This window comes from Leguminivora glycinivorella, chromosome Z, assembly GCF_023078275.1.
Source record: "Leguminivora glycinivorella isolate SPB_JAAS2020 chromosome Z, LegGlyc_1.1, whole genome shotgun sequence".
NCBI classification, from domain to species: Eukaryota; Metazoa; Arthropoda; class Insecta; order Lepidoptera; family Tortricidae; genus Leguminivora; species Leguminivora glycinivorella.
The window spans coordinates 36,831,049-36,966,063 of NC_062998.1; the positions used below are offsets into that span (position 1 = coordinate 36,831,049).

The 135,015-nt window shown below is 38.4% G+C and overlaps 4 protein-coding genes across 6 annotated transcripts in view; 2 read left to right on the forward strand and 2 right to left on the reverse strand.

Moving 5' to 3' along the window:
- Window positions 1–3,041, forward strand: part of LOC125241396 — a 19,074-nt gene extending 16,033 nt beyond the window's left edge. For both annotated transcript variants that reach the window (XM_048149861.1, XM_048149862.1), the window contains one exon: window positions 2,438–3,041. In XM_048149861.1, coding sequence (XP_048005818.1) covers window positions 2,438–2,624 — 187 coding nt within the window. In that variant the 3' untranslated portion in view covers window positions 2,625–3,041. The remainder of the gene's footprint in view (window positions 1–2,437) is intronic.
- A 38,246-nt stretch (window positions 3,042–41,287) lies between these two features.
- LOC125240698 (polyhomeotic-proximal chromatin protein-like) lies at window positions 41,288–95,160 on the forward strand. Its single transcript, XM_048148716.1, is given in 30 exon segments — window positions 41,288–41,524; window positions 46,119–46,764; window positions 47,076–47,264; window positions 47,838–48,053; window positions 49,504–49,659; window positions 50,181–50,309; window positions 51,731–51,843; window positions 52,662–52,806; window positions 59,254–59,344; window positions 61,758–61,927; window positions 62,576–62,728; window positions 64,542–64,734; window positions 65,929–66,092; window positions 70,831–70,940; window positions 73,686–73,800; window positions 75,931–76,021; window positions 76,551–76,660; window positions 78,078–78,188; window positions 80,164–80,253; window positions 83,104–83,265; window positions 83,860–83,992; window positions 84,211–84,381; window positions 85,331–85,454; window positions 86,244–86,259; window positions 86,261–86,335; window positions 86,408–86,507; window positions 86,593–86,658; window positions 86,874–87,130; window positions 89,826–90,045; window positions 92,182–95,160. Coding segments are annotated over 29 exon segments (4,350 nt in total). The 5' UTR covers window positions 41,288–41,489; the 3' UTR covers window position 90,045; window positions 92,182–95,160.
- A 493-nt stretch (window positions 95,161–95,653) lies between these two features.
- On the reverse strand, window positions 95,654–110,005 carry LOC125241149 (angiopoietin-related protein 7-like). Of its 2 annotated transcripts, none has more exons than XM_048149487.1 (8): window positions 109,731–110,005; window positions 107,745–107,886; window positions 103,821–103,913; window positions 102,984–103,143; window positions 102,377–102,641; window positions 101,825–101,951; window positions 97,710–97,866; window positions 95,654–97,043 (listed from the first exon to the last, which is right to left on the reverse strand). In XM_048149487.1, the coding sequence occupies exons 1-8, from the start codon at window positions 109,990–109,992 to the stop codon at window positions 96,903–96,905; spliced, it is 1,347 nt and encodes a 448-aa protein (XP_048005444.1). In that variant the 5' UTR covers window positions 109,993–110,005; the 3' UTR covers window positions 95,654–96,902. The 2 variants fall into 2 exon arrangements, with proteins under 2 accessions (XP_048005444.1, XP_048005443.1); XM_048149486.1 differs by having other exon boundaries at window positions 102,984–103,155.
- Window positions 110,006–119,822: 9,817 nt separating this feature from the next.
- Window positions 119,823–121,588, reverse strand: LOC125241150. The gene is made up of 4 exons (XM_048149488.1): window positions 121,448–121,588; window positions 121,019–121,351; window positions 120,593–120,776; window positions 119,823–120,256 (listed from the first exon to the last, which is right to left on the reverse strand). Exons 2-4 carry the CDS (start codon window positions 121,348–121,350, stop codon window positions 120,110–120,112), a joined length of 663 nt encoding a protein of 220 aa, XP_048005445.1. The 5' UTR covers window position 121,351; window positions 121,448–121,588; the 3' UTR covers window positions 119,823–120,109.
- Between the last annotated feature and the right edge of the window lie 13,427 nt (window positions 121,589–135,015).

Consider the following 135,015-nt stretch of genomic DNA (forward strand, 5'->3'; position numbering starts at 1 on the left):
ATGCAATCTAAGATAAAAATGCTTTTCATATAGTTACAAACTTAGTTCAGATTTTTTTTGTACAACTTTTAAAAATTGTTCTACCTATCAAGTTCAAAATAATTTTCCTAGAAAGTCTTTTTTCTACTCCCGAACTATTATTCGTCATTTACAGGGTCGTGCATAGATCTTTAAAACCCTACATAAAAGTCTATTCCCCAAAGCCAGTGTCCGTCTGCTTTCCGCGCACGCGCGCAGTATCGAAAAAACTGAAACGCATTGTTTGGCTCTGTAACCATGGCAACGCCTTATAACGATACGGCGCGCGTGCGCGGGAAGGCTTTGGGCAGCTGAGCTGACAGTGCAAACCTTTGCGTCAAAATACAGGAAACAGTGTGAATTTCACGAAAGTTATTCAAGAAACCTATTAAAAACTAAGTGCATGGTCGTAGAAAAAGTATTGTATGCAACGGTGTTTAACTGAGTCAAAAAATACTCGTGGCGTCTTAATAACAATTTTCGGCTTCGCCTCAAATTGTTACCCACGCCACTCGTCTTTTTTGATCTCCTTTAAACGCCTGTTGCATAAAATACTATTTAAAGTTCTGCTTTTGAGATTTTTTCATATTTGAGAAAACAGCCCTTATGGCCTGAAATACGGCATACGGCAGTGATATTGACATTGACATATGCTTTTTCAGTACAGATGGTGTTTTTTTACGCACTAGTGCGAGAAGTGGTTCATTATATGCCAGGTCGAAACTTCGGAGGGTCATCTGTACTGAAAAACGTCGTACGATACGCGTGCAAAAAGGAAATTCGTAACTCGTGTCGATTTAAAACACTCCCTTCGGTCGTGTTTTAATTTATCGCCACTCGTTTCGAACTTCCTTTTTTACGCACTTGTATCGTAATGTACTATTTCGTATTTTGATGGTATTTTGACTGCACTGTATTTTTTGCCATGCTAATTTGAACCTTATCTCTGAGCGATGTTTTTTAATTTTCAGTTACATCACAGATGTGTATGACATGACATCTAGGTATTTAGCCATTTAAAAGAAACTACAAGGGGCTTTACAGACGTGGCGACTGCAACTGGTACAGGGCCTAAGCCATAATTTAAAATTATATTGTGATTTTTATATGTATTTGTGGTTTATTTAATACTAAGTATGAGTTTCAACATTTTCAACTCAAGGAACTGAAATTAAGAGAAGGGACTCGGAAATTGGGTAAGATCAAGAGTCTGATGCAGATGGCGATGGCAGTATTGGATAAGATAAGATATGCGTCGATATTCCCTGTCTTTCTTTGTGTCTCTGACATGACTGCTGCTAGCTGTACTCTATTCATTATGTTTTTATTTTATACACATACTTTATTTTTGTATCAAAATAAATGATAAATTGATAAAAAACCTATCGACCAAAAAGAATAAATTACCTATCTGTTAGTCTTTAATACACCCCGCATATACGTAATGCACAGCACAGGCCTCCGAAGACCGGCAGGGCAATCATGGTCGCGCGATAAATGGTATAACATCGGGCCGTCCCTATCGCACTTACAAATAGTGTGATAGGGCTGATGTTTTATCATTTATCACGCGACCATAATTGTCTGCCTGGAGGTATCGGCCTTTAGCCCTTCACACACGTCTTTGAATAATGTTTGCGGGGATAGGTAGGCTGACGATTTTTAATCTAAGTATAGAAAAGTAACGCAAAATGAAGTGCAAAGTAATTTGAAATACACCTAGATAAACAATCAATTGAATAAGGAACGTTATCTACATATTAGGTAAATTTAAGTCACATGAGACATGAACATATTTTTCTCTGTCTTCTTGTATGCTACCTTTTTTACAGTTTTAATTTCTCAAAGGAGGTCAGTAGTTGACTACAAACTCAAAATAACACTCTTGAAAAAAATTAAGGGTCACTGACCTTTCACAGTAAATTGAGGTAGTGTGAGTGAAGGGTGTTTGTGTGTGTAATGGGGTAATTTGACAGATTCTGAAAATTCTCCCTGATCTACCCCCTCTTAATTTTTGTAAACAACTGTCACTAATATGGCGTAACAATATAAAAATCTGAGCTCTTAGTCCATATGGGGTACCCCCCTATTAGGTATGCCACCCAAGAGATAGTATTTATGAAGTACTTATATAACCCTTGTGCCACTTTCAACTTCAACTTCATAAAAATAAGAGTTCAATTTCATGCTTAAAGTGAACGACTGGTGTGAGCGCGTTGGTGGCACAGGTCAGGTGTCATAGTTTTTTGAATTATTAGGAAGTGATTGCACTTTCACTTAAGCGATATGTCGGACGTGTAACCCCCCTTTCCGCCCTCCTCAACACGAACAGCCCAAGAGGGCGTCCATAAATTGCTCGAAGATGGAGGACTCGTTTTAATGTGGCAAAGCCTATCCTCAAGTATCCTTCTGCGGCCAGGTACCTGCTGCGCGAGGGCAGCGTGCCGCCGTACTTCCGCAACGTGCTGGGCGGCGCCATCTGGTGGGAGATGAACGACACGGCCGGCTCCGCAGTCGACCGCTCCGAGCGCCGCAAGATGAAGTGCGACTGCGACGACGAGGGCGGCTCCACGGAAGACGCGCTGCCGAGTCTGCCGTTCTTGTGAGGAGTGTAAACCAGGCCTAAGGCGTCTAATCTACACACTAGAAGGCAAGCGCATGAAACAACGTGATTTAGGTACGAGTAAGGTACATATTTGAGTTTTAACAACGTGATGGCTAGTTACACGATACGACGAATAGAAGTTATGAATGTCTGACATTGTATCTTAGACGACTAGAATTCGACAAAGGTGTATTTGCAAAGAGCTAGCTATAACCAGTTTTTAACAGTCATCCGAAATATCCGAATGGTTTAAACTAAATTGGTATATCTCCTTGCATTCATTGCCCACTGTGTAAGTACTTATTATTCATATTAAGTGAGTGTGTGTTACCTCACAAACAGCTTACTCATACGTGACAGTCTGCTTGTGTTACAATGTCTTGCCACCGTGTATTGGCTTTGAATTACACTCGTTGAATATGAAACCGCTATCTTTCTTTAATACCCAGAACTACCATTGTTCATCGGGATTTCAAGGCAAAGAAAAATAAATTCATTTTTTTATTAGGTACCTACTAAAAGAAGCTTTTATAACTTTACTTTTAGAACTTTTGGTGATCAAAGGCTGGCGTTCCAGTAGGCTCGTCGAATCGAATCACAATAATTCGCCTTCTATACATTTTCTATGAATGTTGACATGTAAATTGGCTTTATGAATAAATAAGTATGAAGTACCTAAGTATGAAGTATATACTTACTAAACTTGGATCACAATAAATGCTCGTTGTTTATACATAGGTAACAAATGTAATAATGGATAACATCACACACTTTTCAATAACTATAAGTTTCATAAAAAATTGTTCTTGTCCATCTCGGTTGGTATTCTAGGTACATTGGGAAATTTGTGAAGTTATTGACACATAACACATTGGACAAAAATTTCGTATTTCACCAAAAATTCGACATATTTATTTAATATTTTAATTCGCTATGCATTATTTATAAATCAGTAGTTTCAATTTTAACCGAATAATAGGCTAATTTTTAACCGACTTCAAAAAAGGAGGAGGTTCTCAATTCGACTGAATGTTTTTTTTTTTTTTTGTATGTATGTTACTCGATATCTCCGAGAATCGTGGACCGATTTTTAAAATTTTTTTTTGATCGAACCGGTATAACCCTGAGATGGTCCCATTGGTACCAAGTCAGGGTCTGATGATGGGATCCTGGAGAAATCGAGGGAACTCTTCAAATGTTATAGGCACATGTAATGTTTTTAGTCTATTTTTCAAAGGTACACCAGTATTTACGTCTGATGGTAATAATTCTATGTGGCTGAGCTGATGATAGAAGGTCAACTTCTCAATGGTTAGGAGTTAAAGGATAATTCTTTCACTACTGTACATGTATTCGGACTGATACATATAATATCACTAGGAACCACTAAAAATCAACAAATAAATAAACTTTTTAACAAAAAATAAAACCGCCTTCAAAAATAAGCGTGTTACAAAACACGGAGAAACTAAAAAGCCAAAAATAATAAACCTTTCAATTCAGATTTCTTATCGTATTGCAATAAGCTAAACATCCAAATTATAAACAAATCAATTATTTTTGGAGTCGGTACCAGCCTGTGTATGGTTGGGTGGGGCAAACAGGCAATAGCAAGGCGACGAATAGGTCTGATACCGACTACAAAAATAATTGATTTGTTTATAATTTGGATGTTTAGCTTATTGCAATACGATAAGAAATCTGAATTGAAAGGTTTATTATTTTTGGCTTTTTAGTTTCTCCGTGTTTTGTAACGCGCTTATTTTTGAAGGCGGTTTTATTTTTTGTTAAAAAGTTTATTAGCTTGCCAAAAATATAATAATTACAAGTCTGCCTCTAATATAAATTATATACATATATGTACCTAAGTCTTTCGATGAAAGCCGGATGAATGCAATACATCTACATTTCCTTTTCTGTTTTTGAGTCAGAGCTAACAAGGACCGCTATAGCGAACGCGGTCTCGCCATCAAGAGGTGGCTTTAGCATCCCTCATTGGTGCCTGGACATGGGCGGTGTGGCCTTCCACGTCAATTTATTGCTGAAACGAATAGAATGGCAGGACGGAGAGCGAAGGCCAAAGCAGGCGAATTCGTACGTAGTTTTCCCCTCCGCTTTTTCCGCCGCTAGATTGCCAGCCAGTGGCGAACTGGCGCAGCTCGCGTTGCTATTGGCCCGCAGTGCAGCCAATATCGGCGGCGCGCGAACGTATGTCCTAAGCACGAAAGGGACCGCAGGAGCGTCGCGCTCGTACAGAACGGACAGTCGGTCCCGGGCCCTTGCGTAGGACCGCGTGTCTACGCTGTCGCATGCTTCCCATCTGTTTATCAACAAAACTTCTCATTCGCCAGTGCATGTGCAATCTTATAAGGATAATAAGGAGGTGTCACGTAATCTTTAAGTTTCACGTGAGTAGTGGCTAATATTAATTATTATTTCGCTGGCGCGCTGCTAGATGGCGCTAGGTGTTGCGTTGAATAACCGAGACCGTGTCATTGAACCGGGCCGGGGTATTACGAGGTTGATGTGCTTGTGCACCTTTATCGGACTGCATTTGTTTTCGTTCGCTCATTCACGAGGGGTGTTTTATTGACTTTTGAAGGCAACCTTGGCCGTCGAGTGCCCCTCGATATTTAATTATTTATTATCTTGAGAAGTTGACAAGTGATAGAATAGGTGCGGCTTAAGTAACATTTTAACAGCAAGATAATCATCAAACAATACAACAGAATATGAATTAGGCACCTACTTGTCTAATTGTATTTTTAAAATATGTTTTACTGTTTACAATTTGGATTCTAATATTTACATTACGACTGATCGGACTGATTCCAACTATAACCCCTACTAGGTAAGGTATCTAATACGTCGAAACGCCGAAGTGCTAATTGGAGTGGTGCACTCCTATTTGATCTATACCTACATCACATCTTTAGGGCATTCTACACACTAGTGCGGTAAACTGCAACAATAGTCCATTGTAGGTCCTTAAAAATACCTTACCTACACGCTGCAGAATTTATCCACAACCGAGACCGTTATTCTGGCCCATTTACTAAAATGTGTCCGTACATTTTTTAAATACGTGTGTTTGTTACGCAAGTAATGGTGTGCCTAGTGTGCCTGCCTACATATATCTTCTCAAAATCTTGAGCCCAATAAAAGCAAAAAAAGTGACCCAAAGACTTCATTTCCATTCCATTACTACGTTTTATAGAATTTGTATGGCCGGGTAACGGAGTGGACAATCAAGAAATTTAGGGACATTATTTTCTCTTATTACCGATATAGTGCATGATTCTGATTAGAATCAAACCTTTTATTTATTTTCCCCTCACTAGCTCGGAAACACGTGTTTTGTCCTTTAATACCAGCGGGCAAAAACGCATTTTATCCACACTGAATAAACTCAAGTTAACCGCTTTAAAATTGATAAAAGTAGGGGTAGGGTAAAGTAATTTGACCTTGAATAAACTCAAGTTAACCGCTTTAAAATTGATAAAAGTAGGTGAATCTAGTAATAAAGATGATTTACCACCTGTGGAACTACTGGAAGCAGTGATAAACGCATTTTTTGCGTTGTAGTTTCCTCGCTATATAGTGAGGGGAAAAGTTTTGTGTTACACTCGGGTGCAAATGTATTTTTCCCCTCACTAGCTCGGAAACACGTGTTTTGTCCTTCAATACCAGCGGGTAAAAACGCATTTTATCCACTAGTGGGTAAAGTAATTTGACCTTGAATAAAGTCAAATTTACTGCTTTAAAATTGATAAAAGTAGGTGAATCTAGTAATAAAGATGTTTACTTCTCGTGTGTTAAAAAACTCGCAAGTTCGGAATCCTTTAACTTGCTCGTTTTTCAATTCCACACTCGGTGTTAAAATACAACTTTGCCCCCTTGTATAACAAATAACTATTACTTCTCGTGTGTTAAAAAACTCGCAAGGTCGGGATTCTATTCTCGAACCACTCGCTTCGCTCGTGGTTCAACTATAGAATAAGCTCGTACCGTACTATTAGGCCACTCAGCAAGCTTCGTGGCCTAAACATGGTACTCGACTGAAAAGCTTAACCCTTTACCGCATATTGTTCCATATTTGGCCGTTATAAATTCTACTCTACTGACAGCTGTTACAGTTCAAATTTGAACAAATATTGCATACGTCACATGCGGTAAAGGGTTAATTTGTATTATATCAACAATGTATAAAATACTATTAAGTACGGAACAATTAGTACTTTAACATACAGCATAACTACGAGTAGATCGAAGTTATTATGTAATTCAATTGAATACCATGCAGCGCATTAACCAGACCAACTTTTCTACTAACAATATTTAGGGTCTAACTAAAGTCAGCCGTGCTAGATTGAAAACTAGGGGAACAAAAACAAAGTTGCGTCTAACAAGACAATATCGCAATCAGTAAAGTCTTATTAGATTATTTACTGCATCTTGGTGAGCATGCAGCCATGGCTACCAAGAGTACCAAGTCGTAAGTTTCGGTAGAAATAGGGACTCCAATCCGGATCGATTTTCAGTATACAGATCCGGTCGGAATAAGGGTCATAATCCGGTCGGATCCGGCTTGTATAGGGATATCAATGATAATTAAATGTAAAAAATATATAGATTTTTTTTCCGTGATAAGAAATATTTTTACCCCAATAACAATAAAATAAAGCAAACCACCAAAACAATACATCAATCTCACAGTAAAAACAAAGTCTGAAATCTAAGACATTTATTATATCTTATCAGAATAAATTAAGACTAAATTAGAAAAAATATTTTGTTATTTTGTTCTGTTTAACTCATACAGCTTCGATTCGTTCGTTCCGACCGGATCCGCTGATCAGATTGCAACCCCTATTGGATAGAGCAGCAGCTGCAGCTGCTCTATCCAATAACAAAATATTTTTTCTAATTTAGTTTTAATTTATTCTGATAAGATAAGTAGCTGCTCAGCAGCTACTTCCACCTTTATTTATAATCACTTCATAGGGTTGACTAACAACCGCTTAGCCTTCCACAGCGAAACGATTTGTATCTCGCATAGGGCCGGTTAAATTCACACGTTCTCGGACCTGACGCCGCACACCATATGGAAATAGTTACCAGTTTAATATTAGACATGTAGATAAAAATAGTAGATTGTGTCACATAGGAGCGAAATGACATATTTAAAGCCAGTGGTGAATACTGACCGAAGCTAAGGATTCTTTAATTGAATCCCGAGCATAGCGAGGAAAAGTTATTTTGCTACCTCCTCCTCCTAGCAGGGGTAGGGTAGTATCAATAAAATCGAACCCATGAACATAATAAAGTTATTCCTATTTGTAATCGACAATATTTTTTAACAGAAATGTTGATTTATATAAAAAAAAATATTGTGTAATTTATGTCTAAGAAACATTCGGTTGAATCCCGAATATTCAGCAAATTAAGTAGCCGAATACTGAATAATCGCTGAATATTCGTGGCACCTCCAAAATTACATGCCTACACGTGAAACAATGAAACCTTTTGAAATCGAATCAGGCATCGTCAAATCAAAGCCTGTGACGGTCGCCAGCTCGGAATGGCTATATGGTGGCGACTCGGGCGCGGGGCGTCACGCGTTACGGCCGGGGTCGCCTCTCGCCGGAACGGAATCTGTTCCATTAGCCACGGGACGTATTCAAATACAGGGTGACGATTTAATACTTCAGCGGTGGTACCGGACCGCCTCCTATACTAACGCGGACCGTTGATAACGAGCATATCAGGTGCATTCCATGAAAATGCCCATTACGAAATGCTTTTACCTCGTATGGCAGCATTGGCAGCTCCTGCAATCAAAAAGAATCACATTCTGTAAGGGACATTGTGGAATGCCATCATCGACTCCCAACAATCCCAAAATAAGTAGTCGACGCGCAGTGAAGGATCGGCCGTCGGATGAATGCTGTATTATTAGGTATGACGGGGCAATCCAGAAAAGTTGCTGATAAAGCTTAGAAGCCGGTGGCATGATAAGGCACTTGTCATCGCTGGATGGCTGTTCACACTGCCGGCGACTCGCATTACTCGCTAGTTTGTCACTGACACAACAGCGATAAGGCCGATAAAATAAAACTATGCACTCGCTCGGCGATGCTCGCTTGGTAATTAGAAAAACGTCTGCATGTTCGGCTGCACTGCACCGTCCGCGTCCGAGCGAGCGACTGACGCGAGCAAGTCGCACCGTCGCACTCGAACACTATAAAATCGCCGTCAATAGAAATTGTCAACAATGTAAAGTAAACAAACCATTCTATAAAATATCAATATTCTAGCACAATTTTATTTCTTTAAAGGTTGAGGATCATAATGTGATATGAATTGATTAAATAACACATGGATTTAGCCAGTATCTGATGAGTTAGAATGGAAATGAAAGACATTTTGACTACAAGGTTTGTTTACATTGTTCACAAGTTTTATTGACGGCGACTTTACGATCGCCTCGCATACTCGACAAAACTCTCGCTCACCGACTCGTTTATAGTACGAGTATATCGTTCTACTTGTTTATCGCTGATCGTCGGCGTTGGGGCAATTGCCTAACGACTGATGTTAAGTTTTTATAAAAACTATAATTAAGATTATACCCAGTGTGGTGACGGGTTTAGAATTTCACCACCCCCTTTCTTCCCGTGGGTGTCGTAGTAAGTTACGAGAAGTAGACTGTGCGATAGGCGAGAGGCTGGCAGTCTGTCACTGCAATGTCACAATTTGGATTTCTTTCAACCCCTTTTTGCCAAGAGTGGCACTGAAACTTAAGTAGTTTATGTGCTCTGCCTACCCCTTTATGGGATACAGGCGTGATTATATGTATGTGTATGTATATGTATGTAATTGAGATTGTACTGCATGTTATAGAGGGAATACCTTACATAACAGTAAGTAGGTAGGTACAGTACCAGTGAAGGCTCGCTTTCAAAAAATTGTCAAAAATAAATAATAGCAATTTATAATCACTACGGCATAACAGCAAATTAAGTAAACGTTGCAGTTCATTAAATACAAAAAATATTTCGATGTGATGTAGATTTTCAAAGAAATTGTCACTTAATTTTAGGTAATTTCTGAAAAAATTGATTTCGTCTTAGCCTCGTTTACTCTTTTTTAAAACCTAAATAAAAATGTAGTCTGAGAAGTTTGTAGTACAGGGTATACGAATTATAAATTTACCTGTTTTAGTAATCAAAATTGTCCAAATTTTACAAATAAGATCGACTAATTCAGCTTTATACGGGAGTTTTTCTAAACGTGCTTTAGAGAAAAATTCATAATTAATTTAGTGACTTGGTTTTCAAAAATCCAGTCTTATAAAAATCAATATAATAAGATGCTCTAACTGAAATTTGAATTAAATAAATCTATTGGATAACGGAAAGTGTAGTATTTCACCGACTAAAACTATCAATTTTACATTATTTTGACGTTTTTTTTTAAAGCAGCCTTAATAATAGCTAGGTAGGAATACCTACCTATTCCGAGAGCGGAGCAGACCGATTTTTTGTGAAAACGGAAAAAAAAACTTACAACTTTTAAACTTCGTTCTGAAATTTCATCTTTCTTTATATAAGAAATCAGGACTTTTCTAGATTTCTGTTTATGATATAGCTAGTTAGGTATTTATTGTGGGCGGATCAACTTTTTAACTGTTACATAGGCATCTAGCCACCCTGCACCCCTTTTAAAGTTTGTTGTGAAATTTCATCTTTATATAAGAAATAAGGACTTTTCTAGGTTTCTGTTTATGAACAACTTTTTAACTGTTACATCTGGTCACCTTGCACCCCTTTTAAAGTTTGTTGTGAAATTTCATCTTTATATAAGAAATAAGGACTTTTCTAGGTTTCTGTTTATGAACAACTTTTTAACCGTTACATCTGGCCACCTTGCACCCCTTTTCAACTTTGTTGTGAAATTTAAAGGCTTCTCTTTATTTTATTTATGCGTTCAAGTTCTCAACTGTTTATATAATAAGCACAAACTTGGCTTACCTGTTAAAAACTCTGCTTTGGTTCTTCGAAGATTTTATTTTCGAATACTTAACGTAATGTAGGTACACAGAAAGTCAATTCGATGTCGGTAGATTACTTACATAATAGACTATGAGTTCTTGAAATATTTCGCGATAAAAAAACTGGTCTGAACTGGTTTTAAAAATTAGATGCATAATTGATCTGCTCTCTCACTGATCAGCTGAAGATTATTTTAGTCATGAGTTCATGATAATTAACAAAGACTTAAAAAAAAGTAGTTAAAAAACAACCAAGAGTAACTTTTGCTACCCTACCGTACCTACACGAAACAAGGTATGGTCTTGGATTGTCTCTATAGTTAAATATTTTGTCAAGTTCTGAAAACCGTCTTATTCTACTATAGCAAGCATTTACGTTCAGAACAGTGACATTTGGTGCAGTGGAACTGCTGATGATGATCAGAACGGAACTCCTCAAATCTGAACGGCACACTTATACTGACTTTGGTATTTTTATAAGAATAGCTTGCATTTACGTTCAGAACAGTGACATTTTTGGTGCAGTGGAATTAAAGATGATGATCAGAACGGAACTCCTTAAATCTGAATGGAACACCTATAATGAATTTGGTATTTTTATGAGAACAGCATGCATTTACGTTCAGAACTGTGACATTTGGTGCAGTGGAACTGCTGATGATGATTGGAACGGAATTCCTGAACGACGCATAGCTCATGTTACGAGATCTGTTCTTTTCGTTATGTTCGTTTAGTATGTTGGGTTTTCATGTCACATTTTGGATCAGCTCGAGTTCTGGTGATGGGATCGATGAGGAATCAAGGGAACTCCTCAAATCTGAACGGCACACTTGTAGCGACTTTTGTATTTTAATAGAGATAGAGAAAGAAAACTTACCTTACAAATATGTTATTTGATGAAGTAGAACTGCTGATGATGATCAGAACGGAACTCCTCAGCGACGCATAGCTCATGTTAAGAGATTTGTTCTCTTTGTTATGTTTGCTAAGCATATTGAGTTTTCAAGTCAAATTTTGTCAAGCTCGATTTCTTATAATCGGATATCGGATTCATGAGGAATTGAGGAAACTCATCAAACCTTAACGGTATACATATATTTGTATTTCCGTCAAATAATAAAAGATTCAGGTACATTAAAAACAGTTTAAAAAATATATACATTTCTACATAATCAAACATTCGCATGTATCTTTCACCAGAACGCCAAAAGCGGCGGTTTTCTTTTCTTAATAAATATTTTTAAATCGTCACGTTCCTAATTTCTATTTCGTCCACAGTAGGTACAGTCAACCAATTGGAACCCTAGGCCACTCTACAACTCTACAACCATGTCAAATTGACAAACCGTAAGAGATTTCTTACAATCCGATTTATAACGTCACTATGACATAGTCCTACAGTGGCCTAGGGTTCCAATTGGTTGACTGTACCTACCTATTACCTACTATTTTTATAAAATGGTTTACATTCCTGTTTTGATCACAGTGCCAGCTAGCTAACATTATTTTACAATCCAACCCATTATCCTGATTGGTTTCCACATATAGATTCCATATATGTATATATATGTATTGTATATATGTTGTATATATGTATTGTATATGTGTGTATGCGTTTATAATATTATTTTGGTCAAAATAGTCTTTTGCATATTTTTTTTTCTCTTACTTTTCATGTGTTGAAATAGTTCGAATACCTACGTAATGTTTATGTTGGCACTACCCGTTCATTGTTCTTTGCAATCTGTTTCCTGCTACCCTAAGGTTGTCTGGTAGAGATCGCTTTTTAGCGATAAGACCACCTGTTGTTACCTGCTTCTTAATATGTTTTGTTTTTGTACTGAATCTCATTGTCAATAAGTGGTGTACAATAAAGTATATATTATGTCTTTCCCATCACGGAACAATGGTGTTCCGGACCTTTGGGAGGCGTGCGCGGGGCCGAAGCCAACGCGTAGATGCCCTTTCGACACTTTAATGAAATGTAAGGGGTACACCGAGCGGATGTTGCCCTTGCCCGTATCATGGGACACACGCAGAGGCAACACCCGCCAGGGTGTAAGGACTATTTGAGAGTTAATGGAATCTAAAATGAACTGGTCTATTTTGATGAAAGTGATGGACTAAATACTGGGCTATGGATAAAAAACCGGACGCCTGCCTAATAAAACGGTATCCAATTTTATTTCCGGCAGACGGTGACTCGTCCCCACAAGATGGGCCCCTACAAAAAGCGACATCCAAGATGGCTCAAGGGCAACACCGGTGTGAAAACTCAAGGGTGTCGAGAGGTGTACACCGCTTTCTGCCCAGTGGCCGTTAAGCCACTGTACCAACTCGCGTCTTATGCAAATTTTCACTTCCACCCCTGGGGCATGTAGCCCTAACGACCCCACTCTGGACGGCCAGCCAAGGCAAGCCAGAGGTAGAGAGTCCTGTCCCACCCACCCGCCTTACGGGTAACAGAACTCCCCAGGAGCACTCGGGTACGTGGGGTCGCTGTTCCCCAACAGCTCGCCACAAGCTGCCCTGCGTTGACTGATTGCACTGGTAAAACCAATGGGCGATGGGGTCGTCACATCCCTACGCCATATATTATTATTATTATTTGTATGTCTTACCATATCTCGGGACCATGGGGTCCCGGACTTTTGGGAGGCATGTGTGGGGCCGAAGCCAACAGCACAGAGGCCCTTTTAGACACTTTAATCTAAAGGCAAGGGATACACCTGGCGGATACCATCCCCGAGCGCACAATATGATACATCCGGAGATGGTCCCCGCCAGGTGTAAAGACTATTTCAGTGCAGCACTTTTGTGTTGCGATGGGAACTAAGGTCATAGGCTTATTGTTGTGCAAGTTGGATGGACTGGATAATGGTCTATGGGGGGAGACTATCGGACACCTGCCATGACAACTAGTCTCAAGATTGTAAAAGACAGGCGGTGACTCGCCAACTCATTGAGTGGGCCCTGCAAAACGGCCGCACGCATGGTGCGACAACAGAGCAACACTTGAAGAGTGGCTGAAAGGTTGTCGAGAGGTGAGACTGCGGTAGCCAGATCCCGGTGATCCGTTCAGCAGGCCGCCGGCGTTATGACATTTTACACTTCCAACCTGGAGCATAGGTCCCGCTCTTGCGAATCCACTCTGGCCGGCCGGTTAAGGCAAGCGCAGAGGCGAGGGCTAGATAGAAGTGCCCTCTGGAATAGGGGTCCGCGGTGTCGCCATCGCCACTCACCGTCAGCTCGCCACAAGCTGCCCCCGCGGGCTTATTATTATTATTATTATTTGTTTGTCTTACCATATCTCGGGACCATGGGGTCCCGGACTTTTGGGAGGCATGTGTGGGGCCGAAGCCAACAGCACAGAGGCCCTTTTAGACACTTTAATCTAAAGGCAAGGGATACACGTGGCGGATACCATCCCCAAGCGCACAATATGATACATCCGGAGATGGTCCCCGCCAGGTGTAAAGACTATTTCAGTGCAGCACTTTTGTGCTGCGATGGGAACTAAGGTCATAGGCTATTGATGTGCAAGTTGGATGGACTGGATAATGGTCTATGGGGGGAGACTATCGGACACCTGCCATGACAACTAGTCTCAGGATTGTAAAAGACAGGCGGTGACTCGCCAACTCATTGAGTGGGCCCTGCAAAACGGCCGCACGCACGGTGCGACAAGAGAGCAACACTTGAAGAGTGGCTGAAAGGTTGTCGAGAGGTGAGACTGCGGTAGCCAGATCCCGGTGATCCGTTCAGCAGGCCGCCGGCGTTATGACATTTTACACTTCCAACCTGGAGCATAGGTCCCGCTCTTGCGAATCCACTCTGGCCGACCGGTTAAGGCAAGCGCAGAGGCGAGGGCTAGATGGAAGTACCCTCTGGAATAGGGGTCCGCGGTGTCGCCACTCACCGTCAGCTCGCCACAAGCTGCCCCCGCGGGGTTATTATTTGCTGCTTAACTGGGTGTTTAACTTTTTAACCCCCGACGCAAAAACGAAGGGGTGTTATAAGTTTGACGTGCCTGTCTGTGTGTATGTCTGTCTGTCTGTCTGTGTGTCTGTCTGTGGCATCGTAGCTCTCGAACGGATGAACCGATTTTGATTTAGTTTTTTTTGTCTGAAAGCTGAGTTAGTCGGGAGTGTTCTTAGCCATGTTTCATGACAATCGGTCCACTAGGTCGCGGTCGGGGGTTTTTTCAAAATTTTAATTTTGTGGTTAGGTTATTAAATGGAAAATTAAGTATATTCGCCAGTAATTTAGACCTCCAACTATGCAAGCACCTGCACTTACTAATAGTGCGATAGGGACGGCCTGATATTTTATCGTCTATCGCGCGACCATGCTTCCCGTGCTGTACATCAAATATATCATAATTATAGAAATGTGACGATAGGTACCTAATGTTCAATCGGAACGGTGTGGACCGGACCATATTTATGACAATGTCATTGATAATAGTATTATGATATTCGTAACGAGTTAAGGCGTGAAGGAGTGAAGCGCTGGTAGCCTAGCGGGAAGCGCTGGTGGCCTAGCGGTAAGAGCGTGCGACTTTCGATCAGGAGGTCGCGGGTTCGAACCCCGGCTCGTACCAATGAGTTTTTCGGAACTTACGTCCGAAATGTCATTTGATATTTGCCAGTCGCTTTTCGGTGAAGGAAAACATCGTGAGGAAACCGAACTAATTCCAATAAGGCCTAGTTGCCCTTCGGGTTGGAAGGTCAGATGGCAGTCGCTTTCGTAAAACTAGTGCCTACGCCAAATCTTGGGATTAGTTGTCAAAGCGGACCCCAGGCTCCCATGAGCCGTGGCAAATGCCGGGATAACGCAAGGAGGATGATGATGATGATGTAACGAGTTAAGGCGATGAAGTAAGAATTGTGAGTTCGAGGACGAATCAAATAGAAGTAGAAGGGACTACAGCAAATATCAGATTATAACATAAATGTAAAAAATAAATAATACTCTTAAACAATTGAATTTAATCATAACTTGTCAAAAAAAAATCCTATTCCTAGGAATGCACCTAGAGGTGGCGCAGAAATTAAAATCTGCAAGTAAATCCTGTGATTTATGCTTACCAAGGCTAATCACAACGTATAAACCAGTATAGGGTGACCTACGATGACATTTGTCGTTGAGATTCACGAGGGCTCTTCTACTGCTTCGTCTGAAGCAATGCACTGGCAGTATCAGCCTAGGTCGGTATGTTAATAGAATACATTTTACCAAAACGTGCTTCGGCGTCGTTGCCACGTTTCTCCCCTCTCCTCCCGAGGGAGCGACGTTGCCAGGTCGTAGAACTAAGTTTGTGGGCAGCTAGATTTGGGGTTTTTTGAGAAGCCCCTTTCCTTTTTTACCTGCCTGCCTATTGTTAGACAGGAGACATTTTTTGCGTCTTGGATGTAGGTAGGTACCTATTATAATTTATAGAGGTGCCTAACAGTAAATCTTTAATACTGCTAACTACTACTTACTAATTTGCCTTTCATATTATGTATTTTTAGTACGCGTAAAGGGTCATTGCTATTAGCTATTAGAGTCCATCTAGGTCCTAGCTAGTATTGTTCACTTGACGAAATTTAAATACATACTTTCAAGGTACTTATTTCAATTGCAACCTTCGTGCCTTGAAACCCTTTACAAGTCACAAGTCACAACGCTCAAGATTCCACTTTTCAATACATATCAGACTATTTCGCTTGCTCGCGTCGGGTATCGGCAACTTTGCCCCCTTGTAAAACAAATGCCGGTGCACACGCTTTTAACGTTTTTTTCCAGAAAAGCCCTGGAACAGCGTAATTTTTGCCGAGTTGATTAAGTCCGCATGAAATTCCGTTCAGTAGCATTTGAGTTTATCTCGAACACACAGACACACAGTACCTACACAAACAGAGGCGGCGCGGCGGGCGACTTTCTTTTTATAAGTTGTAGTGTTGAAGACCCAAAATGCTAATGTGAGGGGTCTTGCTTTGCAAGTTTTTTTCAATTCAATTCAATTTATTGCATAAAATTAACACTGACAGTTAAACCTTACGTGCTAATTAGTTTTGTATTTCTTAGGATCTAACATAGATTTTGCAAGAAAGTAGGTGAGTACCTAGCTTTAGAGTTATAGTCACTTCCCCTTCATAGAAGTTTGTTGGCAGGAGGGCTCGCTTAACTCGCTGAACACACATAAGTCGATATTAGATACTTATTGCATTTCGAAACTTGATTACCTATGGGATCATAACTTCAAAGAAACCGCCGCGCTCCTGTTGCATTGCCGATTAACAGTTAGGTATTAGTCAAGTCCAGCTATACGGCGAAAAGGCGGTATCGCATCACATTCGACAACCGACGAAGTCAGCCGAAACTTCCGCTGGTTACTAATACAAACAACTCGGTTCGGCGAAACTTTCAAAGTCATCTGATAACCACGGTCAATGTCCCGGCTATAAAATTACATGTATTGGTCGGGAGAGCTCGGCCCGGCGCCCCGGGCACCCCGACTGCTATTCCAATATATTTAGCAAATCAAACACTAACGTCGGCGTCGCAGAGTGTTTCCGCGAACATCGCAATTAGATCGCCTCCATCTCTATTAGGCACTCATATATCGTACTGATAGTGAGAGTGAGGGACATATGTAATGTACATTCGGTATGCCCAGTAAAAGTGGCGTGTCCGATATTGCATATTTGTTATAGAATTTCGAGGCCATTGTTACATAAGTTGGGTCGGGCGTTCGACTCTGGGTGACTCTGGCATCGAAAAGCCCGGCTCGACGCACTAAATTCGAAATATCGTTATCTTTGCCTCTATCATTCTTGCATATTCGAGCGGTAGAGAAGCAGATAACGATATTTCGATTTTCGTGTCGCGGTAGCCCTCGAGCGATGGCCAGCGATGCGGGGAGACTCGCACAGCCACCCTACGATCGATTCCACGGGGCCCGTCCCGTCTGTTCACTCCGGTAACCTGTATACTAGGAATAGGAAAGCTCTTTTCAAATACATTTGTTAGAAAGAGAACCACATGACACGCCCCCAATAACGAACACCAAAAATTCTCTAATTGCGGGTATTTTTCTGTTTTACTTCAATTAAGCCGTAATAAGAGGGACAGAGGAAGGTACCCACAATTTGCGTATTTCGGTGTTCCCAGTAATACATATTAACATCAACTGGTAACATAAAATTTCTTGTTTAACTGGCAAAGTTGTTGTTTAACAGTGCGTGAGACTAAACACTCAAGCTAACACATTCTGAACCGCGAGCGCAGCGAGTATTGTAATCTGTCGCTTGCCCGGGTATAGCTTGGCAAAAAAGAGTAGAAAATAATAGGGGCGCCACCGTCTATGTAAATCGTTTTGCATGTGGCAACTATCGCGTCACTTTTGTACGAGAGAAGTAATAGACCCAGAGCCCAGGCCCGCCAGACCTTCCTCAAATTCTCAAGGATGAAACTTTGGGACAATGTAGAGTTCATATCGGCGGTTAATGTGTGCATATTTTCTAGTTCGGCCCATCGGCCAATTTTTTGTTATCAAGTGATGAAGGTGAAAAAAAAAAAGTGCTTACTTTCCTTAAATTCTCAAGGCTGATTTTTAAATATGTGTTAGAGCACGTTGTTAGAAATTGGTTATCATCAATGCCAGACCGTTTCCGCCGGCCATAACTTTTACCAGACGCGACAAAGTTGGCAAAAAACGACTCTAACTTACCTCATTTTCTCAAGCCTGATTTTGATATATGATACGCAGGGACCTGTAACTAGACCGTTTGTAAGCAGCCAGACCAATCGGATGGACCCAACCATCCGCCAGACCGATTTAAAGTTTCGATATGAGCATTAGTAGAATTGAAATATTCCGAGTCTATAAAAGCTAAAAACTTGAATTTTCTACATTAAGCTACGTGTATATTGTATACTTGACGTAATAAGCGACTTTCAAAAATTTTACTTCTAAGGAAATAAAAAAATGAAAGTTTATATGTGGTGCAAGATTAATTTTAAGCTATAAATTTTATTTACACTGCGTAAGTACATGTGTATTTTATTATAAATATAACTTTTACCAGACGCGACAAAGTTGGCAAAAAACGACTCTAACCTACCTCATTTTCTCAAGCCTGATTTTGATATATGATACGCAGGGACCTGTAACTAGACCGTTTGTAAGCAGCCAGACCAATCGGATGGACCCAACCATCCACCAGACCGACTTAAAGATTCGATATGAGCATTAGTAGAATTGAAATATTCCGGGTCTATAAAAGCTAAAAACATGAATTTTCTACATTAAGCTACGTGTATATTGTATATTTGACGTAATAAGCGACTTTCAAAAATTTTACTTCTAAGGAAATAAAAAAATGAAAGTTTATATGTGGTGCAAGATTAATTTTAAGCTATGAATTTTATTTACACTGCGTAAGTACATGTGTATTTTATTATAAATTTAAAGAAGAAAAGTAAATTAAACTTTTTTTTCGGTCGTCGAACAAGGTGGTTTAAAAATAGTTTTAAGATCGATCCTTTTTAATTTGTGGGCGAGGGACCTCACACTATGTATAAAGGCACTATGTGTATGTTGCATATAATGTCAAATCCCTCGCATACTACAAAAGTTATTTAAGCATTTATATAAGTTCAGTTAAAATGAGGTGGAAAGTATAAGTGTATATGTTGTGTACACACGTAAAGTATTCTAAACTTTTTATAACGGCATACATGTATTTGAAGAATGCCAAAAATGTAAACGTGTCTGAAAATTCAGCATCTCCGACATGGGTTATAACGGGGTCGATGATGTTCGTATTGAGTACCAATGTTTAAACTTCCTAAACTTGTAATTCTAAAGTTCGTCACTTAGGTATGTTACCATGTTTTGTAGGAGAAAGGAAATTCGTTTAGTTATATACCGTTGTAACATTGATTGTTTACTTCTTTGAATTGAATATTTAATTTATAATGCACTGTACCAATTTGTTTTTTCCTTGTTTACGTTATTTATAATATAAAATTCAATTCGTTATTCAAGTTTTTAGCTTTTATAGACCCGGAATATTTCAATTCTACTAATGCTCATATTGAAACTTTAAGTCGGTCTGGCGGATGGTTTGGTCCATCCGATTGGTCTGGCTGCTTACAAATGGTCTAGTTACAGGTCCCTGCGTATCATATATCAAAATCAGGCTTGAGAAAATGAGGTAAGTTAGAGTCGTTTTTTGCCAACTTTGTCGCGTCTGGTAAAAGTTATATTTATAATAAAATACACATGTACTTACGCAGTGTAAATAAAATTCATAGCTTAAAATTAATCTTGCACTTCACATATAAACTTTCATTTTTTTATTTCCTTAGAAGTAACATTTTTGAAAGTCGCTTATTACGTCAAGTATACAATATACACGTAGCTTAATGTAGAAAATTCAAGTTTTTAGCTTTTATAGACCCAGAATATTTCAATTCTACTAATGCTCATATCGAAACTTTAAGTCGGTCTGGCGGATGGTTGGGTCCATCCGATTGGTCTGGCTGCTTACAAACGGTCTGGTCACAGGTCCCTGCGTATCATATACCAAAATCAGGCTTGAGAAAATGAGGTAAGTTAGAGTCGTTTTTTGCCAACTTTGTCGCGTCTGGTAAAAGTTATATTTATAATAAAATACACATGTACTTACGCAGTGTAAATAAAATTCATAGCTTAAAATTAATCTTGCACCACATATAAACTTTCATTTTTTTATTTCCTTAGAAGTAAAATTTTTGAAAGTCGCTTATTACGTCAAGTATACAATATACACGTAGCTTAATGTAGAAAATTCAAGTTTTTAGCTTTTATAGACCCGGAATATTTTAATTCTACTAATGCTCATATCGAAACTTTAAGTCGGTCTGGCGGATGGTTGGGTCCATCCGATTGGTCTGGCTGCTTACAAACGGTCTAGTTACAGGTCCCTGCGTATCATATATCAAAATCAGGCTTGAGAAAATGAGGTAAGTTAGAGTCGTTTTTTGCCAACTTTGTCGCGTCTGGTAAAAGTTATATTTATAATAAAATACACATGTACTTACGCAGTGTAAATAAAATTCATAGCTTAAAATTAATCTTGCACCACATATAAACTTTCATTTTTTTATTTCCTTAGAAGTAACATTTTTGAAAGTCGCTTATTACGTCAAGTATACAATATACACGTAGCTTAATGTAGAAAATTCAAGTTTTTAGCTTTTATAGACCCAGAATATTTCAATTCTACTAATGCTCATATCGAAACTTTAAGTCGGTCTGGCGGATGGTTGGGTCCATCCGATTGGTCTGGCTGCTTACAAACGGTCTGGTCACAGGTCCCTGCGTATCATATACCAAAATCAGGCTTGAGAAAATGAGGTAAGTTAGAGTCGTTTTTTGCCAACTTTGTCGCGTCTGGTAAAAGTTATATTTATAATAAAATACACATGTACTTACGCAGTGTAAATAAAATTCATAGCTTAAAATTAATCTTGCACCACATATAAACTTTCATTTTTTTATTTCCTTAGAAGTAAAATTTTTGAAAGTCGCTTATTACGTCAAGTATACAATATACACGTAGCTTAATGTAGAAAATTCAAGTTTTTAGCTTTTATAGACCCGGAATATTTTAATTCTACTAATGCTCATATCGAAACTTTAAGTCGGTCTGGCGGATGGTTGGGTCCATCCGATTGGTCTGGCTGCTTACAAACGGTCTAGTTACAGGTCCCTGCGTATCATATATCAAAATCAGGCTTGAGAAAATGAGGTAAGTTAGAGTCGTTTTTTGCCAACTTTGTCGCGTCTGGTAAAAGTTATATTTATAATAAAATACACATGTACTTACGCAGTGTAAATAAAATTCATAGCTTAAAATTAATCTTGCACCACATATAAACTTTCATTTTTTTATTTCCTTAGAAGTAAATTTTTTGAAAGTCGCTTATTACGTCAAGTATACAATATACACGTAGCTTAATGTAGAAAATTCAAGTTTTTAGCTTTTATAGACCCGGAATATTTCAATTCTACTAATGCTCATATCGAAACTTTAAATCGGTCTGGCGGATGGTTGGGTCCATCCGATTGGTCTGGCTGCTTACAAACGGTCTAGTTATAGGTCCCTGCGTATCATATATCAAAATCAGGCTTGAGAAAATGAGGTAAGTTAGAGTCGTTTTTTGCCAACTTTGTCGCGTCTGGTAAAAGTTATGGCCGGCGGAAACGGTCTGGCATTGATGATAACCAATTTCTAACAACGTGCTCTAACACATATATAAAAATCAGCCTTGAGAATTTAAGGAAAGTAAGCACTTTTTTTCACCTTCATCACTTGATAGCAAAAAATTGGCCGATGGGCCGAACTAGAAAATATGCACACATTAAACGCCGATGTGAACTCTACATTGTCCCAAAGTTTCATCCTTGAGAATTTGAGGAAGGTCTGGCGGGCCTGGGCTCTTGATCTATAAGTGTTGCTATCACAGCAAAGCAATGCTATGATAAAAAAAAATTGTTCCATTTCTACGCTTTTTTTAGGGTTCCGTAGTCAAATAATCGATGGAAAACTTTGCGGAAATCCATGTTAATCGTAAACTAGAACTTTCCTTTGCTAATCCGCGAATAGATAACGTGCAAGTCAATCAGTGCTAATCTGTTATAATTACTTGCGTATTTTTTACATGCAATTAATTATTATTATTTATTTGCGTATTTATTTTTATTTTTGCGGTGGGAGGGTGGGAAAATTAATTGCATGTAAAAAATTAACAGGTTAGCACTGATTGACTTCACGTTATCTATTCGCGGATTCAAAGGAAAGTTCTAGGAAGTCCCTTATAGTTTCGCCATGTCTGTCTGTCCGTCCGTCCGTCCGTCCGTCCGTCCGCGGATAATCTCAGTAACCGTAAGCACTAGAAAGCTGAAATTTGGTACCAATATGTATATCAATCACGCCAACAAAGTGCAAAAATAAAAAATGGAAAAAAATGTTTTATTAGGGTACCCCCCCTACATGTAAAGTGGGGGCTGATTTTTTTTCTCATTCCAACCCCAACGTGTGATATATTGTTGGATAGGTATTAAAAAATGAATAAGGGTTTACTAAGATCGTTTTTTGATAATATTAATATTTTCGGAAATAATCGCTCCTAAAGGAAAAAAAAGTGCGTCCCCCCCTCTAACTTTTGAACCATATGTTTAAAAAATATGAAAAAATCACAAAAGTAGAACTTTATAAAGACTTTCTAGGAAAATTGTTTTGAACTTGATAGGTTCAGTAGTTTTTGAGAAAAATACGGAAAACTACGGAACCCTACACTGAGCGTGGCCCGACACGCTCTTGGCCGGTTTTTTTTAAGCTGTAACTATCACTCTTTGTGAATAGGTACCATTTCATTTCAATAGCCAGGGTCGTGGTACAGGTACAGTAGGTGCAGGTACCTCATAGATACAGGAATTAAATAAATAAAAAACCGGTTAAGTGCGAGTTGGACTCGCGTTGCAAGGTTTTCGTACATCACAAGAAGGGCTTAAGCGCCTGCACATCTGAAGGCGCTTAAATCATTAAAGTATTGCAAATAATCGAAACAAAAATTAATTTATAGATATTATGTAATATTCAAACGCGTTCACGCTCACACAATTTCAAGAGATTTGGTACTCCTTGCATCGGCAGTGAGTGAAATTGGTAATTTGAGTTTTTTCCTTTTAAGTCCGACTTACGCTTGACTCTAGATTTCTAATAGGTTTTCCTGTAATTATAGATTGAAGGCTATCACGCGTATTTTTTTGAAAATTTTACGCTAAGTACTTTCATCATTGGTATTTTTTTTTTGAGTAAAAATTAAAAAATATATTTTTTTAATACGTATAAAAAGCTCTGTCATTTGGTAGTAACACAATATAGTTCAAAAAATTTTGTTATTTAATTTTCACTTTTACCTTCCAAAAGTGGCTTTTATAATTACATTTTATTTATTTAAATTACATAATATCCGTCTTTGGGTCACAGGTATACATTTATGAGTGCCAAATTTGAAGTTAATCGGTTCAGCAGTTTCGGAGAAAAGTGGCTGTGTTAAACGGACAGACAGACGCACGAGTGATCCTATAAGGGTTCCGTTTTTCCTTTTGGAGATACGGATCCCTAATCAGTATTTTATGCTCTGACCACCTAGAGTTACTTATGCAACAGTATGACTCATAGTTACTTGACTCTGGGAAAAAGAGAAAATTTTAATAGTTTTAGTGATGGGCCGTTATTTAACAAAAACGAATCGATTAAATCTATCAGCCTGCGAACTTATTTCAAACCATTATAACAAATGCCATATGTGCCAGTATACAGTGTGTAAAGCTACAGTACCTACAGGCAAATATTTAAGACGTAAGACTTAAGTCTTTATAATGCCTTCGAAATGTTATTACATAACTTTTTTTTTTACTTGTATTAAAATGTAATTACATAATTATATAAGAAACTAAGACTCAACTTAAATGCTAGCTAATGTCTAAAATAGGCCCTAAAGGCATTGTACCAAGGATACTGGCGACATTTCCTCGCTGTATCGCAATGCTGATACGTTGTGCGAGGAAGTCGCCAGCTCTTCGGTCACCAGTTACCTCAAACAGACGCTTCACGATTTCTGTGAACAACTTGTTCGCGCTGGGACCCCATGGACCTAGTGTTTCTACGCCAAAAGGTACAAAAAGGTATTCATTCCCAAGACATGTATTTATTACGTTTAAAATTTCGGCACTTTCTGCCTCTGCGCCCGCTTTTATCTATAGAATAATTCGGCCCGCAACCCGCAATGTACCTAATGCAAACACACTCGTGTTAAATGCTCGTTGACAGTTGTCATTTACTTCATCGAAACTATGTTTACAGTACATTACCGATGAAAGCCATTTCTAAAATTAATTATGGGGTGAAAATTAAGATTTTACTCATCATAAATACATATTGATTCATGATAGTTTGATTTTTCGCCTGTATAAGGCTTGTACATTGAATCCTGATCCTGAACGAAGCAAAGTAAGCAAACTCTAAAATGTTTTTTTTTTTTCAATCTTTATTTGGGGGAAAATGGATTTCCTTCGTATTATACCGGAAATGTTCGTATTTGTCATGCTAGTTCAGTCAATAATAGAGTACATCTTGTACTGAGACTGACTGAAATAGCATGACATCGTACGTTTCCGTAACAATACGAAGGCAAATCTTTTCGCACTACACCTGTACGTATGCCCAGTCGTAATTACTCCGCTGTAGGTACCTTACAAAAAATATAACTGTAGACTAGTAAAATTTGTACAGATTGAAATTGTATGTACAATCCAAACAGTCCAAATACTATCAAAAGTGAACCAACTCCTTATGTGTGACCTGTCTCCGCATAGCTACTCTTTGACGCAACAATGCGACCGACAAGGGTGCTGGGGTCACTGACCGATGAGCTGACACCCACACGGGAGGAGAGAGAGATAGCGCTACACGGAATCTAAAGATACTGATAAAGACAAAATATATTGACGTCTAGAATATCCAAAGAATATAAAAAACAGTGTGACAACTATGGCATGTTACAAGGAATAACGATATAGTATTTTATGCAACTGGTGGTTAAAAGAGGTCAAAAAAGGTGAGTGGCGTGGGTAACAATTTGAGGCGAAGCCGAAAATTGTTAATAAAGACGCCACGAGCATTTTTTGACTCAGTTAAACACCGTTGCATACAATACTTTTTCTACGACCAAGCACTTATTTTGAAAGAAAATTATAAATCAACAAATACCTACTTTCAGTCATCTTAGTTATCTAGTGGACCGCCTACCATTTTGAATATGCAGTTTGAGTGCAAACATGAAAATAAAACTGTCTATGGTATGGTTCTTTGAAGCCTGGCCACTAAGACGAATCGAGCCGAGTTGAATCGAGTTCTCATACATTTGAATGCGATTCGACGCGTCGCCAATGAACGCAGCAGAATACGAAGGAGTCTCGACTCTGCGAATTGGTTTGTTAAGTTGGTAGCAATGTATTTACTGAACTGTAACAGCTATATCGTGCTACTGCTACTAAATGTTTTCAGGGTATAGACTAGATAGACTTGTCCTGACATCTTTTATGTAGGGTTTTAAAGTTCTATGCACGACCTTGTAACTCACGAATAACAGTACGGGAGTAGAAAAAGAGGATAACGATATTATTTATCGCAAGCGTTTGTGCATTTGGTTACGTACCCAGATTGCTTATGGCCAACGTGTCCATTGTTTACCTAGTCCTACGAATCATGCGCCGTAATTTAAATTATTATTAGTAAAATTTTATCATATAATTTACTAATCCATACTAATATTATATTATAAATGGGAAAGTGTGTGTGTCTCTTTGTGTCCGTCTTTCACGGCAAAACGAAGCGACGAATTGACGTGTTTTTTTATAAGTGGAGATAGTTGAGGGGATGGAGAGTGACATAGGCTACTTTTTGTCTCTTTCTAACGCGAGCGATGCTGCGGGGAAAAGCTAGTTATACATATTTACTAATAATAAAATTTACTAATAATAACATTATTAGCTAAAATTAACTACGTTCCCTTAAAATGAACTCAGTAACGATGTATGTATAAATATTTATATTTAATATGACATCTTAGGTACTAAACTACTAACTGTTTGACTTTGTGAGGTGTATGCGCCCGCGCCGCCCCCACCACCAGTCAGTAATAAACTACACTAGTGGGAAGTACTTGGGGTGCGCAATGACAAACAACCGATATGATTCGAAGCTAGTTTATTACTGACTGGTGGTGGGGGCGGCGCGGGCGCATACACCTCACTTTGACTTCGAACATTTGTCATATGGGGACTCCACGGATTTTAGAACCACGGTATGCGTTAAAATTGTTAAAAAGTAGTAAGTAAGTCTATTGGGTTGGTAAGAAAGTAATGAGCGAATCATAACCAATATTGTAATTTTTATTTAATTTATTATTTTAATCATTTATCAAAAATAATAACGGCCTTCGTTATCTACTACTTGTCCCCATCGTTCTGGTAAAGAATGAATGTTGTTGTTGTTGTATGTCCTAAGGCACCCCATAGGTGCATAGGGCCTCCACAAGATCCTTCCACGCCTTTCTATCTTGAGCCACCACCTTGGCCTCGTTCCAGCTCAGTCCATATTCCCTCAGCTCGTTCTCAACGCTCCGTCTCCAGGTGTGTACGGGGCGTTTGCGGGCCCTCTTTCCTCCTTGAGGCCGCCACTCAAACGCGATACTGGCGCTGTTGGTAGCTCCTCTTCGAAGGGTATGACCGATCCATCTCCATTTCCGCAGAGCCACTTCCTGGGCAATCGGAGGTTGTCGGCACATACTCCACAGATCCTCATTTCTTATAGTTTTCGGCCAGAAGATACGGAGGATCGACCGGAGGGACTTATTGACAAAGACTTGAAGTTTGTGCGTCAGCCCCTTTGTCACTCTCCATGTCTCACAGCCGAAGAGAAGCACGGTCTTGACAATGGATTCGAAGAGGGAGATTTTCACGCGGCGAGTAAGCACGTTTGAATCCCAAACAGGCTTGAGTTGAGCAAATGCAGCTTTTGCCTTCTTAATTCTGCTCTCGACGTCATCGTCTGCACCTCCCTGACACGACAGTGTACTGCCGAGGTACACAAACTTAGAGACTGATTCAAGGCGGTCGTTTTTGAGCAACAAAGGTTCCTTACAAGCTGATTGTACTCGCATATTGACAGTCTTCCGTCGGTTGATTCGCAGGCCCATGGCTTCAGCTTCCTCTTGAAGACTCTCAAGTTTTGCTTTTAGATGGGCTAAAGATGGCGAAATCAGCACGATGTCATCGGCGTAATCAAGATCTTCCAGTACCTTTGTATGCCAGGAAATGCCTCTTGGCGTTTTGACCACTCTTCTCATGACGTCGTCGAGCAGAATTATAAATAGCAGTGGAGACAGGAGGCATCCCTGCTTCACACCGGCACTTATTTGTATAGGCGCTCTCATTTCCTTTTCGTGTATCACCCTACATGTGCTCCCCTCGTACAAGGAGCGGATGATGCGGATGACACACTCGGGTATGCCCCTGCGACGAAGGCTGGACCACAGCGCGCTCCACTTCACGGTATCGAAGGCTTTTTCAAAGTCCACAAAGGCGAGGAACAACTCCGACTGCCATTCGACACTCTGTTCGATCAGGATGCGTAGGGTATTGGTGGTCTGTGCAGGAGCGACCAGGGCGAAAACCTGCTTGCTCGTCCCTCAGCGTCTCTACCACTCTTGGAGCAATGCGATTGAGCAGTATCTTTGCTAAAACTTTTGCGGCTGTGGGCAGGAGTGTTATGCCGCGCCAGTTGTCGCATTGCGATAGATCACCCTTCTTTGGGACTTTCACCAAGAGTCCCTGCTTCCACTCATCGGGTACTCGACGTACTCGTCCAGCTTCCCAGATACGGGTCAGTAGAGGATACAGTAGAGTTGCAGATGTCCCAGGATCGACCTTCAACATGTCCACGTGGATGCTATCAATGCCCGGCGCTCTCCCCGGTTTCAGGGACTTCACCGCCACCAAAACTTCTGCAGAGGACGGTGGAGCCGTTGGCACACCCAGTAGCTCGTCTGGGAGATCATTACTGGTATGCTGGGTGTCAGGGGATTGGGCTTGCTCCAGCAGGCTCGAGAAGTGTTCGGTCCACCTTTGCAGCTGCTCGCTTGAGGTGCACAGGAGACTGCCGTCTTTACCTTTCAGCGGTTTCTTTGCTGTACGTGCCCGACGGCCGCTGAGGCGGCGCGTTACGTCGTACAGCTCGCGCATGTCGCTGCGGCGTGCGGCGGTATTTGCGCGCTCCGCCAGCTCGTCTGCGGCTCGGCGGCGGTCTCTGCGCGCGAATTTCCTGATCCTCGAACGGAGGGCGCTGTACCGTTCTCGGAGACTGGACGTTTCTGGCTCTGTAGAAGATTGCAGCAGGAGATTAATTTGGTGCCTATCTTCTATAAGCTGCCATAGATCTGCTGACATCCAGCTCTCCCTGATCGGCTTCGTGTACCCGAGCACCTCTTCACCGAAAGAATGAATAGCATCGGCGAAGAAGTTCTTAGGTTTAGATTCAAAAAACTCAGCTATGTACTGTCGTAGATGGGCTTGATTATCGAACTTTTTTTCATTCAAGGCATTGCTTAGCGATCTGAACAATGCGTAATCCGTAGGTGCCAAGTCTGGAGAGTACGGTGGATGAGGTATCACTTTCCAACCTAGCTCCAATAGCTTTAGCCGAGTCACTTTTGCAATGTGTGGGCGAGCATTATTTTATTTATTTTTTTGGTTTAAATTTTCAAGCTGATTACAGTATACTGATGCGGTAACGTAACAGTCATTCCACTTGGTAGGAGTTCCCAGTGAATAATACCATGAATATCCCACCAAACAGACAGCATAACTTTTTTCGGGTGAGGCTCTGTTTTTGGTGCCTCTATTCCTTTTTCGTTTGGAGCTAGCCACTGACGTTTGCGTGTGTGATTTATATATAAGACCCATTTTTCATCTCCAGTGATAAGATGGTCCAACCAGTTGAATGTGCGGCGAAAAGACAGAAGTTGTATGCAGATATCGGCACGGCGGTTTAGTTGATCTCTATCAAGTTCGTGCGGTATCCAAACATTGTATTTGTAGTTTTTTCCCAACTCGTGTAAATGTGTTTCTATGGTGACATGAGAGCAGCCTAACTCGGTAGCAAGAGTACGACTCGTTAGCCTCGGATCTCCTTCAATTAAGGTTTTTAATTTGGCTACATCAATCTTCACGGTCGACCAGACTTAGGTTGATCTGATAATGAAAAGTCGCCACTACGAAACCGCTGGAACTATCGTTTCGCCGTGGCCTCAGACACAACTTCAGGAGCAACACGCTGACATATATTACGCACTGCTACGGCGGCTGAATGGCCAGACTGAAATTCATATAGTAAGCAATGCCTTACATGCACTTTTAATTCGTCCATTTTCTTCCTTATATTAGCTCGGCGACAGCTAGTGAATGACTGACGAGAAACTGTGCGACTCGCCCTTTATATACTATCGACCATAGAAGATGTATTACCAGGGTAATGGAAAAAAATGTTTTATCAGGGTACCCCCCCCCCCCCTACATGTAAAGTGGGTGCTGATATTTTTTTTTCATTCCAACCCCAACGTGTGATATATCGTTGGATAGGTATTAAAAAATGAATAAGGGTTTACTAAGACCGTTTTTTGATAATATTAATATTTTCATAAATAATCGCTCCTAAAGGAAAAAAAAGTGCGTCCCCCCCTCTAACTTTTGAACCATATGTTTAAAAAATATGAAAAAAAATCACGAAAGTAGAACTTTATAAAGACTTTCTAGGAAAATTGTTTTGAACTTGATAGGTTTAGTAGTTTTTGAGAAAAATACGGAAAACCACGGAACCCTACACTGAGCGTGGCCCGACACGCTCTTGGCCGGTTTTTAACCGACTTCAAAAAAGGAGGAGGTTCTCAATTTTTCTTTTTTCTTTTTTCAATTTTTTCTTATCGGTTTGCAATAATCTAAACATCCAAATTATAAACAAATCAATTATTTTTGGAGTCGGGGCCAGCCTGCGTATGGTTGGGTGGGGCAAGGCGACGAACAGGTCTGGTACCGACTACAAAAATAATTGATTTGTTTATAATTTGGATGTTTAGATTACTGCAATCCGATAAGAAATCTGAATTCGAAGGTTTATTTGTTTTGGCTTTTTAGTTTCTCCGTGTTTTGTAACACGCTTTTTTTGAAGGCGGTTTTATTTTTTGTTAATGTACAGTTAAGAATTTCACCACCCCCTTTCCTCCCGTGGGTGTCGTAGAAGGCGACTATGGGATATGGGTTAAATTGTGGCGTAGGCGAGAGGCTGGCAACCTGTCACTGCAATGTCACAGTTTCGTTTTCTTTCAACCCCTTATTTGCCAAGAGTGGCACTGAAGCTTTAGTAGTTTCATGTGTTCTGCCTACCCCTTTATGGAAAACAGGCGTGATTGTATGTATGTATGTATGTATGTATGTATGTAATTGTACAGTACTTAATCTTATAAGACAGTCTTTAAAAAAGGGTCAAGTAGCCTATATGTCAAAACGTCTAATAATAGTTCGGTAAATGATGACTGCTTGTGCTTAGGTGTTTCGACCCTAGAAGTTTGTGGCATGGGTAAAAAAAAGCACTTGTTACCAGCCATTATGCGAGCCTATATTACTTCTACGTCAGTGTCGTTTTGCCAACGTTTTGTCCCAGGAACTTGAAGTTGTCAACTTCCTCGGCGGTGTTAGTCACGTTTGGCCTAAGGAACTAACCTTTTCAGATTTTTAAGTTGAAAGCAAAGATAATGTCAATACATTTCTTTATGTTTTATCTTAGCTACCTGGAATATCGTCACTACATATGCATTCCATACATACTTACTACAATTTTCTTTTCATTGACAGACGAAGATACAAGTTTTTTTTAAAGTAGTATTTTATTAACACACAAGAAAGGTCCAAAAAGTGGTAAACCACTTTTTGGGCTGACTGTACCTACAGGAGGCACACTCAAAGGTTATGATAGATGGCGCCACCCTATTAGTCCACAGATAAAGAATTTCATACGTGAGAGCGAGAAGATGATGTTTTTTCTCTCTCACACATATGAATGACAGTGTCATGTCTAGGCACTTGCACAGGCGCCGCCTGGCGGGATAAAATGTCAGTGTGCCTCCCTCCTCAATTAGGCCTCGACCAAATTTATCGATATCGATAAGGTGTCGATAAGTAAAAAATAAACCGGTATTGTTAGAGAGCGCGCACACGGGCAACTTTTGGCAGCGACTTTTTTGTCACACACATCATCGGTCTATGGGCTAGTATGAAAGTGCGCACACGAAGCGACGCAACTTTTCATACAAATACGTAAGTCGCCGAGCAACTTTGTTGCCCGTGGGCGCGCACCCTTATATTTTCTATGTTTATAGAAATCTCGTTCGGTCTATCTCGTATCTTTAAAAATATAACCATATAATTCTAGTACATAAATTACATTACAAAATACTATAATATTAGTAAATTATACTATAGAATCTGCCAAAAACAATTGTCATTTTAGTTTAGTTATTTACGGGCATATTATCGCCATTATCGGAGTATCGGATATGGTTACAATTATAAACTACATTACTACACGATCCAAATATGAAAAGATGCAATAGTACATTACGATACAAGTGCAAAGAAAATAAATTTCGAAACGAGTAGCGATAAATTAAAACACGACGAAAGGAGTGTTTTAAATCGACAGGAGCTACGAATTTCCTTTTCGCACGTGTATCGTACGACATTTTACAGTACAGGTGGCCCTCCGAAGTTTCGACCTGGCTAGAAATGTACCACTTCTTGCACTAGTGCATTTAAAAAGCACCGTGTGTATTGAAAAAGTACATTACGATACAAGTGCGGAAAAGAGGAAATTCGTAATAAGTGGCCATTAAATAAAGTCACAACCAAATGTTGTTTTAAAACGTTTTAATTAGGGCTCTGGATACACGTGATTCACGCCGAACCGTAGCTACGTGATCTTAACATTGGCGGTACTAAGATCACGAATTTCACTAACACGGCAAGGTACGTACGTACTTACCTTAGCCTCGTCACGTACGTACTATAGTATGAATTTTCTGAGATGAACCTTTTAGCGCCGGATTCACGTGACACGCCGTGCTAAAGTCTCGAACCTACTATACGTTCGTGTGCAGAGCTTCGGGTGTCGGTTTCGTTGGGTACTTAGCGTACGTTTTGTAGATTCAACACGCCCGGGAGAAAACCAAATATGACTACTATTTAATTACTTACCACTAAGTTTAGTGCCTATACTTAATAAGGGACAAAAGTTTTTTTACATATGAATTAAACTCATATTTGTGTTTTGCTTCGATTTTTATACAAATAACTAGCGGCCTTCCCCGGCTATGCACGGGGATTATCATAAAAATGATTATAATAACTTTTATCCGTAAAAGATAGACATATTCCATCGCGGACTTTTTTGTAGACCTATTGGAGAGACACAATTTCACCATACATTGTTTTGATATAGCTCATACGGTTTGGGAAGCATTTTCGATTAAAGCTCTCAGCCAGCGGGATTTTATTTCAACCAATTCAAACAAAAATTTAACAAATTATTTACCTAAATCTTCCTCAAGGATCACTCTACTCATAGGTGAAAACCGCATGAACCCGTTCAGTAGTTTTTGAGTTTATCACGAACACAGAGACAGACGCGGCAGGGGACTTATAGAGATAGAGAAGATGATTTTAATTAAGTGATTTATGGCGTTATTCTGTTTTCGATTTTATTAAAATCAAAACGAATTGTCCGTTGCATCATACTACATAACTAAGTTATAATAAAATATTAAGGTAAGTTATAATAAAAATAGATTTAATGACTGAACAAGTGAATGTCAACCTGTGTTACGTCCTAATATTGTTTATTTTGACATGTGCCGTCAGATATCCGACACTAACTTAAAGCCTGACCTGCATGTGTATGCCTGTTAGCATATAGATCAGTCAATGAATGCTCAAAAGGGGGGTCTAGGTGGAATGGCCGAAAGCAGAAAGTTTCACTACGGGATTTTTTAAGAAAACTTTTGTCTAAGATAAATATTTTTCAAGATATGGAGCAAAAAAGCAATGTATGAAGCAAAAAGTGGGGGGAAAACGATTTTTAAAAAGTTAACAGTTTTTAAGAGCTCATACCTAGATAATGGTTGAGAATAGAAAAAAAGTTTATAGATCAAAGTTATAGAGAATTTTATAAGCTTTCAAGGTGTAGTAAACCGAAATTTCGTATGACGCATAGTTTTTGAAATATGAGCAAAAAACCAAAAAATGGGACCTTTTTTCATCCCCCCCTCTTCGAGCTCACGTCTAAAGTCGAGGATTTTTAGTATGTATGTCTCCTGACTACCCCTAACAACATCCCGTAGTGAAACTTTCTGCTTTCGGCCATTCCATCTAGAATGGCTCGTTGACCAAGCTAATAGTGCATAGTATGGAGTAAATAGTTGTGATGAAATTCCGCGACATGGCGCGTAGTCGTATAGGTATTTCTGGTCAAGCTTTATTATGTTATTCATAAGGTTTTTTCACACTTATTCTTTCTTTTATTATGTATGAAAATGAAAAAGATTTTTACAAAAAGCTGCTACCAAGTGGCTTGAATTTATTAATGTTTAAGCTTGCTACTATGTAAGAATATAAGGTAATCTAAAGTGTAAACAAGGCAAACGGCAGTGTAGTGTAGGTGAACAAAAGAGCAAAGTTTCTGTGAATCTTAGGAACATGTGATGACGATATTGACCATACTCCAGGCAAAAAAATATGGCACACTAAGACAAAAAAAATATTACAGCTGCAGTTCTTATCGGTCTCGGCACATTAAAGAATACTTTTAGATAGTAACAATTACCATATCCTGTTAAAGCGCTGTATTGTTTTACGCACGAGCTCAGCTATCTTACTATAGTGGTATTTTGTAGATAATAAGTGCAGTTCTACCACGTGCAAATAAAGACAATAACATTTACGAGCAGCTTATAGAAAGGAAACAATCACTATTCATAAGTGGCGTGGCTTTTACCTTTTGTACGTAAAGTCGAGTGAAGCGAGCGAAGTTTTGTTTTTACATTTTGTGATTTTTTTATTTTATCTGGAGGGGGAGTTTAGAATTTAAGTTTGTTTCAATTAGTCGCTTGTAAGATTCCAGTTGGTCAACACTTTACTTTAGCTGTGAATTTAAAAGTTATTGTCGTTGTTGTTTTGTTACTGGTTTTTGTTTTTGAAACTCTTAACAATGAAGAGAAGTTGGGTGTGGAGATATGCCACCAGAGTCGGAAATACAGCTTTATGTAGTCTCTGCAATGATTGGACAAACAATGAGTTTTCGTGTCGTGGTGGTACTACAGGATCTATCGCGAGGCATTTGACATTAGTTCATTTGAAATCTGCTGTCACGACATCAAACGAGTAAGTTAATTTTTTAAATATAATCAATGATATGTAAATGAAAGCAGTGCAAATGATCTTATATATAATAATATGAAAACTAAAGTTTTTTAGTTGTCGAGAAAATATTTTATACTTGCGTACTAATAATTTTATTATTGAGTAGGTACAAAATACAAAAATATTAATGTGTTCTTCGTGCATACCTGAATACAAACCGCTAAATAGATTGTGGTCTTAAAATATGATATGTCTTGGTTGCCACTTGCCAACACTTAGGGCCGGTTGCACCAGCACACTTTGACGCCCCCTTCATCGTTAAAGATGGCTCCGACGACCGTTAAGTGCATATTTGCGTTGCACCATGCCATCCGTCAGTAAAAGGGTTACGATTCATTTAACCGGTGCCAGAGCACCGGTTAACGGCTCGTATTAGGTAAATCTAGGAACCAAAATGGCGGCCAATGTTTTGAATTTGTCCCGTATTTCACGAGTTTATGCTTATTTTAAAATAACTTGAGCTATTAGCAATGTGAAATACTTATAAAACGTTTAAAACAGTAAAAATGTGGAAGTAACTGAACATACAAAAGTGACAGTGACACACCAGAGTGGTTTTTAAGGTTATTTTAATTGCGCGACGATTTGTGTTTGTAAACACCTTTAATTTAATTTATTTTGTTGATAAATGTGTGTTTATATTTAGATAGAGTGCAGAATGAGCTTCAGTTGAATATACAATCAGATCGATGCTGTAAGAAATTCACAAGTGCGTCCTATGAGATCAAAACTCGACAGCAAATAATGAAAACTATTTGTCGACAATACAGTCTTTAAAAGGGTCTTGGTATATTTGGAATCACGAATAAAATGATAAATATCCTGGAAAAAGTTGTGGATCCACTATGACATCCGAAATTAGGGCGAGAATAACGACAAACATTGTATAAAATCCGACCTTCAAAATCGTATCTCGCGACAGGAATCAACTTTCGTTTTAAACTATACACGCCCATGAGACATCCGAAATGAAGTATTTTAGTGTGAAGCAAATGTGTTGGGACAATCTACACAACTTTTAGGCAACAGCATAATAAGATATCAGTGAAAAAATGTAAAGAAAGTGTTATTATAATATTTCTGTTCATACCTACTTACCTGTGTTTTATTTCTCCTTTTATAACTTTTTCATAAACCTATAATGCAAAAACTTTGCAGTAGTCAACTTAAATTATTTACATTTAACATGTTCAGTGCTGGCGTCACAAGTTTGAGACCAAAATAATCCTCTTCCTATGTTGGTGACACAGTGAAGTTGACTTATGCCAGTGGCATAGGAATGAGAATTTATTTGTTTCTACCAGCATAGCATTATTTGTTTCTAGCAGCAGCAGTAGACTTTTAGTAAAACAGTGGGATGAACGTGAATTCATATTATTCATAAACACTCCGGGCAGAGATATGCAATCTTGAGTTTGACTAGTGCAAAGGCAAAGTTGACAATCAAGCATGTACTTCAGCTAATTAAATACATAAAGCTAACCAACATGAAAGCAATAAAGATTTTATCCTAAATAGTAATACAAACATAGTAAGTATCTGCTTGAAATTCACTTTACTTAAACCTAAATTTTTCATGTCAGTCAGGGATAAATTCTTGACACCAAAATGTTCTAACAATTTTAAAGTATTATTACCTACTTTTAAAAGTCCTCAAATTGTATTTCATAATTTGTGTTGCTTTGATATAAATGATGCAGCTGAACATTTCTAAAATAAACCAGAGTCTAAGATTTCATAAGTAGGCACATATAGTTCTGTACTTATTTTTCAGCATACTATTGAGGGCGGGCTTGTGAATTTTGTGGCATGTCAGAGCGTTATCAGACTTTTCAGTAGCAGTAGGTATATATAGGCAAAATAATTTCTAGTTGTGTCATGCTAATTTAGAAACTTTACTTACTATTCTGGAAAGAAGAAATATACCTATGTGAAATTAAAACAACAGTAATTTCATGGGTAATTTATCTACACCTCAAAAAAAGGAAATTATAACTTGAATAAGCAGATAGTTATAATAAGAGTATAGTGGGAAACAATGACTATACAGGAAGGTAGATAAAATTGTTTGATTGGACTTTTTTGCGATAGTTTTTATATAGTATAATACATTAATTTGAGGTACCATAATTGATGTATTACTATAGTTTAATTGTGATTATTTTTGGGAGTGCACCGCACAAGCGCTCTTTAGGGCAAGCCGCTACTGATAGGTAGGACTTTATTTTTACACAGATTGAGTTCCATGATAGCTTAATAATAATAATGCTTGTGTTGTGGGTTACTCAGACAATAATATAATTATGTAAACACTTGATTACATAAAAAACTTACATACTCTGGAAAAAATGTGTCTGCCGGCCACATTTAAACTATCGGTGCTGTTCTCTAACATGTGAATAAATGGATTGGTCCCAATAGATGCCAGCCTCAAACATATTGCAGTGAAAATATGGTCTTTAGAATAAGCATTCAATTTCAAATTTTATAACCACAATTTTCAATGGGTTGGGGTCTATTAGTCTGAGACTGTAACATAGTCATTTGGCCTTTACTCTCCCTACCTAAACAGGATATTAGTATGAAATGGCACATAAAGTAACAAAAATATATTTTATTAACAAAATTGAAATTCTGATGATAATAATTTATAAAACTTTATTTTCTACAAGTTTCTCCCAGACTTCCAGTTAATTTCATAGTATAATTTGTTGATTTCTAGAACAGATTCACTTGTAGAACTTTCATCTTGTAGTCCATATCAAATGGTGTAAATCAACTCTGAAAAGAAAGCAACATGTTACTTATTATTATATTTAGTACCTACTTAATAATCCTTTTCAAACACAACAAAATTTAAGTAACAGTACATAAATAAACTTAAATGTCTGCTACTACTAAACAGTTTTGTCATTAATCTTATTGGAAATTTTGCCATAGGCTGTGTGCTGTGTATGACATTGAACTTACCTAGTACTGCACCAAAAGTATGCTAATTTGTTTTATAGCCAGTTCACGGAATAAAGGCTATGCATTTGGGTAAGAGGTCTGTAATAAGCTACCTATAATTATTATAATACTCATGAGAAAACTTGTCTGGTAATTGGTTCCTTCATTCCTTGTTACAAAGGCTTTTAGGTTGGAAATAGCCACTTGAAAGTCGTAGAGACGCGTCCTTTTCATGCGTCATGAATATACATTAAGATAACCACGAACACAAGTGTACATAAGTGGTGTAAATTGTTAAATATTTCGATAAGAGCTGCAAAGAAAGTTTAGTTCGCGCTAGTTTGCGCCTAAGTTTTTTTTTAAATAAAGATTTTGACATTCATATGATTGGGTTGCTATATGAAAAATCAATTCTACCATAAAAATGTTGGTAGGATTTCATTCACGACCTGGCATCACAGTTAGCGGTTACGTTCAGTAATTTTTGGGTTGGTGCAACGCAATTTATTAACAAATCGTTAAGTCCCCCACGTAATCGGTAAAATTTTACGAACAGAGCCTACATTTACAGGTGGTTTGGTGCAACCGGCCCTTAATGAATCTTCATTTATATCCATAACGACGACCGGTCTGGCGCAGTCGGTAGTGAGCCTGCCTGCTACGCCGCGGTCCCGGGTTCGAATCCCGGTAAGGGCATTTATTTGTGTGATGAGCACAGATATTTGTTCCTGAGTCATGGATGTTTTCTATGTATATAAGTATGTATTTATATATTATATATATCGTTTTCTGAGTACCCACAACACAAGCCTTCTTGAGCTTACCGTGGGCCTCAGTCAATCTGTGTAAGAATGTCCTATAATATTTATTTATTTATTTATTTATAACATTTGTTAGTATTATTGGTCACATCACAGTTCACAATAACTGGCCGCCTACTAGAAATAAACAATATTCACCTTGAAACAGAATTTCATTTTAGCAAGCGAATTAAATTACTAGCCACTTGCTAGCCACTCTTCAATACACTGACCTGATTATTAAGAAATTGTAGTAAATACAATATTTTTTATTCAAAAGCGGCCAAAAGGTTGAAAGTGCGTAACCAAACGAATTAATCTGATCATTTGCATAAACAATTTCTTAATTGAGTACAACGATAATTATATATGCATGTGCATGTACATATAAACGTTTAAAGGTATTTGTATGTAAATATTACAATTATATATTGATGCTTACATTTATTATTTTTATTAAGATGACCCCGAATCGATACCTTCGAAAAATCCCGGAAATCATAGAAACACATCCAGTTTTAACTAGGTAGATATATTATCTTAAGTATTCAAATAATATTTTCACATTTCCTTATTTTATTAAATATAAATAAATTATTTATTTTATAGTTTGGTTATTTTTATTTATTACTTACATATTAAATTAATATTTGAAAAACCATACTATTGAAAATAAATTTTAATTCAAAAGTAATTAAGAGCTACGCATAAGAAAACTCACGATACATTTTTATTCATAGCTCTTAGAGACTGCATCAGATCGTATCTGCACTCAACGCCGCTGGCACGCCGCACGTGAATTCGTGTCACATATACAGATACACGGATTCACGTACCCTAATTTTACGTGACGAACGACGAACCAGAAATCTAGTACTACTTTGTACTTCTTCTTCAGAACTAGTGCGGAAGTGCTATATTATGTACTTACTGTAAAAGAGTATTGAAGTTAGATCGAACTAAATTTGTTGCAAATTTATTAATAGCATTGAGTGTAAAAGTGATACAGGGGGGTTAAAAGTGGGTCGAAATCGAAACGGGTCGTGTAAAGAGCACGGCATGCGCGCGGCCTGTTGCTGGAACTTGACTTGCTCACTACTGTGCACTTACATAACATAATAACCTAACCACAAAATTAAAATTTTGAAAAAACCCCCGACCGCGACATAGTGGACCGATTTTCATGAAACATGGCTAAGAACACTCCCGGTCCCGACTAACTCATCAAACAAAAAAACCAATGTTCTATGCCACAGACAGACACACACACAGACAAACAGACAGACAGACAGACAGACAGACAGACAGACAGACAGACAGACAGACAGACAGACACATTCAAATTTATGCGTTATTATGATGTTTAAAAACACTTCTAACGCCTGTAACTGTGCTATAAAATTCTGTGCAGATTTAGCTTTGTCTTACTCTAGCAACTGAACACAAAACCAATGACTACTAGCGACACCTTAGTCACCACCATATTGCAGCTCGTTGTATGGTTTATTAGTTTGAGTTAACTCTCATAGAGGGCACTGTGCTGAGGCGTTCCGATAAGTCAGTTATTTAAATATAGATGGCATTATAAACAATCTCAAACTGAAGTTTTACATATTATATTAGTGTATTTGGTAAATTGGATATTATTACAATTGCATCTAATTTAATGCATTGGACCACGTACCTATCAATGAGCAGTTAATTCATGCTGTAAGTGTAAATAGTCGGAACCGTAAAAAGCTACCTACCTACTTAATGACATTACATTGGTAATTTGGTACCTACCTACTAGATAAATATAATGTGAATATATATCCTTAAGTTATAATATTAAATTGACGGGTTTATTTGTACTTTGAATTACGAGTATTAACATGATTAGTTGCTTATGCCCATAATTAATAAAACTAAAATAGTACCCTAATAAATACTTGTCAAAACTACAAAATTGCCTTGCTGTGCTGCATGTAGCTCTATCTATTGATATTTAGATATACTGGTTTATACGTCTTTCCTCGATAGCGTTGTAAGATCTGTCACGCGAATTACTTGTAGGTATACATTTCAAATGTCGATTACTTAGAAATCTGTGTACCATTTCATTAATAAAAAGACATAAAATTTATTTCTGAAACTATAGTTTTTCAATTAAAGTAACTGTTAGTGTGTATTAACGTATAGCACATTTTATTTTATTTATAGTAATGTTGCCAAAGTCTCATGGTATGTATCAGTTTTTTTACACCTAATAATATTATATACTGTCATCTATAATATTTTATGTATAATTTTTTCTCGATCGTTTATTACACTATTAGTGGCTTACAGTACATTTTTATTGTATTAAGAATGGGCGTAGAATACGGAAAAGTCGTATCTTGTATCGCTGTCGGCAAGGCTTCTTGGTATGGCGCTTGTTGCGGAGAGCCGGCCCGACACAATACTGTTGTGCCGTTTCTTTTGCACAGGGAGCATTAGAACGGGATGGCAGTAGTAGCAATAATAATCGCAGAAACTCTAATTTCGTCCCTCGCGCCCTTTCGTGTGCTTTCGTGCCGATCTGAATAACCGGTTTTGTTTGTGGAACGGTTGTAAACCCGACCGACCAATGGCTGCTTTGGGTTTCCAGCAGGCGTTCTATTGGAGACGGGTGAGCGGTTTGGTTCAGAGCGGGGTGGTGCGGGGCAAGGGTGTGCCTCACCGGTAGCGCGCGCAGTTGTGTTTCGCCACTCGAAAAGAAGGTTATTGTTGCAATGAGACGGGCATCGGACTATCGATAAAGTGTGTTTGTATGTCGTTTTCGTCGATAATAAGTGTTGTGTTTACTTTCACCCGTGCGAATGTCTCAATCCTTACCTTTTTGTTTGTTGTTTCTTTTAATCACTGCCGCATGGGACGGCGCTTACGTTTCAGTTAACCTTTTATTTTGAAACGATGGAACGTTGTTCTTATGGTTTTTACACCAAAAGGTATTTTATGTTATTTTTTTATTTTATGATTGCGATCGGTGTGGGTGCGTCGCGTGTGTCAAAGCTATTTGTCATTGACATATAAGACACGAATAGAAATATCAACATTGACAAAACTAGTGTGACTAGACTGACATAATAATGAGTAAAGGAGAAAGGATAAAACTTGCCTTAAGTATACCCTATTTGGGATAAATTCTGACTCCTTAGTGTATCCGTCCGCTCACCCTGTCATAGCTATAAGGCAAGGGTATTGGAGTAATGGCAGGGCAGGGGACTGTGGCTATTATTATTGCAAGGCTTCTGGTAAAAGCTGACAATGTGAGGCCTTACCGCTCGATGGTCGGCTGTTAGGGGAGGGAGGACGCCGTCTGTCTGCACACATGCAGAACCGGTTCGCGCTCTGACTCCCCTTGCGCCGATTCTCTCTATCTAACACCACGCGAATCCAAAGCGCCCTCTCTCTCCCGCCTTTTCATTTATTTTTTGCTTCCCCTTGTGAAATAATGCCAGACGGGTCGTTCCGTTCCTTATTATTATTTTAGTTATGTCTATTCCCCTAACTCATCACAGCTTACTAATTATGTATAACACATACTAATACTTATACAAACTTTGGTATACTTTTTAGGGAGTAACTAATAAAATTTAGCATGACAATAATTTTAGCGGGTCGTGGTTTTAAATGTCTTAGTTTAAGTTAAAACGAACTGATGCATGTTATTTAAAATAAAGATTATTTTGTAATACCCTACTAGGGTCCATGTTACAATTTAATGTAAAATTGTATGTGTACTTGGAAGTCTTGGAAGCAAATAAATATCTCTATCTCCATCTTGGCAGTTACCTATTTAATTTAAGTACACACTTCATTGTGAACACTGATCAATCCAGCCAAGTTAATCTATTTCTATTCTTGTGCTCGACTGGGTTCCCACTCCTTGGTATTACGTATAAAAAGCACATGCGATATGCGGTCATATACAGGAACTGGGATTGATTACTTATTATTGCAGATAATTATAACATTCTTTTGTTTTAATCCTCATAGCCTAGCTACGACTTCATACTCTTATTTGATTGATTTGCAATCAAAACTTGAAACAATAAAATATGGCTTATCATGATAGAAACGAAGGTAGATTGAGGAATTAAGAGCAAATTAAGATAATAATAAGAATTAAGAGACTACGCTATAAGAACTTACAATATCACAAATATTTGTGTTTTTATGGGTATTGTAGTTTCGCGTGATATACCTGTCTTAAAAAAGCAATGCAAATGAGCCCTTACGAAACGTCCATTGACTAGTCATTGTAACCAGTATCAGCAGCAAATCGGCTGGCATTATGTCAATTATCTAAAAGCTATATTCTAAACAAAAAGTCAACAGAACTTTCACTTCATTGATAAAATTTTGCTCGCAAATAGGTACAGAAATATTGTTTTCCCCTCACTAGCTCGGAAACACGTGTTTTGTCCTTTAATACCAGCGGGTAAAAACACATTTTATCCACTAGTGGGTAAAGTAATTAGACCTTGAATAAAGTCAAAGTAACTGGCGGTAACTGCTTTAAAATTGATAAAAGTAGGTGAATCTAGTAATAAAGATGATTTACCACCTGTGGAAGTACTAGAAGCAGTGATAAACGCATTTTTTGCGTTGTAGTTTCCTCGCTATAGTGAGGGGAAAAGTTTTGTGTTACACTCGGTGCAAATGTATTTTACTTCTCGTGTGTTAAAAAACTCGCAAGTTCAGGATTCTATTCTCGAACCACTCGCTTCGCTCGTTGTTCAACTATAGAATCCTTTCACTTGCTCGTTTTTCAATTCCACACTCGGCGTTAAAATACAACATTGCCCCCTTGTATAACAAATAACTATTACATGGAATAAGATTAAATTGAAGAACGCATTTTATCCCGAAATTAATTCCTTAAGACAGCCGAGATATTTTTGTGGACGAATTTGTATAAACAATTAACTACAAATGAAGTAAACTCCTTGAATCTGGATATTGGTAAAGGTATAAAGTTTATTGAAGCTAATTACCTATTTATGACCTTTTGATATCCACACTTGCGAAGGATATAGGAAACCCACGTCCTCACGCACGCAAATAAAAAATGCGCACCTTAATTCTGTTTGCTTTGCTCTTGGATATAGGCACAGCAGTCAGCACCCTGTGCATGTACACCCCTTTGTTTAAGCATTCGAATTGCAAATATTATATTATGTTTTTACTTCAATAGCAAAAGGGTTAATTAAAATTTATTGATATACCTTCTCCAACATTAAAAAATAAACAGGATAGTCAAAATTGTTACAAGAATCCTGATCTTATGATGATGGGGTTCATAAGATAACTCGTTTCTTATTGGGCAATATTTTCACAAACAAGTCCAACACACACTTCAAAAAGTGACATTCGATATATTAGAACTGAAGACTTTGAATTCGGCCTCTATTGATTCCCATATTATCTTAAGTCATAATGTATCGTATCTCCATATTTTCGTTAGTCATTATTTGGTTTTTCTTAGAAACGCGTAACTTTTAAGGATTGCCATAAACAAACCTAATCTAACCTATCTACGTATAATGGTTTTAGTGAAGACCCTGAAAAATTAACCGTTTCAGAATTATGACTAATGATAATCTGGCAACCGTTACATTATGACTTTTGATCATTATGTTAAACAAAGGGATCCGCTTTGAATTATTTAGTCATTTCCAAAGCTAGGCTTTGAGTAACAATTTTTCAGTGTCGTGGCTTAGTAATGGATTCCAAATGAAGTGTTTATTTAGTGCCTTAGTTGAATTTACAGCTCTTTTACTTGACTTACTGAAAATACATAATGATATTTTACATACATACAAAAGCTAGTTAAAGTACCTAGTTAAGGGTAAAGAACTAGAATATGCGAAGAAAATGTCGGGTTTTGACAAAAAATGTGGTTTGACATTTCCATTAAATTGATTAGGTACATGAGATGTAAACGACTTAAATGACATGAATTAAAAATATTGGTACTTAAAAAGTTTTGGTAATTAAAGTTGTAGCTTGATAAGTTGATACTTGACAAAGCCATAGTGCCATCATCATCATCAAGTGCCAAAGGCCATCACAAAGTCTTTCATTCAAAAATATTAATTTAATAAGTATCATATCAGGTACTGTAGAGTTTTCCATTAAGTACTCTTGCAAGTCTTGCGAGCATCTAACCGAAACCTCAGAAACAAGTGACCTGAATGGTCAGAACAAATACTGCTATTAAGTAATTTTTTTACGTAAAAAATTAAGTATCGATACAATTCTGACTGCAATACGTACATCACTATGGAAGCAGTTTCGTAACGTAACGGCGAATTCACAATTTCACATTGCTGGTAAAAAGATGCAGGACGCATATTCACACGCCCATACAATAAACAATAAAATACTCTATAGGTAGAAGTTAATTTTTGTCAGATGTTTGTAAACCTGAAAGTTTGATACCGATCTTTATGTTTGTTGTATTAATGCTGTGGACTGTGCGAGTGCGAGGGCTTCCCACCTTATTACCTAGTAATATTAAACAATTATCTACTTACCTTGGGGTTCAGACTTTCACAAATAATAACATAACAATAAAATAAGATTCAATACATATTAAATCAATCGTTTTATTAGTCTTGTTGAAGGTTTTGAATTTGTTGAATATGTAACTGACAAGTTGACAACTGATAAGGCCGGCTTTACACAGTCCGAATTGTTTGCCGGTTAAAAAACCCCAGTCTGCTTATTGCAGGCGATGTTATCTATTGTAAAAGCCATAGATTTAATAAGTACAATAAAATTAGGACGAGAAAGACAATATGTGTACCAACATGTGTACATACAGCAAATCAACTTCCGCATTTTTTAATTTTCTGCGTGTCTAACGGGTACTTTATTTAAAAAAAAAATCTATAATAGTGCAACACTATCGGATAATGTACTTACATCATCAAAAATAAAGACAGCTTAAATTGTGAAGTGATATTAAAATACGTAAATTGTGAACTGTAAAGTGAGCAAAGAACTAATTCATCAACATCAAAAATAAAGACTTGGCCATTAAATTACAAAAAAAAAACATACGACATTCAACCAACCATAAAATCCTCAAAAAAAAAAACAATATGACATTGACAGTTGAGTACGCTACTGACAGCTACAGTGCATGATATTGATAATGTTAAACGAGTTAATTAAAACTAAATAGTGAAAATATATCACTACTCGTTATTTTGTTTAGTAATTCTAGTACAATATATCCTTTACGTGTTATTATATTTTGTTATTGAATCGTAGTTCTCTGTGCCTGTCCTGGCTAATTGCAGTAAATTACATTGTCATTAGCCATGTGATGCTGTCTTCATTATTAAAAATTATGGACCCATAGTACGCTTACGATAACGGAAATTACAAATGTCAAATAAACACAGGTAGAGACTAGAGTCAGGTATCGTTCATATGAGTGGGGGATGACGTTACTAACATTTGGGATATACTTTTAAGATGTTAGTTTCGGCAAATTTTACAGTTGAGTAACTTGAGCTCACGTTTCAGATCGGAGATATTAGACAACATCCAAAAGAAGAAAGATCAGGATAAGGAGCAGATTCAAAGTGCTGGGTTCCAGCAGGTGTCAAAAAGCGAGAAGGCCGGAGTCGGGCCAGAGAATGCGACTCCTGCAGTGACGCAGCATGTCCCGGCGCAGCTGCTGTCCCCGCCCCCCGCGCCCGCGCACCCGCTCCAGCCCGCCGACAAGGACAAGACCATCAAAGTAGCCAACTCCACCACAATCACGCTCATTGAGAACGGCTCTCTCAACACTGAAAAAGACAAAGACGCTAACTACCCTAAAAACTATTTCACTCTAGAGCCAAAGAATGATAAAAAAGATGACTGCAACAAAAATAGTATTACTATAACTAGGACAGTGCCCAAACAATCGCCCGGCCAGGACAAGTCGAAGGGGCAACAGAAGCCAAACAAGAGGCCATTGCAGTGCTTGGAAACTCTCGCTGAAAAGGCAGGAATCACTTTTGAGGATAAATATGAAGCTGCAAATACTCTGTTAGCATTAGATAAACAGAACAATACCTTTCGGCGGCCCCCAGAACTAAAACAACCTAAGACAGAGCCTGAGAGTCTTGTTCAAAACGAGGAGTATAGATATAGGAATCAAAAAGAAGAGGATGATAAATTACAGGTAATTTCCATTCAATAATGTGTTGCCTAAATAGTGATAATAACATGAGCAAGAAATAAGCCTTTTCAACTTTAATGCTGTGTATTTTATTATTTAGCTTATTTTTTTAAATAATTACCTCTTTTATTTCTAAAAAAAATCTAAGAACACTAAAAAATTACATTTAGTTTTTGATCTGAATGTTGTCAGTAACAATGAAATATCATGGCATTGATATTATTACTACCTAATTATCCTTTTTCTGTGGCTTCTCATCAGAGGAAAGGTTATTTAAATAAATAATAATAACTTACTCTACTTTTCCTCCATAGATCCAACAACAAATAATCCAGCAGCAGCAACAGCAGCAACAGCAGCTCCAGCAGCAACTGCAGCAGCAGCAATTGCAGCAGCAGTTGCAGCAACAACAGCAGCTTCAGCAGTTGCAGCAGCAAGCCTTGCAACGCCAGCATCAGGCCATACAGCAGCATATTAAAAACCAGCAGGACCAACAAGAGCTGGTATGTATTTGTATATTATTCATGGTATTATAAGCCTGTAACTTCAATTATACTACCTACTCTTTGATTTAAAATGCTGTAAGTACCAGTGGCGGCTGGTGAAAATTTCTGCTAGGTAACACTATGCAAAATGAAACCTACCTTAACATTAGGTACTTTAGTAGTAATCAATTTTAGGCAAGAAGCAAGTATTTAGGGTTCTCAAAGGTTGGCAACACATAAGTGGCTCCCCTGATGTTGCTTATGTCCATGGGCGGCGATGACTGCTTACCATCAGGCGGCTTGTCTGCTCGTTTGCTGCCTATTTCATAAAAAAAAAGGCAAGCCGGTGGGAATCGGCTTGTATGGACCAACCGCTGCTGGTAAGTACATTACTCCTGGGACTCACAGCCAGGGTTAATATTTTTTTATTTTCTTGGGGTTCCCAGTGGCAAATGTAGGATAAAAGGATCTGTATAATTTGTCATAGCGTTCTATTTACTATTATGATAATGTTCCATTGATGATTGACTAAAAGGAATGTCATAGTGTACAATCTTGATGCATCAGGTAAGGTTCATTGTATTCTCTTAGTTGCAGAAGCAGTTCCAACAACAACAGCAGCAACAACAACAGCAGCAGCAACAACAACAACAACAGCAACAACAGCAACAACAACAACAACAACAACAACAACAACAACAACAACAGCAACAACAACAACAACAACAACAACAACAGCAGCAGCCAAAGCAAGAAATACAACAAGTTACTCAACAGCAAGATTTGCAACAGCAAAAGTTTTTGCAGGTTAGGACTGAGTTTATTACTAAAGAAATTCGTCAACTTTGGAGGTATTTCTCTTTCACTCCGTGAAAGACGTAATTGGAGTTACAGAGAAAGACGATTTGAATCTGCGAATTACGATTTTTCAGGTTGTAGCCCAGAATCTGATTATCCTAAGTTGCTCAATACATTTGACAGTGCATGAAAACTTCAATTGATAACCTTTGCGCTATACTAGTAAATTAGTTCATGAAAATTATTATCAATACATTCCTACCATTTATCTAAATGTATGAGAATTTCAGTATGTGGGAGAGTTTCCTAGATAGGGCTACCTATTGTACTTTACTCTTACTGCACCCGACCCAAAGAGTAAAGTAACTCTTTGGGTTGAGTGTGCGCATATAGACAAAATAATGTTAAAAGAATAATTTGTTGTGGTTAATCAATTTAGTTATGAAGATTAAATTTTCTTATTCATACTTGTATCTGTTAATAACATTAGCGTAAACGCATCTATTAACAAACTATGTAAATTATTTTATTATTCAAAGATGATCTGCAATATGAGGAGATTTTTTTTTATTTGGTATCTAATGCTATTAAAGTATACAAACAAATATATGCTCAAGAAATTAAACTAAACAGTAAATGTCACAAGAATAATTTAATCTGTACGTTTTTAAAGAGGTAGTTTAATAATGCAATAAAATATGCATTGATAAAAAAATAATCGTTTGGGATACCGCAGTGGTAATACACCCTCGCCGAGGGCGAATGTTGCTTTGCAAGTAGACACCCTCCATAATACGCGAGCGGTCCCCCCTCTAATCTGTATAGGTACATTCCTTCCCCTATAATCCCGACGCCATTTTGCCGAGTACGATTTATGCGCGCCTGTGGTAGCCATATTGCAATGAGCGCGCGCGTTATTAAATGTGGGGTGCGGGACTAACAATCAACTGTACCTATGTTATTATGCATCATTGTTTATATAAGTTTTTTTGCGATTTAATTACAGTTAATAATATAGGTATTAGCATAAGGATCAAATTTGCCTGTATCGTTACGTTTACGTATACAAATGTTAGAGAATCTATATGCTTAAGCGACGATGTGGCCCCTTCTGCTTAAGAACGCCACATAAAAGCTGTCTAACATTTTTTAGTACAGATCGAGTGCGTAACACAAAGATCGGAGAAAGAGAAGCGGAGTATTTAGCGGTTTATACTAAACTTGTTAAGTCTATGATTGACAAAATCATTTGCTTTCCTGGTAACTATTAAATGTAAATCATATTAAGTTAGAAAGTAAAGCAACTCAAGGGATATTGATACGAACATAAGACAGATATGTTTTCTTTCTTTTATAAACGCGAAGTATGTTTTTTTCGGTTGGCTTGACACGGGTATGGGTGAAAATTTAAGAAGTTGATATCTTTGGATGTATTTATATGAGTAATGTTCTCGTGCAGGTGGTAAACAATCAGCCGGTGCACACGCAACAGTTCAACGTGCCCGGCATCGGCGAGATCAACCTCAGCTTCCTCGCGTCCCCGCAGAGCAACGTTAACCTGCTCTTCGACAAGAGCCAGAAGGCCGGTATGAGCGGCGACATCAAGCAGCAACAGGTACTTACCATCATTTACGAGTAATCCACATTCGAACAAAACAAAGTCATAAATCATAAACAAGTGACGCCCGCTCGTTCCTTCGGGGGTCGTTGCCGGCGATCAATTTCTACGTTCGAGAATTTGAATTTGGAATGAGTATTACCATTTTGTATATATAATAAAACAACGCGCTACTTGTTACATTTTTGAAATTGTTACGAAATTGTTAAATTTTTGGCGTAATATGCATAAATATGTCAAAATTTTGGTCTGAAACTTGTTTCAGGCTATTTCATTTAATTTCTGTAACAAAAGTTCGAAGTCGGTATATTAGGTCTAAAAAGATACCTTGTACTGTGCTTTACCTATCTTTTCAGATGAATTTTGAAACGGGATAACGCGAGGAATCTTCAAAATTACCGCGAGGCTGTCAATCTGTATAAGAATGTCCTATAATATTTATTTGAAATTTAGCAGTAGCCTTTGTATGTTAGATATTCCCGTACTTCACAAAAAAAGAATGTATTTTTATTTTGTAGCAACTAGTAGACGGTCAATCGCAAGTGGTCCAGCAGCAGATGAGTATGGCGCAGCACGATCAGACGCAGCAGCACCACCAGACGGTCACGGTCGTCTCCTCCATGCCCAGCTCCCTGGCCGCGCACCAGGTGAGTCACGACCTACTGTTAAAGCTCGGCCACACATGCGCGTTTTGATAGCGTAGGCGGAGCGGTAGCGGAGCGCAACGATAGCGGTGCGCCGGACGAACGTTGGCGTTGCGCCCAGCGGACGCCAGCGGGAACTAACGAGCGCGGATTGCGAGCGGAACGCCAGCGTTCCGCCGGCGCACCGCTATTATTGCGCTCCGCTAACGCTACGCTATCAAAACGCTTTATGTGTGGCGGAGGCTTTAGTTTATTCGCATACCTAGCAATACTTCGTAATTGCTGAGATATTTCGTGATCTCTGTCGCCAAAATTGACAATGCGTCTTCAATATTAAATAAATAAATAAATATTGGGGACACCTTACACAGATCAACCCAAACTAAGCAAAGCTTGTACTATGGGTGCTAAGCGACTATATACATACTTAAATAGATAAATACATACTTATATACATAGAAAACATCCATGATTCAGGAACAAATATCTGTGCTCATCACACAAATAAATGCCCTTACCGGGATTCGAACCCAGGACCTCGGCTCAGCAAGCAGGGTCACTACCGACTGAGCCAGACCGGTCGTCAATTTTGTCTTACAATAAATACAAATACAATTCTTTATTAATAACAAAAAAGTTACAGGTCGTACCTAAAGTTAAACAGTAGGGAAATGTTTTTATTAATTTCATCATTTTTTTTCTTATGTGTAGCTTTGTTTCTAAATAAAAATAAAACTGCGAAATTATTGTTTATTTATTAAATACAACAACTATTTTTACAGGTTAATCTTAATACTATAGTGCCTAAAACTAAATTATCCTTACATCTAGTTAACTAAATAATTTTATACAATTGTTTGTCAACATTATACACAAAATTTCAATATTATTAAATTCCATTATACAGTACATTATTCCTAATTTTTTTTATGTGTAATATAGAATGTTGAGAAACATTCTATATTACACATACACAATACATATAAACATGTTTCTTTCAATTCCCACATAGGGCAATAAAAAAGGTCTGTCTTGTCGGCCACGAGATTCAGTAGGTGCATTGGGGTAATTTCGAAAGTCACATAAAAATCACCAATATTTCCATCACATCAAGATTCCCTTTCGTATTTGCCCGAGCATTTCAGTGCTTCGAAATTACCCCAATACACCCTATGTGCAAGGCACGCATTATCTATACCCTCAAGCAATTTAATGTACAGTCAGCCAAGAAAGTGGTTTACCACTTTTCGACTCTTTCAAACACATAAGGTCCCAAAGTGGTAAACCACTTTTTTGACTGACTGTACCTACAATTGAATGTACCTACATATAATAAGTTTTTTAACCAGTGTGTAAAAGTCATACGATAAATAAATAAGTAAGCAAGACCTCGCCTATAGAAGTGAAAGCGATATTTTGTGCAGGTCCAACAACAACAGACAGCGGCGGGCATGCAGCAGCAGACGGGCGCGGGCATCTCTAGCATGCCGCCGCTTCAGAGCTTGCCGCCCAACACGCAACACCCGCAGCAGATCAGGTACGAGATGTCTTTAATGCCGCTTACTCCGTATTCAAACACAACCTCAATCATAACTCATAAGCAGGGAGCGTACTTTTCGTGCCGATGACATCAATTTGACGTCACGCTCCATATAGGGTGATCACAAATTGTTTTATTGTAAATTATTAATCATTAGTCATCAATCATTTTAAGTTATGAATTTCTTTGCATGGTAATGAATGCAAGAAGGATGGTGTGCTTTACGTTAGAGAGAAATTCTCTTTTCTACATATTTACTAATGTGTTGTTAATAAATACTATTTTATTAAATTTATATATAAAAACAAATCAAATAATTTTATTCACGTTTCACATTTCAAGTAGGTATTATTTATGCCACATGTAAATGGACTACTGTATTTGAAGTAATTTGTACACGATTAAAATGATTGACGACTAATGATTAATAATTTACAATAAAACTATTTGGGATCACCCTATATGGAGCATGACGTCAGATTAATGTCATCGGCATGAAAAGTATGCTCCCTGCTCATAAGTTTTGAGTGAGCTTCGCGGATATATATATATAAGTTCAGTATACTTCTCTTCGCACTATAAGTTTTTAGACCTGTCTCGATGAGTAATAGGGATAACTCACTATAGATCAGGCCGCGTCGGTGCCAAAAGCAAGTGCTCCGTTTTTTATCACTGGTCACCTGACATGAAAACATCACGGTCTAGTGTGAGTCATCCTTTAGCTGCTTGCAAAAATCACCAGCATTGTACCAAAAAAGATTTCTTGCCACAATATTTTTTTCCATTTACGCGGCTAAGAATATGTTGGTTTGCAGCGCTGAATGGGGCCACAGCCGAGTGCAGGTGATCCAGCAGCCGCTGCAGAACGGCACGTACTTGCAGCAGCTGTACAACGCGCAGGGCCCGCTGCTGATGCCCGGCAACATCCTGCACCCCGGCATCAACTCGCAGCAGATACAGGTACTGTCCGCTGCCAGTGCAGCGTGTTTAATGAGGTTACCATGCTAATGTGATACACGCACACATAAATAAACTATAATAACTTAAGATTAACAATTTACGTCACTTTCGTAGTGATAAGCACTGTGTTCGTCTATGGAAGAAAATAAATATAAATAATAAATAAATAAATAAATCAACACTGGCTGGATGAAGTGGCGAGAATTATCGAGCGTACTATGTGACAACAGAATGCCAGTGCACATAAAGGGGAAAATGTATAAAACAGCTGTGCGTCCCGCCCTTACTTACGGTGCGGAATGCTGGCCCATGAAAAAGGTCCACACCACAAAAGTACATACGACGGAGATGAAGATGTTGCGATGGGCTGAAGGTGTCACCTTGTTAGACAGAGTTAGAAATGAATACATCCGAGGAAGTTTCAAGGTCAGACCCATTGAAGAAAAATTAACTGCGACCCGTCTTAGGTGGTATGGACACGTAATGAGAAGGCCCGAGGATCACATGACCAGAAAAGTCCTCAGTATAAACACCGGCACGAGAAAGCGAGGCAGACCCCCTCAAAATTGGATGTCCAGTATCAACAAAGACCTAAAGAAAGCCCAAGTCAATGACACGACGACCCAAAACCGAAGAGAGTGGCGAAGATTGACGAGGAGAGCCGACCCCAAGTGAAATGGGATGTGGCTAGGCAAAGAGAGAGAATAAATAAATAAATAAATCCGGAAATTGCGGAATGTTCCATACAAACTTCGAACCCCCATTTATTAGAAGTGGGGGGTTAGAAAGAGACGAAAAATAGCCTATGTCACTCTCCATCCCTTCAACTATATCCGATTAAAATCACGTCAATTCGTCGCTCCGTTTTGCCGTGAAAGACGGACAAACAAACAGACGCACACACTTTCCCATTTATAATATTAGTATGGAAGTATGGATAAATTGTGTGTGGCAGCAGATGCTGCAGATCGCACGTGCCTGCAGCAGCATGTTTTAATGAAGAGCAAACGCCATGAAAAATCATATGGAAACTATTGTAGATTACATATTAATATACAATGGCAAGAAAAGATTTTGTATTATCACGCCACAACGAATGACACAATTTATACAAAAGTGGATAATAATAAGGTGAAAGTCTTTGACGTTCTCATGGCAGATACGAAGCTTTATACGACACGACACAATACAATTGCCATCGGGCCAACTTTTATGTCAAATGTAATAATGTTGTCTTACCATTTACCATTACCATATCATTATCCGTAAACAGTGCCCGCACAGATGGCTGGCGACAACCACAAATTCCTTTGAAAGGCCTGGGGGCTTCCGTGAGCAATCCAGTTTACATCGAGAAAAAGAGACAGACATATATAAATGTTATACCTCTGTCGATTTCTCGCAACATAAACTGAATTGTCACTTAGTAAGTCACGGCAGCCCCCTGTACCCCAAGGCGGCGGTTTTGCGTGCTTCTAATTAAGCTGTCACTGACGGAAACATCGACGTATAATGATTTTGGACAGTGCTATGCTACACGTAAATTATCTGTTTCAATTCAAAGGGACGACTTCTCCGTACTCCCTATTTTCTTCTGTTGATATTGCATTGTAGAAAATTTATGTATTTTACATACATACATATATACATACAATCACGCCTGTATGCCATAAAGGGGCAGGCAGAGTACATGATCTACTTAGTTTCAGTGCCACTCTTGGCAAAAAGGGGTTTAAAGAAATCCAAAATGTGGCATTGCGGTGACAGGTTGCCAGCCTTTCGCCTTCGCCGCAATTTAACCCATATCCCACAGTCGACTTCTACGATACCCACGGGAAGAAAGGGGGTGGTGAATTCCCCTTGTTCCTCGTAGATAACCAAGTTTGATAACTGGCTTTGTATGAGGAAAAAATATTCTTCTTTGATTACCCGGTTTGGAAACGAGAATTTATTTTTCCTCTTAGAAAACCTTTATTTTTTGCAGTTTTCTACGAAGAATTTATTTTCTTGTTTGCTTACCTGGTTTGGAAACAAGAATTTATTTTTCCTCGTAGAAAACCATTATTATATGCGGTTTTCTACGAAGAATTTATTTTCTTCTTTGCTTACCCGGTTTGGAAACAAGAATTAATTTTTCCTCGTAGAAAACCATTATTTTATGCAGTTTTCTATGAAGAATTTTTTTTCTTCTTAGCTTACCCAGTTATGAAATGGGATTTTTTTCCTCATACAAAACCATTATTGTATACAGTTCTCTACGAAGAATTTTTTTTCTTCTTAGCTTACCTGGTTATGAAATGGATGGGCTTATTTTTCCTCATTGATAACCACTACCTACATATTTCATGCAGTTGTCTTAAGAGAAAATTCTTTTTCACCACACCGACTGGTAAAGGCTCTCTTGATACTTCAAAAACAAATGACAAAGTTGCATTTTATCTCAAGAGTGCAAAGTTATTCCTTACAAATCACAACTTGATGCCCCAAAGCTGGCTAGTAAAACCAGTCGGTGTGGTGAAAAAGAATTTTCTCTTTAGAAAACTGCATGAAATATGTAGGTAGTGGTTAATCAATGAGGAAAAATAAACCCATCCATTTCATAACCAGGTAAGCTAAGAAGAAAAAAAATTCTTCGTAGAGAACTGTATACATAAAAATAAAATAAAAAATAAAAATAGCCTTTATTATTGAAGTTTCATTTAACTACATTTTTTTTTTTTTTACTCATTTACATCGGCAACTCCAACTCGTCCTTTGACGAAGGCCTCCTCCAAAGTCCTCCACTGGTTCCTGTCTCTTGCCACAGTCATCCAAGCCCTTCCACCCGTCCCTCTCAGGTCCCCGGACCATCTACATTTTTGAGGCCCGCTTTTTCTTGTGCTGTACCTAGGGCACCACTCTACAAGCTCTCGAGTCCACTTGTCTCTGCCCTCTCTCATTATGTGGCCAGCCCATCTCCATTTCTGTTGCTTAATCACTTCTGTTAGGGCCTTGGTCTTGGCTTTTGCTCTTATGGTACTTATTTTCACCCTATCTCTTAGCTTTATGTCTAAAATTGATCTTTCCATGTTGTTCTGGCAAACATTTAGTTTTTGTCCCTGTTGTTTGGTAAGTCCCCATGTTTGACAGGCATATGATAATACTGGTATAATACAGCTTTTGTAAACTTTAAATCTTTGTTCTGTAGGTATTTCTTTTGCTTTCAGGACGTCTTTCAATGACCAAAACTTTTTCCAGGCATTTGTGGTTCTCCTCTGAAGCTCTTTGTCCATCTGGTCTTCCGGTGATATTATTTGTCCTAGGTATACGTATTCACTGACATATTCTATTACCCTTCCGTTAACATCTATTTGTTCCTTATTACTGTTCGTCATTAGTTTTGTTTTTGTCATGTTCATAGATAGGCCAACTATTTTGCTCTGTCTGTCTAATTCTTCTAGCATACATTTCAGGTCTGTTGGGTTATCTGATACTAATATAAGATCGTCCGCGAACCTTAAGTGATTTAGTTTTCTTCCTAGAATATTGAGTCCGTAGTTATCCCAGTTCATTCTTCTAAAAATACTCTCAAGAACGGCAATAAATATTTTTGGGGATAACGGGTCACCTTGGCGGACACCCTTTCTTAATGGAAATTCTTCACCTAAACGTTCCAGTTTAATTTTTGCTGTATTGTTAGAGTACATTTCTTGTATTATTCTAATATATTTTTGTGAAATTCCTTGTTCTTTGAGTGTTTTCCATATTTCCGTATGTTTTAAAGAGTCGAATGCCTTATTATAGTCGACAAATGCTATGTAGTATTTCAATCGGTATTCCTGACATTTTTCTGTTATTTGTTTAATTACTAGTATATGATCAATTGTTGAGAAATTTTTACGGAATCCCGCTTGCTCTCTTGGTTGGTTTTCTTCCAAGGTTTTCGTCATTCGTCCCAAAATTAGTTTTGAAAATATCTTGTAAAGATTACTCATTAAGCTAATTGGTCTATAATTGTTTATTTCATCTTTATCTCCTTTTTTATGAAGGAGAGTGATTGTAGTTTTTCTCCATTGTTCTGGTATGGTTTCTTTTTTCAAGATTTCGTTGAAAAAATCGGTTAATGGTTTTAATATGTTGCTGAGGGCTGCTTTTAAAATTTCATTGCTAATGTTATCTTCTCCCGGGGATTTGTAATTTTTTTGTGTAATTACTGCATGCTCTACTTCTCTCATTAAGAAGTTTGGAACTTTATCATTCTTACTACTGTTATGATGATTTTCTATTGTTACTTGGCTGTCGCTATATAGTTCTTTGTAGAATTGGGTGGCTGTATGTAGGATTTGTAATCTTTTTGATTCTTGTTTTTTAATATTACTATTAATCGATGGTATCCATGAAGTCTCTTCTTTGAGCTCTTTCATAGCTTTCTTAACTCCTCCTGTTTTCTCTATGCACCTCTGTATTTTATCTAATCTGGTTCTGTGTCTATGCTGTCTAATGCTATTGTTTATTCTTTTACTGATACAGGTTATTTCTTTTCTATTTTTATTCCTGTCTGTAAATAATGGCCTCCGTTGTGAAATAAGATCTCTTGCTTCTGGCCCTATTTTATCTTTTTTATCTGATTTTAGTCTGAATTTATTGCTTAACTCTTTTAATCCTTTTTCCAATATGTTGTATTTATCTTGTATACTCGGGGCTTGGTAAATTGTTGCAAGTTCCTCTGACAAAATGTTTCCAAACTCTTCGGGTATGGATTGAGGGATCTGTACTCTGTTGCTCTTTATATGTTTCCTTGAGTGTCTTGGAGTTTTAGCCAATAATTTTGCCCGTAATAGTCTATGGTCTGAGTTAAAGTTTACTTTGTTAACTATCTCTATGTCAAGAAAATTATTTTTATTATTACTCAGTATAAAATCCCTTTCATCTTTCATTCCCCTTGGTGATATCCAGGTCCATTTTCTGTTAAAGTGTTTCTTGAAGAATGTGTTCAATATATATAATCTATTCTCAGTTGCAAAATCAATTAGTCTGTTTCCGTTATCATTCCTATTACCTGTGCAATATTTTCCAATTAAATTATTGTAGTTATTTTCCAGGGGTCCTAGTGTGCTATTGAAGTTTTCTAAGGCCATTCTGAGTTCTCTGTAGAAGGAGTTTTTCTTTTCGTCTGTAGCTATGTCTGTCGGTGCATATGTCTGTATAATAGACCACTTGCCCATGCCGGGGATGTTGATGTTTAGGACTGCAACGCGTTCGGAGATGCCTAAAAATTCTTCAATTTCATTTCTTAGCTCCTTTTTTATTAAAAATCCGACTCCGAACATGCCCTTAGTTTCCCCTTTATAATAGAGAATGTACTCATTCCGTTCTAAGATCTCTTCTCCTACTCTTCTTACTTCGCTTAAACCAATTATGTGGCATTTAATATTTGTATGTACTGTATACTGTATACATAATGGTTTTGTATGAGGAAAAAAATCCCATTTCATAACTGGGTAAGCTAAGAAGAAAAAAAATTCTTCATAGAAAACTGCATAAAATAATGGTTATCTACGAGGAAAAATTAATTCTTGTTTCCAAACCGGGTAAGCAAAGAAGAAAATAAATTCTTCGTAGAAAACCGCATATAATAATGGTTTTCTACGAGGAAAAATAAATTCTTGTTTCCAAACCGGGTAAGCAAACAAGAAAATAAATTCTTCGTAGAAAACTGCAAAAAATAAAGGTTTTCTAAGAGGAAAAATAAATTCTCGTTTCCAAACCGGGTAATCAAAGAAGAATATTTTTTCCTCATACAAAGCCAGTTATCAAACTTGGTTATCTACGAGGAACAAGGGTGAAATTCTTAACCCGTCACCACACGGGGGATTTATGTATTTTAAGTAGAACTATGTCTTATATTACACTTATTTAGATTTCTTTATAAAACTAGCGAAAACCAGGCAGGCAATTATGGTCGCGCGATAAATGATAAAACATCTGGCCGTTCCTATCGCGCTTACTAATAGTGCGCTAGGGACGGCCTGATATTTTATCGTCTATCGCGCGACCATGCTACCCGTGCAGGCAGGCAAGCATGGTCGCGCGATAAATGATAAATCAACAAGCCGTCCCTATCGAACTTACAAACAGTGCGATAGGGACGGCCTGGTGTCTTATCATTTATCGCGCGACCGTGCTTGCCTGCCTGGTTTTGTAAAGAATTAAAAATGCTTTTAACTCATAATACACAAACCTCGTACACAATCAAACGCTACATTCGATACACACCCATAACTGTGGTTGATATATGTAGGTACGAGAATGGACCAAATTATATCAAAGTATTTTCATAAATATTGATATCCGAGAGGAAATAGAGGTAGGTAGGTCGTCTCTCTGTATGAAAAGGCGATTTCGTGCAGGTCTTTCTCTCTTCTTACATACAGTCGTTTACATAGTTGTGTTTTACTTGTTTTCCAGGTGATCGCCGCGGGCAAGCCGTTCCAGGGCAACCAGCTGGCACCACACATGTTGACCGCGCAAGGCAAGCAAGTGCTTCAGGGCCAAGCCGGTTGGTACCAATACCGATATATTCTACTACTTCTAACTCACCCTATTTCTTACACTCTATAGTTCGTGTCATTCATAAGGACGCGTGCATTGGCTCGAATCTCAAACAAATTTACACCAACGTGAATGACACGATCTATTATAGCTAGATTTGCTCATCGAAACTAAAAGTCCACTTTAATATATGTATAGCAATACCTAGTTTAAGGCCAAGCAAGGGTAACCCCTTGCTTGGCCTTAAACTTAAACTTTAGTCTTTCAAATGCCTGCAGTCTAGGAGGTATGACCTTTTAGACACAGATTTGATTTGGTAGTGCCACAAAAGTATTTTTGATATAAGTAGCATTCTAAAAGGACAGACATGAGTCACATACTAGATACAAATAAAGTACGCGACAAACCGTACACTTTGGCTTTTAAAGAGCGTGGACTTCGAATGCAAAGATCGATTCTATTGATGATGAGCTTAAAATACTTACATCTGCAATTCACAAGTTGAACCAAGTTGTTTTATAAAAACACTAATATCTCTAATAATTTATTTTAACACTTTCGCTACCAAGAACCCGACTGTCGGGCACACCGCTCGTAGAAGCGTAGCCGATTACATGGGTTTCCCCGTATGTAGCGAAAATGTCGTAGCGCCGCGTAGAGCCCGGTTTCGAAAGTGTTAATATGTAATAAGAGGACTACCTCTGTTTTTATTAGAATCCGTACCTTGCATTGGAGCGCCACCAGCACTCGCCCAACTTTCGTATATTTGTAAATCATTATCATAAGGTGCGTGCGCCTTATTGCCAACAGTTACTCATCGATACTTGCCTCACGCCAATTTTGTTTGGCATAGTTATTCATCACGTGTTCACGCGGTCTAGCACAACTTGCTTTCTACCGCGACTCAAGTTATCCTAGACCAGCGGTATTAGCAGCTTACCGATAAGCGATAGTGTAGTCAACACCGCTAACCACAGCTGGCCGACTTTCGCAGTATCCTAGTTACTCATCGGGTGTTTTATCCCCTTTTTGCTATAGAATTGCCCCCATCTGTAGAATTTAGATATAAACCCTCATAGATGTAGTGTTTTATCAACCCCAATGTATTTAATGTCCCAATGTGAATATGAACTTCCACACTATTTAGTTTTTCAGTAAACTTTGCAGGTCTAACGACGTATCAGGAACAAGGTTTATAAATTTTGGAATTGGATTATGATTTGGTTTTTCAGTCTCGTGATTGACGGACAGTGTATGTGTCTTGATTTTGCGAGGGAGTCTCGTTTTGTTTCCTTATTCCTTATTTGGTATTGGTCAAAATAAAAATTGGCATTTGAATTCAGTTCTATTCCAAGCTTTTGTTCGAGAAACGATTTAGTTCTGTTTTTGTAGGTTCTAGTTTGGAGCGTCCGCTTTTTACACGTTTATTGGTACATACTTTTAGTTGTGATTTAAGCACTTATTTACATTTATTTAGCTTGCTGTGCATTTTTAGAAATAACTCACATTGGTAACCGAAAGGGCCGGTAAAATCTCAAAAGTTTTGTGAAGTAAAGTTTAAAATAAGAGTTGGTGTTACGTAACAATAAAAAAAATATAAACTGGCACTAAGCTTTTAAGATTTACTAATAGTATCTCATTTTATAATATTACGTATCTTCTCAGGAACGGGAATCTCAAACTTTGATTGAACTATGATTGGTTTACACGGTTACAAAGTCCATATTTTCGTTTTAATCATTGTGAATTCTTTTTCATTAAAATTTAAAGTAAGCAATGTTTGTTATTAGTTATTATCGAAATTTTTTGTACAATATTCCTGAAAAGAGCACAGTAATAATGACAAGAAAAACATGCCGTTACAGGACCACACTTTAGCTTGATTCCCTTGGCTAAACTTTATCAAATGAAATGTTATTGAAAATAACATTTGAGTTCTTGTAAATAATACATAAAATTGTTTTCTATAGGTTCGCTCAAGTATCAAGCTCAGTGTGGTACTTAAATCATAATCGAATCGCCTTCAAGATCACCACTTCTTGCCTTTACTCGCGAGACTTCACACCTCAAACCAGGCTTGATGTATGAAGTAACGCTACTATGACATTGACAGCGATCTTGCAACATTGCATGACGCTACAAAGCGGCCTTGCAATTTTGCAGACGGATGTACAGTCGACACTACTGTGACAGCCAAAGCGCCAAATATACCAAAAGACATATTTATTTTTATAGTAAGAATTTGTTTTCTCCTCTTTACTTATGCTATCGTTTAAATATGCTCTAAAACGGCGGATCCACAATTTTGGTTATAATTTTCAAATGACGGGCCTTTTTCCGACGTTTTGTTACGATATATTTGGAGTGTTGGCTGTCACAATGCAAACCGTACAGTTGTGTAAAGAAGTGTTTGTGCGCAGCCCCGTTCCCAGGCTACACGACGATCCCGGCGATCCCCACGACGCAGAACCAGACGTTCGTGTTCAGCCCGCTCGGCGTCATCAACTCGCAGCCCAGCCTGCTGCCCGCGCACTCGCAGCCCTCCGTCTCCGGCATCTCGCACCAGCAGAAGACTAATGAAATGCATAAGGTATGTGTATTCATTTTGTTTATCTCTTTATGTAGATGGTACCTACTCCAGGGTTAATCAACTAACTCCAGGTCCACCGGTATACAGTACAATTTAATTCCGGATTAATCGTTTAATCGGAAGAGGCGACGACACAAGTCAGCAGGGTGACGGCTGGCAGAGATCAGGGAATCGTATGTGTTGCGCTTGACCAAATGTATGAACGGCCGGTTCGTTTGAGTAGTTGTACCTGTATTCATTCGCTATTAAAACGCTATTTTTATTGTTTTTTAATATAAATGTTAAATATAATGATGCTGTTTAAATCACAGTTTTTTACATTGCACCCACTGTGTAGTAGCCTCGTGCTAAATCTTAACTATTTATAATGCGACACAAATCGTATCATTCACAAAAATGCGTGCATTGGTTCAAGTTGGATTTTACAAGCCTGCGAGTCATCGCAAAAGACACGATCTATACCATAAGTATGTGCTATTCCGGTAAGGGCATTTATTTGTGTGATGAGCACAGATATTTGTTCCTGAGTCATGGATAGCACCCATAGTACAAGCTTTGCTTGGTTTGGGGCTAGGTTGATCTGTGTAAGGAGTCCCCCAATATTTATATTTATTCTCAGCGTAACCTTGTGCGGTTGTGGGTTGGCAGGCGATGAGCGGCAGCAAGGTGGCGGGCGGCAAGGCGGGCGGCGCGGTGGCGAGCGGCGCCACGGCCATGCCGGTGGCGGCGCAGTGCGTGCAGGTCTCGCAGCCCGTGCTCGGCGCGCAGCAGCAACAGACGCAGATCATCAGTCCATTGCAGGTGTGTATTATGTACATTTTATTTAACTGCTTACAACTTTTCTTCAAGCGTGTTCGAGAGATAATGAGATTTCGACGAAAGGCATTTTCTACATCTTATATATCAGTTTACAGCGGTGTAAGGGTTTAATGAGCGGCTTGTCGATCGCTTTTTGCGTTCATTCAGCCTGGTGTTCTGGGGCTGGAGCTGAGCCTGTAGCCGGCCATAAAGTCACGATCGTTTCACGATTCTTTCGCTTCAATCAACACGGAAGGGGATAACTATTTACTAGTACTATGATACGCTATGGAGCGTTCTCAATTTACAACTTGTCTGCGAGTTGCTCCCTTCGAGATGAGCAAGTTTCAGGATCATCCCATATTTCTGTAATACAGAAGGCCGTCCTTGTCTCCTTTAGTTCACTCTCATTGAATCTCTACCGTGTATTATCACAGTGTCATAAATAATACATTATTCTAGTAAGTGTAAGCTTGTCTTACAGCTGTTGCTGCAGGTGCGTACCTGGACCTATTTATACTAAATATAGTATGGTACTCTACCAGAAATAGTCAGGAGAAAATGTACAATTTTTATGGGATTTTTACCCTTTCCAGCATTAACTAAATAGTATTATGAGTGAGATGAAGCAGAAGGAATATATTTTTCTCAAACATGCAATGAAATATTGTCTTTACGTTCCTTAAAATGGGCTGGGAAGTATCGCTTTTTGGGCGCAACAACTCGAGAGGACTGTAAAGGGATTTCATATTATTTTTTAGGCCTAGGCCTGCAAAGTAACATTTTTTTTTAAATATTGTCCTTTAGAGCATTTTTATTTTATTTCCTTGTATGTTTGAGAAAAAAAACACTATACATGCCTCGGCGTGAAAACGGATTCCCGGCCTCGTATCCCTATCCGGTATATACCCACTTGGCCGGAAATCCTCATTTTCCCGGCCTCTGATGTAATGTACTATTTCAGTACGTTTGTCAACTGCATTAGGTACTTTACATAGTTCCTGATACCGTAGCATATAATATAATATCATACTATAGCCTTTTGCGCCTAGCGAACAACAACGTTCAGTGTTTATATCTACCTTATGTCAATAATAAGCTAAGCGAATGATATTTATTCTGGCAAGCAAATGCTATTATGGTTCTCATAGCATATATATTGAACCCCAGTCATATTTTTCTGGACGTCACTGTCGCTTTCGCAAATGTATGTGTGTTTCTATTTACTGTTAATTCATAGACGGTGCTTATAACCTACTGTTTAGTTAGATTCAATATGTCACCATATGAACTATACACTCTGAGGGCTGAATTAATTGGTTGAGACTTGTGACACAAGTTCTACGTCAACACATTACTCGACCTCGAGAATGCTGGACTTATTAAGACGACTCTGCTACTCTTCTTTTAAGAGCTGCTGCTGATTTGTTTGAACTACTAACCTGGAAAAACTATGTTTATTCCTTTCTCTTAGATTCTCGGAGTAAACTACATGTAATTAATGTGAATCGTATCTCATTTTTTTAGCGCCACCTATTAAATACTATCATAACTACACTGATGATGCTTACAATTTTTTTTTAATGTGTATTTACGTGACATCATGATATTCAAATAAAGAAATATGTCATTTGTTCATATAAAAAATATTTGGGGAAAATATGATTTTGGCCACTTCCAGGCTGCGAAACAGTGCCATCTAGTATAAGCCTAAAAAGCCTAAGACATTTCAGGGGTACGCTTTTTTTATGGGATTTGTCAGTGTCGTATTATATCGTTGTTGGTATAAGTAATGAATGTGTGTGTGTGGGTGCAGAGCGGCGGCGGCACGATGCAGTTCGCGCCGTGGCAGATCTCGGGCGCGCTGCCGCAGGTGTGGGCGGGCGGGCTGCAGGCGGGCGTGCCCGCGGGCCCGCTGCTCGCCTCCAACCCCATCTTCCTGCGCGGCGCGCAGCCCGACGCGCCCTCCATGTTCATACAGCACTCGCCGCAGAACACGCAGCACCACAGTCAGTATCAACACTATCCTTATACTAATGTACATTAACAGTGCAAGGCTAACTTTTAGACCATTAGGCGCGGTGGTGGCAACAAGTTCGCGCATCGTACACATACGATCAACTACCTAATAAGAAAGATCGCTTCTGCGCAGGTAAGGTTCAAAAGTTTGCCGCGCACTATATTTCATTGCACGCTTGGTGTTTGCCACAAACACAAACTCTCCACGCTTGACGAACGTACTCTTTTTGTAAAAAGATCGCCGCCTGACCAAACAAAAACAGTCCACACGTTCGCGTTACTTGTTTTGTGTTCGCTATATTAACCTCAACAGCTCAAGACTAACTGGCGACAACTACGTCGGTGGCAAACAAGTATACGGCCCGCCTGATGTAAAGCGGTCACCGTAACCTATGGACGCCTGCAACTCAAACAGTGTCACATGCGCGACCATATTATGCGCGATGCATATTTTTCAAGGCTTTTAGAAAATATTTAAATAATCAATTCATTTGCCACTTGGTGACAAAATGATTTGTGCTACTAGAGTGACTTTTGCTGTTGCTACCTGCCTGAGCGAATTTTGTCTCACTTTTGATATTTTTATCAGTTAATCTTGCTATGACAGTTTAAAAAATACTCGGATAAATTTGATAAAAGTAATTTCAGTATGCGTGCAATAATTAGTGTAATACATCGACGCTACACGCACAGTGTAGTAGGTTTTCACGTCGAATTTACCCCATATTATTCGAATATACATGATACTATTCGTACGACCTCAATTTCACTATAAAAATTAAACTGGTTAGTTCTGCATGCAGTGCGAAAGTATTTTATTACACGTGCAACTGTAAATAGCTCATCCTGTTCTACCTCTTATTATGTTTCATGTTATGTAATCCCATAGTAACAAATCTCTTTGCAAGTTCGAAATAGGAGGTAATTAGATTAGTAGTCGAGTACGCTATTTCGTAACGCGGTTCCGGCTTTATCCTTACCTAACATATTTTTAACCCTCGACGCAAAAACGACGGGGTGTTATAAGTTTAGCTCCCGAACGGATGAACCGATTTAGACTTCTTTTTTTTTTGTTTGAAAGCTGAATTAGTCGGCAGTGTTTTTAGCCATGTTTGATGGGAATTGGTGCACTATGTCGGGTTTTTTTTCAAAATTTAAATTTAGTGTTGTGATTTTTGTTGCAGACGCGAGCGTGGCATGCGCGACGGGCACGGCGGCCAAGCCGCGCGCGTCCACGGACGGCATGGCCAAGGCGCCGCGGCCGCTGTCCACGATCATGCCGTCCGGCGCCATCCGGCCCGCCTCCTCCGTCTCCACGCAGACCAGCGCCAACCAGGCGCAGAACCAGGTCTATATTCCACGTACTCTTTTTGTAAAAAGATCGCCGCCTGACCAAACAAAAACAGTCCACACGTTCGCGTTACTTATTTTGTGTTCGCTATATTAACCTCAAGAGCTCAAGACTAACTGGCGACTGTTATATACTATTACACTGCACTATATGCACCATTCATGTCAATAATAGTAATTCGTGCAACGTGGGGCGGATGTTAAATAATGCTAACGAGAGTAAGTTAAATCGCGACAGCTTGCCGGAGCTTGCAATATTCTTACGGTTCGAGTTACACACAATGTTATCTAATGCAATGTAAAAAATTATAAAAATTTAAATACGGTGTTAGAAATTTGGTAACTCCCTAGGGAGAACGTTTTTTTAATAACTCCCGCTCCGCAATAGCACATTTAGTGTGCGAGTGTCATGAAAATTATTTATCCCTTCTCCCTATTTGTCTTTCAGTAGTCACAATAAAAGAAACTAAGATCAATACGGATGAGTGTATCGTGTGTACATGGAGAAGGGTATCTGAATAATCAGTTGTTATTGAGAGTTCGTACGTTTACCACTTATCATGAGTGGAAAGTAGCAAAAGTATGAACTCGCAAACGCACGAACACCAGTGACGATGAGTAATAAGACCCGATACATATTGAGTGATAAACAAGAGTTATGAAAATAGTAGTCAGGTGGTTGGTTCGTTTTTTAGTTTTTTAATGATTATTATGAGAATCACTATCTAGTCTTCGTGACATTACAATATGTATATTAGATGCAAGATGCCAAGTTATCCACGGCACGTAAAATGGTAGACCTTCAACGAAACAGCGAAGCTTTCGTTTTAAGTGTCGAGTCCCTAATATTATTGTTTATTGTTTACTGTGATACTTTTAAATCATAAAATCATTAGTACATTACATCAGAGGCCGGGAAAATGAGGATTTCCGGTCAAGTGGGTATATACGGCCGAGCGAGCGTGTGAGCGAGGCCGGATAGGGATACGAGGCCGGGAATCCGTTTTCACGCCGAGGCATGTATAGTGCTTTTCTCAAACATACAATGAAATAAAAAAAATGCTCTAAAGGACAATATTTTATAAAAAAAAAGTTACTTTGCAGGCCTAGGCCTAAAAAATAATATGAAATCCCTTTACAGTCCTCTCGAGTTGTTGCGCCCAAAAAGCGATACTTCCCAGCCCATTTTAAGGAACGTAAAGACAATATTTCATTGCATGTTTGAGAAAAAATCATTTATTTGCGTGAATAGGGTCAGATTATAGGTGTTACATACATATACAAAATGTTCTCCTTATACAACCGTCCACAAACAGCATGCAAATATTTTTCTTAAGAGCGTTATAACATTTCGGCGTCGGGCGAAATTAGGTATTTTACTCGCCGCGCGAGCCCAATATGCCGACCCTTTCTAGCACGTCTTATCACTCGCTCGCACTACAATAATGGACAAAACAATCTTGATCCTTTCTATGGAATTTTGATAACAACCACAATCTACTATCTCGATATAAACTTTTGGTTTCTAATAAACATTATTTTGTACGAAAATACGAGAATGACTATACAACTTCGTGGTTTACATGTCATTCTAGCATTTTCACTTTCACATTTCAAGTGCATATACCACGAGTATAGGTTTTCGGGTGTGCTGATTTAAAAATTAATGACCGATTTGGAATCTGACATTGCTGACTGTCACTTTGACACAAAAGTCGTCATGGGTGTCGTAAAATAGGTTTTAGGGGGTGCTGATTCCAAAATTAATGACCAATGTGGAATCTGACATTGCTGACTGTCACTTTGACGCAAAAGTCGTCATGGGTGTCGTCAAATAGGTTTGCGGGGGTGCTGATTCCAAAATTAATGAACAATGTGGAATCTGACATTGCTGACTGTCACTTTGACACAAAAGTCGTCATGGGTGTCGTAAAATTGGTTTTAGGGGGTGCTGATTCCAAAATTAATGACCAATGTCGAATCTAACATTGCTGACTGCCACTTTGACACAAAAGTCATCATGGGTGTCGTAAAATAGGTTTTAGGGGTGCTGATTCCAAAAATAATGACCAATGTGGAATCTAACATTGCTGACTGTCACTTTGACACAAAAGTCGTCATGGGTGTCGTCAAATAGGTTTCCGGAGGTGCTGATTTGAAAATTAATGACCGATTTGGAATCTTGACATTGCTGACTGTCACTTTGACACAAAAGTCGTCATGGGTGTCGTCAAAAAGGTTTCCGGGGGTGCTGATTCCAAAATTAACGACTATTTTGGAATCTCACAGTACTAATTGTCATTTTGACACAAAAGGAATCATGGGTGTAGTCAAATAGTTTTTAGGAGGTACTGATTCCAAAATTAATGAAATAATTTAAAAAGTAATGACCGATTTGGAACCTGACATTGCACAGTACCCCTGGAAACCTATTTGATGACACCCATAATGACTTTTATGTCAAAGTGACAGTCAGCAATGTCAGATTCCAAATTGATCATTAATATTGAGATCAGTACCCATGAAAACCTATTTGAAGACACCCATGATCACTTTTGTGTCAAAGTGACAGTCAACAGTGTCAGATTCCAAATTGGTCATTAGTTTTCAAACACCTCCGGATACCTATTTGACGACACCCATGACGACTTTTGTGTCAAAGTGACAGTCAGCAATGTCAGATTCCAAATTGGTCACTAATTTTGGAATCAGCACCCCCTAAAACCTATTTTACGACACCCATGACGACTTTTGTGTCAAAGTGACAGTCAGCAATGTGAGATTGAACATTGGTCATTAATTTTGGAATCAGCACCCCGTAAAACCTATTTTACGACACCCATGACGACTTTTGTGTCAGAGTGACAGTCAGCAATGTCAGATTGAACATTGGTCATTAATTTTGGAATCAGCACCCCCTAAAACCTATTTTATGACACCCATGACGACTTTTGTGTCAAAGTGACAGTCAGCAATGTCAGATTCCACATTGGTCATAAATTTTGGAATCAGCACCCCCTAAAACCTATTTTACGACACCCATGACGACTTTTGTGTCAAAGTGACAGTCAGCAATGTCAGATTCCAAATTGGTCATTAATTTTGGAATCAGCACCCCTAAAACCTATTTTACGACACCCATGACGACTTTTGTGTCAGAGTGACAGTCAGCAATGTCAGATTGAACATTGGTCATTAATTTTGGAATCAGCACCTCCTAAAACCTATTTTACGACACCCATGACGACTTTTGTGTCAAAGTGACAGACAGCAATGTCAGATTCCACATTGGTCATTAATTTTGGAATCAGCACCCCCTAAAACCTATTTTACGACACCCATGACGACTTTTGTGTCAAAGTGACAGTCAGCAATGTCAGATTCCAAATTGGTCATTCATTTTGTAATCAGCACCCCCTAAAACCTATTTTACGACACCCATGACGACTTTTGTGTCAGAGTGACAATCAGCAATGTCAGATTGAACATTGGTCATTAATTTTGGAATCAGCACCCCCTAAAACCTATTTTACGACACCCATGACGACTTTTGTGTCAAAGTGACAGTCAGCAATGTCAGATTCCACATTGGTCATTAATTTTGGAATCAGCACCCCCTAAAACCTATTTTACAACACCCATGATGACTTTTGTATCAAAGTGACAGTCAGCAATCTGAGGTACTACATATTCGTAATCTGAAAGTAATCAAGTCAATAATTTCAGTTATTTTGAATCGACTATGATTCCGAATTATTGGTAATAGTAATGATTGTATAGATGATTAGTGATTCCTTTACATGTAATGGTAATTTACCGTTTCACTTGATTACATTACAAGTAATCTGACACCCAGTAGTGTCAGATTACAAAGTAAAATCAAGTAATCGTGTAATCCGGAATCGATTACGATTTCCCCATCTCTGGGTTTAGTTATATGGTTCATTGGTACTGGTGACCACCATCTGGCTCCATCATCAGACCCTGAGTACCACCTCTTGTCAAAGGTCTTGTTGAGACGAACCCAACGAGCCTAAACACGAAGTCGTTTACTTACATGGTTCACTGGTACTGGTGACCACCTTCTGGCTCCATCATCAGATCCCGAGTACCATCTTGATGTGTCTTATCATCTTGACCGTATTGTAATTTTCACATTTTTATCATCACAATGTTGTAATACTTTAACATTCAAACATAACAAAGTATTACAAAAGCAAATATTTACGGATCTAGGATCAAATTCGTTGGTCGCTGTTTACACACACACAATGCGAGGATAGCCCGTGTATAAACAAGGCGTCCGACCCACACAACGATAAATATTCTCGACGTTTGCGATGAAAACTCGGAGACCAAAGCGACATACGTCTTACCTCCTCGAGCTCCGGCGCGGCACTGAAATCGCAGGCGTCCGTCGCCGGTAAAATAGCGACAGGAAGGCTAGTTTTCAAAAAATTGGCAAAAAATCATGATAAAATATTATAACGACAAATGGATAACAGCAGTTTAAGCACATTGTGCAGATTATTTATATACTAAAATAACTTCGATAACATGTAGCTCTTAAACTAAGTATTCACACAATACCTAAGTATTATATACATTATGTCAGATAATCTCTGAGTGGGTAAAACATTTTATTTAGTAACCATTCATGCAAGGCATTAATTCATTTATTCATAGTTGAGTAACCGATGCGTAGTCCTCGTGTGAATGTGTATTGGTTGTGGCAGGCGAAGCACCGCGGCAAGCCGGGCGTGCGGTCGCCCGCGCCGGCCGCCAAGCAGGACGCCGCCAACCAGACCAACAAGATGCAGCACCAGATGCAGCAGCCCAAGCAACAGTCAGTACCCATTTTCCATATATTTTCACCCTAGTTCACGGTATTATCTATGTTTTTAGTATTTGTGCGAATACAGAAAATTGCCACTAGAAACATAGATACTACCACGAAATGGTCAAATCACATTGTAAAATCTTCGACTTTAACCAAGAACCCGCCGGGCGGATTCTCGCCATACACGCGGGCGGTTATAAATTACGACCGGTTTCTGTCGTAGTGCACCATTTTTAATAGATCACACACAAACACAACAGGCTTTAGGTAGAACAAAGAGTGGTGTTATGGAGTGGTAGCTAACTTATTTGTTAGGCACAACAGATGTGTTTACGCCTCACTTATTTTGTGTAACGTGAAGTTTTGACAATCAAAGTTACTACCTTAAAAGTATAACTTTTGAGAAATTCGAACGACTTAGGGCCAGTAAGGCCAGTTGCATCAGCCACATTTGACAGACCTATCAACGTCACGCAGCAGAGGTCTATGGAACTTCCCATGCGATAAAATTTAGCGAACGCTTTAACGGTGACAGGCGGTTTGATGCAACCGACCCTTAATCTTCCATTTTTAATAGATTTGGTTGGACGAACCATCTCTGTCACTGACATTTAGAAGTCAGTTTTTGAGAAATATATGCACACAACGGCAATAACAATTTTTAATGTCGGAAACCGCTAGCGAGACTAAACTCATCTATTTTATCCTACGCTTTCCTTCGAGCTATAACGGTTGTTAAAAGGACAATACGTATCAGGGATGTTGCGGAGGCAGATTTTTTGACATCCGCGGATGCGGATGCAGATGCGGATTTTTCAAGTCCCACATCTGCAGATGCGGATGCGGATGCGAATGTGAGGATAGGCACTTAATCAGGCATATTAAAAACACAAAATTTGAACAAAAAAGTTATATTTATTAAAAAAAATAACCTTTCATATTTAAAAATCTTAGAAATTAAGATAAAGGTGGGCCAACGATACTAAAAAATCCCGCGATCCACGAATCACAGACGTGTAACGAGACTCGTATTGGCCAATGGTGAATTTACCGTGCACGCGTCTAAGTCGTTCCTGTACCGACCTGTTCAACATCCGCATCATGCGAATGCTCCGTATTGATTTTTGCGGAGGCGGATGCGGATGCGGATTTTGAAAATGATGCGGAAGTTCCGCGCGTGCGGATGCGGATGCGAATATCCGCAACATCTCTGATACGTATACCTAAATACTGGGTCATTGTTCCAACGAGATTAAATAAAATACCCAAATTGAAGGGGGATGACCAAAACTTAAACAATTATTAAGCTCTGCACGGGAAGCATGGTCGCGCGATAAATGATAAAACATCTGGCCGTCCCTATCGCACTTACTAATAGTGCGATAGGGACGGCCTGATATTTTATCGTCTATCGCGCGACCATGCTTCCCGTGCTGTAGAAAGGAAAATAAGCGAATTGTGCTAGTTGGATACTAAACATGGTCTATCGAACTTCTAGATATTGGCCATGGTGGTAGGTAGGTACATATCTACTTAAAATCGTATTGGTGCTTTAGCAATGACTGCACTTGTTTTTGTAAGGTAGTTTAGAACAAGTTTTTCATTCCAGACTGCTCGCATTACCAATGAAAGCTTCATGCGGTTATGTGACCGTATTTTTAACTACTTATTTCAAAGATTCAAAAGATTCAAAGATTCAAAAGATTCAAAGATTTTTATTTGTTCAACATATGTAAGGTTCAAAGCAAATGACTTTTGGCGGGAAAGAACGACCTTCTCGCCTCCCTCTTGCCGCGCCTGCGCGAGGTATTTGCGTTGTTACATTTGCCGGTGACGCACGTAAGATTACGGGTGAAAATGCAGCCAATTAGTAACTTGGTCTTTTTTCGCGTGCGACATTTAGCTTTTCACTGACGACTGTGCGCGTTCAAGTGTACCGCTAAACATCGATATAATTTCCCGTCACCATCTGAACGTTTTTCCACAAGGTCATCTCGTATTATCGGCATGATTACGTTGCATATTGCAAGTGCAACAAGATCATTATAGTCTGAAAGGAAACATATAGGTACTTATTATATAATTGTTGTACGTATGATGGTTACCACCATGGTGTATTTGAGGCCGCAAATATGAAAATAAAAAGTTTTTGAAGTTTATCAGAAGTTTATTCCAGTTTTTTGTTAGGCACGTAGTTATATTTGCGCGAAATTAAAGGGAATACCAACTAGCAATAACGAACCACTAACAAGGATACTTACGTATTTTATTTTATTATTTATTTATTTAAGAATAAGTTTTCTTTAACATTATCGCTAAGTATATTTATTAAAGCGTAAAGTATCTACTCTCTGTACTATTTTGGTTGTCAAACGGTTATCTTAGACTGCACGAATATTTAATGCATTTCGAATTTTTAAACATGCAAATAAGTGGCTGTTAGCCGCCCGAGGACCTAGCCTCGCGTCGTAGATCGCTCTGTATGGACCCACCTAATGACTAATATGAAATCGTTTTCCATTAGCCGGGTCCACACAGAGCATGGGACGCGTGGCATTTTCCTCGCGCTACAAACGTGCTGTGCAGACGTGCCTCGGCCTAGGCAGCACGTGCGTTTTGCACAGCCTAGCAACCTGCCACGGCCGAGGCGCGTCTATATTGGACGTTTGCCCGTGAGCACTTCACCTCGCAACGTGCCTCGCTCTATTGTGAACCCGGCTAATAATGATAACTTGTATAACTTTATACCAGGGTGTTACTGATGAACTCGAGCGGGCAGATGACGCAGATCTCGAGCGTGCAGGACAAGCAGCCCATCACAAAGACCATCCAGCAGCAGGCGATCCTGCAGCAACAGGCGTTGCAGGTATCTATTACCACATTCATGTACACTCAAAGATATTAAATGCGGATAACGTGCAGAAATATGTATACTTTATTGCTTATACGTTAAGGTTGTGGATAAATAGTTTTGATACAGTATCCGCATCTATATTTAATACCTTGACTGTATGAGCCCTGATGCATGTATTCGTTTGTAAAAAAATAATGTACTTTAACTGTCATTTGACATATATTTAACTGGGCGGTAAAATATTAAACGGGAACTTTCATTAGGCATATTCTTATATAATTAACTGTTAATCATAGTGGCGCCCTCACTTATATTCACTTATCCATACTCTACATACTCTGTCTGTCTGTCTGTCTGTCTGTCTGTCTGTCTGTCTGTCTGTCTGTCTGTCTGTCTGTCTGTCTGTCTGTCTGTTACGCTTTCCCGCTTAAACCACGCAACCGATTTTGATGAAATTTGGAACAGACAATCTTTAGACCCTGAGACAGAACATAGGCTACTTTTTATTTCGAAAAAAAGGGATGAAGGGGTTGAAAAAGAGGTTGAAAGTTTGTATGGGATTTCTTAATTTTAAAAGATAAAACCATGAAACTTTATATTTTAGCACTTGATAAGAAATCATTGAACATCTTGATAACGGATAGGGATAGGGATAGCGATAGGGATAGCGATAGCGATACGGATACGGATAATATGGGTATCGTTAGAGGGATACGGATAATCGGTCGGCGGTCTCTTACAATCAATGTGCTCTAAGACGATCGTTGTTTGCTTGCTTGAAGATTACGTTTGCGATAAGTATAAGCAAAATGTAAAAATTTTTAAGGGATAATAGAAAAAAGTACTTTTTACCCACCGATCATAGTGTCGAAATACGGGCTATGTGGGATGTTTATAAAGGTTTCCCCAGCGTATATAGAATTACCTACGCTGTGGTCGATGTGTAATATTTCTACAATCATTGCCAGCAAACGTATTATGTGCAATCGAAATAATCGCAGATAAATATACCTACAGAGAAACCTAAGGATCCAAATGAAAATTTTAATGAATACTTTTATTACGCGGGCGAAGCCGCGGGTAAAAGCTAGTATGTATTATAAACATACCCGCACGTAAAACCTTCGAGTATAGATATTAACGTCTACCCATAATGGAAATAACTTCCGCTGACAAATATTTAATATGGCATATCCGAAACCGGAACTCATTCACAACTCAAATCAGTCGGGCACTGTCAATAATGAACGCAGGTATTGCATCACGATCATAACTAAAACACTTTGCAAACGAAGGTTTTTTATAATTAAGGAAACATAAACCTGCTAAAATTAATTGATTATTTCGATTAGGCAAGCAAATCTAATATCCTTTAAAAACACATTGCATACTTTGTTTTCAACTAAGGCGCATGGATTCGCACGCTATTCCGAAGTTTGGGCGAGATATCGCAAAACTTTGGAACGACGTGCGACTCGGAACAATGTGCTACGCGGCTCAGGTTTAACGAATTTTTACTAGTAAATATTTTTAGATTTAGGCACTGGAACAAAAGAGAGTCGCTCCTGTGTGGGTGAAAGAGATGCGATCATAGCGCGAGCGAGTTAAAGTTCGTTGCCGAGCTGTGAACTATAAATCGTTCGTTCTCTCTTTTATTTACTCGGGAGCGACTTTCTCTTCTTCTTCACGTTTTTGGTGGGACCAGTGCGTTAAGATCATTTATTCTCATGTAAATTTTAAATGTATATGTGAGTGTGTTTAGTAAAACGTCCCACTTTGCCGACAAACCACCATTAAGGCGAGATTTACTTGTAAAAAAAAACCGACAAAGCGGCTTTATAGCAATCGACAAAGTGGGACGTCTTCCCGTGCACACTCATATATCCATACTAATATTATAAATGGGAAAGTGTGTGTGTCTGTTTGTTTGTCCGTCTTTCACGGCAAAACGGAGCGACGAATTGACGTGATTTTTTAGGTGGAGATAGTTGAAGGGATGGAGAGTGACATAGGCTACTTTTTTTCTCTTTCTGACGCGAGCGATGCCGTGGGCAAAAGCTAGTAGAACAATATATTCAATTAATGTATAGCGCACATGTAAAGGAAATATAATAATTTGATAAGAAATGTTACTTTGCGCAGCAGCAGCAGCAGCAGCAACAGCAGCAGCAGCAGCAACAGTTGCTGCACCAGCAGCAGGCGCAGCAAATGGTGCAGCACTACCAGCAACAAGGTGAGCTTACAACTCTCACTGTTTAACCTGTCACGTTCACGGACGGCCAGTGACGTCATTTGTCATAGGCCAAAGGAAACAAAAGACTACGCGTATGCTATAGCATACGTGTCCGCGAATGTGTTAAACTCGATTGTTTTCATACAATGCATGCTTGAAGCTCCTATAATACACATCCTGTATTAGCTTCATGCTTAATTTTGGCTGTAGGTTGAGATATTAGGGTAATTTAGAGAGACTTTCAAGCGTCTAGTAAAAGTTACGGACAGCGGAAATGGTATGGTGGTATAAATATTTGCCTTGAGAATTTAAGGAAATTTAGTCTTTAACCTTGTCGCAGAAAAATGGCCGTCGGGCTGAACTAGCTAATATGCAGACATTAAATTATACATTAAGTTTCATCCTTGAGAAAATAAGAAAAGGAAGGTCTGGCAGCTCTGGGCTCTTGCTCTAATGGGTAAATAATGTTTTAATATATCCTACTTAATTGTAGTTAGTTATATTAATTAAAAAAAAATTGCTTTTCTAGGAATGACGTTGGGCATGCAGCAGGGCTCGCTGCCGGTGGGCTCGGTGGCGCAGAGCCTGCCCATGGCCGGCGGGATGCAGACCATATCCATGGTGCAGCAGATACACCCGGTACGCACCACACTATTAACTTTTCAGGGTTCCGTACCAAAAAGGTACAAAAGGAACCCTTACGGTGCGGCTCTGTCCGTCTGTCACATTACTAATTATTCAGAGCGAGGCACGTCGCGTGGCAATTTCCTAGCGCGGCAAACGTGCTATGTAGAAATGCCTTGGCCGAGGCAATGCGTGAGTTTTAGGCTGAGTAACCTGCCACGGACGAGGCATGTCTACAACATTGAACGTTTGCCGCGTGAGCACATAGCCTCGCGACTTCGCGACGTACCTCGCTCTGTGTGGACCCGGCTTATGATAGATGCAATGGCTAATAAATAATCGTCTGTCGAGTATAACAGTTGACAGTAATTTGTCTGACGATTTTACAATTGTGGTTGTAATATTAAATAAAAATAATAATTTATCCACAGATGTCATATATACCATAGATCAAGCAAACGTATCTACTTAGCGTGTCAAATGAACTCAGTGAAATCCACTGAGTTGTCCGTCTTTACTCGCAGCTTGCAGCTTTCGGGCGTCAATTTTTGTAAGTTGAAGTCAACCAAAACATAAAAAATGCCTCGTTACGTGATATTCAATTGCAACAACACAAAAATTATGAACAATCAAGAGCCTGAGACATATTTAAAATTACAGGCAAGAATCAACTTCAGTACAAAATTTGACACGCTCGGCCCCTATACAAATATATGAATTTGTTTCTTCTATCTAAATTAAGTTCTGTGAATTTATCAGAGACGTACTAGTTTTATGTTTTTAGCTACATTTTGATATAGACGTGTTTGAGCATGGATTACACAGCAAACAGCGCCGACTACTTTTTTATCTTCTATACGGCGTACATACGGACTTCAACCTACTGCAAGTTGTATCAAAACTGCACAACTACGTTACAGCTCTACGTAGCGGCTCTCATAACAGTTGCAGTTGACCCTATATTGTAAAGATAACAAAATTACTCAAATTTTGCGGGGCATATCTGATTTTAGTGTCATGCGGACCGATCGGAGCGGTCTGAACTTCGGTAAAGCGGGCCAACACCAACTTCATACGAATTGGTAGTGCGGATCGCTCCGCGCGGTCGGTCCGACATGAGATGTCACTAACACCAGCCTATTAGTTAATGTGATGGGTCGAATCCCTAAAGTTTTTTGAACTATTTTTACATTGCCTAATATTTTTTGGCATAATGATCATGCCTAATTTAAATGATAACGCCGTTAAACCCACTTTTTTAACGACGGATTTGTGTGAGGTCAGCTAACCTAAACCTATTATCGGTTCTTAATGTCATTTTTGGGGCAAAATTTAAATTATGCCAAATGATCGTTAGGCCAAAAGAGCGTTGGTCGGCCAAATGAGTTAGGCCAAGTGATTTTCGAACAAACGTTATTAATGTGTTGCGCAGGGTGTGCAGCTGAGCGGCATGTCGCAAGCGGGCACGCTCGTGGGGCAGCTGGGCGCCGGCCCGCAGGCGCAGGGCACGCTCGCGCAGGTGCAGGCATTGCAGCAGCCGCAGGTAACCCACATTCATCCTATATTACTCTATATAATTACGCGCGCGACTCCACACATCCAGCACAGTTTTAAGTATGGACTTGCGCGAGAAAACGTTAAAACGTTATTGTCTTTTTCTTAAAATGGGCAGTTGGGCGCCAAAAGGACTGTAAAGGGCAAGAACGTAACTTTTTTTATAAATTACTAGAGCATTTTTTTATTAAAACAGTATTACTGGACTATGACGAACCCCATATCCCGAAAAAAGCGTACCCCTGCAAAAATGTATGGGCCGTATCCCTTTATGGGCCTTTTATGCTTAAAACTAGATGCCGCTATTCGCAGCCTGTAAGTGGCCAAAATCATATTTTCCCCAAATATATATTTTTTATTTTTATGAGAACAAATGACATATGTATTTCTATATTTTAAAATCATGATAACACGTCAATACACATTTTGATAAAAATAAATTTGTAGGCATCATCAGTTTAGTCACAGTATAATAAAGAGTACTATCGTACAGTATGGCCACTTCCGCTCCCCGCCGAAAGCGCCGCCCACCCCCTCTCGGTTACCTCGCAGTTACCGCCTGTCAAAAACGCGACCAGTTGACCTGTCATAGCACAAGCATAGTACGCGTTCACCTACACGAGCTTAGAATGTGTGCTAGGAACGCGCCTCTTTCATATATTTGATAGCCAGTGTCAGAGATGTGGTTTAGTTGTGATAGTATTTAATATGTGGCGCTAAAAAATCGAGGTACGATTCTTAGTATGAAGTATGTAAATCCTATATAAATAATCCTTGCCGAAAAATTTGTACATTTGGATCACGTTACTTATTTCTGTTAACCCATCAGTTATGGCTGGAGGATTCAAAAGGCAGCTCTTGGCACCTCGTCACGCTAATAATTGTTTGTTACTTCATGTCGTAAGGCACATTTGCTAATATCGGAACATGGTTGCCAGGCCCCGGCCCAAGCTCAGTGGCTCAACTCGCAGTACCTCAGCTTCCAATCATTATTCCTATGGCACGGAGACGATGCACGGCTAATTGTTTGTTTCCCACAAATCTTTGCCAACAGCAAGCGGGTACAGCCGTGTCGTCTCTTACGACGAGCCGGTCTGGTGCCGATCAAAAGCTTTCATCGAATATCCTAGTAAATTTTATAGATTTCATCGTCTCTCAGGAATCTAGGAGACGAATCCAGTCTTCACACACGATTCTCAAAGGTTTCCCCTTGATGGAAAATACATATTTAGTGAAGTATAAGGGTCTCCCCAAACATATCGACGCGGAATCGGCTTTCGCAGACCAAAAATCGCTCGTTAGTATAAACACGCGTACGGATGCGTTTAGCGACGACAACGCGTCGTTAGTATAAACATGCGTATGGATGCGATTAGCGACGACAACGCGTCGTTAGTATAAACATGCGTACGGATGCGATTAGCGACGACAACGCGTCGTTAGTATAAACATGCGTACGGATGCGTTTAGCGACGACAACGCGTCGTTAGTATAAACATGCGTACGGATGCGTTTAGCGACGACAACGCGTCGTTAGTATAAACATGCGTACGGATGCGTATAGCCACGACAACGCGTCGTTAGTATAAATATGCGTACGGATGCGTTTAGCGACGACAACGCGTCGTTAGTATAAACACGCGTACGGATGCGTTTAGCAACGACAACGCGTCGTTAGTATAAACACGCGTACGGATGCGTTTAGCGACGACAACGCGTCGTTAGTATGAACATGCGTACGGATGCGTTTAGCCACGACAACGCGTAAGCGTTTTCATACCATCGAGCGATTTTTGGTTCCGATTCTGCGTGGATTGGTTTATGCTTTGTATTGTATGTCCTTTTGTTTTGTATTTGTTCATCTTACCTTTTCATTTTGCATTTTATCTACAATCAGTTGCTATTTTCAGATCAATTGACATGTAAAAAATAGTTTACTTTACATTTGCTTACTTTATTTGCAGACTCTAGTCGGCAGCGGGCTCGTCCAGACTTCAGTGGGGATGGCGGTACAGCAACAGGCTGCTTTGAACCACTCCACTGCGATGCAAACGGTAAGCATTATATTCTTCATAATTACAACATTTTTAAGTTTTGCTGTTTTATCATTTCAAGTACTTATGTGTTGAGTACTCCTGTAACGCCAATCTAATATGCTAGCGAAAATATGTTCGCCTAGTGTTTTTACGTCACTCTTACATTCGGATTCTAGACAATAGTGGCTTCTGACTTCTTGTTAACCGTCACCTTACGACGGCGGCACTTCGCACACATTTTACGGGCCCTATAGTTGATCGCACCCTACCAAATTATAACCGATTAGTGATGACATATACAGATTTTTCGTGTAAGGGTCGGTTGCACCAAACCGTCTGTCACCGTTAAAGCGTTCGTTAAATTTTATTGTATGGGAAGTTCCATAAACGTCTGCTGCGTGACGATGATGTATCTGTAAATTTCACGATGCACAATACTTTAACAAAGAAAGGTTCGTCCCCGTAAAACATTTTTAATGGTAAATTTGTATCACCGATAATGACGATTCTCGAAAACATACTAACGAGCTACTGTGAAAACATACATTATAGGTATAAGTTTTCTCCATTTCTTCAGTCCCATCGTCAGATCGTAACTTGATGACAATAGGGGCACCAATGATCTCCCACATCTGCCAAGCCTTCTGCAAGAAACCATAAGAAATCACTCGACGATTTGAGGCCCTCCTTTCGAAATAGTGATGTCGGTAAAATGCCAAGCGCGGGGCTCGGCTAGGTTGTGTCGTGGTCTGAGTGTGTCCCGTTGGCAGCCGGCGCTGGCGCTCGACGGCGCGCCGCTGCTGCCCTCCTCGCTGCTGCAGGTCGCGCCGCTCTTGCAACACGAGGTAGCCCGCCACACTCCCTCTTACCTACCTGCTCCAAACAATACTGTCTCATCAAACAGTTGACGGTTTTTACCTTTTAAACTAGCAATGACCAAAACAGCGCGCGCGTTGTCCTCGGTCGAGCAACCTGCCTTGTTTGAGGCACGTCTTAACTGGCCGTTTGCCTCACGACATTGCTAACTTTGTGTGAACCCAGCGATTGAATTTTCATTTATCGTAAATACGAGTATTAACTGGTAATTGTAATTAAATATCTTTACCGTGTCGAAAATAAAGCAAATATCGACGCTGCTAAAAACTGTTGGTTGTTATGAGCAGGTGCTTTTATTACTTGTCCCCTGCCTACCCTCTACATTATTTTCATCGCACCCCGTCTCCTCTTATTTTGCTCGTGGGTTACTTTTCTTAATTGTTTAAATCAAGTTTCACAACAGTAGTGTTTTCCAAAAATTGCTTATCACGTTTTTTTCTAAAAAGGTGTTGTTTGTTCCCTGTTGCATAATCAATGATTAATCATAGTAACAAGACATATTGTCCCAGAGCTGTAAGAACCTCTTTTTGACACATGACAGCGTCCACAAAACGTAAACTCGCGCAACCTAATGAAATTTTAAATAAAATCCTGTAATAATATTAAATAAAATCAAGTACTTAAAAACAATATTTCGCTTACTTTAAACATAATCTAACACATGTTACATTTTTGCGGATCTTCGTTAGTGAGTATACTACGATATTAATTTATTACGCATGATTTACTTATTATGTCATTTATCATTCATTTTTATTTTTAGACTAGTGCTGTGGCAGAGTCTGTCATTTCGATTCAAATGACATTTCAGTAAGTTGACAGAAATCGTATATTTGTTTAAGCGCCTCCTTGTACATAGGGCCTAATCGATTCAACCAATTCGAAATTAATCGTTAGATTTGGCAAACGATACGTCTTAGCCACATCGCAACATACTTCAAAACAAATGTGTCAAAAATGTGAACTTACAGATCCGGGACAATAATATATCTAGGGTTATGATATGTGTAACATGTTTATTTTTCACATTCGTTACATTGGCTCTTCTCTAATTACTACGAGTCTTTCCGTTCGTCCTTTTTGTTTTTACACATTCACTCGCATTCGCCAGTATCGCCATCTTCATAAAAACTTTTGTCTCATACAGTAAAGTTGATTATGATATGTTAGTATAGTTTCGGTTAAGTATAATAGAACTTGGACTGTGAAATTTCTTGTTAATGGTCGTTGGTGCGAATTGTCAATTTGTTGGGCTATCTGCATGTTACATCGATATCGTAGAAATTATGTTTTACGTGTTTTTACCGGTTGAACAACTTGTTATGGCTTATTTGAATTAGATTATGTTATGTAACTAAATTATTTGGGATAACACGAATGAAATATTATTTATTTGTGTATGTATAATTATATTCCATTTAATTATTCTATGGTATGTTGTGTTTGTATATAGGTACTAGGATTCAACATAGATTTTTGCTTTTATATTATTGAGCATGATATGCCATAAATCATTTGAAAAAAGTGATAAAGAGATAAAGCGTAACATTTAGTTATGTACAATAGGCAACTTGACTGTGATTAAAATAAAACATTTTATACCATGCCCGATAATTAAGAAGAACAGGGACAGAACTTATATATTACATTGAAATAGTAAAAAATAAGATTAAACCGTTGAAATGCCTCCATGTAACATTTTTATTGGTCAGTTCATTTTATACATGTAGGGCATTATTGCTGTATTTTAAGCGACCTCTAAATAATGTCTGATTGTTCAGAAAAGTAGTTGACATGATTTTAATAAATTTGACATAGTGCATATAGTATCGAGGGTTTACTATAAATCGAGATAATTTGTCCTTGAAGTAACAACATTGTGGAAATTACACATAGTTCGAATTTCAAAAACCAGTTTGGTCAAGTAACCGGGTTTCACGAGTAAACCCTCGGTATGTTGTAATGGTACATGGTGGTGTGTCGTGCGTGCAGGTGGGCGGCGGGCTGAGCTCTGCGCAGCTGACGCTGGGCGGCGGCGTGGGGCTGCTGGCGGCGCCGGCGGGCGGCGTGCTGCCGCTGCCAGCGCCGCAGCCCCCGCCCGCCGCGCTCGTGCACGTCAAGAGCGAGGACGACAAGGCCGCGCCGCAGTCGCAGGTCACTAAACACCAAACACATACATAACTCCGTATAGACAGATAGTCTAAAAAAAAACGTACCTCACTACCATACAGAAAAAGGTACGGTGGCCTAGATGGCATTACACCTTTGGGGTACGCTCAGCTAGATGGCGCTAATATTAATATTTGACATTTTAACACAAAACTGAGGTTCAAAAGTTTTAAGCCTGTGTCAAGAGATGGCAGTCTATGCACTGTGATTACACATTTTACTTCGACAGTAACTCTCTATAATACTCGATTCTCTTTGATATTAGTCAGATGCGGATGGCTTCGCGCGGTTGGTCCGCGTGGCACTAAAACCAGCCTTAAGCAAAGTAGCGATATCACAAAACCAATTGTAGATTACATACCTAGTACTACTGCCAGTAAGGTAAGAAACGTCTCAGATCACATGTAATTGCCGCCCGAAGTCAACAAACATGTGATCTGAGGCTTTATTATTTACAGGCCAAGGTGTGAATACTTTTTTTTTGAGATTATGTATGGGGTCTTACGTGGCTGAGCTTTTATTTGTCTATAAATTGTGTAAGATTTTTATGTTAATTGATGTAATATATTGTTTGTACAGACGCCGGTGCAGCAGATAGCCCCGCAGCCGATGAGCGCAGAGCCGGCGGGCGAGCCGGCCGCGGCGGCCTTCCCCGCGCCGCCCGCCTCCGCCGCCGACACCGCGCCCGCGCCCACTCCCACCGCTACCGTCGGTAAGGAAACTCTCACTCCCGTAGCCATGGCAACGACCACAACTCGGCCAGCCTGCGCTGCCGGTCACCCTCCCACGCCCCGCTCAAACGGTATCGCCGGTCACAGGGTTGGATCATGACCGGCAGTGGTAGGTCTCTATTCTGCGTCCCGTCCCGTTGTTTTAAAATTATAATTATAAATATATACCAATGTCCAAAATACACATTTTATTGAACAGGTCCGGCTAGCGGCGAGTCAAAAGCGACAGAAACTAAGCAAGAGCCAGACGCGGCGGCCGCAAGCGCCCGCTGCCGCTCCTACGCCCGCGCCCGCCGCCGCGCCCGCGCCCGCTCCCTCCCCCGCTCCCGTACCGAGCAGCGCGCAGCACACCACACCTCCGGCGTCACAGGTATTTACTTACAATCCTTTAACCGCTTGAATATGAACGATACGCCACATTTAACACCTTTTGTAGGCGGCAGACTCGGCGGGCAGCCTCGCGAGGCCGTCTCGGGCGATTGCCGCGGGACGATTGCCGCGCGAGGCTGCCTCGGTACAAAAAAACGACGCGCGAGGCTCCCGCGGGAAGAAAGGTCGACCCGGGAAGCGTCCGGTAAGCTTAGTTCCCGTTCACACAGCAGTAGATTAAATTGAGGGTTACTTGTATATAATTTCGATGTGTCTACTGACTACTGAGCATTGGGACAAGTGACATATCCGATGATAGAAACTTGCTGTGTGAACGGGGTAGTCGTGGCGATTAACATGTGACAAACCACCACTGATAGATGCGCCCGAGCGCGCGTTTAATTAGGTCTTAAACCAGTTATGACCTAAAATCTAATGAGGAGGTACAATTTTAGCCAGGCGGCGCCGGTGCAAGTGCCTAGGCATGTCACTGTCATTCATATTTGAGAGAGAGAGAAAAAACATTTCATCTTCTCGCTCTCACGTATAAAATTCTTTATCTGTGCAATGGACTAATAGGGTGGCGCCATCTGTCATAACCTTTGAGTGTGCCTGCTCATTGTGATGCTTCAAAAATTCACGAGCACGATACGGCAGTGGCCTCAGTTTATTTTGTAACATTTCTAATATTGCAACGACCATTCTCTGCTTAAATGCAAGTATGATCAGTGATTGGATTACTTGCGTCACTTCCAACCACATAGCAGTTACTTATTCTGAAATCATCAAACAAATGGCGATGGCGTCCAATTATTGTCATATCTCTGATCATTAATTAATACGAGAGGTAAACACGAGTAAGATTGTAACATTACGTGTTGTAAATAAATGTGTGTGTGTGTGTGTGTGTGTGTGTGTGTTAGAATGAGTCTGATAATGCGTGGTGGCAGGTGGTGACGACGGTGGCGCCGAGCGCGCCGGCGAGCACGACGGCGGCCGTCACCGCGCCCGTCTCCTCCGCCGCGCCGCTCTTCAAGAGCGCGCAGTGCGCGCCGAGACACATCAGCCAGCCAGGTACCACTCTGTCATCATCATCGTTACGTTGTCCATGCATTTTGCCACTGCTTTGGTCCACTTGACTAACCGCAAGAATACCCTTGGGCAGTTCTACGAAAGCTGTGGCGACCCCATGTGGTGCGGGAAGTTGGAGGATCTTCCTGCGGCGTTTTGGCTAATGAAGACATTTTCTTGCTCTACTCATGAGTTGCGTATTTGTAATTTTAAATAAAATTATTGCGATATACGAGTGTGTCGGATCACGGCCTTTAATGCAGTTCCGCACACGCGGCGGCGCGCGAACCCGACACCTCATCCTGGCAGGGTTGCCATGTGGTGCGGGAAGGAATTGGGCGTACGATTAAACACAGTGAATGCTGGATAAGACTGAGACTTTATTTAATAAACACCTAATTTATAGTAATACAAATAGCAAGGTTGCAATATTACTTACTTATGAAATAACTCCTTACAAAGCAACTGCTACCGACCTTACAACCGAGAGGGTAAACTTGTTGTTTTTCAGATTAGTCCGGTTTCCTCACGAAGCGTCTGGTACATATCGAACGACATTACGTACATAAGTTTCGATAAAGTGACTGGTATGAAGCGAGGTTTATCCTCTACTTCCAAATCGAAAGTCGCACGCTCTTTTCGCTTCGCCACCAGCGCTTCTCTCAACCACTGAATTAGTAATAACTCTATTGTGTATTAATTTTTGGACTAATTGTAGTTTATTACTGTTAGGATAGTTTATAATCCCATCTTTGACCGTTGTAGATATGTCAATAAGTAATTTGTTTTCAGACAAAGGGCTACCAAAAGCGATGGTGAAGCCCAACATCTTGACGCACGTGATCGAGGGCTACGTGATCCAGGAGGCCGGCGAGCCGTTTGCCGTAAGTAGCCAGTGCTCCTGCCGCCCCGTAGGCCCCTCTATAGGACAGACTGTATATTTAGAGCTGTGATAGAATAATGTTTTTAACCCGAAGGTGAACCGGCCGCTGCGCGAGTGGGCGGCCGACAAGGACGACAAGGAAAACAAGCAGCCTTCCAGCGACGAGCCCCCTCGTGAGTAACCTCAACTAATATTTATCTTGTCCTATAAGCTACTGATCTCACTAGTAGTTATTCATACTCCAATTTTATTTATCAGGCAAGCAGATCATCCGACTGCTGCCTGACCAAGAGAATTATACAGTAGTGCTCGCCGGGCTCAAACGTTAGTAGTAACATTTAGCCGGAAATACTTTCTCGCCGCATCTCACCGTAAACCTGCTTACTAACCCATCTGTGATTTTTCGTGAGCGTCGAGATAACCTCTGGCTATGGCTAAATCATTGAGCATCTTCTTTGAGAATCATTTAGAAGCGGGTGTTTTCTTTGAAAGTGACCGGCGGGTTTTCAAAATTAATTATGTTATATTACGTCATGCAGGCAAAAAGCAAATGTTGGAAAGCGGGAGCAGTGGGCATCACCACCTACCGCGCATCAGTTCGTCGCACGAGGGCGACCGCGAGACGGCGAGCGCGCGAGCGGCGGCGGGCGCGCGGGCGGCGGCGGGCGCGGGGGCGCCGGCGGGCGCGGGCGCGGCCGCCGCCGTCAAGACGGAGGGCGCCGCGGGCGCCGAGCCCGCCTCGGCCGCGGATGATGCCGCTACCAAGCCGCAACTGCCCAATGTCAACAAGTGGACGGTGTGTACCTAACTGACAATGTTTCACTTTGAGTATTTATTAATGTTCAGAGCCTACTGTGCTCCACTGCTCTGCTGGGAGCCCCACGAGTCAAACCGGGGTTCCGGCAACGGCGATGGCGGGATAACCTCGATTAATTTTGAGGCCAGACACAGCACTAAACAGAGACTTTGAGTAGAATACCAAAAAATATTGCTGACTCAAAAGATGTAGTCGTGTTTTGCAATAACATGTAATCCCAGATGAATTTCAGTTTTATTTAAAAAAAATATCATTAGAACATTCATAACCAAGGATGATTTATACACGGTGTTTCCGGTATCACTCAAAACCTCAGACACCCCAACTGATTTTTATTTTTTTAAACTCATCTAGAGTATTCATCTTTTAATCTGATCGTTACTTTTTTTTAATTGAATTTTTAATTTTCTGTACAGCTCTACTTAACTTTTAGCTCTACACTCAATAAAATAATTGCTAACTACCATCATAAACCATAAGACTATTTATTTGTGTACGTTACTGCAACAACATAAGGTTTACCAATAGACAGCTAAGATGTCACTGTAAAACACTTTAAATCTTTGTCACAGTAAACTTCAAATTGGACAGGTAATCGCAGTAAGCAAATAAACTCAATATTCAAAATGACAAGGTTGTAATTAGGTACGAGTTCAATTTGTTATGACTTATGATAAACATTAAGATTAAACTGACAAACAACGTCAAACTAGTAGCGGAAAAAATAATAGTCCAAGTAACCAGCCAGTATTAATACCCCTAAATACTGAAAAAAGGTAAACAACCTCTAGCAATGCGATATACACAATGTTGTATTACGAGTACAATAGAATGGGCACGTAAAAAATAACTAATAATACTAATTTAAATAAAAATATTACCCCCATCAAGATATAGCTCAATCGATTCTACTCTCGATTCTAAACAAATTGTTTTCAGGTTTTTAGTGTTAAGTGAAACACGGTGTATATGATTGACAATCTTCATACTAAGAATCGTACCTCAATTTTTTAGCGCCACCAATTAATTACTATCATAACTACATTGATGATGCCTACAAATTTCTTTTTTCCAAAATGTGTAATGTAATGACGATAAAATATTAAAGCAATAAGTCATTTTGTTCTTATAAGAAACACAAACGAAAAAATATTTGGGGAAAGTATGATTACTGCCACTTCCAGACTGCGAAACAGCGCCATCTAGTTTTATCCCTTAAGGCCCATAAATTTCAGGGGTACACTTTTTTGTATGGGCTTTGTCAGTCCCGGTATATATGTCGCAGTAAGATAGATAAAGCCGTTATATAGTTATAACCCTAGGAATATAATTATACGTCGTAACATAGTTAAACGAAAGCGATTAATTGCTATCTTACTAGGAATATAACTATAATACGTTACTAGTTTAGTCAAATAGTTATATGACTGGATTCAGTTTAGTGAAATGTTTGTAGACAGGAGTGTGGTGGTGCGGCGGAGGTATAGTTATAACCCTAGGGATATAATTATATGCGTTAAACAAACAAACCACAGTGAAGAATTGTTAAGGGCAAGAATTTGTTAATTATTTCCAATTCAATGTGCTTATTCTCTCTAAACACACAGACGGATGGACAGAGTCGCGACATAAGTGTTCCTTTTGATTTTTATGGTACAGAACTATAAAGAACCGGGACTCCCGGTTGCAGTCCCACTTAGAGACGTATTATAATTATATCCGTAGACTAAGTTTAATCCAGTGATATAATTATATAACTAAACTAGTACCTACCGCATTATAATTATATTCCTAGTAAGATGGTTAGCTAGGGTTATAACTAAACCTCTGCCGCACCGGCGCACTCCTACCTACAATCATTTCACTAGACTGAATCCAGTCATATAACTATTTGACTAAACTAGTAACGTATTATAGTTATATTCCTAGTAAGATAGCAATTAATCGCTTTCGTTTAACTATGTTACGACGTATAATTATATTCCTAGGGTTATAACTATATAACGGTTTTATCTATCTTACTGCGACATATATATTCCTTGATCATAACATTTAAAAATTGTATTAAGCCTTTACAAGCCTAATATTTCCCATCTTATTATAGGCTACTTGCCTCCTAGTCAAATCAGCTTCTTTCAAAACGAACTGTCAAAACGAATTTTAACGACTTGTTAATATGGAATTAATATGAAATCGAATTGAGTGACATCACGGTCAACTCAGTTTATTTATTTCTACCTGACTTAATAATAAATAATTGGATTTAATAATGTCTTCTGTCCATGTTTTTCTTATATCTGATGCTTTATTTCGTGCATTGTATAAAATATTTTATTTTAACTACAGTCAAGTTCCCTATTGATATTATTTACAAAAAGATTGCGTTCATTTTTGCATCATACACATTATTTAAATGGATGAATTTTTTCTTTTGTCACTTATTTTCATGCAATGCACCAGTTAGTACCTTTTTACAAGTTTATCTAGTAGACATTATTGTCCGCTGGCTGACGGAGAAGAATAAAAGCGTTTTCACATTATCTCGTCAGGAAGGATGACAAAGATTGCGCCTTTAATATATGGGTCCTACACGTAATGCGGGTAATGAGAAAACGCAGTAACAATAAAGAGTTGATAATGTGTAGTGTGTGTGTGAGTGTGTACTGTTGTGCAGGTGGCGGAGGTGTGCGAGTTCATCCGCAGCATCCCCGGGTGCGCGGGCTACGCGGACGAGTTCCTGATGCAGGAGGTGGACGGCGAGGCTCTGCTGCTCATCCGCGCCGAGCACCTCGTCATGGCGCTCTCCATGCGGCTCGGGCCCGCGCTCAAGATCGTGGCCAGCATCGACGCGCTGCGCCCCGACTCCGACCAGCCGCACCACGACCACGACTGAGGTAGCCATAACCATCCTTCTATTATAAGTTATAACGTAACGCCCCATCTCCTATTTTTAGGACAAATGTATTTACTCCTAACCATACTTGTAACCAAGAATGATTTATATAGGATTTACTATCTTCATACTAAGAACCGTACAGTGGAGTTCATAAATATGTGTACGTTTTTTCACCTTATTGCAACGAATTAAGGTGAAGAAATGTACACATATTTATGAACTCGACTGTACCTCAATTTTTTTGCGCCGCCTATTAAATACTATACTGATGATGCATACAAAATATATATTTTTAAAAATTAATGTGTATTGTCGTGATGTCATAATCATAACATTAAAATAAAGAAGCATGTCATTTGTTCTTATAAAAAATTAAAACGCAAGAGTATTCCGGGAAAATATGATTTTGGCCACTTCCAGGCTGCAAAACAGCGCCATCTAGTTTGAAGCCTAAAAGGCCCATACATTTCAGGGGTACGCTTTTTTTGTATGAGCTTTGTCTGTCCCGGTATTATATCGTCCTTGCTCGTAATCAAAGAGAATCGAGTATATAGAAAACTAGCTTTTTCCCGCGGCTTCGCTCGCGTTAGAAAGAGACAAAAAGTAGCCTATGTCAATCTCCATCCCTTCAACTATCTCCACTTAAAAAATCGCGTCAATTCGTCGCTCCGTTTTGCCGTGAAAGACGGACAAACAGACACACACACTTTCCCATTTATAATATTAGTATGGATTACTGTCACAGTTAAATGTGTTCTCTCGACACAGCCATAAAACATTTGACACTCAGTTTTGACAATGACAAATGACAATTATGAGTTTTGAACATACATTTTTCTTGATGCTTCCGATGTACGTTTTTTTCTTAGACTTTATGTCTATACGGAATTATATGTCTTTGCTCTTGCTCATAACGATTCGGGTGAATCCACGTAAAAGTAACGTGAGTGTCAATTTTATTGCGCGTTTATTTGAACTACAGCAGCAAATTAAAGGATCTATGCATATATCTGGAAAGTAACACTTATTTAGAGATAGATTATCACTTGAACTTGTGTCGTGAATAAATGGAACATGCCATAAAATCGCGACTCGTGTTACTCTTGCCGCGGATTGACCCATTCACAAAATTCGACACGAAATTATTCAAAAATTTAGCCCTGCTTTTTTATTCTAGAGCATTGGTCCACATTTCACCTTGTCCTAAAAATATAATGTCCCCTTGTAGATTTAATCCTACTTGAGGGACATGGAATTTCAAAGTAAAATAAACCTGAGATGGAGATATGGCTTTCCATTCTTTTTAAATCGTTGTATCATTCCTCGGTACATTCAATCCTCAATTTTTGATAGAGAAAAAAAAAACATATTTTGGATCACGCTTTCAATTTCATGGCTTATGGAGATTACTGTGGGACTCCATCAAAATGTGTAATAATAATAATGCACTATAATGTTTAATAAACATTTTGATATCCAAGCATTTATTATAGATACTTGTTGATATAAGTCATTTAGCTGTTATTTTCATATGTATGTTTATCAAACTAAGTCGGTATTTTTATACACGCCATTATACTATTATTAATACTTGGCGTGGCGAATGTTGATCCCTATGGCTAATAGTCGCTTATGGGTAGACTTCTTTTAATGAGGTTCTTACCTAATTTGTCATTAAAAGAAAGGGAATAGCCGATTCTCCATACAAACGTAGTCCTCATACTCCTCATGGCCCTCTGTTGATATTGTTAAGTCGGAAAATATGTTTACACTATTCGATACCTTTTTAACCATAACTTCAAACTTAACTTAGCGGCGTAACGGTATAAAAATGTTCAATAACGTTATTCTTACACTGATTGACTGAGTTCCACAGTAAGCTCAAGAAATTTGGTGTAGCGGGTACTCAGACAACGATATACATAATATACAAATACTTATACATATACTTACACGGAAAACAGTCATGACTCAGGAACAAATATCTGTGTTCATCCCACAAATATAATGTCCATACCAGATTTGGAACCCAGAGTCATCGGCTTAGCATGCAGGCAGGGTCACTAACAACTAGGCCACCAGTAGTCAACACACTACGGCAGATAACACTAATGTGGCATTTTCTCTCTTTCAGATTTGCTTTAAGTCCATCCAGAGTGGACACCTATAGTGTTAAGTACTCCACAAGTTTAGTGATGTGTTCATAGTTAATTGTCCCAAGAAACGAATTGTGTAAAGTCATGTGTATATAGGTAGTCTAATGTACTAATTCGTCTATTATAAAACCATTGGTATCACTCATGTTAACACTAGTTCAAGTATTATATAGGGTATGTTGTAGATTTTATTATAATTTCGTATTTATGGCTATTTCAATGTTATTAAAAAATGTATTTTTAAATGAATCTTTGGACGTAATATTATTAGCATTTATTTAATTATTTATAATTATCTTAGTATACAATCAATCACTCAAGCTTTGTTTTTCAAACAGATTCTTGGTATATTACTGCGAATATTGAATTTAACAAGTAATTCGTTGTGTTTGTGAGTTAAGTATCCTTAGGTCGAAACGTGTTGCAGACTCCGCCCGGGCCACAGCGGCCGCGGCGCGAGTACTTCAGGACGAGTTGTCGAAAGTTCCGCCTATTTAGTGTTAAGCGTCGCATGCGTAATACTGCACGTTATGCAATGCACCTGAGTCACCCGGGAGCGAACCCTCGCGGTCGCGGCCGCGCGCCGCCGTCCGCTTGATGTCATCGTGGTCAATACCTCCTCGCGTGAACGCCGGTCATTGTTTCAACCTCTCGACTTCATTATTCAGCTTCACCTTTCTCATAACTATACAAGAATGATAATAACTTTATGATACAAAAGAAACAACAACCATTCATTTCGGCGAATATTTTGAATAGCGTAGCGTGAGATTTGCCATAGGTACTAATAGTTGCCAGGTATATACATATGTGCTAATATCTATACGTTCTGTAGGTTCGATTCAAACGATTGTAAAGATTTGTAACGACGGCCAGTAGGTAATTAGCTAATTAGGTATTATTTAAAGGGTAAATACCATTTCATATTTCATGTCTCCTGTCAAAAACCGCTACTATTCGCCGAAATGAAGTAATAAAACTAATAAATTTTATGTTTCAAATGTAGTAACTGTATTACGTGTCGATGGGCAAATAAATACCATTCACTCGTGTCAGTGTCAAGAATAATAAAACGTTGCTTATATCGCCGAGTCGACTGGCTAATCACATCAGCTCGCATAGGTAGCTCGGTAGCAGAGTTTAGGTGAACATTAAGGCACAGATCATAGAGTACCTACTCAATGCAGACGGTAGTGAGTGTTTGATGTACGCCAATTATGCAGGTCGTCCATCAGAGCAATTTTCATTGGTACTAGCAGACAGTAAAAACTAATCCTGGTTTCGTTATTGACAAGCTGTTGTGTGCGGTTACCTCAACTCTGGTGCTGACTACTAACACAAGTCGAACATGCTGATACGTGTGCGTTGTATTTATTTACAAGTGAATTAATTACATTAGTAAATAATAATACCTATAATTAATAGTGTAAATTTAATATTCTTATTTCTGACAAATAACTATTTTAGAATTTTATTTAATTTAGTAAGAATGTGATTCTAATTGTACCTATATTTTTGTGTCCTCTTAATAAAAAATAATATGGGTCCTACCAATGGTTTTCTGGTTGTATACTAAAACCTAATTTTAAAATATAGTTTAAAATAATTGTTATTAATTTAGTCGTCTTAAGCTTAAGTTTTATATTGCAAGTGCAATTTTGTTCATAATCATATTTGGAATAGATTCTAATTGTAAAAGATAACTCATGTCATCTTATGAATAATGCTATTAAATCGTGTAATTCACCTTCCTAAAATTCTACTTATTACCATGGTGCTATGCTGTATTACGTTGTGTGTTGAGTGACGGCTGTGTACCGCAGCCGGGAGAGTAGCGACGCTGCGGGCGCCGGGACTGCTTGAACATCACGCTAAGCCACCATTTGTAAATTATGACTTTCACGTTACAGTCGTTACGACCAATATATCAACACATAGGCTAAAAGTGGTTATTAAAATAATACCAAAACCCGATCAGATGTATATATTCAGGTGGTTTTTTGTAAGTAATTATTAAGGTCTTATCGAATGTACGATTTTATTATTGTCTGTTATTTATATTAGCATCACTTCCATGTGAAATGGTAGAGATGTAAGCCGAAAAATATAAGGCCCGCATTTGTGGAACGCAGTTTGTGTGCCTAAGTAAGCCTTAATCTAATCTGTACGACCAAGAGAGTCTACCGACACTTTCTGTGCCAAACTTTTGCATTTCCATTCTAAAAGAACTTGCGCTTCACGTTTTGGACAGCGAAAGTGTTCATTGTTGGTATCGTAATGTTGTTAAACTCAGTGTTGTATGGATCGGGGCGTCCCTGACGCGACCGCACCTGGTGCCTGTTCTGAACAGAGTCACCAACTGTGAGCTGAACTGACTGAATATTTGCGTCCTGACACGTTTATTCGGGTACCGCGTGTGGTTGCCCAGCATAGTTATTATTGTTACATTTATACATATTTGTGATATCAGTTATAAATATGTATGTGTAGTAATTAGCTAAATTAGTTTCTCTCTGTATAAACAGTTTGAGCACTGTTACAGGATCAGATAGTTTTCAAAATTGTAGCATCATGTCTAAGGAACTTGAGAAAGGGATGTTCTAAAACATACCTACATACATACATATAACTCACGAGACTGAAAGAGTCTAAACTATTCATAAGGGTTTTCAAATGTCAAAGTTGGATTTAACTGTAATAATACTCGTGTTTTAACCTAATTGATACAACACAGAGACATGATGAAACAATTTTAAAAGTATCCGCCGATATTTATAAACACGTACATACATTGTACAGTACAGCGAGACAGGCTTGCCGTGGTTTCATTCTACAGTGTCGGTCTCGCTGGCCACATTAGGCGGTCCCGTTTATGACAACTACTTTGCTCAAAATGTTACTGAAGGAGACGCTCACGACGAAATTAGAAAAGAATAAACAAATAAGACTGATAAAAATATCTTTTATTTTATCACTTGCAAATAAGTATTTGCACATCTACAAGAAATCACACAAATTCTGACACAATATTCATTCGATAGATCTAGATCTATTTATTTTATTTCTAGATTCTAGAATAAAAGTATTCTTCACTACACATGGTGCTATTTTATCGCACTTGTTACGTGCGAGAAGTGGTTAATTACGTGCCTATGTCGAAACTCGGTCGTGTTTATTTATCACCACTCCTTCCAAACTTTCTCTTTTTTGCACTTTTATCGTAATTTCAACTATTTTTATACCTTCAATGTGCGTCGGGGTTTGTGATCTTAAAAAACAGGCAGAAAGGCAGAAACACTGGAACAAATGTTTTGCTACGTTCGCTACCAGTGAAATCCGGCGTCCGCAGCAGACGCTCAGGGTTGTACCAAGTTTCATACCTATACGTGGATAAAATTAAATCTATAATGCATGCAGTGGGGTAGTAGGGAATAAATGAAATCACACAAAGCTAATTCATCAACATTTATTAATATTGCACACACGAAATAACACAGAAAAATCAGTCTTACATCGGTGCTCAAGTCAGTTGGAAAAAACCCCGGGTCGAAAACTTCAAATGGATCCTTTTGTAATAAAAGTTGCGACGTTATTTTTTGTGCACAATCGTACTAATTACCGTAACTGTTCAAAGCTACTTGTTACGTTTTGCTTCCATGCAGTTGTAGTGCAGTTATGTATAATGATTACTGATTTAATGTATTCTTCTGAGAAATGTAGCTTAGAAATTAGAATGCTGTTAGGTCGGTACTGAATACTGAATTTCTTGGTGTATTTTCCTCCAAATTTTTCACAAATCATCCTATGAGTGCTGTTGAAATAAAGTGTGCACCTGTAGTTACTAAATATTCGTAAACCTAACTTAGGTATACCTGTGTATTATACAACGTAACTGACTGATAATAATTTTTATTTCCTAATCGCATTAGGTGAAGTAAATAAAAATATAAGGCGAACTAATAAAATATAATAATCAACTGTGCGTACCTACTTTTCGACGACATACATAATAATCAGAACAGAAGTATTTACATTCAGAATAATCAGAAGTAGGTATTTTCATTTGAAACCTTTCTGTTAGTGTCAGCCCTGCCGGCGTATTAGGCTTCCAATTTTATCACTTGTGTGGATAAAGATGGGATAAAGTATCTGTCACGCTTTTGCAACTATGTCAGTGTGAGAGTGACAGATGTCTCATCGTGGATAAGTGATAAAATTGGAAGCAAAATAGCAACCGGCTGAGGTGAGGATGCAATGTATGTCCGCCAGGCGGGCTCTATGTCTTGGCGTGTAGGTTTAGGCTAGAAACAGTGCTTGCCGTAGTTATATTCTATCAATGAAAAATTGAAAATGTATGAAGAATTACAGTACAGCGCTGATTTACTGTTACGCGCGTACGGTGACCATCGGTAGAGCTCGTCGGTTGACTGACGTGCGTCGAAGTTGTACCTTACGTGCGTTCAATGCGACGCTGATCTAAGCGACGGATAACGTACAATTTAACTAGCGTACGCATCGTACCGTCCGCGTCGGCCGTCGGTCGCATCTAAACGCTTGATCACGACTGATCACCAGCGCGTGCGATCGGCGCGTATGATACGCATAGACCACCGGTCGAGCACTGTTTCCAGCCTAGGAGAAGCGGCCGTCTAAAAGTATAGATGAGTGTTTTAGTGAGAGGCCGGGGTGGACCTGGGCGCTACGTGTAGCCGGTGTAAAAGTTGTCGCCGCCGGTGGGCTGGCCGAGGCGGTAGTCGGGGCGGCGCGCCTTGCTCTTCACGGCTTTGCCGTGCAAGGGCTTCACGTGACCCTGCACGTCGCTGCGCATCTCCGTCATATGCTGTAAAATAATCATTCATTTTCATCAAGCGCCACGAGGCAATGGCCCAAAACCAAACACACATACTACTCGTAAACGCGCCTCGAAACAGGCTGCCTGCCTCGGCTCGAACAATGGATTTCTATTTAAATATCGCAGCTCTCGTCATAGTAGAGTCCTTATGCCTCGAAATCAATAACAATAACGTTTTCATTAGACATACCATCAAAAAGTCGTCCTAATTGTGCACATCATTTTGGATGGAAAGACTTTGTTAGGTACCGTTTTGTAATAGACTAATAGCTCCTGTAGGTAGTCAATTTCCTTTGAAAACAAAGATAATTATGATTTCCCCGATAATAGAATAAATAAGAATTGTACCTCGATTTTTTAGCGCCACCTATTAAATACTATACTAATGATGCCTACAAATTTATTTTTTTCAATATGTGTATTGACGTGATAATAAAGAAGCATGTCATTTGTTCTTATAAAAAATAAAAACACGCAAAAATATTTGGGGAAAATATTATTTTGGCCACTTCTAGGCTGCGAAACATCACCATCTAGTTTTAAGCCTAAAAGGCCCATACATTTCGGGGGTACGGTTTTTTGTATGGGCTTTGTCTGTCCCGGTATTATATGGTCCTTGCTACTAAGTTAACAAGTGAGATGAGATTAATGTACCCGCATTTGATCGGGGTAGTCGACGGGGCGGCGCGCGGGCAGCGGGCGGATCATCATCTTGGTGCGCGTGATCGGCAGGCTGGGGCCCTTGAACGAGATCCAGTAGATGGTGTGCGCGCGCCGCTCGTCCGAGTTCACGTATAATCCGTTTAGGTTACTGGAAGCACGCAATACTTATAAATGAAGCGACAATGATTAGTCAGCTGTAGTACGTAAATCAAATCAGCAAACTAATCTGTTAGGCCTAAATTTTCAATACCACAGAAACCGTGCACTATAATTATAATAATTGAGTGGAGGTCATTAACGCCGACTTTTATTAAGTATAGTTCATTAAACTTTATTGATCAGTAATAATTTTTAAGAAAAAAAAACCGCCTTCCTTTGGGGTTCTGGTTAGGGTGTGCAAACCGGTTAACCGAAAAACCGGTTAACCGAGACTTTTTGGCCTCTGTTAAAAACCGGTTTTTATAGTCTCTAACCGGTTAATAACCGAAACTGTATTTATTTCTCAAAATTTGGAAAATTCGGCATTAAAAGGTTCAAAAATACGTAATTATTTAATGTTTTGTAATAATAAAGATTTATTCATTACTTTTCATTGACAACATTATTATCTGTAATGATTTTATTTTAAAAAAACCGGCCAAGAGCGTGTCGGGCTACGCTCAGTGTAGGGTTCCGTAGTTTTCCGTATTTTTCTCAAAAACTACTGAACCTATCAAGTTCAAAACAATTTTCCTAAAAAGTCTTTATAAAGTTGTACTTTTGTGATTTTTTTCACATTTTTTAAACATATGGTTCAAAAGTTAGAGGGGGGGGGGACACACTTTTTTTTCCTACCATACCTATCCAACAATATATCACACGTTGGGGTTGCAATGAAAAAAAAATCAGTCCCCACTTTACATGTAGGGGGGTACCCTAACAAAGCATTTTTTTCCACTTTTTATTTTACCACTTTATCGGCGTGATTGATATACATATTGGTACCAAATTTCAGCTTTCTAGTCACTGAGATTATCCGCGGACGGACGGACGGACGGACAGACAGACATGGCGAAACTATAAGGGTTCCTAGTTGACTACGGAATCCTAATGAGTCCCGACTGTCCCGAGTCTACTCAATTACACATTTTATACAATACAGTACAGTGCAGTTAGTATATTTCGACTCCGCATAGACCTAACGTCCAGCCTCTTACAACGACATAAGCACAGGTATTTATTTGGTTTTCGTATGTGATAGTATGAAAGTACATCCGTTTATTACGACTCCGATTTGAACGACCAGCCGCTTTTTACGACACATTTTACACAGAATCCGTCCGTCAAGTCCGGTTGCAACGACGAGCGACAACGTTTTTAGTTTTACTAGTAAATTGAGGAAACAAGGCTACTTCCACCCGAGCACGGCCCCCAGTCTTGCCTACAACAAGTAGCAAGATTACATTGTGGCCAAGTAACTTTTTGGAGTATTGCAGTTAAAATTTTAACAATTTGTTCGCCTCGGGTCTAATATTATAAGCTAAATAGAACCCAATTTGTATTTTTCGATTGCGTATAAACTAGCTTTACTTACAAATGATGAGCAAGCACGCATACTAAGAAGGACTTTTCTAACTAAACAAGTCACAATAAAATAAGGTATTAATACTATGATGATAATAATACCCTGTAAATAAACCTATTGATTGAAATGTTTTAGTAATAGAGATGTAGATATTACTTTTAATTAAAAGAAATGAAATTTGTTTTGTACGACATCTGGTTAGTACGACGTAATATCAGCGGTCCTTTGAGCGTCGTTGTAACCGGAGTCTACCGTATATTTCAAACTATATTTTTTAAAAGAAAGGTAAAATGGAGATCTTGGTTTTCTTACATCAATTGCTTGTATTACTTTGGGCTCTGGGAGCTGTAGTCCTTCGCGACATGCCTAGAAAACGCAACTGTCGAATCACATTCAAACCACACAAGCCTTTTTTTAGCAATTTCCGCATTTACCAAAGAGCGTAGCCGTGTTTGCATAGAAAATCGGCCCTTTCGCCAAATGTTCACTGTAATTTTTTTTTAAAGAGCTCTCGTGACAAATATTATTTACTGTAAGTTTGAGGTTTCTATCTTTTTTATTTTCTGAGATATGATTTTTTTATTAATTTACATAATATCCATTTTTTTCAACATTGGCTAATGCGATTCACTTGAACTTTTGGGACAATAATATACATGTAATGACTCACATGTTCTAGCAATAATATTTAATAGTGCCGAAAAAAATCTTGGCTTAAAGTAAGAAACAAATCTTCAGTATTTTTTTCTCGCTTTTTAGAAAAGCGACACCTATAGTTCTTTGTCAAGTAATTGCTTATATAAAGGCCCGCAATATATATTTTTTTCAAAATAATCCAGGAGGTACTTCATACTAGAAAATGGAATAATAAAGGATACTACCCATACCGCAAACGAGCTACACAGTAAATAGGTGAATTTTAGTCGCAAACCTCTTTATTATTAACAATATTGGTACTGGAAGATTGCATTCATAAAGGTATTACGACTAAAATTCACCTATTTACTGTGTAGCTCGTTTGCGGTATGGGTAGTATCCTTTATTATTCCATTTTCTAGTATGAAGTACCTACTGGATTATTTTGAAAAAAAAATATATGTTGCAGGCCTTTATATAAGCAATTACTTGACAAAGAACTGTAGGTGTCGCTTTTCTAAAAAGCGAGAAAAAAATACTGAAATTTTGTTTCCTACTTTAAGCCAAGATTTTTTTCGGCACTATTAAATATTATTGCTAGAACATGTGAGTCATTACATGTATATTATTGTCCCAAAAGTTCAAGTGAATCGCATTACCCAATGTTGAAAAAAATGGATATTATGTAAATTAATAAAAAAATCATATCTCAGAAAATAAAAAAGATAGAAACCTCAAACTTACAGTAAATAATATTTGTCATGAGAGCTCTTTAAAAAAAATTTACAGTGAACATTTGGCGAAAGGGCCGATTTTCTATGCAAACACGGCTACGCTCTTTCCAAAAACTGGATAAAAATGATCTTCATCGTGCAAGTAATACCTGCTACGATATCATCATCAGAATTCTTAAAGGTAATGGTAATTATAGCGTAGTACGGCCATTTACCAAAAATCCTCAAAACCGGTTAATAACCGGTTAACCGGTTTTGAAGGAAAAGTCTCGGTTATTAACCGGTTTTTTAAGTTAACCGGTTTTTGCATACCCTAGTTCTGGTGATAAATACTTTCAAATGTTGGATTATGTTATCAATTCGTCTGTATATTTTTTAATGTTTGTTATTCGATATCTCCGTCATTTCTGAACCAATTTTGGAATTTGGATGATTCTGAAGTACTTACAGATGAGAATGATTATCAGAACGGAACTCTAACCAGGGGCGGCTCACTCTTCATAAGCAGTTCCACTGCACCAAATGTCACTGTTCTGGACGTAAGTGCATGCTGTTCTTATAAAAATACCAAAGTCACTATAAGTGTGCCGTTCAGATTTGAGGAGTTCCATTCTGACCATCATCAGGAGTTTCACTGCACCAAATGTCACTGTTCCGTACGTAAATGCATGCTGTTCCTTTAAAAACACAAAAATCACCATATGTATGCCTTTCAGATTTGAGGAGTTCCCTCTATTTCTCCAGGATCCCATCATCAGAACTGGGTTCTGAGAAAAATGGGACCAATCTGTATGCATATACATTCAATCAAAAAAAAAATTTTCAAAATCGGTCCAGTAACGACGGAGATATCGAGGAACAAACATTAAAAAAAAATACAGACGAATTGAGAACCCCTTCCCTTGAGATTTGGAAGGCGGTTAAAAATTGTTCAAAAGGCGAACGTAATGCCAGACATTTTTTAATCTTTACCACTTAATATTTGGGCCAAACAGAGATCAATAAACTTAATACGTGCTACAAATATAGCAAGTACACATCATCCTTCTTGCGTTATCCCGGCATTTGCCACGGCTCATGAGAGCCTGGGGTCCGCTTTGACTGTTTTTGACTTGTTTTTATGAGTGTTAAATATGAAGTTGTAAGTCGTTGGAAGGTAGCTGGTAGCGTACCTCTTGTCGCATTCCTTGTACCACCAGGCTCCGCCGTGCTCGACCGCGCACGAGCCGTCCTTCCACTCGTCGTGGTCCATATCCATAGCCGAGAACTTCTGCCCGGCGTGGTATGATAGAGAATCGCCTGTTTTCATAAACTTCCATTACTGTCTGTTGTGATTATCTATGTCATTTAGGGCCACTTGCACCAACGAAAAAGGAGAGTTAACCCGAGGGTTAACCCACCTTTTTATGAGGAATTTGACAGGATGACAGCCCACTAATAACCCTGAGGTAAGTGGTTGGTTCAAGTGGGCCTTATAATATAAAATATGTACGTGGACAAAGGACATACACTGGGTATATGTAATGTATATTATTATTAAAGCTGTTTCCCACGACTTAGTTCGAGTGGACTTACCTATTTCCCATGATCTTTTTTCCGACATTAATTTTCGATAGAACATTTGGTCCCCATTTTAAGCCCATGTAATTTTAGCATGCTATCAAGATTAACCTTTTACATTAGACACTCATAAGAAGTGATGTGTTTTCCGTTGAGTTACGTACCAGCCGTCCCATAATACGTGCCCAGAGTGCTCATCCGGTAGCCCTCGTACTCGGGGCCGATGGTGAGCACGGAGTAGGCGGCGTAGGCCTCGTGCCCGTTCTGCGTCTCCAGCTCGACGCGCAGCTCGTACAGCTTCTGGTTGGTGAGGTAGTGCAGCTTGTCCAGCCCCAACCAGAACTCGCCCGCCAGGTTTCCGAACCCGTACTTGTAGTCGGTCCAGCTTTTGTAGAAATCTTGAGACCCGTCGAAACGGTTTTGGAACACCTGCGGTTTTATCAAATGTGATCAATTGTTCCATAGTAAGTAAGTTGTATTGGGTATTTTCCGCAAGTCGACAACCATCTTTTTTTGAGTATTTTTGATTGTTTTCTGTACTTGGACGAACATTGGTAGGAGGTACACTTATCTCGGTAATAATTAGTTTACTCTTAATAATTTAATCGTAATGCATTTAACAAAACCACAGCAACCATGTTAGAGCAGCAAGCCGTAAGTTGTTGATTTTCGGCTGGGGAGCAGATATACCATTGTAAGTAAACGACCTCGGTCGTTAGCTCGTTGTTACTGTGCACATGTAAATAATAGTAGGGTGTCTTGGCGTGTTACCGTCCAGCCGCCGCCCGCGGTGGAGAGGTCGCACAGCACGTAGAAGGGGTCCGTGCCGTCGGGGTGGATCTTAAAGATGCCGGACACGTTGAAGCCCTGCATCTGGATCTCGTAGCAGTCCAGTGGGTAACGCTCCGACCTGTCAATGCGGCTTGACGTCCTGCGCGCAAAGCTCAAATACCTATTACTTAAATCCCTATTGTAGTGTAGGTAATGGGGAGATTAAGTAAAAATAAGCAAACGGCATCTATAAATTATAACTTAGCGGGGATAAATTGTTTCATACTACCAAAGCCGCATGTTGCTAATAAACAAGAATATTCTACGTTTCGTTTATGTTAAGTACATAAACTTTAATAAAATTGTGTAGGTATATTCACTCAGTGGCGGAATTTCTTTAACCGGTGACTTTAAACCCTCGCCACGCTCTTTGCGAACCAGATTCGTGGTTCAATATTTCACTTCCTACTTACCAACGGGCAATTAAATAGGAAACGGGCAATTAAAGGTCAAGCAAGCATTATTAGGGCACTGTATTATCTACGCGTATAGTATAAAAACATGTTCCGCGTATTGAATGAAGAAGCCATTGTTTACTATCCTGCGTAGTATATTTACCAATGATCATGTTTAAAAACAGTACCAACACAATAGTAGGTTAAGTTCAACCATTCGATAAATATTATTGTCATGTCAAAGGTTTAACGAAAACTGTTCGATATGAAATATAAGACTCCAAGGTTTATCTTTCTGATGCTATAAAATAAGCAAATACGTAGTGAATCATCAAAAATAGGCAACAGGCGGAAGCAGCCATAATAATTATAATATACTTACTTGCAATCACATTTTTTAGCTGATTTATGCTCCAGCAAAGTCCTTCGGAATTCGGAGATGAGGCTTGAAGTGTCGACCGCCATCGGCTCAGATCTGAAACCAAGCTGACTGTTACTATCTACCTAATAACGTTCGTGTTATCTGTGGCGATGACGTGAAGCTGTAAGGGCGCAAGCGGGGAGCATTGTGCCATTTAAATCATAATTAGTGTAGTACCTTCATAATTTCCCTCCTCCATAACTTCGTTGGCAAGTATCGGTATTTTACGGAAGTATCAGTTGGGATTTTTTTTTTCAATAGTATCTAGTAGATAATATATAAATAAAAACCGAAATAAATTACACATATGAAAGAAAAAGTGACCAAGTCCTCTGGAGCCTCAGGCACCAGAGGACTTGGTCACTTTTTCTTTCATATGTGTAATTTATTTCGGTTTTAATTTATATACATAGTAGTGTGACTACTTTAAGACAGCACAAGTTGAAATATTTTCAATAGATTATAATTTAACTTGTGTTCATTAGAATATATAAATAATCATTAAAATCGCAAACACTGGTACAAAACAGTTGCCATCAGCTTTCTGCATCCTAAATGAGATCTTGATCGACTTCTGAAGAAAAGGCAGCCTAGGTCTTGTAAAATAATCTAGGCAAAAGAACGCTGTCAATAGTATAAATATTTACATTGTTCGACTACGTACCTAAATAAACATTTTGCTCATGGGCGACTCAGCTTGTTTTGAATTATTCCGCATTGTTGTCTAATATCATAACAAAATACAACAGTAAAGAATTTTTATTAACAAAATAGTAGACATACTGTATAGTAGTTAAGTAGGCACCTAATAGTTATACAGGTTGATTCATTCACATCTCCTGAATCACTCTCGGGGAACCACATGTAGGTCTCAATGAAATAGTTACAGCGTTTTGAAGTCTATTTTTATTCATTCCGCGGGTTGCATAGTTAAATTCTAGATCCCAACTTGCCCGCCTATTATTACAGCTACGTATTAGTGCGTTTTCACATTATCCGATCCGATATCGGATGTCGGACCGATATTCCATATATTTACGCCGCCATCTTTGTTTTTTCCTTTGAAATCCTTCCTACATCCGATATCCATCGTAGGCCACGTCTTTGCCTTTGGCTAGTCTGTGGCCAAGAGTAAGCCCGTTTATTATTTAAAAAAAAATATATATATATATATATATATATATATATATATCGGATCGGATAATGTGAAAACTCACTTAAGTCAACATTTGCCAAATAAAATACCTACTTCTATTAAATAATGTCTGGAAGACAAACACCTTCGCTCGAAAAACATGAAAATTGAAATTTCATGAAAATCGTTAGAGCCGTTTCTGAGATCCTCAAAACATATATAAAATAGTGTTACATAAGAGGCCGGAAAAATGAGGATTTCCAGCCAAGTGGGATCCGGATCCGGATAGGGATACGAGGTCGGGAATCCGGTTTCACGCCGAGGCATATATAGTGCTTTTTCACAAACACGTAATGACATAAAAAAGCTGTGATAACAGCCTTTGCTCCCGACATTTTACTCTAACAACGTGACAACCGACCTCTAAAAGCAATCCTGCTTTTGGTTAAACCAGACAGCCGTAGGAATGACAATGTTAAAAATAAAATAAAATAAAATATGTTACTTTGCAAGGCCTCTCGAGTTTTTGCGCCCAAAAGCGATACTTCGTGGCTACTTCCGAGGTTCCGAGTCCTTTATAAGTAACGTAAAGACAATATTTCATTGCATGTTTAAGAATAGTACATTATATGTCAGGTCGAAACTTCGGATGGCCATCTGTACTGAAAAACGTCGTACAATACTCGTGCGAAAAGGAAATTCGAAACTCGTGTCGATTTAAGTTTTTCAGTACAAATGGCCATCCGAAGTTTCGACCTGACATATAACCACTTCTCGCACAAGTGCGTAAAAGAACTCCATCTGTACTGAAAAAAAGCTTTTCATACACCTATTTGTAGGTAACTGAAAATGTTGTTTATCCGTTGCGTGGAGGCCTAGTATTAGTATTAATAATCTGTGGTGGAGGTTCATCACTCCCTACCCTTGTAATGTTTTTATCACTCTCAGTAGTCATATTTGTTTACATTACTTCTCTATTGGCGTGGGATACATGTGCAAGAATCCAATAATACCATATACTTACTATGTATATTCGGTATGATTCGAATTTGTCGAATCTAACTTTTGTTAAACATGATGCCATTACGAATCAACAGACTGTAAGTGCGTTTTCACTTTATCCGATCCGATATCGGATGTAGGACCGATATATCATACATTACAGGCTCCATCTTGGATTTTTAGGGTTCCGTACCAAAAAGGTACAAAAGGAACCCTTATGGCGCCGCTCTGTCCGTCTGTCCCTCTATCACATTTCAAACTGTAAATGTCAAGTTACAAGTGGGGTATCTTTAGAAAGAGCTCAAATTTTTGTTGTGGAAAAAAAAAAGAATTATGAAGGGAAATGTGAAAAAAAAATACGCCCCCCCCCCCCCCCCCCCCCCCCCGCTTATCTCGGAAGTTTACCAACGATAAATTATGAAATTTTTACGAAATATTGCTTTTATGCTAAATTTTACAGGAAAAATAAAATCGTGTATTTACCTTGGAAACTTTTTTTAATTCACAAAAAACTTTTCAGATTTTAATTTTCAATTTAACCACCTTTGCAGATTATATCGAACTTCAAATAATACGAGATTATACGTAAAAAAATCTCTTTTAAATAAAGAAAAAACTGTCTAAATCGGTTGACATCATAAATGAAAAACTAACATACTAAACAGGCCGCGCAAATGAGTTAGCGAAATCACCGAGAGATGGCGCTGTACCTATAGGTAATTATAGTCAAATCTTTAAAGTTATATGAGATGTTAGTTGTATGAGATACATGAGATTATTTTAACTTTTGTAAGTTTGTACGGATACGGAACCCTCGGTGGGCGAGTCTGACTCGCACTTGGCCGGGTTTTTTTCCATTGAAATCCCTCCGACATCCGATATTGGATCGGATAATGTGAAAACGGACTAAGTTTGGGCATTTCTCCAAGCGTTTCAACCGGTGGCCACGTAAATCCCGTAAGAGCCGTTTCGCACTACGTTCGATCCGAATCCGTAAAATAAGATCTGTCATAGGCGTAGAACTATTTGTACGCTACTTTACTCACTACATCCGATCTCCGTCATCCGAATTCTTTCTGTCATTTTTCGGATATCTAGTGCGTACACCACGATTTTGTAACCAGGCGGGAAATCATGATCGCGTGATATGGCCATCGAGTCGGTCCGTCCTTTTCGCTCCTTCTGTAATTGCGAAAAGGACGCACCAACGCGATAGGCTATGTCCAAGCTATACAGGGGGTCCCAAGACCATGGGACATGAAGGGAAAGTACGTAAAATATCACAGATAGGATATATTGCTGAAAGAAGACTTTATTTTATTTTTAAAACTTGGTAAACTGCATTCAAACATTTTTTTTTTTTGAAAAATGTATGGACAAAATTTAAGGCTAAGGACTATGCCATGTAAAATGTTAAAATTCATGGTCTTCCTTTTATGTCCGACACTATGTTATTTAGAGAAAAATAATCCTTATGATGAAGCCGATTCGATCGGTATGACAAAATCACAGGATGTCTTTTTTCTCGTGTAGCGGGTTTGATTCCCGGTTTAACCATGTAATTATTTAAAAATCAATGAATGTAGTTTTACTTAGTCTTAAAAATAAAATAAAGTCTTCTTTTAGCAAAATACCCTATCTACGATATTTAAGGTACTTTCCGCTCATGTCCCATAGTCTTGGGAGGGTGTATTAGACTAGCGTGCTAGACCCGCATTTAGTGTTATATAAAAATAATGAATACAAACTTATGATCCTTGGAGGAGTAGGGGCGGTTCTTGACCTCGGCGATGGTGGCCATGATGGTGTCGATGCCGGCCGCGGCGGTGCGCACCGAGCCCTCCAGCTGCGACAGCCGCTCCTCCAGCCCCGAGTCCACCGTGCGCCCCACTGCCACCAACAATTACACTTCATATATTTACGGAAAACTCAACTCAACTCAAACATCTACATTTAAAGATATTATTCAACTAGCTTTTCCCGCGGCTTCGCCCGCGTACTAACCTAAATCTTGTTTTCCCGTACAAACTTTAGACACCCCCCCCCATTTCACCCCCTTAGGAGGTGAATTTTGAAAAAAAAAAATCTTAGTGCTCCACTACACCTTATAAGGAACTTACGTGCCAAATTTGGAATATCTATGAAGGTTTCGGCCGTGCGTTGATATATGCAATACGCTCAAATAGTTATTTTCCCCTTACTAGCTCGGAAACACGTGTTTTGTCCTTTAATACCAGCGGGTAAAAACGCATTTTATCCACTAGTGGGTAAAGTAATTTGACCTTAAATAAAGTCAAATTAACTGCTTTAAAATTAATAAAAGTAAGTGAATCTAGTAATAAAGATGATTTACCACCTGTGGAACTACTGGAAGCAGCGATAAATGCATTTTTTGCGTTGTAGTTTCCTCGCTATAGTGAGGGGAAAAGTTTTGTGTTACACTCGGGTGCAAATGTATTTTACTTCTCGTGTGTTAAAAAACTCGCAAGTTCAGGATTCTATTCTCGAACCACTCGCTTCGCTCGTGGTTCAACTATGGAATCCTTTCACTTGCTCGTTCTTCAATTCCACACTCGGCGTTAAAATACAACTTTGCCCCCTTGTATAACAATAGTTATTTGTTATACAAGAGTGCAAAGTTGTATTTTAACGCCGAGTGTGGAATTGAGAAACGAGCAAGTGAAAGGATTCTATAGTTGAACCACGAGCGAAGCGAGTGGTTCGAGAATAGGATCCTGAACTTGCGAGTTTTTTTAACACACGAGAAGTAAAATACATTTGCACCCGAGTGTAACACAAAACTTTTCCCCTCACTATAGCGAGGAAACTACAACGCAAAAAATGCGTTTATCACTGCTTCCAGTAGTTCCACAGGTGGTAAATCATCTTTATTACTAGATTCACCTACTTTTTATCAATTTTAAAGCAGTTAATTTGACTTTATTCAAGGTCAAATTACTTTACCCACTAGTGGATAAAATGCGTTTTTACCCGCTGGTATTAAAGGACAAAACACGTGTTTCCGAGCTAGTGAGGGGAAAATAACTATTGTTTTACAAGGGGGCAAACTTGTTGTTTAACCGCACGACACGTGCCAATATTGATACCGGAGTAAGCGAAAGATTCCGATCTTGAAGCGCGAGCGTACCGAGTGTAACACAAAATTTTTCACCACACCAACATGAACAAAGTACTGACTAAGTATAAAACATTAACATTAAACTAAATCAAATCCATCAATTTAAAAAATCATTATTTTTTAACCAAAATCATCATTTATAAGTAAAATCTACCTACCAGTTAGCTTAGACATCAAGTTAAAATTTGTATGAAATTACTTTGCACTCTTGTGGATAAAATACAATTTTGCTATCTGTTTTCTAATAGCAAAGAGAGCCTTTACCAGTTGGTGTTGTGAAAAACTAATTAAGTGCCGTATTTTTAAGCGGTTTTTACGATATGTATGCGAAGTCGGGCCATACAAACCGACTTAATTAGTCACCGATTGATGAACTAACTAAGCGGGATTGTACACACAGGGATTGTAAATACAGACAATCGATAATATGTATGTAGCAAGGATTAAAGTATGCATAAAAGAAAACTCCGAGGAGGAATTTAATTGGTATGCATCAATTGCATGTATCTGGTAGGTAATCTCCGTGAAGTCCGTGTAGAATAAATTGCATGAGTGCACAGGAATAATTTGGGCGGTTCGGCGCGCCGACACTGACCAGAGGGGCCGGGGGCGGCGGCGCGCGGCGTGCCCTGCAGCATCAGCATCTTCTTCACGGCGCCCACCTCCGTTATCAGGTGATCCATCATCGACCCCGCCTTGAACACCGTTCCTTGTCCTCGAATCGATTTCATTATTTCACCCAGATATTTTAAAATATCATTTGTTTTGTCGTGAACTTCGATGTCCAACCGATTAAGCTTGTAATCGATACTGTCAACTTTTTTCAAATACTTCTCGCTAGATGCAATAGTTTCCATAATTTTTTCTATAACGGCGTCAGTCTCCGCTTGCCTGGTGATATTTTCACGCCTTTTGGAGTACATCATGGCGTCGTTTAATTCATGTTCATATTCCTTCCACAGGGCGTCGTTTGACGTATCTACCAATGGTTTAACTTTGTTTTCTTTACTTGAGCTATCGACTAATGTTATAAATAAGCAAGAAAAATGGAGAACCGCACTAAACATGATGATTTGATAAGATGTCATCTGTTCGCGCGAATCGAAGCGACTGACATCTATATCCAATAACGAATAAAGCGCGTTGTTTACTAATTCGAAACAAACAATAAAAACAACACAAACACAATAGGAATTACCTATGCTACATACTATAGTGACCCGGACTACACACACCACCGTATGTCAGGGTTATTGGTTAAGGGGCATGCCTGAGACTTGATTCCATTGATATTATAATATAAATAGTAGTTTCTAAAGCCTATCAGATTAACAGCATCGTCTTTAAGCAAAATAGTAACTCATAATTACTTACAGCTCATTGTTTCTGTGACATTTGGCATCAAAGTTGACCAATTTTAGGCCTAACAACGGGTTTTTTTGTCATTACTTTAGTTTTAATTAGTTTAAAATTAAAATCTCTCTTGAAGATTTAGGAAAGTCAAAGGTAGGTAAATCCAAACATGTCAATTTCATGTACATACTTATGCAAAATCCTTCACTAAAATCAAATTTAGGATATTTTTTACACCATGTTTCAAAAAATCATTTAAAAAATAAGTACTTATTTTATTAATAAGTACAATTTTTTTTTCAAAATATGGCTCTTACGAATAGAGATAAAAGATTAAAGAACCTAATGGTTTGCCTTATAATACTATCTGTAGTAAGTAGGTACAGGAGTTTCAACTCAAAACTTGTCAAAACTCGATGAAAACCGTGTGGAGCCCCAGGTAAATTAGAGTTAGGTATTTCGATAGACTGTTTGGAGTAGGTATTTACCAAACGCTGGGTTGTTCATAATTTAGAGATGAGCCCAAGCCGAATACAGACTTTGCCGATTACGAATATACGGTTTCGCCATATCGTGTAATAGGCTGATATCAAGAATAAAGTTTTACTGTTAATTAATGGTTTTCCACATAGGAATACATTTTCTTTTATAAAATATTTAATTTTATTTCTATTTGAGCGCATAGGTAGGTATTTATCTCTTTATGGTAGTTATGGCTTAGAATGTTAAAAATGTTAAAATCAGGTGTGTGTGTGGATTGAGTGAGCACCTTCCGAAAATAAAAAAAAATATGCTGATCATTTAGTAAAAGTTCTAAAACAATTGTAAAACGAATCTCTGAATTTGTAAAAAGATAAATCAAAAGATACAGCCATTAACATGTGCTCACTCAGTTCTCACAAACTACCAACGAAAACAGTGAATATATTCATTTAACATATAATATTTATATACTAACATTTAGTAAAAAATAGGCCAACCTACCTCTATAAATATTAGATCACCTAGTGACGTATTAAATTTTTTACAAATAGTTTCTTATGCTCACTCAATCCACACACTTTTGAAAAGCCGAATTTTGATAAAAAACATAAGATTTAGACCGCTATTATATGTGTATAGTTTAGTAAAAGTGAAATGGGAATTTGTAAAATACAAAACGAACCACTAACGTGTCAGGTTTTTTTATAATAAATTTTTGTAAGTGCTCACTCAGTCCACACGTTTTGAGAAAGTTAAAAATGTAAATATCTTACGATTTGTAGCACCTAAGACACTCGAAAGTACTTCAACATTTAGTAAAAATTTTTACTAAATATCCACCATCTAATATTTTATATTCGTTGTCTGGTTTTAAAGATATTCAGACATAACTTTTCTCATACAAATGTATCAAGCAGGGTGACCACACTATGTCGGCTCCTGATTTTCCCCACCTTCCCATTGTCATATTGAGATTGGGGAGTTTCGTTCAATTTTGATAATAGTTTACCGGATTTGTAAGTGGGAGCGAGAAAAGAATAACTATTTCTCGCTCCCACTTACAAATCCGGTACGCTCATCTGTTAGCGCGATTAGATTACCAGGTTCTGGTTTTTTACTAGTGAAGTATTATATTCTTTGTTTCTTACCAATTATCATTCATGTCCTTTTTAATGCATGCATGTCGATATGGTTATTATCCTGACGTCGATAAAAATTACACAATACACATCATCACTAGGCCAAGAACATAACCTAAAAACAGTTTGCAGATGGATAATTAATATGGTATTAGTTTAATATTATCAAAATTAAACGAACGAAACTCCCCAATCTCAATATGACAATGGGAAGGTGGGGAAAATCAGGAGCCGACATAGTGTGGTCACCCTACTTGATACATTTGTATGAGAAAAGTTATGTCTGAATATCTTTAAAACCAGACAACGAATATAAAATATTAGATGGTGGATATTTAGTAAAAATTTTTACTAAATGTTGAAGTACTTTCGAGTGTCTTAGGTGCTACAAATCGTAAGATATTTACATTTTTAACTTTCTCAAAACGTGTGGACTGAGTGAGCACTTACAAAAATTTATTATAAAAAAACCTGACACGTTAGTGGTTCGTTTTGTATTTTACAAATTCCCATTTCACTTTTACTAAACTATACACACATAATAGCGGTCTAAATCTTATGTTTTTTATCAAAATTCGGCTTTTCAAAAGTGTGTGGATTGAGTGAGCATAAGAAACTATTTGTAAAAAATTTAATACGTCACTAGGTGATCTAATATTTATAGAGGTAGGTTGGCCTATTTTTTACTAAATGTTAGTATATAAATATTATATGTTAAATGAATATATTCACTGTTTTCGTTGGTAGTTTGTGAGAACTGAGTGAGCACATGTTAATGGCTGTATCTTTTGATTTATCTTTTTACAAATTCAGAGATTCGTTTTACAATTGTTTTAGAACTTTTACTAAATGATCAGCATATTTTTTTTTATTTTCGGAAGGTGCTCACTCAATCCACACACACACTAAAATCAGATGTCATTATCTGTTGAGTTACGAAACAAATTATACGCCAGTTATTTACTTTGTTTATTCAGTCCGAATAAGGATAATGTACATAATTATGCCGAATATGCCGAATACCGAATATTCCCAATATGACGATCTCTAGTTTATATCATACTTGGTTAACAAAGGAGAGCCCGCTAACGAAATGTCACACTTCATTCATCTTAATTTCATGACATTAATTAATCAAACATTACAATACTTCGCTATGTGCAATATGAATACATTTTTCCCCTCACTAGCTCGGAAACACGTGTTTTGTCCTTTAATACCAGCGGGTAAAAACGCATTTTATCCACTAGTGGGTAAAGTAATTTGACCTTGAATAAAATCAAATTAACTGCTTTAAAATTTATAAAAGTAGGTGAATCTAGTAATAAAGATGATTTACCTCCTGTGGAACTACTGGAAGCAGTGATAAACGCATTTTTTGCGTTGTAGTTTCCTCGCTATAGTGAGGGGAAAAGTTGTATGTTACACTCGGGTGCAAATGTATTTTACTTCTCGTGTGTTAAAAAACTCGCAAGTTCAGGATTCTATTCTCGAACCACTCGCTTCGCTCGTGGTTCAACTATAGAATCCTTTCACTTGCTCGTTTTTCAATTCCACACTCGTCGTTAAAATACAACTTTGCCCCCTTGTATAACAAATAACTATTTTCACCTTGTTGCAACAAGTTAAGGTGAATAAATGAACACATATTTATGAACTCGACTGTACATAGCCCAGCTACTGCAAGGTCTGCAAGCAACCTAGAGGTGCGCAAGCTCGTAGCTCTGTAATAAATAATATAGCTAGAGAGCTACTAGTTTCTTGATTGTATGTCATGATGAAAACCGGCCAAAAGCGTGTAGGGTTCCGTAGTTTCCGGTATTTTTTTCAAAGACTGTTCAACCTTTCAAGTTCAAAATAATTTTCCCATACCTCGTTTTTTTAGCATTAGAGAGTTTCTTGCTTGCAATAATTCGCAATTGCTCTACAAGTACATATTATACATGTATACAAGTTACATAAATTATGTAAGTAGGTAGTAAGTAAGTAAGTAAGTAAATATTCTTTATTGCACCACTTTACATGTTATATGTATACAGAATGTTTAGTGAGAGTATAACTAGGTAACAACAGGCGGTCTTATCGCTAAAAAGCGATCTCTTCCAGACAACCTTAGGGTAGCTGGAAAAACGGAACAGAAACAAAAGTTAACAGGCAGTGCAAGAACAAAAAATATAGAGAAAACCAACACAAACACACATACATATATACCGAATACATAAATAAATATACCTTACATACATACATACATACATAAATACAATAAATAAAAATGGCAACTTAAGATAGAGATAGATAGTATAATTTAAGCTGATTTTTGAAAATTGGAAGAGATTTTGCAAGTCTTAATTCTACTGGTAAGGAATTCCACAACCGTACAGCCCGGAAGGTAAAAGAGTTGCTATAGAATTTAGAAGTAGATGGTGGGGGAGCAAGAATATGAGTTTGAGAACATCTGATAGAAGAGAGAAACTTGAAACGCTCTTTGAGATAAGGCAGTATATGAGTAGGTATTTAAGGATATGGCGTATTCGTTGTAAGTTGTAGTCAAAGACAATATTCTTAGTCGACATCCAGGGTGGCTAGCCGAATGGCACAATCGCTCACGAAACGCTCACGAAACGAAGCGCTAGTAGATATCTATCTCTATCGCGCTTGCGTATTGGCGCGACAGAGCCAGCGGCGTATCGCTTTCGTTTGGCGTCGGAGAAATGCCATTCGGCTACGGGGCCAGTAATACTTAATAATTTTTTACCACATTTGTTTAAGTTTAATATTTTTAATATTTTTTGATGGAGAAAAGTATAGGCGGGTCGAACTTACATAATGCGGGAAAATATAGGTAACATTACTTTGGGTACGTATAATATAATATGCGTGTGAATTATGGTATATTTGTGACGGGTGGGGACGGCTAAGAATTTCACCACTCACTTTTTTCTCGTGGAAGTCGTGTTGTGCTAGCAATCTGTCAATAGAATATCACGATTTCGTTTATTTTTTAAACCCCTTAAATGCGAAGAGTGGCACTGGAACTTGAGCAGTTTCATGTTCACATGAACATAAAATGTATAATTTGTAACAAAGAAATATTTTCTATTCAGATAGACTGCAGTAGATATTTTCTTGCCAATATCAGCCCTATATTACCTTGTATTATGTCTTCCGTTATTTCAGAGCCTCCATTATAAGATTTTCTTTTTTACTAAAACCTTTCGCACTTCGCAGTCCGCTATCCCCTACTGAGTCCGTTCAAAGCGACTACGCTAAACGCTCTAACTGCATTTGTATGACCACCTTCACATCCTTACACTAAGAATGATAATACCTAGTAAATAGGTACTTACCTGGTATGCGATTCAGGGTCTCGGACACAGACTCCAGGCTCACCCGAATAGTTTTCAGCAACTCCTCCATGTCAGGTAAGGGTTGTAACATCCTCAGAATTTCTGTCAAATATTTCACGACGCTGGATGTCTTTTCGTGAAAACTATTATCGAGATGCGTCAACTTGCGCTCGACGGTCTCTACCAATTTTAAATACCTTTCACTGGACATTAGGGTTTCCACAAATTTTTCAACTACCGCTTCGCCCTTAACTGAAGGCCTCATTGTTTTTAGTTTTTCGTCTAAATACGAATTTCCATCTTCATTCAACATATCGTCCCTGTTTATTATTTTTTTTTTAGTTTCCTTGCAGTTAGAAATAGTAGTAAGCAGTGAGATACTGAGAATTATATTTAAGAGTAACATAATAAGTGGACTGCTGTCTGCGAGGGCCGTGCGAGCTACAATGACGGCCCACGAACTAAGAGATAAGTATAATACTAACTTATTTTAATAACATCTCGTCGCTGAGTTGTTGCTTTAAGTGGCTTCCGCTCTAAGAAGTCCTGTTTGGAAGTTTCGTGTGAAAATGTGCGTGCCTCGGGAAACCATTTTTAAACTGCACTTCCTTCAACAGTTCATATATAAACTCCCGTGTATAGTAATCTCATTTTTAGGGTTCCGTTCCAAAAAGGTACAAAAGGAATCCTTATGGTGCCGCTCTGTCCATCTGTCTGTCTGTCCGTACATTACTTAATATCTCGAGAACTACTTATGCGATCGATATGAAATTTGGAATGGTTATGAACATTGTTAACGTCTACAAATTGAAAGTATTTTTTTTTATATATTAATATTAATTATAGAAAATGGCCAAAATGAAAGGGAGGCAAACTGTAAATTATGTCAAGTGACCCATTGGGATATCGTTAGAAAGAACTCAAACTGTACATATCAAATCTATTTTTTATATTCTTTTCGCTGTGGAAAAAAAATTTTTTGTCGGACCCCCCCCCCCCCCCCATTTCCGAAGTTTACCAAAAATATTACAGGAAAAAAAAATTATAAAAAAAAAACCTTTCAGATTTACATTTTAAATTTAACTACCCTTTCGGGTGTTTATTGTACCTGTAAGTTGTACAGAATAACAATTAAAAACCCGCTTTCAAATAAAGAAAAATGGTTAAAATCAGTTCACGAAATAAATAATTATCCCATAAAAATCATCTTCCATACTTTAAGCTCGCGTACATTAGTTTACTTAAGTTGCCGATAGATGTCGCTGTACGATGAACGCTCATTTCCTACATCGCGTTTTTAAGATTTTTAAGGTCGGGTCAGGAGCATCCTTACGATAAGTCATAATAAACTATTGAAGTTGAAATATCTTTGTTTTCTTTGGACGTTGTCTAAATAAAATTGTATGTTAAATATAACTTGTTATGAGGGAAATTTAATCTTGAGGGATCTAGTAAAGTCTGTAGAGTTATATTGAATTTTGTACGGAACCCTCGGTGAGCGAATTCGAGTCGCACTTGGCCGGTTTTTTTTTCAACAAAATAATCTCATCACTTAACAGATGCACGCATGCACACAATACAAAACAAACATTATGAAAATTACTTTTGAGACCTCTATCTACTCTCTAGGTTACTACTGTAATATTGACGGTTGGGACAGTAAACGAGCAAATACTGCCGCATTATTTGGATTATGTAGCAACGTTTGACATAGTCGCTTTCGTAAAAACTAGTGCCTACGCCAAATCTTGCGATTAATTGTCAAAGCGGACCCCAGGCTCCCATGAGCCGTGGCGAATGCCGGGATAACGCAAGGAGGATGTATCTATGATTGAAATAGGTACCTACATAATATAAATACAATTAAAATCAGTTAGTTAACCATTCGGCCTTTCTCGGGTATCATCGCCTTTAAGATTGGAGGAGTTCCCTCAATTTCTCCAAAATCCAATTATCAGAACTGGGTTTGATAAGAATGGGACCAATCTATATGCACATACAGCCTGTAAACGTAATACGGGCGATAAATGAAACCAGGCATATTGGCTTCGTGCGAAGTGCATGGAGGGGGTAAGCAAAGCGATCGCAGTGCAGTGTTGCCAGATTATAATTCTGTAAATCTGTAGGCTGCGGCCAAAATATCCGTAGAATTCCGTAGATCGCAATTTAAAAAATCCGTAGTTCTACAGACTTTTCCTTTAAGTTTTTATGGCCGATTCCGTCTCTAGAAAAAGCGGAAAATTTAAAAAAAATAGGATAATTAAAAGCCATGAAGAATTAAAATTTCGCGCTTTTTTGCAAACACACACACCTCTGTTTGACAGACTATATTGAAGCATAAATAATGAGTAATGAAAAGTAGAAGTGTATGTAGCACTTCTACTTTTTCGCCATATTATTACAGTGCGTACCTACCAAAGGTATTGGTACGCTTCAATTCCGTTCCCTTTTACTACATTAGTGTAGCCTTAGAAAGTTAGATCTTGTACAGCGTGAGCGGCGTGTAACGAAACGCAAAAGTATAAATAGTCGCTATAGTCCGAATTGAGTCCGAAGCACATCCGAAGCGTGACAGACGGGCAATAACCAAGAATTTTATATATATCTATGGATATCACAGAATTGTCAAAATTCATTCACCGATTCAGAGATTTATTTTGCAAAATAAACGTTTTTCGACGATTTACTTAAGTTCTGAGCTATGTATTGCATAGTGAACCATTGTGGAAGTAAATGGAAACCGAAATCCGACGTTTCGTTATTAGCAATAACTCACAATATCTTTATTGCTCACATGTATAATTTAGTAAAAAATTGTGTTATTGGAATTCCGTAGAAATTTCAAAAAAATCCGTAGGTCTGTATTGAAGCCCCGAAATCCGTAGATCTACAGACTTTTCCGTAGATCTGGCTACACTGCTTGTAACTTTCAGCTTTGAGAAATGGGCCACTGGTCTTCCATTAAGAAGAGTCCCGTGTGCTTTAAGTGCAATAAGGTACTTTCTATCAGAAATTTGAACAGGATCTTTGGTAAGAGATCTTAATTTGCAATAAGCATAAGTACTCTTAAGATGGAGATGGAATGCCACGTATTCGCTACGTGCATAACGGGTGTTTTCAACCCCCGACGCAAAAACGACGGGGTGTTACAAGTTTGACGTGTCTGTCTGTGGCATCGTAGCTCCCAAACGGATGAACCGATTTAGTTATTTTTTGTCTGAAAGCTGAGTTAGTCGGGAGTGTTCTTAGCTATGTTTCATGAAAATCGGTCTACTATATCGCGCTCGGGGGATTTTTCAAAATTTTAATATCGTGGTTATTCCATTATAAATTATATGGTGTCATTAGTTCCAACGGCCGCTACTGGCGTGTGTGGTCTTTTTCTTTTTGTAAGCAGAGATCCCAGCATCTCCATCATAAATCTGTAGTCAGACTAGTATGTACTGAGTAATAATCAATTTTCTTGGTTAAAAAAAAAGTGGTACCTTCTTACCTCTAGCTATCTCATATATCCCGCCTCCTATGACGACGAGGCATGCGAACACCTTACACACTCCGAACACATTCTGCACCTTCACGAACAGCTTCACACTCGTTATACGTCATCACAACTGAAACATTCTTACTTTATCAATCATCACACTGTTATGTAACAGTAACACGATGCAGATGTAGTACGAAAAGATTTGCCTTAGTATTGTTGCGGAAACGTACGAACGTGTCATGCTATTTCAATCAGTCTCAGTACAAGATGTACTGACATTGAAGGTCTTTGCATTGACTGAACTAGCATGACAAATACGAACGTTTCCGGAAAAATACGAAGGAAACCCTTTTCGCACTACATCTGTGGGTACCAAGGAGTCATTTGAAGTCAGAGGTTATATAACATTTATCATCTATAAATTAATTTTCAGGGTTCCGTACCTCAAAATGGAAAAACGGGACCCTTATAGAATCACTCGTGCGTCTGTCACAGCCAATTTTCTCCTAAACGACTAAACCAACTTGAAATTTGGTAGGTACACAATACACATACCTATGTAAACTTGTGACTGAAAGACAGACATGTAACTTAAAATAACAATTTTTTTAAAGTTTTTTTTTATTTAACACTTTCGCAACCAAGAACCCGCCTGGTGGGCACTCGTAAATTTTTTTCAGATGCTGGAGTACCCGCTGGGCGGGTTCTCGCTGTACAAGCGGTCGATGATAAATTACGACCAGTTTCTGACGTAGTGAGACATTTTTGGTAGCCAATGTGTTAACAAAAAAGACTATGTGGCCAACAGAGACGACGGCCTAGCCTAGGAATCCAGAATCAAGGGCGCCTAAGCAAAAAAAAACGTAAATAAAACAAAAATGTGCTTTCGAGGCCTTTTATTACTGTTATAATAAAACATTATTCAGAGTATATAACTATGAGACAATTGTAGTTTGTTTAATAACTAAATAAGTAACACAATATTATATAAGTCAGTCAATTAGTCCCTACCCTACACATAGGGCAAGTGCCTTCATATAATCACTGACAGTCCTATGCCTGCCGACATATTGTCAGCAAAAGGGTGAAATAACCCAGCTGTAAATATGTTTGGGAACCCTTGTCATAATCATGAAATCAAGAATATAATCTACCTATACTCAAAAGTCTAAAAAGCTAATTTGACCTCCATTTTGTTGTATGGGTTGGCAGATGTAATGTTCTTGTCTTTAAGCAATTCCATCAGATGATAGTTCTCTGGAGTCACCTGGATGTAGCCACTGGAAGTCTGATCCATTTTTTCTTTCATCAGTTCCTGAAAGAAAGAAAATGTTTTGTATAGCTAAAAGTGCTAGAACTTATATATATATTGTTTTTGACAAGTTTAATGCTTAATTTGGCACAAAGCTTGTGGTTGTGGATTCAACTCTTTGGCACTAAATAGTACTAAATATTGCTACGAAAAATATGAAACAAAAAAGAGATTCAAATATGTTGTACGCCCTGTCATACACTGCCAGAATAAGCTAAGTTTTGGGAACATGTACCTTTGTTACATTTCTCATTCCACAAAGCTGTTTGATCTTCATGGTAGAAGTCTTTGTTTGTTCAAATAAAATAAATAAATATGCTAATATAAAGTTAATCATACTGCTAAAACTCCCATAATGGCATCAGAAGCCCCAGGGAAGAGTGAATGTATGAGACCATGCAGCTCTGTCTTCATGGTGCGGAAGCGTTGCTTGGCGTGCTGCAGATGGTCGGGCTGCACGGCGCGCCTTCCTGCCCATGGCCGCGACTTGGCTTCTTGGACTATCTTGATACTTGCTTTCAATCTAAAAAAATGTTTCAATAATTCAACAGCTGTGTTATATGACTGATAAACAATACACAATCTAAATTAATGTAATTAGGCAGCCTACAATTGTTTTAATAAGCACACAATCACCACTATTGTACTAATTTGTTTAATTTATTTAATGTTTCATCATCTTTTTCAAAACATCCACTGAAATTGGGTACACCAAATTAATGTAATCTTAATTAAAAAGTCCTAATTATGTATCCAGAAACTCACCTGTTATTTTCATTGTAAACGTCTTGGACTGCGCCAGCAGTAAATGCTGTAAGCTCTTCCACTTGTACTATTTTGTCTTTAAGTTCAGTCAAAAATGTGCTAGTGTTCACATTACTATCAGTAATAATTGGCGTTTCTTCGTTCTGGATGTGCTTAGCCAGACTTTCAATGCTACACAACATCTTTTCGTTAACATTGTGGGAATTGATTGTCCTTATGTCCAGAGGTTCCTTGTTGTCTATAATGTAACATAACTCTTTGCATTGTGATTGTAACGCTTTTATTTCATTGTTCAATAGTTGACACGTCTGTTCGTTGGTCTCGTTAGACATTCTGTAAGATATTATAAACATAGTAGACAAAGCATAACAAAAAATAATAACATAAAGTTATAAAAGGCATTTCAAATAAAAGTAAACTGTAACTTACTTTGTAATGTAACCAATTCAAAATGAGTAATATAGGATTCTTGGAATTCGCACAAAACACGTTTAATACCAGCGTAATAGATTATTTTAACACAAAGCTAAGTTGCGACGAGAAGTCGTTCGGTGGCGTAGCGTCGGTTCGCGCAGGGGCAGGAAACTTAGAAGAGGCCCCTTTTTGCATAGAAAGTGGCTACATCGTGTGAGTTTTTTGTACCAACATTTCTTAACTTGGTACTTTCAACTTGAGCTACTAGATGGCGGGGTCACTGAAATACGTTTCTAAAAAGTTTATATATGAAATATTCCATGTCAAGCACAGAACGTTTAACGTTATTTTGTAACAAAGATTTTTATTCATAAATTAAATTTTTACTGATAAGTTAAATATCAGTATTTTAGAATTATCATTATTAACATCTATTACTTATTACAAACAATGTCCGAATATGTCCAACGTAAAACGAAACGTTGGAAAACATGGCGTTACAAAAGTAATATTTTTATGTCAATTCAAATTCGAAATTGTGTTTTTGTTGATTTCTTGTTAATAATGAGTGAACCCGGCAGAAAAAAACGGTATTGCATTTTCGGCTGTGCGGATTTGGGTAAGTAAAGTAGTTTTTGATACATTTTCCACTTGCGTGGTATTTATTTCTTCATATATATATTGCGCTGTGATGCGGAGAAAAACAAAAATAGATTTAAGAGAGCTTTGTTCAAACACTACCTAGACAAAATTTAGATGCCTCATTTATTTGTGAACTACCTAACCATCATTGGCAATATACTTTTGTAGATCTGTATTCATTAAACAAACAAACAAAGCATTTATTGCAAACATATTACATGGGGGAGTAATATGACCCTGCAAGGGCGCAGCAATCTTACAACTACTTAATAGTAGGTATATAAATAAATTACAAATTAGGTTTTACAAGTTATTAGTAATACTGTAGATTCTTTAGAATTAAGCTACTTAATTTTATCATAATGGGTATTAATTAAACATTCTGTCATCAAAAAATTCTTGCAATGTATAGAAGGCTTTGTTAATTAGATATGTGTTAAGGGATTTTTTGAATAATTTAAGATTGTCTATTTATTTTATCGATTGAGGAAGTTTATTAAAGATTTTTATGCACATCATACCATGACAACGAATTATAATTATGTACCTTTAGACTCACCCAGATCCCACAGTCAAACTGTGTAAATAGTTTTGGGGGACATTGTATTTACATTTAAGTTCCTACTTCCTATGTAAGATATTTATTAAATAAATAAATAATAAATACACTTGGCCTATGCGTTTTGGGTATTTCTAATTTTTCGTATAAGATTAAGCAAGACAGTTTACCACCACGGTATCCAAGTTAAAATACTACTACAGGTTAAATGTGTAGTTAAAAGAAACGGTGTGCTAATTTGATTCAAATGTTATCATATGTTGCAGGTGCACCCATGCACGGTTTTCCTCATCCGGAAAGAAATGCTGAATTGTTTGATAGTTGGCTGTCAATTGTTGGACATAAAGTAAAGGAGACTGACCCTTTGAAGATATATAAAAATAAAAAGATTTGTGACTATCACTTTACACCAGAGCAAAAAGTAGCATGCCACCGCTTAATTTATAAAGCTGTACCATCTGTGAATTTTGAAGGTGGGTAAATAATTATACACTGTGCTTTTATTGAATTCCGTTAATTTCGGCATATAGTTAGGTCCATTATAGGAAACAGAATAGCATGGTTAATTTTTTTATTTCGTAACTTTTTTTTGAGAAATCCCATACACCTGCGATAGATGTTACATCAATTGCTGTTAAGAAACGGGCTCTGTGTTTGATATGCGATTGACATGAAATAGTTTTGACACTTACTTAGTGTGAGTTAATTGTAAAGCCCGTTTCTCAATAGCAATCGAAGTTAACATCTATCGCAGGTGTATGGTTTTTTTTTAGAAAAAAATACGAATTTAATTATCTAACAAATGTAACTTTGCCATTCTGTTTCTCATAATGGACCTAAATATATGCCGAAGTTAACGGAATTCAATAAAAACACGGTGTATAGTGCTGTGCTATGTATACATTTTAAAGTATTTTTTACCAAATAAGAAATCAAACTTAATAATAACAAAGTTTCTAACTATATATCTATTAGATTTAACAGTTAGGGCCTTGTCATAGCGTGGCTACAACAACAGACCATTTCGTTGCCAGAGGACTCTTGCCCGAGGAATGTCGACAGTTAATAACTCCTGTTCTCTTGATTGATAAGTTATTTGATAGCTTGAATGCTGGTACATTTCATGTACCAAATGGCAAATTATATAGAGGAGCTGTGCGCCAAACATCAGAACATCATGCACTGTGGCGAAAGGCAATAACTTTTTTTAAAAATGCTAAATTTTTATCAAAAAAGAGGGAAGGACACAAAATAAGACTCGTCGAAACAAATATTCCTACCACAAAAAATTTAATTAAAACTATCGAGGGAATGCAAGCTATTTGGAAAATTCTTAATCAAAAATATTCACTAGATTGCATGTTAACGAGAAATTTTAATCAAGACCCGGTTGAAAACTTTTTTGGAAATATAAGAAGTTTAGGAGTACGAAACAATTCGCCAACATGCACTACTTTTGAAGGTTCATTTAAATCTCTGCTCTTAAATAACTTTAGTTCCCAACAGGCAGTCAACGCGAATTGCGAAGAAGATTTCAATTCATACTTGCAAACTTTGGATTTTTTTTTTGGACGAAAATAAAGAAAAAGAAAGTTTAAAAAAACAGAACGATATGCAAATAAACGAAAAACTTATGGAAACATTAACATCAGAGTCGACAAACAATGCCAATTCGTCTACGCAGGCGCGATATGTTTGTGGCTGGGTGCTAACTAAATGTTTAAAAAAAATTATAAAACAATGCTCTCTATGTCGAAACTCTTTGCTCGCAATAAACAAAAATGGAAAAGGTACTCTCATGCAGGCTAGGGAATATACCAACAAGAATTGGCTTTGCTATCCATCCGATGCATTATACAATAGTTTTAGAGAAATACAGGACATAACAGTCACATATTTAAAAACAAATTTGAGAAAAAACAATATTAAAGAAAATATAATGAATTTAACAGATTCTTTTGTCGCCTTTCCTTCGAGTTGTGAAGAGCATCAGGAATCATTTAAACATTTTTTCACCAAAACTACTATTAATGTATTAATACATAGTTGGTGTCGCTCTGTAAATAGAATTTTGTCGGGGAAGCAAACATACACAGAGAACGATGATCCTATTAAAAAAAGTGCTCAAATTTATTACAATAGTCATAAAAATAAGAAATAATTATTTATATAAATATTAATACGTAAAATTGCAAACGGGACTCGTGAGTAACTATGTTTTTAAACTAATTTCCGTTGTTTAAAGGACGGCTTTGTCCCCGTGGCCTCAGAAAAGACAAGTCAAGAAGTCTTCTCCCAGACTACGTGAACAACGCCGTCCTTCAAATGTCGTCGATTAGTTTAAATCATCAATTTATTTATTTAATCGTATGGCAATAAACACTCAATACAGAGAATTCATAAATCTAAGGCTCCCCACAGACAGTCTTAAAAATTCATAATCTTAAAAAAAACTTGTATGCAATCTGACAGTTCAAACTGACACTGACAAGACACTGACAGATCTGAACTGTCAGATTGCATACAAGTTTTTTTTAAGATTATGAATTTTTAAGACTGTCTGTGGGGAGCCTTACTCCAGAGAATTAATCCACTTTAAAGCTTCGTTCATCAATGAAAACATTAAAATAATTATGAAGGCTCGTTAAGTTTTAGTGAAAATAAGTATATTTAAATTTCTGTACCTCAAAAACTATGTTTTAACAATATTTGATAATGCAAAATGTCATTTAATTTTGTCCTCCTAAGCCCTTATTTTGTTACTCAATAAAAGTTGAAAATAAATTTTGGAATATGTAGAAAAAATTGTACACATAACACGAGGACTGAGATGACTATAAAAAAAAGTTATGTGCTTGCATTATTTGCCATTTTTATTTCGGTCTTGGCGTAGAGCTCCTCTTGTAAAGACTGTACCTAAGTACACGATACAATACGGCCATGCATAATATGGAATATTTTTTCTCCGAATCCACATTTTGAATTAATGTTTGTACTTTTTTTAACCAGTATATCTTAAACTATGTAATTATAGTAGCTATTCGTCGTGATGCATGAGTATGGATTTTCGCCAAATATGTATAGTGCAAAGTAGGTAGATTTCAATGTATGTCCAGCGTTTTTTGTCAATCTTCACAGGTTTCTTATCCCAGTTTTCACAATTGTAATAGTTATATTTTTAAAAGCCGTTTCACACGCATTAGAATGTCATCATACCAAAAAAATAGTTATTGTAACTCATTTCGACATTTAGGAGTCAGGAAAACTTTCTACTCCAAGCACTGAAAGTTGTTTTTAAAAAGCGTCAAAAAGTCGAACTCAGCAAAGTTAGAAAACCTCAGAACTTTCATTACAATCAGAAAAATGTTTACTATTGTGGAATCAGTAATGTTTCGGTATGTTTTGGCTAATATTGTTGAACATTAAAAAAACTTTTTAACAGGAAAGTTTTGTAAAGACTGCCAGAAGACAGTGGACAAAAAAATATTGGTACCATGAGATATACTGCTAAATTTTATAGACCAACCAACGTTATGGTATGTTTATATCTTTAATTTGTAGGTTGATATCCATAAATTATATGGAAACGGTCCTGCTTGAAAATTCACTTTTGTATTAAAAGATTTGCCATATTATGTTTGGCCAGATTTTATCGTGTACAGTCGCCATCAGATATATAAGAGTGCCCGAGGTACTCAAAAATATCTGAACACGCATCTAACGCCTAGGCAATAGAGGCGTATTCAGATATTTTTGAGTACCTCGGGCGCTCTTATATATCTGATGGCGACTGTACAGTCTTTATTATAGACGTTAAAATTTCGTGAGACATATTCAAATATTTTATGAACCTACGGTTGTACTCACGTTATTATATAGCTACTGCTGCGACATATTTCGGGCCGATTTCCTCTTGTATTAGTGATTTATTTACTATTAGCACACTTATTGTTTACTATTTTACCCTGTCATGTATTATACAATAATAATTTAAAGTTTAAAACCGAAATAAATTACACATATGCAATAAAAAGTGACCAAGGCGTCCAGTGCCTGAGGCTGGGTACTGGAGGCCTTGGTCACTTTTTCTTTCATATGTGTAATTTATTTCGGTTTTAATTTATATATAGTGGTGTGACTACTTTAAGATAGCAAAAGTTGAAATATTTTCAATAGAACATAATTTGACTTGTGTTCATTAGAATTTAAACCCTGACCAGAAATGACTATGACCGATGCTGTTATTGTGATGTATGCGGTAATAATTCAGCAATTACCTATGAAGAAAATAGTTTTTATGAAACTCCGCAACATGGTGCCTAGTCATGATTTCTGGTCAGGCTTGCTTGTGTAACCATTATAATATGTGAGATTACCTGAACAAACTATATTTATATAAGTTTTTACTTAAGTAATTAATGTTATTCTCTAAGCCCTATCTTCCTTTTCTTTATGTGTACAGTTATATATTACAGTTATATTTTCGGCCTAATAAATAAATAAATCAATCGGCACATACTGGTTTTTTTCTTTACTTTTTCATGACTGTCCCCTTGACTGTGTAGTCACCTATAATGAGATGTTTTGTTTTTTCATTTTATTGTCTGCAACAATATTATACGAAATAAAAACGTGATGATATTATTGTAGGCAATAAAATGAAAAAATAAATACATCTCATTGTTGGTGACTACGAAAGCCCAGAATGTAATAATTATAGGTAAGCATGTGTGCGTGCACACATGCATAAGATTTAGTACACCAAAGACACGCTTGGGGCGCTTGCATCAACGTGCGTCCACGTTTGCTCGAGAGATGGCTCTCTTTTTCTAATACTATATTATTATACTCTTTGGGTTCGCGTTTGAATGTTGACAGTTGACGTTGACAGTACTAGTGATGTGGAGTCCGCAGTGCTTGCGGTGGTCAAAATCAACACTGATTGTGGTTGTCATCTATCAAAACTCATAAAATATAATACAATGTGTAATGTTTGATATGGGGCATCAATGTTGTTTCGTTGTTAATTGTAAAAATAATGGCATAAATAGTCGTTGCACGTTCTATGCGTTTCTAAGAGCACACTGGAAATTGGATCAAAGAACTAAATGGATAGCTACGGTGAAAAGAAAACGTAAGTGACATGTCAAAACAAAACATTATAATAAATTATATTTAAGCTTTGTTTACCTAATATTATTCAATACGCTGTTAGTATTTTTCTTACCGTATAAGATTATGCTTAAAGATTCAGGCCTAGCCTGGGAATAGGCCGGTGTCGGATATTTCTGCGGCCGCGGACATGACTAGGTACTTACGTTTAGATTTGTTTTATATGGCATTAACGGGACGGAGGTTTAGCGAGCTCGAAGAACTTGTACCATTACTCCTATGTTCTTCAAAATTCCTTATATGCCCTGCCAGCACCAATTTATTGACTCTTTCTGTAGTCTGGGGTTGGAAGTTTATACCGTGAGTACTGCTTTGGAAACTGATTTTTGGTATTATATCCATGTCTTTATAATCTATTTACCTAAATTACACTTGAAATAGTAGCTCTTGTTATTCGATTTATTTAAAATTAACGAAAAATCGTTAAAATATAATGTTTGTTTACATGTCATTTTTTGACATTTTCCACTTCAAGTTCACATGGTAGTGGGCGTAATTGTCGTGCACGTAGCCAATAATTCATTAGTGTTATCATGAATTGAGAGGTATTTTTTTTTGGGTTACTCTTCTCCATACAAACGCTCTCGACTATTTCCTCCCTGGTTTTTGAAGATAGAGCAATGATTTTTTCAACACAAATTTTTATTATTTTTATCTGTGTCGGACCGTTTTGATTTTTTTGATATTCTGCTTTTTAAAGACTCTAGAGTCAATCAAAAATTTCCAAAAACGGCCTTTTCATTGTGGCGCAAAAAAAGGTGTGATACTCAAGATTGGTAACAAACCAAAAAAGCTAAACGGTCCGACATAGATTATTTCATTGTTATTCAGATTCTCAAATTTCGTTCCGATTGATTAAGTTTTGAAGGAGGAAAGAGTCGAGAGCGGAACCTCGATTTTAAAGATTTTTTTGAAATATCTTTTGACTGAGTTGTTCTTAATGGACAATTTTTTTTCGAAAAATCAAGTTAATAACACTTAATTGTATATATTTAATTGTATATTTTTAATTGTATATTTAACTAAAATTCCCAAGTTGAAAGGGGGGCTCCTTTCCATTTTAGCATTTTCGCTACCGTATCCTCTTAATTTTCACCCCATAATGAATTTAAAAAATCCCAGCAGCAATGTATACTGCAAACGTGGTTGCGATGACTGCCAATCACAACTGTCAACGAGCGTTTAACGCGAGTGTGTTTGCATTACATTGCGGGCCGAATTATTTTGTATGGTTGTATGTATTTTTTTTCAAGTAAGAGTTAATTATATTTCTTATGTCTTATACTCGCCACCGTTAAGAGATTCGCCCGTATTAGTGCGTCCATATCAACCACTCGAAGAATGTAATGTTTTAGAAGTTAAAAAAGCTATCTACTGTTTTAAAAATAATAAAGCACCTGGGCCAGACCAAATAAAAGTAGATGCATTGAAATTAGCGGGTCCTGCATTTTATTGGGCTCTAACTAAAGTTATAAACTATGTCTTACTAACCGGTTATTATCCAAGGAAGTGGAAATTGGGTCAATGTATTTTTCTACATAAATCTGGGAAAAATTATAAAGACGCTAAATCTTATAGACCCATTACATTATTAAACGTCATGGGTAAGATTTGCGAGAAAATAATATATAGCCGCATACTTAAGGCATGCCATCATTTAATTCCCGATTACCAACATGGTTTTATGCATAAACGAGGCACAGGAACACAGATTCTACGCACATCGAAATATATTTCAGATGCTTTGGAAGAAAGACATAGCGTTGCTATGATTTCAACAGACTTGAGTAAGGCTTTTGACTCCATAAACCACAAAGGCCTTATATTCAAATTAGTGGAGAAGGATGTCAGCAACAATATCATCAAAATTATTGAAAACTACCTGTTGAACCGAAAGGTGCAAGGAAGGTTTCGAACAACGACTGGGGCCGAAGTGGAAATTCCACATGGAGTGCCTCAAGGGTCCATCCTTGGGCCTTTAATATTTAACCTGTACGTGCATGATATACCGAAGACAAACATAGCCGGCCAGATGCTTTCTCAATATGCGGACGATTTGTGTATTCTAAATTCAGCAGTTCGGCCAGATCAAGCTACACAACGCGCTACATGGGCTGCCAATAAAATAGTCGATTACTATGAACGTTGGGGACTACGCTGTAACGTTGATAAAACAGAGTGCATAATGTTCACCCATAAAAGAGTACGCAGCGTACGTAACCCAAACGGCTACAAACCAACAGTCAAATTAAAAGGAGTCCATCTTGAATACAAAAACTGTGTCCGATACCTCGGGGTCCAATTAGATATTTATTTATTTATTTATCGTATGGCATTTTATATCTACATGTCACTGCATAACACATTTAAAAATTAAACCTAGAAGTCTTAAAATAGTCCACGGCTTTCCCATTTAAAGTTTTGAGCTCTTCAAAGCTGCCATTGAATTTGGTGTTAGGGCATTCCAGCACCATATGGCGGATTGTCTGCTTTGGTATGCCACATTCGCATGCTGCCGACTCGCACCATCCCCATTTGTTCCTATGGTATGCGGAGTTGCCTACGTCAGTTCTAAAACGGTTCAGCAGGCACCAGACACGTCGTTGGGTAGTGAAGCCTGGTGGTTTTGTGCGGGGGCTTAGTTCGAAAAAGTCTCTCGGCACCTGATTGGAATGCCACTCGTTAAGCCAGGCATTATTTATCTTCCACAGGGGATCCATGGTATTGAGGCTGGCTAGTGGTGGATTGCGAGACTTTAGCCTGCGGTCAGTCTTAGCAAGCACATCTCCGTGAATGGGTAGGGTCGGGTCTCTCCGTATCTTATCAAGCTCTCGATAGAGACAGTGTTCCCGGCGAAGATGGGGTGGGGCGATGTTGCTGAGAGCAGGTAGCCAGTAGGTAGGTGTAGGGCGTATACAGCCTGTGATGGTTCGCAGTGACGATCAGCCGTGAGATTCAGAGAGAACAAGTACAGCTGCCAAGTTTTATTGCACTTTTAGCACCACCCAGGGGTCACGTGTAGGGTAGCGGTGGGTAACTTCCTACGGACGTGGTGCAATATCGACCCCCAAACGATAAACGACTTAGCATGAATAGATAAACGACTTAGCATGAATGAACACGTCAGAAGCGTTGTAAGAAAATCTAAAAGTGTCAGAGGAATGTTGGCACCTATAATCGGCTATTACTCTAAAGTAAACATAGAGACCAAACTAAGGGTGATACAGGCATGTCTCCTGCCTATACTAGACTACGGAATAGTGCAACTTCTCCCCCGAGTAAGCAAGACGAATCTTTTAACGCTTGAAAGGCAATACCGTATGGCTCTTAAGTCTGCGGGAGGTTTTCCTCGTTCAATACCCACGGAAATGTTATGGGACTTACTTGATGAAGATCCATGGCATCTTAGAATTCATGACTTACACCGAGATATGTTAGACAAACTAAACAATTTGTGCATCCCAGGACTAGAGAACACAGGGCCAGAATATATTAAGTATGGTCAATACAACCCGATGATGTACAGCAACAGAATCGGTGAAATAGATTACATCAGTAAAAAAGACAGACACAAACAAGTGAGTAAAAGGCCCCTACCCTCAAGAGAACATCTGTTAAAATAAAACTGATTCGAAAATTTGTAAAAATAAAACATAAGTGTAATTACATTAGGTACTAATGTACACACTTGCCTGTGAGCTGTAAATTGGCTACACGACATAAAATAATTGTATAGATCTTTAAGACATATTACATTAAGTACACAACCCTTTGAGGACATTATTTCTATGTAACAAAAATGATATATAATAAAACACTTTCTATTCTATTCTATTCTATTAGTGCGTTTTCACATTATCCGATCCGATATCGGATGTTGGACCGATATCGGATAATGTGAAAACGCACTTAGACTTACACCCTGACAAAAAAACCGGCCAAGAGCGTGTCGGGCCACGCTCAGTGTAGGGTTCCGTAGTTTTCCGTATTTTTCTCAAAAACTACTGAACCTATCAAGTTCAAAATAATTTCCCTAGAAAGTATTCATAAAGTTCTACTTTTGTGATTTTTTTCATATTTTTTAAACATATGGTTCAAAAGTTAGAGGGGGGGACGCACTTTTTTTTCCTTTAGGAGCGATTATTTCCGAAACTATTAATACTATCAAAAAACGATATTAGTAAACCCTTATTCATTTTTTAATACCTATCCAACGATATATCACACGTCGGGGTTGGAATGAAAAAAAATATCAGCCCCCACTTTACATGTAGGGGGGGGTGCCCTAACGAAACATTTTTTTTCCACTTTTTATTTTTGCACTTTGTTGGCGTGATTGATATACATATTGGTACCAAATTTCAGCTTTCTAGTGCTAACGGTTACTGAGATTATCCGCGGACGGACGGACGGACGGACGGACGGACGGACAGACAGACATGGCGAAACTATAAGGGTTCCTAGTTGACTACGGAACCCTAAAAATGAAGTAGAAACACGCCGAGGTGTCAATGTTTCCCCTCCTCCCCACTTTTGTATCCCTGTTTTCAGTTTTTTTATATTTCCATGAAAACCGTAAAAGCTACAACAATAACGTCTGAGAGAAGTATATTCTCTATAAAATTCTCTACAATACTGTCTTTGGAAGTATATAGCTAGAACTTATAATTTTCAAACTATGCTCATTTTACCTTTGCCATATTTGTGTTTGGTGACCAGTAGGATAAGTAAGGCCCAGCGACTTTGCACTTTTGCCTGTGGCGATGCTGCTTGGCAAAATTGTTCCTTGGGTCAAACTGATCCGATTTAGCCCCCCCCCAATAGTCATGAAATAAAAAAAAAAAAAAAAATAAAACTGATTTATTCAGTAGCACAGATAGTTTACAACAATCAGGTTGGTGCCTCTTTTTAAGTATGAAAATACCTGTGTCAAGAGACACCGCTCCTCCATCAAGATTAGCTACAATGTTAATAATATGGTGTAGGTAGTTGACAAAATTTAATTATTTCAAGACAAGTAAAAACTAATAACTATTACATTTATTTTACATGAAAACAGGTTGTAAATTATTACACATTAAACACTAATAAGTACACGTGCGTTTATTTGTGTGTGTGTGTGTGTGTGTGTGTGTGTGTGTGTGTGTGTGTGTGTGTGTGTGTGTGTGTGTGTGTGTGTGTGTGTGTGTGTGTGTGTGTGTGTGTGTGTGTGTGTGTGTGTGTGTGTGTGTGTGTGTGTGTGTGTGTGTGTGTGTGTGTGTGTGTGTGTGTGTGTGTGTGTGTGTGTGTGTGTGTGTGTGTGTGTGTGTGTGTGTGTGTGTGTGTGTGTGTGTGTGTGTGTGTGTGTGTGTGTGTGTGTGTGTGTGTGTGTGTGTGTGTGTGTGTGTGTGTGTGTGTGTGTGTGTGTGTGCGTGTGTGTGTGTGTGTGTGTGTGTGTGTGTGTGTGTGTGTGTGTGTGTGTGTGTGTGTGTGTGTGTGTGTGTGTGTGTGTACTGTGTGTGTGTATTTTCATATTTTGACACTTAATTTACTAAGAGGTTTTCTATTTCATTGTAGGTCATTGTTTTGATCCAGTCTAGTACTTTCTTTTTACATTCTCTGTAAGACATAGGATGAAAAATCGCACGTGACTACTCTCCACAAAGAGAAGGGGAAGGGGCCGGTTCCCTCGATGAAATCTATGCAACCGACGCCAACGACGAGCGCCAACGCCATCTATCAATGGCTATTTCACGAAATTGATAAACGCTCTAAGGAATAAGGGCTCTTAGTGTAGTGGTTATGCCAGTCGACACTAGATGGCAGCATTAAAAAACACTGGGTTACACTGTATGACATTTTTTCATTTCAACATTAAGTAAATAGCATTCGTTATAAGTAAATAGTATACGTTAATTCGTCGCTCAGTTTTGCCGTGAAGGACGGACAAATAAATAGACACACACACACTTTCCCCTTTATAATATTAGTATGGATTAAAATAAACATTAAGTTAATAAAAACAAAATGCAGTATTATTGTGTGCTACTTAAAACTTTCCTTGTTAGTATAAAACCCGGAGTTCTTAAAAAAAAATAAGAAAGTAGAATCTTAGAGAAAGAAATAAGCAGGTAAATAAAATCAAATAATCCATACTGATTAAACTGGAAAGTGTGTGTGTGTCTGTTTGTTTGTCCGTCTTTCAAGAGAAGCCGCGGGCAAAAGCTAGTAGAACATAAAAGAAAAAAAGTAAATAAAAATGCAAAAAGATTGCGTGAGCCGAGATTCGAACTCACGACACTCATGGCGCAAACGATTCCACCTAGAAGTCAAACCCGCTAGACCATTTGCACATCGTGAAAAACGGCGAATCTTCTGATTCTAATCACCAAATGCAAGTGCCGAAGTTTCGCGCGATGGATACGCGATGACCTTGAGCCATCGCCGTCGCATCGCGTCGCATCGCGTCGCGTCGCCCGTCGCTCACGCAAGACAGAGCGTTACTCATTGTTCCTGCCGGTGAGTAAGGCAGCCAGAGCTCAACGAGGAAGGACCTACGGAACTAATTAGGACAATAGATTGTCCTTTGAGTCGTCGGCACCCAGGCCCCTTCTAAGTACCTACAGGTTTGTACAAGTTTCTAATGAGTCGGCAACGCACATGTGCCACTCCTTGAGTGGCAGGCGTCCATAGGTTACAGTGACCGCTTTCCATCAGGCAGACCGTATGCCTGTTTCCCACCTACGTGGTACAAAAAAAACTGTCGTCGAATTCACCTTAAACATTAAAAACTAAGTCAAAATCGATTGATTCGTTCGGGAGCTATGATGCCACAGACAGACATGTCAAGCGTCAAACCTTAAATTATTATAAAACACTCCGTCGTTTTTGCGTTGGTGGTTAAAAACAAGAAACTTCCTTCAAAACTATAATAAAACACAACTTTCTATGAAAATTGGTCAAGTGCGAGTCGGATTTCGACATTTCCATACAAACAGGTCATGAGCGCCTGACGAAATGTAATGGCAACGTACATTAAATTTCGTACTTAGATTTCGCGTATATTTCGGAAACGATAAGAGATAGAGCAAAATGGACTTCTGATTTTGGTTGTCGATGGCACAATTTTTTTGTTTTCGTATATATACACCTTTTTTGGACCTATGTGGGCAATATTATGGTCAGTGAAGTTCTAAACGGTCTTAAGCGCCTCTTTTTTAGTAGGAACTTA

Coding starts and splice junctions, on each gene's coding strand:
- LOC125241150 (XM_048149488.1), bottom strand. CDS start 121,350: ATGTCTAACGAGACCAACGAACAGACGTGTCAACTATTGAACAATGAA. Junction 120,777..121,018: donor GTTTACAATGAAAATAACAG/GTGAGTTTCTGG, acceptor ACATTTTTTTAG/ATTGAAAGCAAGTATCAAGA. Junction 120,257..120,592: donor CCATTATGGGAGTTTTAGCA/GTATGATTAACT, acceptor TCTTTCTTTCAG/GAACTGATGAAAGAAAAAAT.
- LOC125241149 (XM_048149486.1), bottom strand. CDS start 109,992: ATGGAAACTATTGCATCTAGCGAGAAGTATTTGAAAAAAGTTGACAGT. Junction 103,914..107,744: donor TACTCCTCCAAGGATCATAA/GTTTGTATTCAT, acceptor GCTTGGTTTCAG/ATCTGAGCCGATGGCGGTCG. Junction 97,044..97,709: donor ACTACCCCGATCAAATGCGG/GTACATTAATCT, acceptor ATTATTTTACAG/CATATGACGGAGATGCGCAG.